Source organism: Tubulanus polymorphus, chromosome 10, assembly GCF_964204645.1.
Source record: "Tubulanus polymorphus chromosome 10, tnTubPoly1.2, whole genome shotgun sequence".
NCBI lineage: Eukaryota > Metazoa > Nemertea > Palaeonemertea > Tubulaniformes > Tubulanidae > Tubulanus > Tubulanus polymorphus.
The window spans coordinates 1,716,163-1,838,058 of record NC_134034.1 but is presented as its reverse complement, the minus strand read 5'-3'; the positions used below and the strand labels follow the sequence as shown (position 1 = coordinate 1,838,058).

Here is a 121,896-nt window from a genome sequence, read left to right as displayed (position 1 = left end):
CCGCGCTCCAGTTTTATTAAATTACGCTAAATTGTTCGGGCAATTCACTAATAAATGGCGCTGAATCTTACTAACAACAGTCTCTGTCTCTGTCTCTCTCTCGCTCACAATCTGCTGCTCCTGATGTTGTCGTTTAACCGGGACACATATCCTGTAAAAGAAAAACAATCGATATATTTACATGTATTTGACAGTTTGATTTCACAGAATGGAAAATACTTAGATTCACCGTCTCTAAAATCGACCATTTAGATCACGCGAGATTTCGATAACCTCTCGTTTTTATCCTTTGTTCTGATCTTGGTTTCCCCCAGAAAATTTAACCCTTAACTGATGGTGTTCACATCTAACCGGGGCCATCTGCCTTTGAAGTGTTACCTCCACAGTGTAAGCAGCCAGTGGGATTCGAACCCAACTTTAACTATCATCCGGAGCACATGGAACATTGCTCGGGTGAATTTCAGTTCGGTATAGTTAGTCTTGACTAGTGGTCCTAGGTGGTCAGAATGACCGATAATAGTTCGGTACTGACGCATTTTACAGTGTCGGCCATCTTGGAACTAGGTCCGAACTTCAGCGACCGCGCTCAGTTGCGTGGTTCGCTATTTTCGGAAGTCCTGACTAAAACTGATATTCGGTTTTACCATAGAGAGTAATCATCTTATCGAACCTCCGATAACCAAAGTTCGCCCTGAATCTGCCTCTTCCCCTCCCCCTGAGCGCGGTGTAATACACCGATCGTGCGTCGCCGGAAGTCAATCCTAACCGCGCGCGGATGAGTTTTTAAACCGCCGTTAGAATTCAAACTCTTAAAGTCGATTTCAGAACAGCGTGACGTGACACAACGGCAGGAAATGGGGATTGGAATTTAATGACGGGTTGATAATTAGAAAAATGCGTTTTGTGAACTTTTACTTTCTAGACTCTCTGATGCTCCACGATAGACATGAAGGCGACGCTTGCTCCCAACCCATCGTGCCCTGCCCCTTTGCGCCCCCTTGCTGAACTTATCCGCGAATTGAATAATCAATGAAAATGTGCAGTCCATGAATAGTTTATATATCTATTTTGCACCGTGGTATCAACGGATTATCAAAAAGTCTTCTTTTACTCAAGTTTTGGTTAGAGAAAGAGAGACAGCAATTTTTTAAAGAAATTAAGTTTTAAGATGTCTGTTACAGTTTGAATACGAGATTTGACTGTATTTGAGCAATGTTTCTTCTATAGACTAATTCAATTCAATTATGATTATTATTATCATTATTATCAGGAGTACTGATACGCCTGGCGATGGCTAATAGTATTTAGCCGAAACATTACTCATAAACTTTTACTTAAGAACTTAGAATCTTTGTTTGAATCCTTGTGGGATTTCTATAGTTAGGATATTTATTTACACGGACATTGTGTATCTTCTCGACTTACTGGTGCAGATCCTCTGAGTCCCCCCTCGCCCCTAGCTATATCAACCCTTTGTTTACTTAGGGTATCTTTTAAATTCGTACCCAGACATTTCATTCATTCTCTTGTTGTTTTGAAATAAATTGAAATTGAATCTGTTTAGAAGCAGCAGCAGCAGCATCAACATTAGTAGCTTCAGAATCGACCCTTGTTTCACACCACGGCGCACTGCTATATATCCTGTGTTTAGATTGATGTAGTTTTTGTGTTGTTCTGGTGTTTTGTGTGCGGAATGCCACCTCGCTGTACGTAACACACATACCATAAACACCAGAATTTCTCATCATTACATAGTCCAAATTCTCTCCCCTCCCGTCCGCAATCTTTTCAATCTCTGCCTCTGTCTCTCTCTCTCTCTCTCTCTCTCTGTATCGCTTGCATCGCTTGCAGCTAGGCTAGCTATTCGATCGACGTGATTCAGCGAAAGACTACACCGCTCACTTCGCCGTGGACAAGGAATCTACGTTACAAACGAATCTCACCATATTATTCGCTCCGTTCTGTATTTCCGCATTGTGTGGACCGTAGAAAAGGAATCTACGATCTAGAAGAGAATCGTTCCTTTCTCTTCGCTTCGGACGAAGAATCCGAGGCCCTTTTAAAACGCTTATTCTCCCCTCCGCAAGACTGAATATACTTCTCGGTAGAACATTCAGCCGTCTGCGCAGAGACGGGAGAAACAGAGGCAGAAAGTTTCCAGACGAAAGAGAAAGTGCGTGATTGGACAGACGAACTATACAACCACGTATATACCCGTTCCCTTCGCCGTGGACTGATCAAGAGGCAAAATCTGACAGGAGCACAAAGATGCTGAAGCGGCGAAACTGTTTTAAAAGCAACCTTCCACGCAGGGAAATATTGGAAATCTCAATGCGTTTTAATGCAATTTGCAGGGACACTCGAATGTGACATTGACGAGAAATCTAAAAGAAAAATCGGCCCGAAAAATATTGCTTTAAAAAGGGTCCGAGGGAATATTTCAACGAGAGCACTATATGTGCTCCTTGTACTCCCCTTAATCGGGGGCCCACGACCCGAAAAATTCCCGCTCCCTTCGCTGAATATCGACTAAATTAGGCTTTCGTTCCTCATCTTTTCGCTGCTGAATATTTCTATTGATTCTGATTTCTTCTAATTCTGATTTCTCTGAATAAATGCAACTATTAACGAGTATTAATTAACCCCCTCCTTCCTCCCAACAGCTGGGTCTAAAATCTGATTTAATCAATCGATTCGATTCGGGAAACGACAAGGAAGTTAATTTACAAGTGAAATTTCATTCTGGCGTGAAATAATTGATATTTTTCAATTAGGAACGGAACAGAACAAGAGAACAAGGGAATGAGCTTTAATCGAAAACGTTTTCAGTTGACTGACTGACTGACTGACTGACTGACTGACTGATTGACTGACTGACTGACTGACTGACTGACTGACTGACTGACTGACTGACTGACTGACTGACTGACTGACTGACTGACTGAATAATTGACTTCCGGTGCCGCCATTGCCGCGAGCTCTGAATAATCTGAATTATTGAGCTTTTCTCGATATTTCCAAAATAAGATTAGAATTACGTTAAAATAGACAATCAACAGCGTCGGGAAATATCAATAGATTTAAACAATAATAAATTCATTTCAACGAGTTTGGCCTTTTTTCCAAGTTTAAGAAGGCATGGATTTGGTTTATACTGATTTGGCGGATCCCTCGATAGAGACCCGCTAGTCCACATCTGCCTGTCCCAGTTCAAACGGTCTGTCAGATAAAATTGACTTTTGATTTGTCATTTCCAATTTAAGGATGATTTTTCCTATGTTTGATTGCTTGATTTGTCGTGTGTCGACCAGTCACACCTGCCGGGATGAATAAAACATACCTCGGTTCCACAATTCACGATTTAATTTGACTCTCTATAAATTTCAGAATTATTCCGATTCTTTAATCACGCGAAAAAGCCGACGATTTTCCATCTTATTTTCATGTGATCGATTTGGATTCTATTTATCTGTCGTGTGTCCCTTAAAAACCGAAACGGTCACGCCTGCCGGGAACGAAACGGCGCGGGTCACATTTTGGTTCGATCTATACCGAGGAAGACTCATTCCCTTTACCCCCGCCAGAAAAAAAAAATCTACCTAAAAAATCTACCCGGATCTGATTTAATGAGGTAGCGCTTTCGAAAGGTTCCGATATCACAAGAGAAAAATTAGTTAAGAAATAAATTCTCACAGTTTTCTCTTTCTATTTTTAGATTGTTCAGAAAATTTCGTCGTCGGAACTCGAGAAAATCTACATCCGAAATATACTCACTTTAGATAAAAGCGCGTTTATGAATTTATTCGCGGCCTAATCCGTATTCAAACACCTACGAATAATCCGACGCTAATCCAATTTCACTAATCCGCATCGTAATTGCGCTTAATCCGTTATCCAAATGTTCGTTAATCTGTTGATAATCCGCGAGTATTGAAAATACACGTACGAGACGCGCGCGCTTCTTACGGACTTGCTCGATGTGAGAAACGACGTTACGCCGCGCACCAGCGTTCTTACAACGTCAACGTCAACGGAGATAGCGCGTCACACGCCGCTTACGTTCGTTACGTCGGACGTTGATTGTTGTTGCCGAGATCGACAACTATATAATTCCAGATCCGACCAAACGCGTTAACGTTACGCAATGTGACGTAAGAAGACATCGTCGATCGAACTTCTTGTCTTAAAGATGGCCGCCGGGCAGTCGAATTCGATTTTGAAGACGGCCACCAGGCAGTCATATAGACTTACGTATAACCTCTATCCCGATATCAAACCCCGTTTCATTCTCGCCAGAAGTGGTTGGCAGGTTTATAAGGGACCTAACAACGTTATGGACATAGTAACAATTAATTTCAGATAAATAGAGCGATTAGGCGAAGACTTAAACATTCCGCGTTCCTCTCACATGGATTCAGGCATCACGATACCACTAGTTCTGCGAGTTGTGGACGTTGACAGTTTGAGAGGGCAATGTATTCTTTATTCATATAGAGGGGATAGCGCGTACGCAGTCCCCCACTACCAGAAATTGTACACCCGAGTCTCCCACATTTGGGGAGATCGTATGGGTCAACCAGTCTTTGTGCAATGACAGGCCTCGCCATAGAGGTACCGCCTTTCAGATCACGGTGGTTTTTTTTTTTTTTTTTTTTTTTTTTTTTTTTTTTTTTAAACGCTTTTTATCTTACTTTATTATCTAATGGAAAGCTCCATTACATCTACATCGCACCCACTGGAGTCATGTGGGGGACTGATATTGTTACATGATTGTAGCGAGAATATGCAGTTTAAAAAGAAAAAAAAAATCACCTCTAGCTCCGTGTATTAGGTGTAAGAACACCTTACGACCGAGAGGGAAAGTTCTTAAATAACTGTTATCTCTTTTCATTTTAGGTTGTTCTACTCTTTCCAAATAGGATATAAAAAATTTTCGTTCTTTTTTAACATTTTTTCCTTTTTTTCAGTATTTTTTATCTTTTTTTTATATTGCTTTTGTTTTTTTTCTTAAAATTTTGAAAAATTATATACAGTTATCGGTACAGAATCCTATTTACATACTAGACATCGTTATCAAATAGTCTATCATTCTTCAATATATACACATTTACAGAATTAACAAGTCCATATACATATATATATATATATACATACATATACACATATATACATATATAAATATATATACATATATATACATATATACATATATACATATATATATATATATATATATATATATATATATATATATACACATACACATACATATATATACATATATATACATATATATATATATCAATAATACATTATTCATGTCGGAAAATACACAAACATACTATACATAGTATTTAATAATATACGTAGTACATAGTATACAAAGCTTACAGTATATCATAAATTGTATCGAGTAGTATTTCATTTATTACCAATTCCATTTCAGTTATTTTAATTAGGGATTCATTTTGGGTCCACAAATGTATGTTCTTTTTGTGTGCAATCTCTTGTTTTAATCTATTTACAATATAATTCCTAGCATAGTTTTTTAGATCTATTTGCTGTTCCCCGTCACATGATTTACGGTGATTTTTGTACAGTGTCCATTTTAGAACTGTTATTACATAATTACATATATGTCTATTTTTTGAATTTCTAATTATCTGTCTAGGCAAGCCGAAATATATTACTCGTTTATCTAAGTTAGTTGGCTGTTCCGTTTCAGATCACGGTGGACCTCTGTGCCAGGTAAGTATGCTTACATAATGTTCGCCATTTTGATATATACGACTGACCATGTCGATATGTGACCGGTGTTCAAATTATATAAATCTACCAATAAATGAATCTAATGCACTTGTTATTCTGAAAATTACTTTTATTCGTCAAAAATGATTTTACAATAATCCTGACAAATATTCCATGAACATTTAGGGAATATTGCAGCATCTCATGATATGTTTGGCGATATTAAATTTCATCTACTGAATACCAATAACCTCCGCTACATGGCACTACTGACGAGAAGGTGACCCATGACCCTATTGACCCCTGCTTTGAAAATGGCGTGTGGAATTGAGTCTAAACGTCACTAATCTCTTAGTTGCGAAAATGGCTCATAGAATTGAGTCTAAACGTCACTACTCTCTTAAAAATGGCTCATAGAACTGAGTCTAAACGTCACTACTCTCTAAGTTGTGAAAATGGCTCATAGAATTGAGTCTAAACGTCACTACTCTCTAAGTTGTGAAAATGGCTCATAGAATTGAGTCTAAACGTCACTACTCTCTTAAAAATGGCTCATAGAACTGAGTCTAAACGTCACTACTCTCTAAGTTGTGAAAATGGCTCATAGAATTGAGTCTAAACGTCACTACTCTCTTAAAAATGGGTCATAGAAATGAGTCTAAACGTCACTACTTTCTTGGTTTTGGGAAATGGCTCAACGCAACTACTGGTTTCGTTATCTTGTCAATGATTGTGGTTTCTTTCTTCAGTTGAATTCAACAGAAAGTAACTTTACGATGAAAACCAACAGTAATATCGCAGTGAATCCAGAATACAGTGACCGCCATGCCGGACTCTACACGGTATGAAGAGAGACAGTAATTTGATAACGAGTATCGCTGGATAGCGTGGCCGGTTACCGTCCGTATTTATGGAAGGAAATAGACCCTCAGTAAAGGAAGAAAAGCTAAACTTCTTCAAGCGTGAATTATTATAGAGAGAATAGACGCATCGTACACTACACTTCACTGAACTAACGGCTTCTTCGTCCACTTGCGGCTTACATCATTTATAATCGACTGTCATTTCTACTACGACGCTCGGTCCACTCGGCTTCCTCTCCGTTCACATCCACGGAATCAAAAAAAAAAAACAAATGAAGCGACGCAAAACGAAAAGTAATCGACGATCTATGTTACATATTAACCTTTTTTATTGTGAAGTTTTTGCCTTGATTAGACTTTCGTTATTTATGTTTACGAGGATTTGATTTTTTTTAGTTATTTCCCCTCTACATTTCCGTGCTTCCAGAATTAACATTCGTGTTAACACATCAAATTCACGCCCGTTTAGTTTAGTGCAACTGCAAAATATTATTCAATGTTCTATGGTAGAATTAGTGCATTTTGCCAGTGCTTGGCGTACACGTGACATGGGTCTTGGGTCTTGTGAGAAAAGATTTGCATATTGTTAAAGTTATAATTCAAGTAATATCTAGGCCTACTAGGTGTTCAAATAATGCCAGTGAATTTGTCTCTTTATTTTGGTTAATTTTGTAAATGCGAATACTGAATTATTGGTTTATTTTCCACGTTCTCGCTGGTTTTTGGCGTAGAACTCAAATCTTGATTTGAGTTCTATGGTTTTTGGATACTTTAAGAACCATCGTCCATATCTGTGGCTATCATTGACTGCACCGCACGAATTATTACGACCATTAAGAACGAAAAGACTCGAAAATTATCATCGTGGTAGAAATCAATTACATGTACTAATGTCTATTTCAACCTGACTTGAGAGCATACAGGGTGGCCTAACTCAGTCAGTTTTGGTAGTACATGCCTGATAGAAGTCTTATTAGGGCCAGAATGCATTGGCAGTCGACCTAAATCATCATTTTTTATGCTCGTCCTTTCTGGTCCTATTAAGACCTTTATCAGGTATGTACTACCAAAAATTAGCGAGCTAGGCAACCCTGTATGCTCTCAAGTCAGGTTGAAATAGACATTAGTTCGTTTTCCAAGATACAGAAATAAACCACTTTTCTTAGAAACATCACTGTCCTCTCTCCATAAGACCTCTCCCCATACAGCGCAATAGTGAAATACAGTCAACAGATTTCAATTCCGGAATACCCGCGACCAACCAAGCTTTTAATAACGGATTAAGCGATTAACAGATAACGCGCGATAATCCGTAGTCTTCCGAACCATTTATATATAATCATTTATAAACAATGATTTAGGAGCATAACCCATTAACAGAATTAGCTTAGAAACTTAACAGAATTCGATTTAGATTACTTTAAAAGGGACTAGTCAACAAAATACATAAGGATGGATTTACCTCCAAAAGAGATTTAGATTTTTCCTTCGTTTTTTCCCCATTATGATGGGTTTGACATCCGTCTGAACGACGATCAATTAATTCTCAGTGAACAAAACGCCTAAAAATGTTGGCCTAGCCGGTTTGTTTACTATTGACTTTCGCTGTTTCATTACCGGAATTAATTCTTAAACAAACAGAAATTCAGATAGTTATAGCTAAGCAAAATGACTCACGCTACAAGCTAAAATGGCGTCGCGATATTGCTTCGTATAGCGATGCCCGGATTTTTTTTAATGTCCCGATTGCAGGGACAGTCTTCAGCGTATCAAGTTTCTTGTAATTATATTTAGTTAGTAGTAACACGTCCTGGCAGCGGTCGGTTATTTCGTTGATTTATTTTTTCGAGCACTTTTTCTAACCGCCGACAGCTCCTGGGACGGCTCCGGTTGCCTGCGGCAGCTCGACTTGCCTCCCCGCACGCAGCATCGCGCAACAATACCGATCGATAATAGTATGCGTATTTTCGCACTCACACAGACGACAATATGCAAATATATGCAAATCTAATGTCCTATAATACACAAGCAGGTTTTTATATTATCTATTCATTGTTGTGTATGGAGTCGTAGCCCGAACCGACTGTGATGTTATTTACGATTTGTGTGCAGCGCCACGGAACCGCCACCAGAGTCTGTTTAACTGCCGTTTATTTATTTATTACCCGTAGCTGTACTGGACACACCGAGTGTTTCTCTCGCTACTGTCTCTTTCACTTTTCGCGGCCATATTAATACGACACTATGGAAATGGAGAGTTCAGACAAAGGTGAAGAAGGGGAGAGGTCGAGGGAGAAGAAGTAGGGAAAGGTGGGGAGAGAAGGGATGCGGACGTTGAGCCAATTTTTGAAGGACTCGTAACTATTAAGGGGCATTTTACACTAAACATGACGCAAAACGGGGTAGATATAGGTTAAAAGGGTTCATGTTTCCCAATGCTTTTAATTCTTGGAATACTACTGTGTTTTATGTTGGGGTTGGAATTATTGTTTCATGTAAAGCGCAATGATGGAGTCTTTTTTTTAGAAAATAGCGCTATATAAAAGCATATTTTATCATTATCATTACTTTCATTCTATCCGTTTTGTTTTCGAAGAAATTCCCTGCTAAGTTAGAATGCATGTCATCATTGCGGATGAAAAAAATGTTGCACAGGACAAAATGTCACAAAGGCTGGCGGGGTACAGAGGATGGGGTACGGGGAGCAATGAAGGACTAAGTTTTAATCTAAATTGTTCCATCTATCAATAACCAAGAACGACAAATGAGCACAATTAAAAGTTAACATTGATTTACTTAAAGTACGAGCATTCGCTACTAAAGTAGCTTCATCGGGTAAATAAGTACACAACATCCAGAGAGGAGACAACGCGTGGGATATTGACAATAATCATAATCAAGATTCATGGACGTCGATGAAATGAGATAAAATGAAACAACAAAAAAAAAAACATTTGTAAAAAGCTAGAGACGGGAAATAGATATTTACATGACCAAAGCGTGTTGCAGGGATGGTAGATAAAGGTTCGGCGAGGACATACGATGAATTGGCGTGCAGCTATCCCACGATAATAAATCCCTACATTATACGCCTGCGATAAACGGCACGTATATTAGTCGTATATACGTTATATTAATACTAAAACACTTCTTTAAAAACGTCGTCAGCACAAGAAGAGACGTCGACCGCGTGAGACCGCGCGTCCGCATGAAGTATGCATGAAATGACAATTTACGAGATCGTACATAGAACACCTTAATATGCATTCCATGTATCTGTAGGGGATATTAGGGTAAGCCTTGTTCCTCGGGATGAAAGTTCCACGTATAGCCTACACACGGATTAGTATAGTACTTCATCTTGACGCTTATATCCCGGATAAAGAACAAATCTCCCCTATCAGAAGTTCTTCTTTCCGAGGTCGTCGACGCGCTTTATTGTTTTTCTAACGGTCACCTTTTTTCTGCACCGTACGCTTTTATTCGTGGCGCGCGGATTTGTTCGGAGGTATCATCGTGAATGATATAAACAGCGCGGCTTCTCCAGCTCGTCAGCGAGCGCTGCTGTTTGCTTATCGCAGAAGGGGGGGGGGGATAACGGAGAGAGAATGAATATGTCTAGCGGATTATCAACGTCTTATCCGTTCTTCAGATCGTTTCTTATATTTCCCTCGTCGTGTGTGAAAAACGTCCACTCGCTTCGTGTGTTGCACGTGACTGCGCTTAGAAATGTGTGTGGAAATCTCGATTATTCAAAGAAATCACGAGATCAGTTCCGGGTATCAACGAGGAAACTTCACGTTTCCGCAAAGGTTTTTAGAGGCGGCCATCTTGTCTAGAAGGGTTTCTAGAGGCAGCCATCTTGTCTAGAAGGGTTTCTAGAGGCGGCCAGCTTGTCTAAAAGGTTTTAAAGAGGTGGCCATTTTTTTCTGGAAGTGTCTAGAGGCATCCATCTTGTCTAGGAGGGTCTATGGAGGTGGCCATCTTTTTCTAGAAGGGTCCATGAGGTGGCTATGTCTAGAAGGGTCTATAGATGCGGCCGACTTTTCTAAAACGGTCTATAGACGCGGCCATCTTTTCTGGAGGCTTGTTTATAGAAGCAGAGATCTTTTTCAAAGAGGTCTTGATAGGCAGCCATCTGGAAGGGTCTATTCATAAGAGGCACCAATCATTTTGGGAAAAGAGTCTATATAGTGAGCTACGTTACTTGTAACGACCTACAATGCCTTTGAGCGATTCAAGGAGGAAGCAGCCATCTTTTTAGACGATTCCATTCGACTCGAAGGGGTGATGGAACACTGTAAGGTGGTGAATAAAAGTAATTGTCTATTTATTCGAGCGGCGCTGAGCAGCCTGCTGCTAATAGAGAGAAACCTGTTTCACTGAAAAGACGAATTTTGATTGTTAAATTAGAACACGATTTAAAGTGCCGAACGCGGAGCGGAACACGCGTGACGTGTAATCACGTGACGTCAATCAAACATCTATGATTGATTCGTAGCGCGCAGACGATAACATTCTATAATCTTATTTCATGAAACACATTTACCGCCTGACAATAAACAATCAATCAGTAGCAGCGCTAGACGACGAGCGACCAGACTCACGCTGCTCCGCCTTACTGCTGCTGCGCCTTACTCTCCTTTCACAGTGGCACCACGAGTTGCTCTCCTTTCACTGTGGCACCACGAGTTACTCTCCTTTCACTGTGGCACCACGAGTTACTCTCCTTTCACTGTGGCACCACGAGTTACTCTCCTTTCACTGTGGCACCACGAGTTACTCTCCTTTCAATGTGGTACCACGAGTTACTCTCCTTTCACTGTGGTACCACGTGTTACTCTCCTTTCACTGTGGTACCACGAGTTACTCTCCTTTCACTGTGGTACAACGAGTTACTCTCTTTTCACTGTGGTGCCACGAGTTACTCTCCTTTCGCTGTGGTACCACGAGTTACTTTCCTTTCAATGTGGTACAACGAGTTACTCTCCTTTCGCTGTGGCACCACGAGTTACTCTCCTTTCACTGTGGTACCACGAGTTACTCTCCTTTCGCTGTGGTACCACGTGTTACTCTCCTTTCACTGTGGTACCACGAGTTACTCTCCTTTCACTGTGGTACAACGAGTTACTCTCCTTTCACTGTGGTACCACGAGTTACTCTCCTTTCACTGTGGTACAACGAGTTACTCTCCTTTCACTGTGGTACCACGAGTTACTCTCCTTTCGCTGTGGTACCACGAGTTACTTTCCTTTCAATGTGGTACAACGAGTTACTCGCCTTTCGCTGTGGTTCCATCAGTAAATCTCCATTCCCTCGGGTACGAGTTACTTTCCTTCACAGTGGTACCACGAGTTACTCTCTCCACTTGCTGGGGTACGAGTTACTTTCCTTCACAGTGGTAGGTAATAGCTCTCTTTGAAAACGACTAGAAAAGATGGCGCCCTCCACGCGAATCCTCTTTTTTGCGTAAGGACCGCAAGAATTCAGTCGACACATCAAACACCGAAGCGCTTCATCAACCACAACACCGGAGAGGCCATTTTGAGGAAGAAATTGATTATCGGCAAAATTAAGTGTAATTCTGTGTGTTTTTGATCAATGAACGACGGAAAGCGAATTCTAGTCACATACGCTCATTCCGCAGTGGTCAATTTACCGATCGCTAACAGGGCGCTAGTCTGGGCAGACGAAACGGGCAGTCCGTTCGTCCGCGGCGTCAGGAGCGCGACGGGGGGCAAATTTTGACAGTTAGTATTCAAACGAGCAAAAATCAACGATCACACGTCGTCGCCATGGTAACGACGGTCCATTACCCGTCGATCGACGCTGCGGCCAATTTTGGTAATATTTTCGTCAGGCGGCGGCGGTGGCTGCGACGGATGTGCGGATTGCGATGATGGGTCTTTCATTTAAAAACGTCTTCGATAGACTCAGGGTAGAAAATATACGCGCGGCCGCTAATAGAAAATAAGTGATTCATGTGTACAGAGTGATAACCTCTAAACCATCGCGCGGTGCTAGCGACACTCGATAGCCTTGATCTAATGTGGAGTCTCACCCGACATCCATATATAATACTAAATCAGGTCGACTGTGTCGTCGTTCTGTCCGTGAACGCATAGTTTATATCTAACTAATAAAGATAGAGAGGGAGAGAAAGTGAAAGTATGGCGGTGTTAAAGTGTAACTGTAGCCAGTAGCTGAAAAGTTGGTTACGGTAACTGTGGTTGACAAATAACATGGTGAAAATGCAAATTCAGTTGTCACATGGCATAAACCCACAAAAGTGGTCCTGAATCTGGCGACTGGCGTTGTAAGAGATTGTTTATAGAAAAGAGATCGACTGGTCTAAGGTTAATGAGCGAAAGCCACAGATGACGATTTAACAATTTATTCTGACTGTTCGCAAGTTTTGACTAAACTGCATCATTAAAAACGAAAATAACATGACACAAAATAGCATTGAATAACATTTTTGCTCATTTACTCTGAAATTCTCCCAGTAATAGTTATTAGGTTATTAGAATGTTTATGGAATCAAAGTGAGTTTTAAATTGGTGTTTTAAGAAAGCAGACCTACAACTATATTAGGGATTTTGCAAAACGATATCCTAACAAAAAGAGTCCGTGTTCTGTCCACAAGAAGATTTCCAACGACCAGAGCTGCGCGCGGTAGGCGCGACGAAGCGCCCCCTAGCGGACGGGAAAGTTGTGAAAACTAGCTACCAATATAGAACCTGGCCTAAATGAACGACGCCTGGCGAAGAGTCTGAGACATCGGCCCATATTTGTACCGTGTCCAGAGGAATCGATGACACAGTGCTGCTGGTGATGGTCCTTCGTGTGTTCCTGTGACGTTACCGCATAAAACGCTAATAACCGATAATACGTTCATTCAACCTCGTCAACATCGGTCTCTATTTCACGCCATCCATGTATCAGCGTAAAAAATACTATGGCTTAAAACCATCTTCAGCAAATCGGTCAAACGTTATTTCATACTTTAAACGCCTTATAACGTTATCATCGGCAACGTTACGTCTATAATATGATGACGTTACCGTAAGTACGTATACGTATATATGCGTTAACGCTGTGAGCGGAGCAGCGTTGATGCCAGAAATCGACAATTACTTCAACGGCAATCAATGTCGTTTATACGACTGCGGACGGAGCTGTTTGGACGACCGCGGTATTAGGTTCAAACCGCCGTTGAGACCGACATCACCGCGCGCTAATAGTCTGAGCAAGTGCCGTTCACGTCCCATCGGGTTTCAAGCCGTTTTATGTTTCGGATACGGCGACAAATATGCGACTAATCCAGCCGATAAAACTCTGTTTAATAACCCTACAGTCAGTGAGCGGTAATCGACAGAATGTTGATCCATTCCGAACTGAAAATATTCCCCCGTGCCTCGTCAATTTTCACTGCTCCTCAATCCTCCTCTCGCAGCAGTGCGCGCGCCGCGTGATACCGTTCGTTTTGAAAAAAAGTTTCAAAAATATCGTATACAACACCACGATATAGAACACGATGTCGAGTTCGAAAAAAAAATTGAACTTCTCGAACTCTGGTGGGAATCCTCGCTTTTAGCAGATGTCCTACTGCACACAGCGACACCTGGTGGATCCTCGCTTGCCACAATAGGAATCTTCTATTGCCGCAGTAGTTGTTATCCGACTACACACTAGCGACACCTGATGGATCGTCGTCACTGTAGAGTCCTGTATTCGCTCAGTAGATGGTGTCCTAATGTACACTAGCGACACCTGGTGAATCCTCACTTGCCACAAATAGAATCTTCCATTCGCTCAAAAGTTGATGTCCTACTGCACACTAGCGACACCTGCTGGAGCCTCGCTTGTCACAAGTAGCTTGTATGAGTCATCATAGTTGCTAGACCATGACAATTAGAGCTACTTAAACTGATTATTAAAATCCAATTCAAAAGGGGCATAACGTGTATTACGTGGACCTGGGCAAAAGGAGGACAGGAAGAAAGGATGAGACGGAAGAGAGGACTGCTCCGGGTTCGTAATCTGCATCATGTTACGGCGATACACTAACGGGCGGGAAGTAGAAAGAAAGCAAACAATTAATCATAAATCCGGCGAAGACTTATGTCGAATATCATCGAGTGTTGACATTCGATTTTAGTCTATTCATCGAGCAGCAACGAGCGGCAGACGATTTTACGAACCCCATACTCGAGATCAATTTGAGAGAGAGAGAGCTGGGAGTTCCGAATGCATTCGTCTCGTCGGTCGTTTTTCGACTCTATCTACGCTACACGGTTATTAAATCGCTATCAGTCATATAGAAAGTCATCAGCCCCGCGGAGCAGACAGTTACACCTATCGCTCGCTTTAATTCACAAGGCCCTCATCACACATCGCGCGATAATAATAACTAATGCCGAGCGCCGTCTGTATTCTTCATTCATATTTAAAAATGTCATCATTTCCAGACACACTTTGTGAAATTATCCGATCACTCTTCTCTCCACCGCGATCATGTTGTGAAACACACTGTAGTTTATTTGATATAGTGAATAGATAAAATAGGGAAATTCATACGCGTCCGCGTTATACTGTTAACTGTTGGTGTAGGTCATGAATGATGCATGAACCCGATACCTATACATATTTAAACAGATGAGGGAGAGGAGGGTGTAGTAAACTTTTTTCTCTTAAGATAAACGGGTTTGTGGTTTGCGAACAATTCGACATATGCCAAAACTCTGCCTCTGCCTCTGCCTCTGCCTCTGCCTCTGCCTCTGCCTCTGCCTCTGCCTCTGCCTCTGCCTCTGCCTCTGCCTCTGCCTCTGCCTCTGCCTCTGCCTCTGCCTCTGCCTCTGCCTCTGCCTCTGCCTCTGCCTCTGCCTCTGCCTCTGCCTCTGCCTCCGTCTCCGCCTCCGCCTCCGCCTCCGCCTCTGCCTTTGTTTCTACCTCTGCCTCTGTCTCTGCCTCTGCCTCTGCATCTGCCTCTGCCTCTGCCTCTCTCAGCTAGTCTTTATCTATCTGCGTCTCTTCTCTTTCCCTCTCTTTATCCCCATCACTTGTCACCGGATCAATCAGGAGACGACAGTCAGAACTCTCCGCGTATATACAACAACACAATCAAATAAAACCCGGCTGATTGACGCCAATTTCTGACCTAATGCGTCAAAAAACGATTCACGTACAAGAACTGATGAACCATAAGTAAACTATTGGCGAATAAATGGAGACTATTATCTAATTGTATCGACCAGCACCTGTCTCGTTTGATCACGCAAATTCTCCTCGTTTCGCGCGCGCGCCGGTCAGAGATTTCTCTTTTACCGTATACTCGATACCTAGGGTATGTCTCAGAATCTCACTGTTACGGTGTGCGCTAAGGGGCCGTATTAAAACCAATTTGTTTGTTCATCGTCACGCACCTTTGGCAAATCGGACCCAGTTCTCATAAGCCAAGCTCAGGTTGACTTGCGACCTGGATCCGATCCGGTCGTAAGTTGGACCTGAGCTTAGCTATAGAGGCGATCAAGTTCATTTCAGTTTTAAAACTAAGTTTTGTAAGACCAAAATACTGACTATGGGACGTTAGAGAACTTGTCCTGAGTTAAGTTTCATAGATGAAGGGGCAAATCAATTTCTGGTAACATTTTATTTTTTTCAGTTAAAAGGGTTTAGTGACGTTTGTCGCGAAGAGTGAGCATTCGTCCCTATACGGGTAACTTAAATTGCCGGTCTATGAAACCGGCCCTGAGTGAGGATTTACCGTTAGAGATGGTTAAGTCAAGTAAATACCCTGTCCTTGAAACTAGGCTCTGTCGAGACGACGGTAATATGCCGGAAGTTTTGGATCATAGTCCGAATCCGTGAATTGATTTTACGTATACACACATAATTATGAAATACACATTATGCACAGCCGTATTTCTCGTCGACAGACGACTAACTGCGCTCGGAGACAAACGAACAGAATTTCAAACTGTGGATTTAAATTGATTTAATTAAACACTCTTTCAGTTGTCTGTTGTCGTCTGAATGCTGCAGATGACAGTGTCGACTGTTTCACTGTTTCTCATTCCTAATCAGAAACACTTTAGCTACACCCGGTGATAAATATTCGCACAATTACCATTTCCGGTTTATAAATTCACTTAAACTTTCTCTGTGTACAACACCGAGACGATGTTTAGCAACAGAACACGCGACGCTCCAACTTGTAACTGTAGGTCTAATTCAACTTGTTGTCAAATTGTTTTAATGCCGAATATATTGGCAATGTAGTCTTTATTGTGGTGAAAAATCCACATTATGAAGAACAACTAAGAGAGTGGTGACATTTGGACTCGATTCCGAGCAAAACGTCACTACTCTCTTAGTTTTTCTCGACAACGTGGTTTTTTATTTCAATTTGATTATGGACAGTCTATGGAAACCTTATATATTGAGACTGGATCTGGTGTGTGATACATTCACTCTGATTGGTCCATTGTTTACTAATTCGATCTCTGATTGGTGCTTCACGTGGCAAACATTCGCTGATTGGTGCTTTGAACGGGGAACGATCTCTGATTGGACCGATGGTATATAGCCCGGAGGCGGATCTTTAAAATTGGGGCACGCATCTGCAATTCCAATGACTGAGTTTAGAGTTAAACCTCATTCTTCTAATAATCTTGTCTACTTGTCTAATTTCATGACCATTTAGTTAAATATACATAGATCTTTTTTAAAAACATTTGATGTACGATTCATTCATGTGCGAAATAGTGAAAATTCTTACAGTTTTTTCGTGCTAATATTATCTGCTGATTTCCAGACAAAACCAATATTTCAAACATTTATCGGAAGAATTTAACATTAGCCACACGTACCTTTTGTACGACGAAGGGTATCTGATTATCGGGTGAATCTCTGTAAATATCTCTAGACGTTTCGGTAGAGCTAGGTCTTTATACGCCATGTAACCGTGTACAAACATATTTACATTAGAAAATTAACTACGCATTTATTTATTTGATCGAAAGCTCTTTGTTAGTAATAACATTGTCTGCGCGCTCCAGCCGCTGCTACGTGTTCAGTGTTTTGAGAGATTGCGTCTCCTCACTTTCTCCGGGGGTGCCTTGCTCTATCTACGTAGCAATCTGAATCTGTCCAGAGCGGCTTAGATAAATAAGTGGGGCGGGAGGGGCGGGGAGGGGGGTTAAGGATTCAGGGATTGAATCATTTATATGATACGTTAATGGACAAGCAGCGCCCAAGGTTAGAATATTCCCATTATATATATATATATATATAAGGCTATCCACTTCATATAGATTGAAGCGTGTTCAGCATTTTCATCGCTTGACCTTCGCTTACCACGTGTGCGACTGATCGAGAGGTCAAAACGACGCAGCGGTCTCTTCACCACTTCCAAATAGTTAAGGATATTCTGACGAGGCCATTTACAAGTAAGCGTACACTTAGGTCACTACCACTTTGGTCACAACCACAGCAGGGGTGCCACTACCACAGCAGGGGTGCCACTACCACAGCAGGGTAGCCACTACCACAGCAGGGGTGTCACTACCACAGCAGGGGTGCCACTACCACAGCAGGGGTGCCACTACCACAGCAGGGGTGCCACAACCACAGCAGGGGTGCCACTACCACAGCAGGGGTGCCACTACCACAGCAGGGGTGCCACTACCACAGCAGGGGTGCCACAACCACAGCAGGGGTGCCACTACCACAGCAGGGGTGCCACTACCACAGTAGTGGTGCCACTACCACAGCAGGGGTGTCACTACCACAGCAGGGGTGCCACTACCACAGCAGGGGTGGGAACCATATACCAAAAAGAAAACGGTCTAGATTTCAAGTGCACTTTCGCATTTCACCGACCATATTTTTGATGGTATATTATTTTTTTCCTCGAGGGAAATCTATAAGCTAGGCAAGATTTTATAGACTGGATATTAAAGTTAACTCCGGTTTTAGGGTATCAGCGGTGATGAAATTGAATCCATTGAGGTAGCCCGGTTCGTCACAGATGCACAGATCGTGTTCGAACCTGAAAATTGGACACTCATCCTTACAGAAATTGCACCTGTTCGGATGGATTTCTCCATAAATTTCCAAACACCGCTCGAGGCCTTCTGTGCGTCTCTGCTTCATCTGAGAAAAAGTATAAAACCTCTATAAATGCCGTGAGTCCTAGAATTTCATGATTTTCTGGAAATGATCGTCCAGACCCCCGTATTGGCTTCACGACCACGACGTGTGATGATATACACACAAAAAGTGCTAATTTCATAATCAAGTTCCCAAGGTTTTCTCGCTTGCAATATTGCCTTGGATCTCATTAACCTTGGATCGGCGTCTAGAGGGCGCCACGTATAGATTCCGAATTGCGGGGTCCTGCTGATTAGAGATCGTTAACGTCTGCTCCATGATGTGAATTGATACGGATATAAAGTATTCCAGTGTCGTCTGATTGATCCCCTGGGCAGACGAGATCAGACGAAAGGTGAACTCGTTACCAGTCGAGGTCAAACGGAATCTGATCTGATCGAGTTGGGTGAGGGGAAAGTGAGAGCCTGGTGGTATAGTAACCTGGAGGGTATTTACACCAGCAGTCGGGGTTGCATGCGGTGATGAACGACTCAGAACTAGAACAGAGCTTTGCGTCTCGCGGTCAAGCGTCCAGACGTCAGATGTATGGCCGAGTATCGATTATTTTTAGGTCTGTGACCGAAAGATACAGCTGACAATTTTCTCAGAATTTCTGTTGCAGCAGATATAGTATTAACACAGTCTGAGAAGTTACCGTGACGGACTAAGCGAACCTCGGATTTCGTGATAAGTCTCTCGACTAGTGGTCGGAACTAATCGAACGCACTATAGTTTCGTCTTACGCATTTCACAGTGTCGGCCATCTTAGAATTACAACCAACCCCCGATCATACGGCCCACATCGGTGCAAAACGATTTTGGCGGTATAGAGAGTATGGCGGTATATCGGGGTTGTTTTACTATGTATTTGTATTGAGATGTACATTGAGAAAACCTGGCGGTAGGCGGGGATGGCGGTTTATGGGAGGGCGGTATATCGGAGTTTGACCGCAGGTCCGAACTACAGCGAGCCGTGCTCAAATCCCGTGGTCCGTCGACTATTTCCGGACTTTAGTTTCGACTAACTGACATTCGGATTCACTTAGTTCGCAAATAGTCGACTATAACTCCGATAACCGAAGTTCGTCCTGAACGAGGTTATTCCACGCGCTGGATGGGTGATGCTTACTGACCAGTGAGGCCGGCGTACATTATTCCCGTCACGGACAAGTCTACGGCCATTTACACGTTCATATTCAACCTGCTATTACCATAATACACAAAACTATCTAATTGATACAAGATCCACACATAATTCACCTTCCACGGGTTATCTGCATCATTGTTACCAATAAAGCCTCAGGGGTTCAGCTGGTCCCAGGCGGGAAGAGGGAGTGCGCGCACGGTATAGTTGCCAGTGTCCGAAGGCCACCGGTCTTTGGGTCGGGTTCGATAACGCCGTGGGTGCTATTGGGTACCGGTGGCACTCACGAGATGGCGCAACATTTCACTGGGCTATTCGTACTGAAATTAAGTTAATTTTCAATGAAATTTCAATGAAAATTGAGATTTGTAGGCTTCTAAAAACGAAAATTATCCAACAAATCTATTGCATAGATATCAGATTCACTTTCTAACTCAAGCGTTTCATATAGATCTTGCTGAAAATATATACCTTAATGGAAAAAAGTTGATTCGAAAGGTAAGATTGGATAAGATTTATTTACCACACTCTAACCACACTCGTGGAAGAAGAATTCGAAGATATTTCAGCGCAGTGACACCTAGCGGATCGTAAGGGAATCTTGCCACAGAGTCGGTGCCGGAACTCCTATGTTAGAACGTGGGTGACTGACTCGTCACCACGCCGCACCACGCCGCACCACGCCGCACCACAGCCGCACCACAGCCGCACCACGCCGCACCACGCCGCACCACGCCGCACCACAGCCGCACCATAGCCGCACCATAGCCAGACGCGCGGAATTCACAACGTCAGACCTAGAAACGTAAATAATGTGAAACCGATAATTGTATCGGTTTGTCCTGAAGGTCGACGTCGTCTTATGTTTAACTAATGTAAAGCTCTAGAGATATGAGTGACAGTTCGTTTAATTATTGCCTACAATTGGTTAATTACAAACAACAGTCACGAAATCTGCATTCGTTGCACTCTTGTACACGCAGCATAGTGTCACTGTACTATCATTCATATCGGGCATGTCTGTTGTACGCCTTGATTCAACTGGGGCGCTTAATATAGCGTGTCGTTGTTGTATCGCGTGGATGTTCGTCAGTCTCTCTGTCCAATGGCGGATTTTACGGGAATAAGACCCGGTGGACCGTACCTTCAAAATTCGAATGTGACCTTCGAGAAGTCTGAAAGAAAAAAAGTCTCTGCGAAGAAAAATACAAAATTCAAATTCAAGTGCCCTAAAAATGTCTTGAAATTTTGAAATCCTTTCTGTAGCGTGACATGTTCTCAGAAGTGCCCAGGCACTAAAATGGCGTTGAAAATCAAGCATTTTATGGACGCCCTTTTTTTGCTTCGCTTGCTACGTTGCCCACATATGGTGCCGTGCAGATGATACGGTGCCTTTATGGCCAACAGGTGCCCCTTTTTTCTCCCCCAAATTTAAACCCTAGATTCGTCCCGACTCTGAATCATGACACCTTATAGGGGGCGCTAGTCTCTATATGTCCTAAGTAACCTTTCTTCGTCAGTCCGGTAGGTTTTTATTCCCAAACTTGTATTCTCCAATGGGTTTCGATTTCAGCTGAGATGATCTTGGGCAGGTTCTCTCTTGAGTAGAAAGAAACAGGAAAACAAATACAATTCAGTTAGAATTTCTTTTCCTCTTAAAGAGCCGCCGCGGAGAGTTGCGTTACAAATTGCTAACCCTTATAGACACTCGAAGTAACCACAGTTTTCGAAAACACTCCCGGTGTCTCGGCGTGTGTTGCGCCTGAGCTCGATTGAGTCTCGAAACCACCAGGAGGTATGTCAACGCACAACACACGGCGGCATCGTCTGCGCCGTGAAGTTCGGTGTAACGTCGCAAGGTGCCGCCGGCAAACCGGAAGTTATATCCGCTTGTCGATCGCACGTGGTAATGAGAAATTGCCGCGGGCCGCGCGATCCGCTCCACTCCTTAATAACCATTCACAGTCGCTCTCACCCGCCTTCCCCTTCTCTACTCAATTTAACTTCCCCGTTTTATTGAGCTATTCACCATCGGTTAAAATGGCATGCATTCGAATTTCAAATTCAACGGTTTTTTAACGGGATATAATGCACGTAATCAACGCCGCCATTTTTTTTTCATTTTTCGCCTCTAACCCAGAAGTGGTTTGTTTGCGTGCAACCAACTTTTTTTTACATTTTCCACAGCTGAAAATATCTCGCGGAAAATACTTAACATGGTTCTGCCAAAGTCAAGGTGGTCGGGTCTATAAAAGTAGGACATTTCTCAGAATAAAACAGACGTCACGCCGAAGGTCTCGGGCGGGGTTTGGAAATCTATGAGGAAATCCATCCGACAGGCGCAATTTCACAGTTGTTAGGGAAGTGAGATTTTATTTAACCATTGAAATTCTTATCAAGAACTTGAAACAAGAATTTGAAAAATTACAATTTCGAATGGAAGACCACAAATCGTCCGAGGACTATGTCTGTGGTCTCAAACTGGGTGCCGCAGATCCAGAACTTTAGAGAGACTGGCTGGAGATGAGGGTAATACCGCTAGTGATAATCTATACAGTCAGAGACCTTCCTCGGCAATGTCAGTGAGACAACTCGAGTTTAAAATCCTATTAAAATTTCCATTCCGCGCAGTCTGAATGATCGATGAAGATGAACTGCAAGTTTGACCGGAACTCTCGCAAAGTAGCGCGTGCGTGCGTGCGTGTGTGCGTTGGCGGCGAGATGATAAATGTATTATTGCGCGGTTTAAATCGATTAAGGTTCGTCTGCCGACTCCACGTGGAAACAGATTACTGCAACATTAAATTAGCCTTTTACTTCTCAACAGATCATCATCAATCACACTTTCTCTCACAGAGCAGGCGATCGCGCGCGGGGCGCCGACTCGCGGCTCATACGTTATAATCACAACGTCATGCGACCTTTTACTATATGCAGGGACGGCAGCCACAGTTTCCTCACACGGAGTCGTGTATTGTATTATAAGGTTCAGTGTGTGAAGGCGATAAAGAGGGCCATAAGGGAAGAGATTTACCCAGACCCAAACCCTAATCAGTCAGAAAGTAACCTTTCATTTCGCCGTGTTCAAAATCCCACCAGAATACAAGGATTGTTCATCTTTCGATGTTATTTATTTTTTTGACACGTCCTGGGTCTTGCAGTTCCAATTACCAAATGTCCGAGGATTTTTTCAGTCGTGGCACCAAAAGGCAAAGATTTTAACCTGGGACCTCTGGAGTATGTCATCCAGACGTTTCGGCGAAACCGAGAGTAGCGAGGGTAGTGCCAAGTACAGGAAAGTCTGGCACCTGTTCATTGCAATCTGTCCTGTCGTATGTAGGACTCACGTATGGGTCTGGGATCGCGGCCAACCACTGGGCAGTGTCAGGCAACGTCCGGTCATTCTCTGATTTATTGCAAAAATCCCACGTAATATCTGGACATCGGTCCAACTAAAATGGGATTCGAACTCGAACTTTCCAAGCTGCAGCGCATAGAAGGTGACGTGGTCGTTCGCGGGTATGAACAAGACCGAATCTACTGATGAACATACCGCTGCCCGGTTTCGTTCGGCAATTAGTACGACCCGTCAAAATGGCCGCCGATCATCACCAGGAAGTGCCGTGGTCGATTAAAAAAGATGATTACGAGTTGAAGGATGTTCTCGGTGAGTAAATTCTCAGTTCAATCGCCGCATCTGAAACCGTTAATTTCGAATTTCGAAAAAACGATCGAATTAACCGTTGACAGTCACGTGATCGCGTGTAAATGACGGTAGTTTACGAGAGAGTGGTTAGTCTGTGCGTAAAGCGTTCGAGAGTTCTGGAGTTCATTTCGACAGCTGGACCTGTTCTCGTTTTACTCCTGGTGCGATGAAAATGTGTCGCGATTTCAATTACATTTCTTAAACACTTATATTCATTTTGGAAGTTGATTTTCGAATGATAATTTTTGGATGTTGTACATTATAATCCACACACACCCACTCATCTCGGACTGCGGACAGCCAGGAGCTGGGGCGAATCTAGGCAGGGCAGATTTAGGGGTTGGTCTCAGGGTCTGGACCCCTGCCTTCCCATTGAGGTTGTCTTTTTCATCAACATGATAGAGATCGTTAAAACCTCTAAATTTGACCCCTTTGGCTTATACTGATCCTCTCGGAAATTGCAACCTTTCTGATGTAATTCTTTGACTTAAGAAATATACCTATAACCAATGGCGGAACAACGCTAAAACCCAAAAAGCGGACCCAAAAATTAACGTTGATGCTTTATCCGAGAAATGCCATTTTCTCCCAATTTTCCTATATCTGTTTCTGCTGAGGTAGCCAGTCCTATCCTGCTAGTGCTAAGATTATTAGGGTAATGGTTTACCGTTTGGTAAGGTGAAAGTGTACGGAATTAGCAAACTCCTAACTGCAGTCGCTCCCAGCATGGTGGAGTCTATTTTTTTCTGATACTCTGATAATTAAAAGCCAATCATTCAATTAACATAAAATAAATGGTTAGGCCTATAAAAATGATGGTTCATTGAGATTGCACAGTTTCACCGGTCGTATTAATGTCAATATTTGCATACTTAAAAAAAATCTAGCAAAATGAAATTAGCTAAATAAAAAAATGAGTTGTCTAGCGTCTCGCCCGACTCTACTAAATCCCTCATTTTTTTTTCTAATAGAAAAAACCACTTTATCGTCTAATTGAGCCAATTGGAAATAATTGTAGCGAGCTGTTTCATGTCAAATGTAGGGCAGTTAAGCAGTAAATTTCAGTGAACAAAAAGTTGTTCACTGTATGACAAACTGACACAAATTTATCGGTTGTGGGTTCATTATAATACCTCGGTAGCAGGGCGGAAAGTTTGTAATGCTTGGTAGCCTGCGCGGATAAAGTTATTCTGGTGGAAATGTTGCTTTATTTATTCATCATACATCATTCACAACATTTAATTAAGAGATAAAAATAAATACCTCCCACCCTACTCGATTTTTTTTTTTTTTTAGAAAAAGAATGGTAACCAACTTTAAAAAAAATTTTGCCTAATGAAAAAATGGTTACAGACAATAAAATTTAGATTGTAAACAGTACTTTCCCAATAGAGCAAACAGGATCTGGGTGAGATCTTGAACACAAGACTTGTTGGGCGTGGTCACCTAATCCGCTAGATGGCGCTAGTGTCAGTAAGGGTAATGGTTTGGTTACAGGGTTCTAAGCAGTTCAGGGATTTACAGATGTATTTTTCCCAAAATTATCAGGGAATTTTTACTCTTTTTGTTGAAAATCGGGGAACTTGAATGTTCTTCCTGGCGACCAGTGACGCAAGGATACGTTTTGATAAAAAAAAAATCGGGTTTCTGCTGTCAAAATAAAAAAGAAAATTTTTGGAATTTTTTTGCCACAAGATGGCACCAGCGAGGAGTTAGTCCCGTCGGTAGAGTTTTTGGATATCAGACAATTATTTGCGTAGCGCGAACTGAAGCTGTGAGACGCGAGGAACCTGTTGATAAACAAATTCCTGACGAGTATCTAATTATATCTGTTTACGGTTCCCTTAGTTATTACTGTAACTATGAAACCCTTGTGTTTATTATTGATATATAAATGACTGACTATTAGCGCTCGGTCGGTCGTACGCTCAATTCTCCGTTTTTCATGATAAAAGCTTTCGCGGACTATTTCCTCGGGCGTAGAAAACCCGACGAGCCGAATAACGCGCCGTGGCCGAACAATGCGGATGAATACGCTTTAGAAGATGTGTTTTGGAGTGATTTACCTCTGAGTATGTGTCATACATATGATTGTGAGGTTGACAAAATAGAAGGGAGGTCAGGAGGGTTGTTATGGGAGGTTGCGAGGTTATGAGGTTAAGGGACTGAGGAGGGCGGGATGATAGAACGGTCGAGGTTAAAAGCAGGCGACGTGAGGTTTGTAAATTCGGTCTAGTAAGTAAACGAGGGGATGACAGGTCAGAGGAGGTTGAAGATAGGGAGGCGCAGAGAGGTCTTGGGAGGTCTTATAGAGAAGTTCAGGTGAGGTGAAAGGTCAGGTGGTGATATCAGGTCTTGAGATGCAGGCGAAGATGTAAGGAGGTGAGGGAAGGGGGTTAGAAATGGAGGTTATGAGTTCAGAAACAAATAACTGGGGTTATGGGAGGTGTGGGATTAAGAGATTGTAAGGAGGTTATGGGGGTAATAATGAGGTCAGGACGTTGTAAGGAGGTTATAGTGTGGTCAGGAGGTCTTAGTAGGTTGCAATGAGGTCAGGAGAGGTTGTAATGAGGTCAGGAGAGGTTGCAATGAGGTCAGGAGAGGTTGCAATGAGGTCAGGAGAGGTTGTAATGAGGTCATAGAAGGTTGTTACGAGGTCAGGAGGTCTTAGTAGGTTGCAATGAGGTCAGGAAAGGTTGCAATGAGGTCAGGAGAGGTTGCAATGAGGTCAGGAGAGGTTGTAATGAGGTCATAGAAGGTTGCAATGAGGTCAGGAGAGGTTGTAAGGAGGTCACAGTAGGTAATGAGGTCAGGAGAGGTTGTAAGGAGGTCACAGTAGGTTGTTATGAGGTCAGGAGAGGTTGTAAGGAGGTCACAGTAGGTAATGAGGTCAGGAGAGGTTGTAAGGAGGTCATAGTAGGTCAGGAGAGGTTGTTATGAGGTCAGGAGAGGTTGTAAGGAGGTCACAGTAGGTAATGAGGTCAGGAGAGGTTGTAAGGAGGTCATAGTAGGTTGTAATGAGGTCAGGAGAGGTTGTAAGGAGGTCACAGTAGGTTGTTATGAGGTCAGGAGAAGTTGTAATGAGGATGTTTATGTTTTGTTGTATTTTAGGTGCCGGTGCTACAGCTATTGTACAGAAGGCCTACTGTATTCCTCGTCAGGAGTATTGCGCAATCAAACGAATCAATCTCGAAAAATGTAACACGACTATCGAAGAGTTAGTGGTAAGCGCCCGATAAACCCAAGTGCTAGGAACCCAATTAGGCGGTTACCGAATTAGAAATTGAGTTTAGGAAGTGTGTAGGATAAAAATTTGCTGACCAATGAATTACTGGTTTACTGAGATAAACAGTACCGATTCAGGAGGCGTCTGCTGTAATTGAGATATGAAAGTGATGCAGACGCCTCCTCAAAATTTGAAATTTTCTCCTTTAAAACTGATATTATTCAGGAATAACTGATCTGTAGGGATCCTTTTATGCTGAAATATTTCTGTGGAACCTGAGCAGAATTAAGACGCATGTCGGAATCACGTTTTAGTTGTTTTTTTTTTTTCTGGCTTACAGAAAGAGATCCAAGCGATGCACCAGTGTAAACACGAGAATGTCGTCAGTTATTTCACGTCGTTCGTTGTTAAAGATGAATTATGGCTCGTCATGCAGCTGTGCAGCGGAGGTACTGTGTCGAAATCCGTATTCCGTTCCTTCCATTCTCAGGGGGGGGGACAAACCGGGCTCGAAGTGTTCTAGACTGGTGTCAACTTAGTGAATTCTGGGGTAAACTTCAATCGAGTTTGAGTTGAAAGATTGATATGCCTGGGTAATGTAGGGTGACATCTATGTAACTCTGCCCTCATAAACCAGGGTCCGATCTAAGGAATGAAAGCCACTTGCCCGGTGGGCAAGCATATCTGAAATGTTGCTTACCCTCTCCAAAAACTACTTGCCCTATACAGGCAGTCCGATGGGTGGCACTATCGTCCGTTATATCGAGTGGGAAAAAAAGCTTTGTGACATAAAATTGCACTAGCCCGGCGGACAATGATAACCTACTTGCCCTGATGAGAATATACTTGTCCCGGGCAAGTGCTTAGATCGGACGGTTTAGAATTATTTTCATTTTCTTTTTCAGGTTCACTGTTGGATATAATCAAATATAAAATGCGCACGGAGCCGAATTGTTCTCGTACGGGCGTGCTCGACGAGACGACCATTTCTACCGTTCTGCTCGAGGTTCTCAAGGGGCTCGAATATTTTCACGCCAACGGTCAAATTCACCGCGACATCAAAGCCGGAAATATTCTCATGGGAGACGACGGAACCGTTCGAATCGCGGGTAAGAAAGAATTCCTTCTCCAAGACTCACTGGCGTCACACATTGCTATCTAGTACACTCACTCCAAGACTCGCTGGAGTCACACGGTGATATTTAGTATAATCACTCTCTCTTAAGACTCACTGGCGTCACACATTGCTATCTAGTACACTCACTCCAAGACTCGCTGGAGTCACACGGTGATATTCAGTATAATCACTCTCTATTAAGACTGACTGGAGTCATACAGTAATATCTAGTACACTCACTCCAAGACTCGCTGGAGTCATACAGTAATATCTAGTAAACTCACTCCAAGACTGACTCTACACAGATATCTTGTTGATCCACTCCAACGCTTCACTGGAGGAATCATCTGTGGGACTCCGGTGATATCTGGAATCTCAAAAATTGCTCCAACCAATAAAAAGTTGCCAAGCCGGTTACCTGATCATCCTCCAACATTTGATGGTTCCGGCTCCGATTATGATGGCATATCGAATCTTAACTCTCTGGGCTAGAGATGAAATAATTGGGGAATTGCTTTTGCGAATCAAAAATGAACCCTCTCTCATTGGAGTTAAAATGTATTTCTTGGTGTAAACTCCGACGATTTTGATTACAGATTTCGGAGTAAGCGCGTGGATCGCGACGGGTAAAGATTTATCGCGGGACACCGTGCGACACACGTTCGTTGGTACTCCGTGTTGGATGGCTCCGGAGGTTATGGAACAGGTAAAACGAAAATCGAATTCCTTACGACGCGTGATTTTATGATCTAACTCACAAAGTGGTTTTCGATCTTAAGACTAGTCTTAAAGTTGGAGGGGTTAGCTCGATGTGAAGACGTTTGAATTTCAAGAGAAGTGTCCATAAAAATATTCCATAGTCATGGCTTACTGGTAAATTTAAGTCTACCTCCATAGTTTTATAACCAATCTTACAACTTGAGACCAGTGTTAAGATTTAAGACCACTTTTGGACTTAACAATGACTATGCAACCAGGCCCAGATTGAATTTGACTGAAAGCTTAATTCATTTCCGATGTTTTCATCCGCAAGTCAAATCTGTATAAGAACTGTAGACGTGAGGTCCTGGATATTTTTGATATTTGATATGTTTTTTCCAGTTATCGACTGGTTACAAATTCAGCGCTGATATCTGGAGTCTCGGAATCACGGCGATCGAACTGGCAACCGGTGCTGCCCCCTACCATAAATACCCTCCAATGAAGGTGAGTAATAACGGGCCTCGCCACCAGGTGGTGTGCGTGACGAACAATCTGATATAACAAGTCAACAATTTAGTCAATGATTTGCAGTGAATTCCCTCCTTGCCTGCCCCAGTTACATTCAGATACTACTAGCACACCTGGTGGATCCTCAACTGCCACAGTAACATTTCAGATACAACTAGCGCACCTGGTGGATCCTCAATTGCCACAGTAACATTTCAGATACAACTGGCACACCTTGTGGATCCTCAACTGCCACAGTAACATTTCAGATACAACTAGCGCACCTGGTGGATCCTCAATTGCCACAGTAACATTTCAGATACAACTGGCACACCTTGTGGATCCTCAATTGCCAGAAAAGGAATCCTCAACAGTTACAGTAATATTCGAATACAACTAGCGCACCTGGTGGATCCTCATTTGCCACAGTAACATTTCAGATACAACTAGCGCATCTGGTGGATCCTCAATCAGGAAGTTTGATTCAATATGTATTTTCACTGTAGGTGTTGATGTTAACTCTACAGAACGAGCCTCCGACCCTAGACTCCGGAGCTGAAGATAAAGACTGTTTCAAACAGTACAGCAAATTGTTTAGAAAAATGATCTCGGAATGTCTGAAAAGAGATCCCGATAAACGGTAAGAGGAGTAGGGAGCTTACAGCAATTGTTGGTTAGCCCTTAAACAATGCGTCCCTGTTCCAAAAGACGTTAACTGGGCAAATAACATGTTTGCATGAATGACATGTTGATTTGTCCATACCTTATCGTTATGGATTGATGTATCATGATAGTATTTTGAATTATTTTACGGGGGTCTATGCACGTACCTGATCGAGTGGTTATGAATATTATTTTTTTTTTTTGCTAAGACCGACGGCCAATTTTTTGCGGAAGAAACATGAGTTTTTCCAGAAGAAACCGAAAGATAAAGCTTACCTTCGTAAAGTGTTGATCGAGGACCTCGCGCCTGTCGTCAAACCGCAGAAGGTACTGTTACTTACACCATCCATCACAAGGGGGCAGCACACTAGTGGGTATAACATAGCACTGACAGTAAACCACATAGGGGGCAGTACATGGCAGTTCACTTGGTTATTGTATTATAATACCACAATTGGGCAATGCTCATAGTAGTCCAATAGAGGGCAGCACTTTTATTAGGGAGCAGCACTTGTGGTGTAATGTAGGGACTTTGATATCGGCTCACAAGGGGGCAGCACTTGTGGTGTAATCTAGGAACTTTGATATCGGCTCACAAGGGGGCAGCACTTGTGGTGTAATCTAGGAACTTTGATATCGGCTCACAAGGGGGCAGCACTTGTGGTGTAATCTAGGAACTTTGATATCGGCTCACAAGGGGGAAGCACTTGTGGTGTAATCTAGGGACTTTGATATCGGCCCACAAGGGGGCAGCACTTGTGGTGTAATCTAGGAACTTTGATATCGGCTCACAAGGGGGAAGCACTTGTGGCGTAATCTAGGGACTTTAATATGGGCCCACAAGGGGGCAGCACTTGTGGTGTAATCTAGAGCTTTGATATCAGCCCACAAGGGGGCAGCATTTGTATGTACACAAGTGTGTGACAGTTACAGTGACCCTCAAGAGAACGGCACTCATATTAGTCCACTAGAGGGCAGCACTGATTGTAAACGTATTTCAGGTGAAACGCGTTCCTGGTTCGAGTGGACGTTTACACAAAACAGTCGACGGAGAGTGGGAGTGGTCGGATGATGAGTTGGATGAGAACTCCGAGGAGGGAAAAGCTGCTGTATCTGGAGAACGGGTATGTTATGATATACATCGCTCCAACGCTGAAAACGCCAGAGAAAAAAACTTTTTCACTCGAAAGTTTGTTTTTTTGTATTTCCAGTCGCCGAGGGTGAAAGAACCTGCGGAGAATGTTGCTCAAAAAGTACGTCTGACCTCCCAATTTGTGATTTCACACAACGTAAAAGTGGAGGGTTAAAAAACGGTAACCGTTTTCTCTCTATTTATTGTAGAAAACTGAAACTAACGCCGAACCCGCTCCTGCTTCTCCTCAATCAACTAATAAGGTATTTATTGTTCTAACCTGCTACCAGATGGCGACGCTGAAATATCCCGCCTTGCCACCAGATGGCAACAAGCCTAGTGCTACATACTGGCACTAGGTGGCGACACTATGTGGTCCACTCTGCGGCTTTGTAACAACTTTGTAGTGATCTATACAGCCAGCAGATGGTGACACTGTAGTGTTCTATACAGCCACCGGATGGTGACACTGTAGTGTTCTACACTGCCAGCAGATGGTGACACTGTAGTGTTCTATACTGCCAGCAGATGGTGACACTGTAGTGTTCTATACTGCCACCAGATGGTGACTCTGTAGTGTTCTATACTGCCACCAGATGGTGACACTGTAGTGTTCTACACTGCCACCAGATGGTGACACTGTAGTGTTCTATACTACCACCAGATGGTGACACTGTAGTGTTCTATACTGCCACCAGATGGTGACACTGTAGTGTTCTATACTGCCACCAGATGGTGACACCGATGTAATTGTTTTTGCAGGAACCGGAAACTCTTCACTTCGTGCTCAGATTACGTAACGAAAAACGAGAATTAAACGATATCAAATTTGATTTTACTCCCGGAGTCGGTAAGCTTGTCGTATCTTATCGTATCTTATCGCGCCCGAGGTGAACGACCGCGTCAAATTCATCGTATCAATTCAATAAAAATACGATTTCGATCTCATTTCTAGATACGCCGGAGAGTATATCATTAGAATTAGTCGATGCGGGTTTAGTGAACGGCACCGATATGGTTGTCGGTAAGTATCACTAGGGGGCACTGTGTGGGCGATATTTTTACAATAATATACGATCCTCGGGCAGGGAGGGGGTACCGCGATCGGATCTGCCTCTAATTTCGTCGATATTTCTTTTTTTCAAAGTCGGAGCGAATCTACGGAAAGTGATCGAGAACCCGTCGTTGCGAAATATGAAATTTGCGTTGGTAAATATCACCCATTCTATTTCATGTGTCCTAACAGGGTCCCCTACAAACCCTCGATTCCTTAACCCTTTCAGTGCGTCTACACCGCAGTGCGGTGTATAAATCAGTGATAGATTTTGCTAGTACACCGCACTGTGGTGTATTGATGTAATTAGTAATTATCCCTCTTGAAAAATGGCAGCATGTGTCATAGTAAAATATTAGTAACTAACGATACACTGCGCCGCGGTGTAGACGCACTATAGTGGTATTCCCGTTATTCAACACACTAGGGTGGAATTTTTTAGAATTTTCAAATTATCTCCAGCACTATAGGGTATTAATTAGTCAGCACTGAAAGGGTTAAAAACTTCTAAACAGAAAATGTTTTCAAATGTGCTTGAAACTCCTTTGATTTATGCTTAATGCCTGAAACTTCTTTAAAAAACTCCTTCAATATTGAGGAATAGTGAATAAGATATTTTTATTAAGTTTGTTAGTTGTACAATAGACTACACCTAAATCGGTACAGTTGGAACTGGGATTTGCGTTTACCCAATTAGTTGGTTACTGTATTAGAAACGAAGTTTAGGTAGTCGTAGGGGTGATAATTTACTCACGAAACCGCCGAGATGAAATCCACTATTGGTTTACTGAGATAAACAGTACCGATTTAGGAGTCTACTGTAATTGGGATATGAAAGTGATGCAGACGCTTCCTCAAAATTTCAAAATTTTCTTTAAAAACATGCGAAACCTCCTTATGTCCAGGAATGACTGATCTTTAGGAACCGTCTTTTGGCTGTTTTAATTTAGTTCTACTCTGCGTTTTCAGCGTTCAGGCTTCGGGCCGAACGAACCCTCCGACGAAAATCTACTCATCGGTTTCGCGCAGTTGTCGTAGCCACGGTTACGCAACGACGAAGTCCAACAATGAAAAACTGTACGAATCAACTTCTGCGCGCTTGTAACGCATTCACGCGCCGAATGAACAGTTGTTTCGCGTGTCTAACTGTTCTCTGCTAAAACACGGATTCCGGACTAGATTACGGATTCTTACGACAAAAGAAATTTTTCGAAAAATTTTCTCATACGTCGAAAAACGCGGATCTGAAATGAAAGATTTCGATGTTTCGTTACTTTTCTCTGCTAAAACGCGCATTCTGGACTGGACTACGGATTCTTATGATGGCGAAACTTCTTTGAAAACTTCCGCTTGTGGCAAGAAAAACTTGGATTCATAACGAACTATACTGTTCTCCACTAAAACACGGTCTGGACTGAATTATGAATTGTTAAGGCGGTAGAACCTTTTTGAAAAACTTCCGCTTGCGACACTTGAACATGGATAATCAAATCTCTTCTTGTCTCCGTGTTCTGAAATTTTCATGCTACGGGACCATTCATTTATTACGTATGCTCGTTGGGGGAGGGGGTCATGTCTGATGCGTATAAGTCTACAATCGGAGAGGGGGTCAAATGATATGTTTATTTTATGAGGAATTTCTGAAACTGTAAACTACAGATACAGTGATGGGACGAAAGGCTCAAACTCGCTGAAAACTAATTGATAAAATACATAATAAATAAATGGTCCCTATTAGGAACTGTTTTCATTTTTGAGTGAATTGAAAATAATTTCAACTGGAGTTATTAGCAAATTGTTATTTTAATTTATGTGAAAAAAGGTATATGATTGGTTAGTAAACGACAGTTGATTGAATTCATCGACCAATGAGATTTAGAACGAACTACTATGGGTTGAAGGTAGTTTAATTTGTGTTAATTTATGTCTTTCTCTACACTATAACGCCTGAGCTGCTATAAATTATACGGATAAATCTTATTCTATTTAAATGAATAAATCAATAAACAGAATAGCATAATTCCCGACACGGTGTCGTAGAGCGAGGACATGTTGGAATCTGTCAGCTTTTAGGCTTGTTGTTACTGTGGTATTTATCGCCTAGTTGGACGATAGGCTGTAAGGCGCGGTTGGACAATCATGGCTCGATATGTTAGATTGGAAATGGAACCAAAATTGTGCTTGAACTGATCTTAAATTGTTAGATCGTTTATAGAACCAAATCATCTTAGACTGGTCTTAAGTTGTTAGATTGGCTATAAGACCAAATCATCTTAGACTGGTCTTAAGTTGTTAGGTTGGTTATAGAACCCAAATGAGCTTAGACTGGTCTTAAGTTGTTAGATTGGTTATAGAACCAAAATGAGCTTAGGCTGGTCTTAAGTTGTTAGATTAGCTATAGAACCAAAATGAGTTTAGACTGGTCTTAAGTTGTTAGATTGGTTATAGAACCAAAATGAGCTTAGACTGGTTTTAAGTTGTTAGATTGGTTATAGAACCAAAATGAGCTTAGGCTGGTCTTAAGTTGTTAGATTAGCTATAGAACCAAAATGAGTTTAGACTGGTCTTAAGTTGTTAGATTGGTTATAGAACCAAAATGAGCTTAGACTGGTTGCAAGTTGATAGATTGGTTATTGCTAAAACAAGTTTAGATTGGTCCTAAGTTTTTAGATCGGTTGTAGAACCAAAATGAGCTTAGACTGATCTTAAGTCTTCGAATTGACTATTTCGATTTCCATTCCTAAGTTTGTTTAAAATCTTAGCCTCGACTGTGCACCTTGTCCTAGTTTCCCCAACCAGATGAGATTGAGGACCACTGGCACTGTGACATGTTCAAATGGGCTCTACTGGCTGGCTAATTCGTGGATTTAGTACTTAATATCTTCTTGAATAAGTTGATCTGGAAAATCTAAAAATATATTTATCGTCTTTTGGAAACGATTTTTCAACCGCAGTTATTGACTGACTAACCTTCGGTCGGGTGCTTCAATATTATATCATACACATTATAAAGTGCTACGTAATTATAGACAAATACATTATCGATTATTTAAAGTTTTTATTGATTAATTCATTAACGCTAATAAGAAAAATTAGTACGTTTGTGATGTGAAATGTGAAAAAAATAAATGATGAGTTGATTGAAATACTTGAGTTAAGAGTTCTTTGACCCTGTTTTTGTGGCTTGATATGGACCTGGATCTGAAGGCCACTGGTGGACGTAGAATTTGGGACATTAGAACCTATGGTGTGGAAAACCCTACCCCTAAACCTAGTTAACTACTTTAACTTTTCCTATTGGGGACACCTGATCGTCTAACCGTCAGGTGCTGCCGCTAATCTCATCGTTAGCGGATATTTCGTGAACTAAAATCAACCACCTCTGGCAATCTACACTGTAAACGTGACAGAGTCGATTCGTGTTAGTTCACGAAAAATCCGCTAACGACGAGCATAGCGGCAGCACCTGACGGTCGAAATGCGTCAACAAGGATAACAAAGATGGCGGCCGCTTCAGTTCCCGACGAAGACGTCGACAATACTGACGAGAAAATCAAAGAAGTCAGAAGCAAATCGGCGTATTTAGAACAAATACTGGACAACATCTCGAAACAGAGCAGTTACCAGAAAAAATACTTTACATTGAGGCGAAAATGTGAACAAACTCAGCAGGTACAGGGGCCACATTTCGATTTTCATTATTTTTGGCCTCCTTTTTCGTCCGCAAAAATCTTCCTCATCCACTCGATCCTCCAGTAATATAATCCAATCCATCATCGAGACTCCAGTAATCAAGTTTTCCAGTCACGAGCTCATCCCATTTGTTTGTTAAACCAGTCCTGGCAATGGTTGTCACCATCTGGAATAGACAGCTCACTTGTGTCAATGACTGGATTCATATCATCCATCCACACTCACATTGATCAAGATGGTTCCACTCACTGTATCAATTGTAACTCACACGGTCCCTGCACTTTCACTCCTCCACCCTCTCATTGGCGTTGGAACTGTAGTGACTGCAGCGGCGAAAACCATGGCAATAATTTACTGAATGACGTCTTTCATCTTTCTATACTATATTTTTGATGAAATTGAAGTAAATATTAGAACCTATGGAAAAATCTGACAATTGGCCGCGGCAATCAAAAATTGCTTCCAACGCGCCTGCCTCTAATATATGCTGCTATGTTTACAGTCTTCAGCGATTGTCAGTTGATTGCGTTGTTTTTCAGGCAAATGAAAAACTAATCAACCGTCTGTATTACTCTAAAGTATTATGTAAACTCTACAAGAAAGAAAGAAGGTAAATAAACCGATTCGGCCCGACACAACCCTCTCTCCAAATCTCGACTGTCATTGTCAGCCCATCATAACCTGAGTTGCACCTCTTGAAAACTGTATTTTATTTGCTAATCTGTTCAGACGTAATTTTCTGGTCTCTCAATATTTTATCATAGGTTGTTAATGAATTGTTTAGATGATTACGGAGATGATTTCAGAGACGCACAAGTTCCGGTTATGTGGGAGGTACGTTGAACGGTCATCTATTTAACCATCCTCGCTTGCCAGGGTTTAATGCCTCCCGCAAGAAGCTCACAAACCCTGACCGCAGACCTTTCAGTGGTCTATTACACCGCGTATGATTTCATGAGCGGATAGGTTCCCGCTCAGCGGCCACCAGTCTATGTAATTAAGCCTATCGGATGTTTTTTTCACCGCCAGATTCGTTCTGACAATAACGCATTCGATTGGCTAGATATTATAGACTGGTCGCCACTGAGTGGGAACCAGTCCACCCAAGAAGTCTTGGGCCGTGTTTGAGTTGGCATGAGGCAATCAAACCCTGGCAAGTGAGGATCGATATGAAAGCTCAAAAGAAATTGTAATTCATTTACGAAAGAAGCGCCATCTTTCACTAGACAGTGACACTAATCATTTTGATATTCATTTTTCAGGAAGTGTCGCCCCCGGTGGTGTTACCGAGACCCGACCCGTCGGTCGTCGCGACGACGTCTATCGGCAACAATACGTCGTCTCCCCCGGCGACGACGTCTACGGCGGCCAGTCTCGTGAAGCGGATCAAAATCGAGAAGTGCGAACGTGACGCTCCGAAGAAACCGGTTCATCCGTTCGTGCTGTTCTCTGAGCACAACACGAAGGCATTGAAGGAAGCGTATTTCAAGGTCAGTGGAGCCCAGCACCACCTAGTTTCTATTGAAAAAATGAAATGTATAAATTTTGCGATCTGGGCAAATCTGAAATTCCAGATTCATTTTACCCGTTGGGAAAATCAGGGAACTCCGACTCTTCTTGAAAGTTAGGGAATTTAAATTGTTGGAGTCTTGTTGTTCTTGCTGGCGACAAGTGACACAAGGAGCCTCTTGATAAGAAACAGCCCTCATTGAAGATATATTATAATTTAATCAGTGAATGCTTGGTCACTGGTCAGGTAAATAACTTGATAATGCAAAATCTATGTATTTTCTTTTTTTGTTGCTGTCCATTGTGTGTCGTTTTGAAAAGGGGTTATGACGAAAAAATGGTTACCTCATTTTGTAAACCGCAATAAAATTCATAAGCAGTTTATTTCTACAACTGCCGGTTCTGTTATGATAAGCTTGATCATGATTGTACAGGGTACATAGGCGGGCGGTCGGGTCAACTTTTAAGCTCAGTAGAGGGAGAAACAACATATCAATCGCTTAACCCTTTCGGTGCGTCTACACCGCAGTGCGGTGTACGAATCAGTGATGGATTTTGCTAGTACACCGCACTGCCGTGTATTGATGTAATTAGTAATTACTAATTATCTCTCTTGAAAGATGGCAGCACCTGTCGAACATAGTGAAATATTAGTAACTAACGATACACCGCACCGCGGTGTAGACGCACTAGTGGTATTCCCGTTATTCAACACAGTAGGGTGGAATTTTTCAAAATTTTCGAATTATCTCCAGCACTATAGGGTATTAATTAGCCAGCACTGAAAGGGTTAAACCTATTCTCGATTTTATTTGTTCGTTTCAGGAGCATAAAACGGAGTCGACTGCTCACGATTTGAGTCGAGTTCTCGCCGAAAAATGGCAACACCTTCCGCCGCAGGATCGTAAGATCTATCAAGATTTGTACGACTCGGAGAAAAAACGCTACGACGTCGAAATGAAAGATTATTTACAATGGATGCGTTCGCCGGCGTCTTCTTCCATATACTCTACATCGGCTATACCGGACAGTCACTAGGGGGCAGCACCTACCAGTTTTACACCTATCAGAGTCCCTACAACTCGATTTCTTAACAGAAACTCTGTTAATTTGAGCAAAATGCCTGAATTTCCTTCAAATTTGAGAAATAGGTAATTTGATAAATTTTTGTCTATGGGGTCATTAATTTATTACGTACGCGTCAGTGCAATTGCGTACTGTTATGCTTAATGTACATGAAAAATGGCCGATTTTGCGTACAGAGGGGGGAGGGGGGGTTGATAACGTCTAATTTTATGCGTACGTAATAAATGAATGATCGCTAGTTTAGTTTGATGTAGTACGGTAAACTACACCTAAATCGATACATTCAGGACCTGCGTTTATTCTCTACCCAGCGAGAAATCAAGTTTTGCGTAAACGATAAGAATTTCGCCTACAAAACCATTCAATTTATGTTTTACCGAGATAAACGACTTCCTCGGAATAAGATATAATTTCCTTTATTGAAATTTTTTATCCAGAATTAACTGATGTGTAGAGACCGCGTCAATACCAGGGAGTCACTAGGGGGCACCAGCCACTAGACAGTGTCTGGTTTCCCCAGCGGGGCCCCGTGGACTTTGACTAACCCCCCCCTGACTGAGTCTGTTGACACGTTTATATGAGGTGCTATTTTTAAACGGCATTTATTTCATTTCTAGTTAATAATTTCTCTCTCGTTCCGTTTCAACGTTGTCTCATCAAACATCGCGTCTGCTGCTTCTTCATTCATTATCGATGGAAAGTTCGTGTGTGTTGTTTTGTTTTTTTTTGTAAATAAAAAATAAATATTCGAATCTGTTTCAGTTTCTATCAATGGTTTTACTGAAATGGAATAAAAACGCTGACCGACTTTTATAAATTTGCAGCCAGGACACTTTACGCCGTCTGCTTTTCACCAATGTCTTCACTCTCCTGGGTTACATAGCCTCCTACTGAACACCAGAGGCCTTGGCTACAGACCCTTCAGTCTATTGGTCTATTCCCTGGCTGCCCAAGAAATCTTGAAGGGGATCATTCATTTATTACATACCCATTAGGGGAGGGAGAGGTAAATGCCTACAGTAATGCTTAATGGGGGGGGGGGGGGAGGGGGGAAACAAACTTGATGCATACGCAATAAATGAATGATCCCTAGACCATTGAAGGGTCTGTGGCCAGGGTTTAACAGGAGGCAATCAAACCCTTTGCTTAAGTACATGTTCTCGAAGAAGAGGTGGATTTCCAGGGCGCAGAGATCGTAGTCTATGAGAGGGATTGAGTGGTTCCAGGTTGTGGGGAATGTGGTTCCAGTCAGCAGATTGATGAGGAGTCCACACGCTTGCACAAATCAAGGTCCTGCCACTGAAACCACGAATGAAAACATTTCTTCTAAAATAAATGCAAATCTTTATTCATTCACAAAAAATCGCATCGCGTTATAAAAATACAAATTTGACCAGCAGTGGCATACGACACGTCTACCCGACCATGGTTTAAAAATAACCCCCCTCCCTGGATAAAACCCTTTCAGGATCGTTCATAAAGTGCGTACGTACTAAAGCCGTAGGTACGCGTGACCTCTATGTGAAAGGAGCACCTATTTAAAGCATAAAGAATCGAATGTACTTTTATGAACCGTCCATTTTCGATTGTCCCTTTCCAGAAGAATGATCTATTTCTTGATCACCGCATTCGGAAGTTAAGACAAGAAATGTCAACCTCCCGGAGGAGCGCGATCGAAAATGGCTGAACATTCTCGGGTCAGTTGGTCGAACGTTGGTTAAGTTAATCGGCGGATAAATTCCCTAGCAACAATGAACTTTAAATCGTCGCTATAGGAACTATCCGCTGACTAACACTTACCGACTTTCGAGCAACCGGACTCTTGTCGGATAACTGACCGAGAACTGGCCTGGGTTAAAACTTCCGTACGTTAGTGGTAACGGAAAAGAAGGCGGAGTCTCCTGCGAATGATTGACAGGCGGAGACGGCAACCATTCTTCCCGTTCCTCGTGTTTTCAACCAATTAGTGACGATCGCTTCGTTTTAAAATCGAGACCGACGACGAAGATCTCCGCGGTCCCCGAGTTTAGTTTTTTTCTTTTCCTCGGTTTTTCAATTTTCACGCGCGTAACTTTTCAGACAGAGCCGTCGCGTTCAATACTAGAGAGAATTTTCTCTTTTCTTTCTTCCGAGGCTTCAATATTCAAAATTCATATAAAAAAAAAAACGTTTAAAATATTTCACAGAGAAAAACAGACGTAGCCGGCGCCAGATTCGGACCCAGACCGGCGCAAGTCGGATCTTTGTTCGACGAAATATGTCTCAACTTCTAATCGTATTAAACTGATACGGACCCAGTTACGCTACAGTTACTCATAGTATTCGTTCGAAAGATTTATTCAATTATTCCAATTTCCGTAGAAAGGGTCCCTGAAGATTGGCCGAGTTTTGAAGGAGAAAGTTTCCTATTTTGAGGAAGCGTCTGCATCACTTTCATATCCCAATTATTGTAAACTCCTCCTAAATCCGTACTGTTTATCTCGGTTAACCGGTAAACTGCCTAATTGGCAAAAATAATCAATTTAGGAGTAGTCTACTAAATTTCTAATTGCGTATTTCTCAAAATTCAGTTTTAAAGGAGTTCCAGGCATTTTGGTCAAATTGAAGGATTTTCTAGGAATTTTCAAGGAATCCAGGAGTCGTAGGGACCTTGATTAGATGTGTTTGACGCGATATTTGTAACGCAACTGTCTAATTGGACCCTGATTTCTTCAGATATTTTTCATCATAGCCGCCAAAGACAAATTTCATCCTTACAGATCTGACTTGAGCAGACGTGAATCCGTTAAAGTCCCCCAGCCAATCGGAACAGTCGCGACGGTTAAAATTCATTTTATTGCAATCGTTGTTCTTTAAAGCAGGTTGGTAACACAAGCATGCTGGACTGGACTGGACAGCGGTCAGTCTCGACTTGACCGACGACAGGTGGAAGAGTTCAATTACAGTCAAACCGATAGGGGTAGTAGGATGGTGATTTAATACTATACCCTGAACATTCTTCAGTCCACGGCCGAGCGCGGGAATCCCCGTTTACTGGGGAAACCCCTACCCGCCACAATCTTCACCTTTCCGGAATTATTTTTGTCAAATTTTCGTTTCTCTTTTTGTTTGTTTCGTTTCAATCTTCCGCAATTTCTTCGGCGATTTTTTCCGAAAATTTTTTTTTCCGAAAAATTTTTTTTCATTTTTTCATCCGGAGGTTTTCATTTTTGGTTTTTCAACAACCGAATTTTCGCTTTTTCTCTTCCGGGTTTTTTCATGGGTTTTCAAGAGTATTTTCGAATTTTTCATTTTTCATTTTTCAGTGCACACAATTTTCTTTCTTCTAGCCTTTGCAATACAAGATAAAATCATTGCGTTAATTTTTTTTCAGTCAAGTCTGGAAAAAAGACACTATAAAAAAAAAATGACGAAGAAAAAGAAAATATTTCAGATTTTTTTTTTTTAATCAGCAAACATCACAAGTATTCTTTATTTCGATACAACTCATTCGATTTACTTTACGATTTACAAGAATTGTTAAAATATCGCCGACAAGTTTCGCTACGTGAAAAAATCATATTTCGATGAACAGAACTAAAAAAGATTTCGTTCTTTCAGATTTTATCAAAAAATGTTTAATAATCCCAGCAAAAATAAGTGGCCGGTTTGACCAGGGGACCTCCACGCCCACTTCCATGACCAGGCCCAGGTTTTATTTTGCTTGGCAGGTTCACACATCAATTGGCGGACAATTTTTAGAATGAGGCTTTCTGAGAAGCATTCTGCGAGGGCTATAATTAGGAGTTGTTAGGCTTATATAACCATAAATTTATTACCCCCTGATAGATCCCAATTTTTTCTGGAGGCTTTGGCGGGGCTTCAACGGCAACTAGTGGACCCTCTGGATCGGCACCCGCAACCCAGTTTTTTTGGGTTATTTTGAGATAAGTCCAAAAGTGGTCTTAAATCTGCTAAGACTGGCTACAGTGTCAAAGCCATGACTGAAGAACATAAAAGGCAGGCTGCCTTGTGGCCATATTGAATGAATTTAGGCAAAAAGTGAAGTCAACAGCCCGGGTCGAACTTGTCACATAGGAAGCAAACCGCAAAAAAAAAACTCAAATTTTTTTTAACTACAAAAATCGATTAAAATTGGAATAGTAAATGTATACATATTATTTACAGTGATAACCGGTATCATTTTAACCAGGTCTAATGTAGAAAAGAACGACCATCCTCCCCCGGCAGGGATTCGAACCCGATAGCATCGAGACTCGCCACGGTACGAAACCCTGCCGCACTAGACCGAGCGCGCAGCTACACGCGCAGCTTAGATGATGTCATTATTAGCCAATCAGATCTGTTTTATTTTAGCACGGGTTTTCCCATTTATAGTTCTTCCGTGAAATTTACCTCAGCGATTAAAACAAGAGGCAAGTTTTCGAGCGCAAACCAGCCCCACGCATCCGGTCTAGTGCGACAGGGTTTTGTGCCGTGGCCGAGCCTCAACACGACACCATCAGGTTCGAATCCCTGCCGCGGGAGGACGAGAAACGACGGGGTCCGAGGGGGGGGGACACAGATACACTGCGCACAGGGCTTACATAAAATAAACACATCCCCTCACTGGCTCGTACTGACCCGTACTCGTACACGGCCCCCCTGACCTCCTGTGAAGCGGATCCCCGTCGTCCCTCTTCACAACGGAACCACGCGCACGTCTACAGTCATCAGAGTCAACGCTCTACAGGCATAACAAATGAAATGATGCAATTAGTTAACCCGGCTAAGTCGCTGCGAGGGCGAGCGTGATCATTCAATCAATCAATCAATCAATCAATCAATCAATCAATCAATCAATCACATAAACATTTATATAGCGTGATCATTAACCTTGTTGACTTTTTGAAAAGATTACTAGTACCAGGAACAGATCCTGGGGTCAATTTTTGAACGACTTGCCATATAACAAAAGGGCCGAAATAGGCGTACTCCCGTCCGGCACTTACTGGGCCTCACCAATTAGGTGACCATTTTTAAGCAATACAAAGTGTAATCCTGCACTGAAATGCATCAATTTTTGTTAATTGACAAAATGAGAGGGCTTTAGATGTCACCATTCCCCCCCGATCTGCCCCTCTCCCCGAGTACGTCACTGAACAGGCAACCTCCAACGCCTACTGCGGCAATCGAGGTCAAATTCCGCTTATGGCAAGCGAGGATCCACCGAATGCCTTTAAAGACGACGAATTAAGCAAAGTTTGACGGTAAACTGCGATGACTGCAGAGAACGACGAGGTTCACAACAATGATTTAAACACCGAATTACAATATGATGATTCTATGTACACGAGTTTTAGGATACATCTGAACTAATTTTAGCGATATAAACGTTCGCGTTTTAACTCTGTATCATCAACTAAATCCACTACTGCCCCCCCTTTCTCAGACCTGACTACCTCACACCGGTATTTCCATTTCGGAACTAGAAACCTTTCTGATTTTGAGAGTATTTTGATATAGGATCAGCGATTGAGGCTAGTAAAACCGACTGAGCGAGGCCGCCTGGTGTCCTCTCAAGCCAAGTTGAAATTATTAAGGATACCTCAAACAGACCCAGCCATCGTAATCAGGTCCGCGTTCCCTTCAGCCCAACCCTCTCCGCGACCCACGTGATGGTGACAAACAGCACGGAACACAAAACTAAATTTCAGGCGAAACGTGAATTCATTTTTTACATATACAAAATAATTAGGTCGAGACGACCTCGTTTTTTTTAAAGAATAAGATACGACGGTTTTTAAAACTACGATTCCTCTGACTGGAAACCGAAACGGAGTTTGCGGCGTTTATATTTTACACGTTTTTGTTTAATAACCTAGAAAAGAAATATAAAGAAGGCTCGCGTCAGAATACGAGGCGTCTTTCCATCCGAGGAAAATTATCGATTTGTTCTTCTTCGGTAGTGACACCGCCGCACCCGGCTGCACAGTTCATACAGGATGCCAGCCAATACATCGCACCGCGGTGTATGGATATAACTATTTGATTTATTGATTTGATCTATTGATTTAACTATTAATCAGATATTATCTCCATTGAAAGATGGCGGCATCTGTCAAACACAGGGGTCATTCATTTAATACGTACGCATTAGAGGGAGGGGGAGGGGGTCGGTGCAATTGCGTACTGTAATGCTTAATGTATATGAAAAAATGGCCGATTTTGCGCACAGAGGGGGATTGAAAATTTCAAATCTTATGCGTACGTAATTAATGAATGATCCCACAGCTTAATATTAGTGACTAACGATACACCGCACCATGGTGAGATGTCCATGATACACCGCACTGTGGTGGAATTGTTGGAAATCATATGTCTAAAATTATCTCCAGCTCATTAGAGCAACTGTGGAACCAAGCGCTAACAGCAGGCCCAGTGTCATGATAAAAGCAAAACTTAAATCTTAGGTTTAATTCCTAAAATTTAGGAATCAATTAAGTGTGAAGTGACCTTTCAAAATGGTCACTTCACACTTTCCTCAACGAGGAAAAACAAATTTGAGCTAGAACTTTTTGTCATGAAACTGGGTCCAGAGTTTTCTGTACCAAAAATTAAAAAAACATCAATTTCATAGTTTCTTTTTCTCAAGTCGATTAAAAAAAAAAAACACAAAGGAACTAACTACACTGAAACTCGCGCTAAAGTCGTCAATATTTGTGACGATCATTAACTGCCGACTTATCAACGACTTACGCTTAGTTTATCAAATCTTTTACAAAAATAGAGACGACAATGCCGACTTCAGATTGCCAAACCCGCAAAAGTCGTCGGAGCTGTGACCATCATTGCTTTTGACGACTTATCCAAAATGATGACTTAAGACTTGGCAGATAAAATCAGAAATACCAATAGAGATGACATAACTAACCACGACTAAACCGGGTTTTAACTATACTTATTCAGTGTTCTCCACATGAGATTTTAGAGGGGCAGCCACCCCCTTTCATTTTTACATCCGACCCTGTGAAAATCTGCTGCACCCCTTATAAAATATCTGCTACCCCTCTACCTGAGCGGGTGTCAATATCTTCCTAATGCTTATGAAATATTGATATATTGAGCTACAGTGAAAAATAGAAGATTACTCCGAAATTAAGTTGAATTAAATTGTCCGTATTTTCAGAGGCATCGAAAGCCCCCCCCGTGTTATAATGCGGCCCCTTTTAAAATTCCAACACAGCCTATATGGAGAACACTGCCTACGAACTACAAACAAAACCACGACAACAACTCTGCTTCAGTTCGGGACAAAAACCTCCCTTCCCGGTCGGAGGGAGGTCGGAGAGAGGAAGAGAGGCGACACGACGACACGACGGCTACTTACGAGGCGAATACGACCTTGACCTTGATCGCGAGCGGCGACTGTAGTGACGGCTGCTGCGGCTGTAACGCGGCGACGGCGAACGCCGATATCCACGCCCCCTATAATCACAAACAGAAACGACCGATCGTGAGACGTCGTCACGTAATAATACAACCAACGGTGAACCTAAAATTAGGGTTATACAACGCAGATCCGCGGGACTTTCAGATTTATCCATGCGATTACACAAAATTCCCCAAGTGAATCAGAGAAATTTCTGGGTTTAAAATATCCTTCCCTATTCATTCCCGAAGTTGTCGGACAATGTCCCCAAATTTGTTCTAGATTTCTGTTTCCCTGAGTTTTCCATGTATTTCCTCTGTTGCGTAGTTAGATGATGTAGGGTTAATAATAGACTTACGTCGATTTGCCGAGGTATATTCCGGGAGTCGGGGTGTGAGCTCGTTCTGTAATTGAGAAATCAACTCGAATACGTCTGCCATCGATCTCGATACCATTACACCTCTCTTTAGCCTACAATACGATACAATACGACCAATACAATCATCTCAATACACCTGAATTTATATGTATGAATCAATTTGATGATGTCATAGGGGGATTTATGAAGGCCGACATCTTCTGGAAGTGTTTATAAATCATATGAATAGTTCTGTTTGAATGATGTCATAGGGGGATTTATTTTTATGGAGCCAGTCATCTATTCTAGAAGTGTATATTAATAACAGATCAAATTGCCAAATAACGAACAATTTGATGATGTCATAGGGGGATTTATGGAGCCAGTCATCTATGCTAGAAGTGTCTATCAATAACAGATCAAGTTGCTAACTAATGAACAATTTGATGATGTCATAGGAGGATTTACGAAGTGGCCATGTTTCATATAACGGTCTAAATAAATCAAATCGAATTGATGTCATAGGGGGATTTGCGGAGGCAGCCATTCAATAACGAAGGGTATATTAAACAGGCTATTTAGGGAAGATGATGATGTCATAGGGGGATTTATGGAGGCAGCCATCAAATACAAACGAAGAGTGAACTTACGACTTTAGCGTCCTCGGAGTTTCTGTAGTAGAGGAATGCGAACCCTCGCGACCGACCGGTGCGGTGGTCGTATACGACCTGCACCTCATCCACCGAGCCGTAACGCTGAAATACCTCCTTCAAATCACGTTCCTGCGTGTATAAACTCAATCCGAATATCCCTAAACACCGGTTCGGATCGGGATCATCCTACAAATAGATAAAATAAACATTGACGACTGCCTTGCAGCCATATTTAATAAATTTCATTTTGTCTATTATGACAGCATTTATTCGGATCTAGATCATGCTCTACAAATCAGATCGGGATCATCCTACAAATCAGACGCGCATGAAATAAACATTAACGACTGCCTCGCAGCCATATTTAACAAGTTCACTTTAACAAATAGATGCATTTATTCGTATCTGGATCATCGTAAAAATCAGACAGAGACTTATACAGTCACTAGATAAACACTGCCACCTAGCAGCCATATTAAATTGGTGATATTTTTCAAAACAAAATTTCTTAGGCACATTCATTATAAGGCCTAGATCACCTAGAAATCTTGAACAGCACTCTTGTCATCGGGAGTGCATTAGACTTAGTACTAGTGCTATCAGATATTGCGGTGAATTGAGCGCCAGATAATGCCCTTTCAATGAAGACTTTTGGATATCCTTCAATACAGTTTGAACTGGATTAAAAATCATCGTTTTAGGTCAAATGCCAGCGCTTACTGGTCCTAATAAGACTTTTATCAGGTATGTACTACCAAAACTGACTGAGCTAGGCCACGTGATCTCCGAAGTCAAGTTGAAATAGACATTAGTACCGCCTAAGCGATGATCGTCCGAATTTTTAGCCGCCATTTTTGAATTAGTCGAACTTACTCTGTTGGCCATGTGACGTCGCCTGCCGGACATCGGAGATCTACTGTGACTGCGTCCGCTGCGGTAGTAACGTCCGCTGTCTCTGCGGCTGCCACGGCGACGCGACGACGACGGGCTGTACGATCTACTGCGACTACGCGAACTACAAATCAATATCAGTTACCATAGTTACGTAATAGAGCGTTATCAACCGGAGCAGGTGCGAACGAGAGATCGTTGGGAACATATTAGCGATTGAAGCGCCTTCTTTTGAAATTTGTGAACAGGGTGGCACTTTCCAGCCGTTTATAAATCCCCTGAAATTTACCCGAATTTTCCATGTTGTTTCGCAAAATTACCCGAGTGATTGAATCAGAGAAATTTCTAGGATTAAAATGTTTCAACTCATTCATTTTTCATCGAATCAAGTTTAGATAAAGAAACACGAGGTCAATATCCGAAATCCCTCGAACCAGTCGCAAAGTCGTGACTTACGTCAAAAAGTGGTCTTAAATCTTAAGACTGGTCTTAAGTTGTTAGATTGGCTATAGAACTTAGTTCGTCTTAGACTGGTCTTAAGTCTAAGCCATGACTTAAGTCAAAAAGTGGTCTTAAATCTTAAGACTTGTCTTAAGTTGTTAGATTGGCTATAGAACTTAGTTCGTCTTAGACTGGTCTTAAGTCTAAGCCATGACTTAAGTCAAAAAGTGGTCTTAAATCTTAAGACTGGTCTTAAGTTGTTAGATTGGCTATAGAACTTAGTTGGTCTCAGACTGGTCTTAAGTCTAAGCCATGACTATGCAACCGGCCTAGAGTTCTCTAGATCTTTGGTAAAATCGATCGCATTTTCCTGGGCCCAGTTTCACAAAAGGGATTAAGGCCTAAATCGATTTAAGATAAACTGAATTAATGAAGAAATTAAATCGATTTAAGAGTTAAACCTTTTTGTGGAACTGGGCCCCCGAGTCTTTCCTGATTTTTTTTCCAGATTTTTCTGATTCTAAACAGTTTCTCAGTTTTTCTAAGATCAGTGGCGCCACCCCGAGTTGGTAGGGCCTGTATAAGGTTTACTTACTGTTTATTTCGATATGACTTGCGTCTGGAATACGGACTGTGAGATCGGCTGCGACTCCTACGATGGCTTCTGCTCCGCGATCGCGAATACGAACGACCTCGCGACCTCGAATGCGACCTCGATTTCGACTTGGATCGACTGGCCGATCGCGACCTCGACCGCGATTTTGATTTCGAGTCATCTTTGCCGTTTTCGTCATCTTTGTGATTCTCCTTTTTAATAAGGAAAAAAAAATTAGACATTTTTGTAACGTTATATGATTTTGAAAGTGAAACCACGATGAAGATTCAGTCACAAGGTGGCGCTGCCAGTATATGTCATGAGGCTACTATCATAATACCAAAAAAAAGTTTTTGGGCAACTTAAATAGCCTTCATTTAATCATTCATTTTCGTAGCTACTGGCATGTTCTACTGCGGCAAGTGAGGCTTTACACAATCAATGAATAAATATTCAACTTGAATTTGAAATGATTTTCTATCAATTTGAATAGTTCAGTTTTTCTTATTTCGACGGGCCTCATCCCTGCATGATCTTAAATTGCGACCCTGTAACCCAAGCCAACCATCCAAAACTGTTAACAGAGTTCGACAAAAGAAGAGATTTGTGCCGTTGTTGGTCAAGTTGTGGCGCGTTGGACTCAGTTGGAGTGAATGAAGAGTAAGTTGTTTTCTTGAAAATAAACAACGGAGATAAAATGCACTTTTCGCGTGAAATAAAGCGATGAATCGAGTATGTTCTATTTACCTGTTTAACGGGAGAATGTTTCGGGGATCTGTTATCTTCCGAGTCGCTCATTTTAATCCGAATTTAGTTCTGAAAATCGCCGAAAAAGCTACGATTTTTACGCGGCGGCGGCAGCGTGCATAAACAAAATGGCGACGATTAACATGGACAGCGGACACCGACCCGGACTATTTAATAATTGGTGTCCGTGCCGTTGTCCATTTAAGCTAACCTAGATTACTTTTTTTTATAAGATAAAACTCGTCCTTGTTTGTAAGGATTGACATTGAACAAGCTGGAAAGCAGTTGGATTTTGGGCGTGAGGTTCGTTTTGAGTCTATTTTTGATGCGCAACTTGGATTGTCTTTTTGCGGGCCCTGTTATTGGCCTGCCATGCCAGGGTCTGCATCTCAATAATTGATTAATCAATATTTTAGGGCAAAATGCAAAACATTTTTAACTATACTTCAAAATCAAAGCCGTCTTTTGTCTATGTTCTTAAATTCCGAGAATCTAATTCGTTTTTACACTTTTTTTCCACAGCTAGGCTTTACAACAATCGAGATTTACCAAAGAACCTGATTTAAATACGCAGTTTTAAGAAAATGGGTGCAATCGATTCCGATATTTTACTGAAGTTGAAGAATAATTTTCTTCCGTTGGGGGGCGTCGTTTTAATGGTCATAATTTTGGCCAAGCGTCGTCGGATCCTTCACGTCTGTCGCCGAGCGACCGGTCCGCTCGTCCTCGTTTTCTTCCAGTCGTTTATCTTCCCGAAAAAGACCGTGCACGCGTTGAAGAGGGCGCTGTTCGACACGATGCGAATGCAGACGGAGCGTTTGGGTCGACCGCTCGAGATTGTCGAAATCGGCGCGGGAACCGGTGAAAATTTCTTGTTCTTCCCGGAGAATTCGCAGGTGACGATTGTCGAGCCGATGGAAGGCTGTCAGAAATATATCCAGAAAAACATGCAGACGTTCGGAAAACATGTGACCTTGAAAGCGATAAAGGTCGGATTCGGCGAAAAGATGGACGAGATTCTGGACGAGGGCACGTTTGACGCGGCCGTACTTTGCGAGGTCCTCTGCGAAACACGAGACACGAAGAAATTCCTCGAACAGACCTACAGAATTCTGAAACCGGTAAATATTCATTTATCAGCAACTATAGCGACATCTGGTGGTGGATCCTCACTTGCTGCAGTAGTTGATGTCCTACTGCACTCTAGTGACACCTAGTGCACACTAGTGGATCTGTTACTTGCTGCAGTAGTTGATGTCCTAGTGCACACTAGCGACACATGGTGGATCCTCACTTACCACACGTGGAATCCTTTATTGCCGCAGTAGTTGATGTCCTACTGCACACTGGCGACACCTGGTGGATCCTCACTTACCACACGTGGAATCCTTTATTGCCGCAGTAGTTGATGTCCTACTGCACACTAGCGACATCTGGTGGATCCTCACTTGCCACAAGTGGAATCCTCGATAGCCGCAGTAATTGATGTCCTACTGTACACTAGCGACACCTAGTGCACATTAGTGGATCTGTCACTTGCTGCAGTAGTTGATTATCTACATGTCCTACTGTACACTAGTGTCACCTGGTGGATCCTCACTTGCCACTAGTAGAATCCACTATAGCTGCTGTTGCTGCAGTAATTGATGTCCTACTGCACACTAGCGACACCTGGTGGATCCTCACTTACCACAGCAGTATAACTCGATGTTTTATATTTGTAGGGTGGTAAATTGTACGTAATGCAGCACGCTCCCGGTAAGAAACACGGAATGGAATATCGTCTGATGTCGCTGATAAACCCCGTCTGGAAGGCTGCGACCACGTGTAACATGCTCGGAGATTATCTACCGATCATAAAAGCGGTCGGATTCACCGACATCGACATGGAACATCTCGAGAAACCGCTGTTCTCTAATTACTGGCCGATTATACGAACGCGTTTAATCGGACGAGCCACAAAATAGAGCACGAAATCCTCACCCGCCGCAGGAAGCTCTCTATCTACGTAGACTGAAAACTGTTTTAAATGATTGGTTTTAATTAATGCAATATCAGTATTAAGAATATGTCTCCATCCTAACTTTCCAGAAAAGATGGCTTCTTCCATCAAATTGCCTATTCAGCGATTTGATCAGTAGGCACTTCTAGAAGAAAAGATGACTACCTCCATCCCCCTATGACATCATCAAACTCAACCAGTCATGTTATCTGTAGACACTTCTAGATGTCTTCCTTCATAAATCCCCTTATGACGTCATCAAATTGTCCCCCTATGACATCATCTATGTTCAGTGATTTGACCTGGACCCTGCTTAAAAAAAAGATGTCCGCCTCCAAAATATCTGTTTTGACCTCGGCAAGTTACCTGCTAGTGATTCCATACTAAGATATGTAGACCTTCCTAGAAAAGAGCTCTTTTCTAAAATGATTGCAATGATGTCGTAGGGGTATCTCGAGAAGCGGCCATGTTTTCTGTAAGTGTGGATATATTAAGCGATATAATTTGATATAATCACTTTAGCTTGTATTTTAAGATAATTCAACTATTGAATTGTAATGTTTATGTTTCTGCTGGAAATAAAACAAATTTATATTCGAGATAAGTTCAGTGTTCTTGTTCTTCGATCGTAAACGGGTGTAACCGGACATTGGTGGTAAATTGCCTGGATACGGTAACCAGGCTACGACAAACATCTGGATGGAAAGGGCATTAAATCTTACTGTGGTTTACTGGACTGGTTAATTGCCTAATTGGACTGTGGTGAATTTTCTGATGTAATCAGACTGGTGAATGATGTAAGCAAACTGGTGAGTGATGTAATCAGACTGGTGAATGATGTAATCAAACTGGTGAATGATGTAATCAAACTGGTGAATGATGTAATCAGACTGGTGAATGATGTAATCAGACTGGTGAATGATGTAATCAAACTGGTGAATGATGTAATCAGACTGGTGAATGATGTAATCAGACTGGTGAATGATGTAATCAAACTGGTGAATGATGTAATCAGACTGGTGAATGATGTAATCAGACTGGTGAATGATGTATCAAACTGGTGAATGATGTAATCAGACTGGTGAATGATGTAATCAAACTGGTGAATGATGTAATCAGACTGGTGAATGATGTAATCAGACTGGTGAATGATGTAATCAAACTGGTGAATGATGTAATCAGACTGGTGAATGATGTAATCAGACTGGTGAATGATGTATCAAACTGGTGAATGATGTAATCAGACTGGTGAATGATGTAATCAAACTGGTGAATGATGTAATCAGACTGGTGAATGATGTAATCAAACTGGTGATTGATGTAATCAGACTGGTAAATGATGTAATCAGACTGGTAAATGATGTAATCAGACTGGTGAATGATGTAATCAAACTGGTGAATGATGTAATCAGACTGGTTCATTTTCAACCAACGAATGAATTAAAATGAACTAATGTCTATTTATTAATGGATGAGACCTGTTTTTCTTGGATATTTTGCTTACTTTTTGGGGTACATACCTCATTTATGTCTTAACAGAATGCCAAAAATCGCGGACAACAACTGAATATCCGATATATTTCCAGTTCTTTATCAATTAGATGGATTGGCAAAAAGACTCCTTAAGTCCAATTGAATGAGAGAGAAAATCCTCCATTTTGTGAAATTTCTTGAATTTTTACATTGTCACCATGCCTACGAAATGTAGTTATTTTTCTTGTGGGGTCTCAACAACTAAATCAGGGTGGCGTAGGCATGGTAACAATGTTCAAATCCAAGAAATTTGACAAAATGGAGGATTTTCTCTCTCATTCAACTGGACTTAAGGAGTCTTTTTGCCAATCCATCTAATTGGTACAGAACTGGAAATATATCGGATATTCAGTTGTTGTCCGCGATTTTTGGCATTCTGTTAAGACATAAATGAGGTATGTACCCCAAAAAGTAAGCAAAATACCCCAGAAAAACAGGTCTCATCAATTAATAAATAGACATTAGGATAAAATGGTCACAAATGAGATACGAAGATCACAGATTTTATTCCGTCAAAAATAAAATTATTCCCTCGAAAAAGAAAAAACAAACAAATTCCTCACACAGACGCACGCGTCATAAATAATAATACATAGTTCATCCACTAGGTTGCGCACTAGTCTACGTAGATCAACTATTGTCGAGTTTATTTTTCATCATGTTGTTGAAAAAATTCTGGTAAACTTTTTTCTGCGCTCCGGATGCGGGAACGAAGTGTCCTCCGGGATGGGTCAACGTCTGCGGCTTGACGAAATATCGTAGAAAATCTTCGCTCATTTCTATAATTAAATCATAATTCGAAAATTATAATTTAGCTGAATCGTTGAAGTCATTGAGAATGAGAAGGTCATTGTTAGTAACTAATTATAATTTTACTGAATTGTTGAGCTCATTTAGAATGAGAAGGTTGTCATAAGAAACTAATCAGGAGGTCGTCATTAGTAACTAATAATAATTTAACCGAATTGTTGAAGTCATTGAGAATGAGAAGGTAGTCGTTAGTAACTAATTATAATTTTACTGAATTGTTGACCTTATTTAGAATGAGAAGGTCGTCATTAGTAACTAATCATAATTTTACTGAATCTTTGAAGTCATTGAGATTGAGAAGGTCATTGTTAGTAACTAATTATAATTTTACTGAATTGTTGAGCTCATTTAGAATGAGAAGGTCATAAGAAACTAATCATAATTTTACTGAATCTTTGAAGTCATTGAGAATGAGAAGGTCATTATTAGTAACTAATTATAATTTTACTGAATTGTTGAGCTCATTTAGAATGAGAAGGTCATTAGTAACTAATCATAATTTCACTGAATCTTTGAAGTCATTGAGAATGAGAAGGTAGTCGTTAGTAACTAATCATAATTTTACTGAATAGTTCAGGTCATAGAGAATGAAGCGGTAACTAAAAGTTGAATACCTTTAGGAATGACGGTGTCACCGTCCCCGTACACGTGTAGAGTAGGTATTGATACGGGTTTTGAGTAGAGTTGATCGTGAGGTTTCGAATGGCTTTTAAATCCCGATATGAAAACAGCGAAATTAAACTTGAAAACCGACTCTGAAAAACAAAAACAAATACATATTCAAAATAGACCCCAGTACAAAAGTATAAAGCAATTTTTTTGGATTCAATTCTATTTTCTACAGATCAGTTATTCCTGGACATAAAGTGTTTTCAATGAGTTTAAAAGGAGCAAATTTCGAGGAAGCGTCTGCATCACTTTTTTTAAATCCTAATTACTTAAAGACTCCTCCTTAATAAGTATTGTTTATCTCGGTAAACCAGTGGTTTTTAAGCAAATTGTTCCGTTACGCTACCTAAGCTTTGTTTAATTCCGAGACCGCCTAACAAAAAATTCTGGTCCCAACTGAACTTATTCAGGTGCAGGCCTAGTTAACAGTATGACAACAAAAATTTCTAATTGTCTATTTCTCAAAATTGAAGGAGTTTCAGGCATTTTGTTTAAATCAAAGGAGTTTCAAACACCTTCGAAAATATTTTCTGTTTAAAAGGAACTTATAAAGAATCAAGTAGTCGTAGGGACTCCGCATGAAGCGAATATTGTGGATTCATTTCCGTTTTCTAAATACGACGTACCTGGATTTTGTTCGTGTAAACCGCAAACTAACGACGCCATCGTCGCGCCCTGACTGAACCCGAGAACGCCGTCGAACGGACCGTGTTCGACGATCGTCTGCTCAATCAGCTTCAACGAGTCGTCGAATCCCTTGCAGCAGTCGGTGTCGTCCTGCGGCCGGTAATAATCGTCGGGCGTCGAGAACCACCAACCCCTCTGATCGTTCACGGTCGCCGAATCTAACGAGATAAACGAAATAAAGAGTTTAAAAATCCGGGTCTAGGATGATTGGAAGGCCGCGAAGAAGTGACTACGACATGTTTTGGATAAAGCATGGCGTATCACAGGGTCCGATCTAAGGAATAAAGCCACTTGTCCGAGGGGTAAGCATATCTGAAATTTTGCTCGCTCCTCCAAAAGCTACTTGCCCTACACCACAGGTATTCCAATTTGTGGCACAATTCACCGTTGTATCGAGTGGGAAAAAAAGCTTTGTGTCATAAAATTGCACTAGCCCGGGGGACAAGTGATAATGATATCCTACTTGCCCAGATGAGAATATACTTGTCCCGGGCAATCGGGCTAGTGCTTAGATCGCACCCTGGTATTTAGGATATCAGTGGAGTTCCAACTGCGGTTGTTAGATGTTTTTGAGGAAATGTAATTTCCGAGGAGTGTCGAATTAGAGGGTTTGCGACGGCCAAAAAAGCTAAGGGATATTTGAGGGTTTCTGCTGATTATCCAAAAATTCTCTGATCTGAAATTCTGATTTCGCCACAAAAATGTATTGTTTGAGCATCTGGAAGGATTCTGAAGTTTTTCATTTTTCAATGAATACCGCTATGTTTAGAAATGATATTGTTAACGTTGAATATTTCTTACCCTCATGATTCTGCTCGTTTGAAGTGACAGAAGGAACGACATTTGGAGCCGTGATATAAACTGTATTCGTAAAAAAAAAAGAATTAAAAAATTAGTTTTATGATGAACTTGAATTAGTTTTAAGATGAAATTGAATTAGTTTTTTTTTTCTTTACAAAAATTAAGAATATAGGTCGGATTACCTGCATACCTAATTCCGCGTGACTTTTAATTATTTTGCGGAAAGCTCCGGTCTTCTCACGGAACGTTTGTTCATTTTGTCTGAAAGCGGAATAAGAATAATGACAGCAGAGATGGTGGTAGGGAGGATTGGAAGGTGGTAGGGAGGATTGGAAGGTGGTATGGAGGATTGGTAGGAAATAGGGAGGATTGGAAGGTGATAGGGAGGATTGGAAGGTGATAGGGAGGATTGGAAGGGGGTAGGGAGGATTGGAAGGTGGTATGGAGGATTGGTAGGAAATAGGGAGGATTGGAAGGTGATAGGGAGGATTGGAAGGCGATAGGGAGGATTGGAAGGGGGTAGGGAGGATTGGAAGGTGGTAGGGAGGATTGGTAGGAAGTAGGGAGGATTGGAAGGTGGTAGGGAGGATGGGAAAGTGGTAGGGAGGATGGGAAGGATATTGAAGGATATCCAAAAAGTCTTTATTGAAAGGGGTTTATGAGAGAAAAGAGACTCCATGATTTGAAAGTTTAACAATATGTCTCCATGCCTACCAACTGAAGTTTGGTACGTAGGCATGGAAACATATTGTTAAACTTTCAAATCATGGAGTCTCATTTCTCTTCATTTAACCCCTTTCAGTGAAGTCTTTATGGATATCCTTCTATACAGTTTAAAGTGGATTAAAAAATGATGATTTAGGTCGACTGCCAGTCCTTTCTGGTCCTACTAAGACCTTTATCAGGTATGTACTACCAAAAATGAGAGAGCTAGGCCACCCGGAATGCTCTCAAGTCAGGTTGAAATAGACATTAGACTAGCCTATAAGACTATATATGGGGGGCGTTTATTTTATGACACGTCAAGAACAAACATTAAAAACAGTGAAAAAATGCTCTAACATACCTGTATCCGTGCAGACATAAAATCTGTAGAAAAAAAACCAAAAATGATTTGTACAAGAAGGTTATAACTGACGACATCGAAGCTAGCTGGGGCTTTTATGCCAACAATTACAAAATACACAAGGCCCTGACAAAAAAGATTTTTGACCCCAGTACCCTAGGTACTATATATATCATATAGTGCCAGTGGGTCAAAAACATTTTGTGCCAGGCCCGCTTTATGACTGTGTCTGTGGTGACTTTTTGTTGAGTGCACAAAATTTTTGACCCCAGTATCCCAAGGTACTTAATATAAAAAATATTTTTTCTTATATTTAGTACCTAGGATACTGGGGTCAAAATTTTTATTGGCAGGTCCCTGGTCTGGTGGTGGTGGTGGTGCTGTGTGTGGTGGTGGTGTGAGGAGAGGAGTAGCCTAACGAACGTTAGACCGAAATGAAATTCAATTTCACGCGATTTTTTACTATAAATTAACCACATTGAGATATATTCTTTTCGATTTGTTAATTTCGAAGCGATTTTTACCCGATTGACGATGGAATAAAATGATTTAGCGTTAAAAATACCTTTAACTTCTCGCTGCTAGACATCCCGGGTTTCCTACAATGACGTCACTGCCAGGTGCGCGTAATCCCCGAAATGAAAGCTCGGAGTCTCCCTTTGGCTGTTCCCCGAACTGGTTAGACTGGTCGCCTGTCCAATTCTGCGCCACCTGCATTTGCAGTCTAGCTGAAGGTAGAGACCGGCAACCAGTCTACGAACTGGTGGAAGCGAGTTCGGGGATAGACTGGTTGCCTGTCCCATTCAATATGGAAGATTGAGACCGGTAGCGGGGAGCGATATTGGACCACTGGCAAGCGAGGACTAGCGGGCTTAATTTGATACGCCGTGTATCGGTCATATTCTTTTCTTCTATCGTTGAGTGTGATCTTATCGGTGTTGTCTTCTTCGATATATTATCCTAGTCATCAGAGTGACAATGAGTACAAATGTGGATGGCCTCAGTACAACTTTCCTTCTCAATTCTCGTTCAAGTTCTCAGTCTTCATAACCTCCTCTCTAGCTCAACTCCTAGCTCAACTCCTAGCTCGAACTCTCTTATGTTCTCCCCTCACCTCCCATACTCTTTAAACTTTGACGTATGCATGACCCTTATTTAATTACTTCTACGTAGACCGGTGTCGTCGTGCCTGTGACGTAGGTAGCTCGTCATATCATTCCACCGGCCCATGTAAAACGTTTTTACGTCTCAAGAGTGCTAAAATTAACGCTTAAACTCGCCTGAGTTCAAGGCTGCGCTATGTCAAGGGTCCCTACACTTCACCGCTTTGATCGCCTATATTCTATTCAACCCCTTCGTCGGACCTACGCGTTCACGAAGCTAGGTTCGTACGGCCATGAACTCAGGCGTCACGTTGCAGAAAGTCAAACATGTGCGACTCATTGCGGCTGGCAGTCGCAACCCATCGCTGGCAGTCGCACGATAGCGTATGTCGATGGGTCGTAGCGATGCGATTGTCGCTGGCGCTCGCAGTGAGTCGCAAGCTGTCGCAAGGCCGACCTACGCCCGCATTTTTAAGCACGACTTCGTGTGACAACCCTGGTGCCACGGAGGGTGCTGATCAGGGTTAGCTTTCGACCCAACAACGTGAGCTGTCGATATCGATTTAGTATCTGCAAACAAGACAGTGTTCTTTAGACCGTGTTTTACGACGCATACGAAACTAAGAGAAACAAGAACACACGTGTTTGCTCTAATATTACTGATCAACTGATTTTATTCTTACTAACTCAACATTACACACGCGTTGTCAATGAACCACAGGTAGTACCGCGTCAGTAAAATTAATTGAGATCACATTTAACTTCTGTGATTACTGGTGATGTGACTGGTTACGTTGAAAAGCATTCCTCGGATAAAGTAACGTCATCAATCGCTATGTCGGAACAATAACCGCTTCCTCGGGTAGCGACGAACTCGATCTGAAAATACAGACGAAATACATTTCTCAGATTGTTGGTAAAAATATAGATAAGATAAGCTGTGTACTGAGTACGTACTGCGGCGTCTCCTTGACCGATTGTAACTGATCCGAGTTTCCATTGATTTCCCTGATTACTGGATCGATCAAACACAACGTTTCCGTTGAGTTTAACTTCTAATTTTCCCATTGTATATCCATACATGTGATAATAAAAGTTCATGACGCAGGAATCAGACGCTGAATGGATGTTCGCTTTAAGAATGCCTTGATCGCCTTCTCTTGCCGGGCTAGAAGATTCGATGTACAAATAAATTCCTGAAATTAAGAATGAATATTGAACAATGCTGGTCGCGATACCGCCATAATTGTATGACCACCTATTTTTCACTTAACGCTCTCTACTTCAGGACATTTCCTGGCTAGAGACTGCTCGTACCATATCCAGACGTATGATCTCCACTTGGACCGGTGCATGAAGATGGTGTAAAGCCTGAATATCTTCTCCATTGTAATTTTCCCTGCGAGTTCCATATTCCGTTATCCATCTCAAAATCATGCAAAAAGTTATGCAGTGGACCTAATATATAGGAGAGAATCATTCCGATTACGAAGTATAAACAAAATTGTCTCCTAACTCTTTGATAATTTGGGACACGTCGATAAGTGAGCAGAGCTCTTGTGTCAAGTCATTTTATTGTGTAATTTGTGTTTTGCTATTTACATTTAACATTTGCGTCCAACCTCTAGCTAACTTACCGTGTGTGGAATTGCAATCTGAAGAAAAAGTGACGTCATCAATCGCTATATCGGAACAATAACTGCTTCCTCGGGTAGCGACAAACTCGATCTGAAAATTCATGAAAAATACATTTCTCAGATTGTTGGTTAAAGTATAGATAAGATAAGCTGTGTACCGAGTACGTACTGCGGCGTCTCCTTGACCGATTGTAACTGATCCCAGGTTCCATTGATTTCCCTGATCCCCAGATCGCTCAAACACAACGTGTCCGTTGAGTTTTACTTCTAATCGTCCCATGCTTGAACCCGACATGTGATAATAGAAGTTCATGGCACAGCCATCAAACGCTGAATGGAAAATTGCGTCAAGAGCCATTTGGTCACCTTCTTTTACCGGGGCAGACGATTCCATATACACATACATTCCTGCAATAAGCAAAGTGACTCTTCAAGGTAGGGAAATGAAGCTGTTGGGAAATAGGCATGAAAGAACATTTAATATGGAAGGAAACACTATTTCAATATTGTATGACAAGTGGGGATGTATCATTTAAGTTAACGATGTTGTAGAATTCATTTTCTCACAGATTGAGGAAAGTAAGGCGTGTATGGAGGAGCCACAAACTATTCGTACCATTTCCAGACGTATGGTCTCCACTTGGACCGGTGCACCCACTTGGTGTACGGCCTGATCGTCTCATCCATTCAAAATCTCCCTGCTTAATACTCCATATTCCGTTATCCGCCTCAAAATCAGTATTCAATGAACCTAGAAGAATATTTGATAGCATTTTGTTTAAAGATGATTTGCGGGATATCATTTTATCATTCACTACGATGTTTTGCGATGTTCTTTTTGTCAGTTGATGCCGTCGGAACTTGCTCGCGTGTACCAAAGCAGATAACTCAAAATGAGTACCGATCATATCGATGGGATACACACTCGTTCAAGACACAAGACCGCCTACCGTATACACAAACAGGGTTTACACATCGTTTAGTTTCAATTGATGCTCCTCGGCACGGGCTTCCGCCATTTTGTGGTGCTGGGTTGTCACATGTTCGATTTCTTTGATTAATCCCATAACCACACGATGCGCTACATGGTCCATATGACGACCACGCACTCCAATGTCCATCGCGTCTCGCTGAAAATAGAATAACCCAGAATGGAATCTGATCACGTACGGACCGTACTTAGGGGTGTTCGGGGGTTGCGTTTATTGACGTAGTTAAGCCCAGATACCCGGCCTCATGAAAATTTGAGCATCGATTTCAAAAGATTCACTGGTAAATCTTTTTCATTTGTTTTCGTTCAAAATATGAAGCTTAGTTGATTTAAGGCAAAACTGTTGGAAAAAGGAGCAGAAATGGATGATATATCTGACTGTGCAAAAATCACTTCAAGCTGCTGATTATCGTTAAAAAGTTGCAGAACGTACGAAGACATCCCGACGGGTCGCAGGCTGTAGTTTCGGTATCCAGTCCGTTGTCGTCGATATTCGGGCAATCGGTCGTCGATTTACAAAATCTTTCCCTCGTTTTTTGACACGCACCGGTAGTATCGCTGCAATAACTCCACACGGTCCACTGGGTGATGGATGGACCCGGTTCTACAAGTAGATCCATCGATACGTGAAAACCACGATAAAAAGCAAACAGGAGCGGATACAGGGCAGACTAGGCTATGAGAAGGGCACCAAGATACGAAAAGCGCATAGGCACCTATGAAAAGGGCAAGTTTTCACAAATAGCGAGTCGTACCAAGCTAAAACAGGGGTGTGAAAAATCTTGATGGGTCATTGCATTTTCACACCTATTTCTAGGCACTTGCCTTAATAAATTGTCATTGTATTTTCAATAGGGACACAAGGTGCTGCTTGTTGCTCATGTCTATATCCATCCCCGAAGTACGTAGGATAATCGCAAATATGAAAACGTAGTTCACAGAAATAGTAAATTTCCTTTTTTTACCTGATCTACATCCGTAAAGAATATTTATCCCCAAAATATCAAGTTCACTCGGTCCGTTTCGTTGTCCGAACGTTTGGGCTGGGTTAGCGATAGCTTCGATGGTTGGTCGACCGTTCATGGTGAACGCAGTCTTTCCGTAATGCATAACACTGCCGAAATCGTAATTCAAACCTTGTCTATCGCTGTTGGTGTCACGATTGAAATTATGCTCTTTGCCTGCCGGTTAAATGAGAAACAAGTTCGATCATTAGTAAATTGTAAATGACTATCGTAGGGATTAATCAATCTACATGAGTGGAGTTATATTTTAGAGGCCCGTACCGGGGCTGGTGTATGGACAAAATGCTCGCGGAAATATAACTTATTTCATAACGTTGCAGTCTCTCAAAATAATGGTTATGTTAGTATTAACATGATTGATTAACGACGAATAATAATCTGAACAAGCTCGCTCTAGATCGACCTCATGTCTATGTTTCTCTCGGCCCCCCGGATATTTTAGGTAAATAGTAACCTACAATCGTGTATTTTTTTGCGTTTTTACTATAATAGCTGTACAGACCAGATCTAATGTTTTCGTAGTAGATCTTCACGTGTTCATCCCGATCCGGTCTCGATTGTTCGTGCTTGAATCCTGCGGAATAAGATACATCAGACACGCGTTTAGTCGAAGAAAATATTATCAGATATAACCAGTATGAAAGAGGAAACAATCAAAAATTACATTATAGTTTCTACAAAAAGATAGAATATATTCTATATCCTCTAATAGTTTCTACATCCCCACTAAAAAGGTATATTTGATAATGCTATAGATCCCAGTTGTAGTTTCTACATCCCCACTTAAAGTTATATTTGATAATGCTATATATCCTCTAATAGTTTCTACATCCCCACTTAAAGTTATATTTGATAATGCTATAGATCCCAGTTGTAGTTTCTACATCCCCACTTAAAGTTATATTTGATAATGCTATAGATCCCAGTTGTAGTTTCTACATCCCCACTTAAAGTTATATTTGATAATGCTATAGATCCCAGTTGTAGTTTCTACATCCCCACTTAAAGTTATAATTGATAATGCTATAGATCCCAGTAGTTTCTAAATTCCCACTTAAAGTTATATTTGATCATGCTATAGATCCCAATAGTTTCTACATCCCCACTTAAAGTTATATTTGATAATGCTATAGATCCCAGTAGTTTCTACATCCTCACTAAAAAGTTATATTTGATAATGCTATAGATCCCAGTAGTTTCTACATCCCCACTTAAAGTTATATTTGATAATGCTATAGATCCCAGTAGTTTCTACATCCTCACTAAAAAGTTAAGTTATATTTGATAATGCTATAGATCCCAATAGTTTCTCCATCTCCACTTAAAAGTTAAGTAATTTTTGATGATGCCATAAGTTATTGATTATATATTTTGATAATGCTATGTAAGTTATATACGATAACGTTATTCATGTCTTACCTAAAGCGTGCATGATTTCGTGTATGATAATTCCGGATGTTTCGCATCCATTTCCGATTGTAATTGCCTGACCACCTTGCGATGAAGTCCGCCCAACCGCAGACGAACATCTTTTAAGAAACGATAAAACGAGTTGTTCGATAAGTGAAAAAAAACTATGACAGTAGATCGTCCAAGCGGCGGATCCAGACGCGGGCTCAAGGAATGAACCCCCTAGAATTTTCAAAGTGACCTTCAAAAAGTCAGCGCCAACAATTTTGGGCCAAGATTTTTCGAAATTTAGATACAATTTCCATGTCTTTTAATGGAAATCCATTGCCAAATTCATTTACTCAGGTCCCGGTAAACGGACACTTCGTATCTAAGATCTAGCCTTTTTCGACAGGAGAGTGCCTTTTCATGGTAAAAAGCGCCCCTTTTCTTGAAACAGAACTGCCCATAAGAAAGCTCGGCTCGAGTGCCTTAAAATTGTATGCATATGTAGACGCTTGTGGATACTTAACATAACAATTTTCAGAACCCTTATCATTTCTTTGCGCTCCTGTCTAAGGTAATCTGAATCCCTGGACGGATCCACCACTGAACGTTCATTTATCGATTTATAAATTTCTACTGAAATTCCTAGTGTTGCGGTGACACATTAGGTCAATCATTGATTGTGCATTATATATCCACTTCGACAGTTTATATATTAGAGTCTGTTAAACTTGATCCAAGTAGTTACGTAGAGCTTTTGCTTTAATGAAATTCAATTTCGCAATTCTGTCGAATGAAGACGATATTTCGGTAAGTGGCCCAGGCGATATTTTAAACATACCCGGATCCTCCAACGAATCGCATCCATTTGCTGTCTCCGCTTTGTTTCGGTCGGAATTGCAAACACGTTTTATCCTCGAGTTCAGCGATCGCTACCGGGACCATAGACTTTCCACCTTGAAATAACAATTCGTTGGTTTTGTCAAGTCCCAAAAGGCACTTGATGCCCGAAAAGTTGTACCCGCACCGAGGGGCCAAGTTTGAAGGACTTATCGAGCTCCAAACATGACACTTTGATGTCCAAAAAGGCAATATTAAGCGCACTTTCGCGCGGAAATGCACCGATTATCTTTGTTGACAAAATGAAAAAAAGCCACTCAGAAAAGTCATTACTTACTCTCTGAAAGGGAGCTGTCTATCTCGTACGGAATCGCACTCGCTTGCCACAGATTAACATTAGCCACTGATCTTTTGTTTTCTCCATTTTCTTGTTCTTCATCAGAAACGACGATATCACCCTCCAACAACGACAAACCTGTGTTTCATTTGAAGAATATATTGATAGACGTATTTTCGAATTTTGCCACTATTAACATAGGACGCCTGGGGTCAGTTGCTCAAAGTTTGGATAAAGATAAATGGCGGATAAATACCATAAAGTGACAATGAAGTTTTAATTGTTAATATGTCAACTATCTACAGATTAACACTAACCAACTTATGACCAACTGACCCCTGGACCCAGTTTCACAAAAAGGTTTAACTCTTAAATCGATTTAATGTCTTCATTAATTCACTTTATTTTAAATTGATTTAGGCTTTAATCCTTTTTGTGAAACCGGACTCTGGTTGATAGACTGGGGTTAATCCCATAGGATAAATCCTCAAACCCTGGGCCCGGTTTTACAGACAGGTTCAACGCGGGGGTTTATACTCAGTTCATTTTGAAATCAGTTAGCCCCGGGTTTAAGTTGATACCAGTCTGCAAAACGGGCCCAATAGTTTATTTCATTTTCTCTCCATCAAAACTACTGAACAATTATTACCGTTATCATTTTCCTCCTTAAAGCAAATTTTAACAACTTGAATCGTTGATAGTTCATTATTCGCATTCAATTTCAGATTCTCGATTTGAAATAATTTGGTCCAGGGAGCGGATATTTACCGTCATTGATTCTATTGATGGCATCGTCTGCGTTTTCATCTTCGTTTACGTCGATTGCGTCTCTTTTCACTAATCGCTCATTGACCTTCATGATCCGGTCCAAAACGTTCATGTCATCGCCGCCTTCCGCGTCTATAGAAATCAGGAAATCAGGAAATCAATTCTACGCGTATAAATCGATGATTTTGAGACGGGAATCTCATCGTTTAAGCTTTTACGACCTTACCTCGAGAAATGACGGATCCAGAAGCGCCGCTCACGACAAACAAGATTGCCAACGCGCAAAACACTTTCGTATTCAACATTATTGATGATGTTCAAATCAAAACTAGAAAATATATCGTAGTCGATGTTTGAAGACGACAATATGGTCAACCCGATCAGATCGGTATTGAACGCAGCAACTTACCTCTTTGATGTTCAAACACCTTGAAACACTTTGTCTCAACCAAGTGACAAACTGCAAAGTGTTACTGATACGGCGATATTATATAGATTGTAACTTACCTCGTGTGGTTCCAGCTCGTTAAACAAGGCTTAATTAATATTTACAAACGATGATGAGGTTTTGATCTGATCGCGGAGTCCAGCTGCAGCTTCACTTCTAAAATCAGCGTGATTCCCGTAATTAAAGTTTGTTCAGTTTGTTCACGATTTTCCACTTATGAATCTGATCAGATATTGTCGAATGGTCAAAATATTTCTCAGGTTCAAATGACCATTTTCTCGATCTAGTCGCCGAGTCCAGCTGCATTTAAACCTCCAAGAATAGCGTGATTCCCGTAATTAAAGTTTGTTCAGTTTGTTCACGATTTTCCACTTATAAAACTGATGAGATATTGTCGAAAGGTCAAAATATTTCGCAGGTTCAAATGACCTTTGTCTCGATCTAGTTGCCGAGTCCAGCTGCATTTAAACTTCCAAAAACAGCATGATTCCCGTAATTAAAGTTTGTTCAGTTTGTTCGCGATTTCCACTAATGAATCTGATGAGATATTGTCGAAAGGTCAAAACATTTCTCAGGTTTTATTGATGAATACTGAACTTTTTTCGCTTATTTCAAAAGTAATGTTACAGTAAACATTGCGTAAGTCGGATACTCGCTCATATCGGATGCGGAATATTGATCGTACCGATTTTTCCTTCCCTTTTTCAAAGAAATCATTTATATTTCGAAGACGAATTTGTGCAAGTCGTAAACTCACCTACATCGTGGATCCCTAAATCAGTTCAAATCACTCACACCGAAAGTCGGAGGGCATACCCCATTGCATTTTGATTTCTTTCCGTTTTCGACCCCTGTTCCTGCAGGCTTGACATCGACGATTCGTGTCAACAGTCGTTATTTCAGTTGCGGTTAGTGTTTTAGATAAAAATAAATACGTATTTCAATCTTTTCAAATCAATTCTTGTATAAAAGTTGTACATTTTCTTTTTTCACTGAAATTAATTATCAAGTCGTTGTTTTCCGAAGAAAAAACGACTGATTCAAAGTCGGAAATTTTCGGAGGATTTTTTTCGGGTCAAAAATATTACGCAAAGTTTACTGTCATTCAACAGTAGGTAAACCCAGCATTCGGTAACATTTGGAGTGTTCATCTATAACTTCTGAGTGAAGTCATGTGCAGTTGGGTCAGTTGGTACAGGAGTAGGGCTGGGGTCCAAGAGGTCCCCAGTTCGAAACCACATCTGGTGTTGGCTGTCGAACTAAGAAATCGTTGGGTTTGACAAGTGAAATTCGCTGATTTCAGTTTTATTCCGAGGATGTTCTCTTCGGTTTGATCGTCAACTGCGATCGTATTCATGGCCCAGTTCCACAGTAGTGAGTTACAGTTAACTCTGAGATAAAAATCAGTTCATTTTCAATGAGTTAACTCAGAGTTGAATATCATCTCAGAACTGTGGAACTGGATCCCGAGTTTAAACGAAATGTCCCATTGTAATTCATTTTCGACAACGATCGCAGATTTTGTTTTGGTTATGATTCGATTCTTCTGCTTGAAGGGTTCAGCAGAAAATCTAAACGAGACCGATCGGTGTTTGTTAGACTAAAGTCCTTTTTAGACGCGTCGAATAGCGTTTCAAATAGCGTCATTGAACAACCGAACAGGAACTTGAATCAAAATGATTGCGATCAGACGACTCCTTTCCCCATAGTAGCAGTTCTGTTGTATTGGTATCTAACTTTCCTGCGCATGCGCATGTATAGTATAGCATATTTATTTTTCATAATCCATACATACATTGTAATGTAGAGAGAATCCCACAATGATCAGAAAAAGTCCGAAAATGTAACTTTGAGATAGTAGTTTATTCAACGTTTCGACTATATCCTAATAGACATATTCAGGAATGCTGTATTCCTTGAGCCAGTGTAGTTTATTCAACGTTTCGACTATATCCTAATAGTCATCTTCAGGAATACTGTATTCCTTGAGCTAGTGTAGTTTATTTAACGTTTCGACTATATCCTACTAGTCATCTTCAGGAATACTGTATTCCTCGAGCTAGTGTAGTTTTATTCGACGTTTCGACGATATCCTAATAGTCATCTTCGGGAATACTGTATTCCTCGAGCTAGTGTAGTTTATTCGACGTTTCGACTATATCCTAATAGTCATCTTCAGGAATACTGTATTCCTTGAGCTAGTGTAGTTTATTTAACGTTTCAACTATATCCTGATAGACATCATCAGGAATACTGTATTCCTTGAGCTAGTGTAGTTTATTCAAAGTTTCGACTATATCCTAATAGTCATCTTCAGGAATACTGTATTCCTTGAGCTAGTGTAGTTTATTCGACGTTTCGACGATATCCTAATAGTCATCTTCGGGAATACTGTATTCCTTGAGCTAGTGTAGTTTATTCAAAGTTTCGACTATATCCTAATAGTCATCTTCAGGAATACTGTATCCACTGAGCTAGTGTAGTTTATTCAAAGTTTCGACTATATCCTAATAGTCATCTTCAGGAATACTGTATTCCTTGAGCTAGTGTAGTTTATTTAACGTTTCGATTATATCCTGATAGTCATCTTCAGGAATACAGTATTCCTTGAACTAGTGTAGTTTATTCGACGTTTCGACTATATCATAATAGTCATCTTCGGGAATACTGTATTCCTTGAGCTAGTGTAGTTTATTCGACGTTTCGACTATATCCTAATAGTCATCTTCAGGAATACTGTATTCCTTGAGCTAGTGTAGTTTATCCAACGTTTCGACTATATCATAATAGTCATCTTCGGGAATACTGTATTCCTTGAGCTAGTGTAGTTTATTCGACGTTTCGACTATATCCTAATAGTCATCCTCGGGAATACTGTATTCCTTGAGCTAGTGTAGTTTATTCTAATATTAAACTATTATATATTAAATATTATTATTATTATATATTAAATTATTCGACTATATATGTAGTTTATTCTATATCCTAATAGTCCAAGGACTTACGTGCACGTGGACGATTCATAGCAGCTTTATTAACAGCCCTTGGAGAAATCAGACTCCAGTCTGATTACTCCAAGTAAGACTACATCTTAAACAATGAGTGATAACTTCTCCCAGCTGAAATAGAATTTCTGAACAATAAGCGAAATTATATATTTTATAAATGCAAGCAATATTATGTCTAGACATTCGATCGAATAATAAAATAATTCATGCTTCATATTTTACCACCTGCTGCAATTACGACTCGAGTTACTGAAATTTGCGCCCGCTGAACGATCATCGTGAATAGAAAAGCAAATTCCGCAAACTGCGTATTAACTTTCCGTGCTTCTATAAATATTCAAACGTATTGCTCATAACTAACAGCAACTGCTAGGTAGACGTCATCGTTTAGACAAAGTAAGTACATCTGTAATAGAACGTTTGCTGAGCGACTGAGCTATAATACGGGTTTATATACTGTTGTTTATACTATATGAGTCTTTGAAATGACACGTTATTATCAGTTTTATTTTCTCATGCAGTATGATAATTTCATACTGAAGAATTGTCTGATTACAGAGGAATATATTCTATGAGATCCTCGTGATGATAATTGAATTTGATCATATTTAGGATCGATTTCTCCCAAAGAAATCTTGATATGTATGCCAAACTTCTCAGATTCATGTTCTGAAAGTGGATTGTAGTTATAATACAATGCAATGCAATGCAATGCAATACTAATTTAATTAACCTCTAAAGTTTTATGATAAAAAAAACTTTCGAGCAAATGTCAATAAGGCACAAACGGAGAGGGGAGAATCAGTTATATGAGAGATAAAGAATGCTTCAAATACTTCTTTGGAATTGAAATTGTAGGTGACAAAAATGTTGGCTAGTTTGATATATCGTGCGTGTGCCGCTCTGATGATTATGGTCAGTGCCGCGTCAGTTGTAAATGGTGAGTAACGACTATGGTTATGGTATACTAATACATTTCATCGATTTTTTTCACAGAAAATGATAGGTTAAGGTTTTAAACATGAAGTAGTAAGCAATCAATCGAAAAAATGCATTTCAGGCAACAGTACACACATAAAAACACTAGCTATCTGCTGTCTACAACTTTTCGATGACTTTCCATTTTGTTCTCCTGTAATTTCTCTAAATTCAATTGGCGCAATAAGAAATAGATTAATGTAGAAAGCAAGAATCCCCTAGCCTATTGATTGAAGCACATAACATGTCTGGAACCTGTTTCATTGAAGAATTAGAAAGAAGGAATAACAGAAATCGACGTGCATCGTTTCTCTAACATTCCCGTTCACGTTTATTTTACAGGTTGCTCATCATACCTAGGCGGTTACTGTCTTCACAACGGTTATTGTTGCAACAAAGCAAGATGTGACCAAGAACAGCGTATTTGTGTCCCGTCGTAAGGAATATCCGATTATGAAATTGAACCGCATTCAGATTACCGACAGTCTGACTGGTTCGTGTGTACGTTTAGAAAAAGCACGAATTGAATTCATATCTGTAACTCACATCTCTTCTTATATAATGCGATTCAACAAAACTTCGAGTGAATAAAGCAATGATTGGGTTGTTAAATGCTTGTTATCGTCGTGGTATCGGTCAATTTTTGCACTTAGTTGCGGTTTGTCCCATCAGATCGTATGGAACGCCATCCCAGAAAAAACTCCATATTCTATTTTATCTCACGTATCCAAAATCTTACAAGATTCTGTAACCAAGAAATGTGTTGCACTAGATTGGTTGCCGGTCTTTATCGTCAATTAGAGACTGGTTTTGCCCATCCACCTTTTTATCTTTCAAACGCATATCTACACTTAAACACCTTTATCCACCCGAAATAAATAAGAGTATCCACCCTAAGAACCAGTCCCCCTAATCAAAACCAGAAAAAACGACCGAGGACTGATAACATACAGAAAATTTATCATTATCATCACCTTACCCCTCAATCTTTGGAACTATCTGCCATGAAATGTTTAGAATTAATGAAGGTGTCATAACAATGAAAAGGGGATGATTGACTGGATTCTCGTGTTGAATTATTTGTGTTAATCAAAACCAAAATGATCTTAGGTAGAGAGTTTAGATAGTTCAAGATCCATAGAAGCAACAACAGTACAAATCTCATTTTCTAATGAGTAATATATATCTATTAAGCGAACGTTTTCGGGAGTTACATCATCCCCTCTTCAGGCATAGCGCAAGTGATTAAATTTACATATCATACTGGAATTTATATAGAATAAGACGAAGCTAATTACAAACGATTTCACATCACCGAATTACAAGATAATTACAATACAAAGATAATTAATTACACACAATCTCAATTACTGAGTGAAGATATTTGACTAGTAGTTAATTATCTAAAAACATTGAGGATGAATCCTGACCCGTGTTCGAATAGTAATTGATTAAGGGAGGGCTGTTGAGTTTCACAATACATACATAGATACATACATAAACTAACATTCACGGTTTGAGACCCAACACAAGAAGAAATTAATTTCTATCTAAAGCTTAAAAACAAAAAGTTAGACATCGGTTACGAATTAATTGATGTGGACAACCGACATTGCAGCTGGCCATGAATTACGGGTGAGAGTTAAAATCTAAAGTCATTATTAGTTTATTCTCGATGGGTAACTGACGAGCGAAATCTGAATTCTAGAACTGTGGAAGTGGGTGCAAAAAATTTATGAGTTAAATTCGGAGTCTTTTTCAATTTTAGTTCGACCGCGGACGCCTCCGACTTCACGAGGAGTCGACCTCGTCCAATCGGCAATATTGAAATCGGAGTCATTTTATATCTAGACTCTTGTGAGAAACATTGATTGTTAGAATAATTGTAAATAAGTAAATCGTCCATGAAAAAAATGCCAGGTTTGTAATTATTTCTGCAATAAATATATGACATTCAATGATTTGGTTGTTTTTAATGAGGTTCTGTAGAATTTCTGTAGAAATACCCTGTCCTAATCCTACTGTCCCCGTTTCGACTATATCCTAGTAGTCATCTTCAGGATTATTCTCTGAAGATGACTACTAGAATATGGTCGAAACGTTGAATAAACTACACTAGCTCAAGGAATACAGTATTCCTGAAGATGACTATTAGGATATAGTCGAAACGTTGAATAAACTACACTAGCTTAAGGAATACAGCATTCCTGAAGATGACTACTAGGATATAGTCGAAACGTCGAATAAACTACACTAGCTCAAGGAATACAGTATTCCTGAAAATGACTATTAGGATATAGTCGAAACGTTGAATAAACTACACTAGCTCAAGGAATACAGTATTCCTGAATATGTCTATTAGGATATAGTCGAAACGTTGAATAAACTAGTTATCTCAAAGTACATTTTTCCTTATCATTGTGGTATTCTATCTATATCGCGTCAAAATCCTGATGCTGCCAGGTTTCCCAGGAGTCAAGTCACTGCGTGTGATCTAAAGTCCTGTGAAAGAACTTATTGTATTCTACTGGTGCAATGGCGTCGTTGTCATTTTGTGCACTAACGTGCACGTGGACGATTCATAGCAGCTTTATTAACAGCCCTTGGAGAAATCAGACTCCAGTCTGATTACTCCAAGTAAGACTACATCTTAAACAAAGAGTGATTACTTCTCCCAGCTGAAATAGAATTTCTGAACAATAAGCGAAATTATTTATTTTATAAATGGAAGCAATATTATGACTAGACAATCGATCGAATAATAAAATAATTCATGCTTCATATTTTACCACCTGCTGCAATTACGACTCGAGTTACTGAAATTTGCGCCCGCTGAACGATCATCGTGAATAGAAAAGCAAATTCCGCAAACTGCGTATTAACTTTCTGTGCTTCTATAAATATTCAAACGTATTGCTCATAACTAACAGAAACTGCGGTGGACGTCATCGTTTAGACAAAGTAAGTACATCTGTAATAGAACGTTTGCTGAGCGACTGAGCTATAATACGGGTTTATATACTGTTGTTTATATACTATATGAGTCTTTGAAATGACGCGTTATTATCAGTTTTATTTTCTCATGCAGTATGCTAATTTCATACTGAAGAATTGTCTGATTACAAAGGAATATAATCTATGAGATCCTCGTGATGATAATTGAATTTGATCATATTTAGGATAGATTTCTCCCAAAGAAATCTTGATATGTATGCCAAACTTCTCAGATTCATGTTCTGAAAGTGGATTGTAGTTATAATACAATGCAATGCAATGCAATGCAATACTAATTTAATTAACCTCTAAAGTTTTATGATAAAAAAACTTTCGAGCAAATGTCAATAAGGCACACACGGAGAGAATCAGTTATATGAGAGATAAAGAATGCTTCAAATACTTCTTTGCAATTGAAATTGTAGGTGACAAAAATGTTGGCTGGTTTGAAATATCATGTGTGTGCCGCTCTGATGATTATGGTCAGTGCCGCGTCAGTTGTAAATGGTGAGTAACGACTATGGTTATGGTATACTAATACATTTCATCGATTTTTTTCACAGAAAATGATAGGTTAAGGTTTTAAACATGAAGTAGTAAGTAATCAATCGAAAAAAATGCATTTCAGGCAACAATACACACATAAAAACACTAGCTATCTGCTGTCTACAATTTTTCGATGACTTTCCATTTTGTTCTCCCGTAATTTCTCTAAATTCAATTGGCGCAATAAGAAATAGATTAATGTAGAAATCAAGAATCCCCTAGCCTATTGATTGAAGCACATAACATATCTGGAACCTGTTTCATTGAAGAATTAGAAAAAAGGAATAACAGAAATCGACGTACATCGTTTCTGTAAGATTCCCGTTCACGTCGGCGAATTATTCAACTCAATTAGGCGCCGAGTGAAACACACCACGCTAGCTGTCCTCATTACGTTAAATATTTATGTAGGTGCATTCACGGAAAACTTCAATGAAATAACGATGGCAACAAATGGTTCAGTAGGTTGACAGGAGTGCAAATAACTGTAAATAGAAATTGAAAATAGGTTTGTTTGTGAGCTTTAACACGTTGAGACAAGACAAATAAATACTCGCTCAGAATGGGGAGGATTAAATGGGGATTTGTGCGGGTGCTTTCTCGCCTCTCAATGTTCGGGCTCACGGCATATTCACGGTCACCAATTGCAGTGGTCTACCGGTCGAGGTTCAACTATTCGACTATTTGGAGCAACTATTCGAGTACGCCTGATGATGGCTAACAGTTGTTAGCTGAAACGCCGCTCCTCAAATGTAAAAAGCGCGTTACTTCAACATTCCATTTCTAATATTCTACGCTTGTTTATTTAATAGGTTGCACATCATACCTAGGCGGTTACTGTCTTCACAACGGTTATTGTTGCAACAAATCAAGATGTGACCAAGAACAGCGTGTTTGTGTCCCGTGGTAAGGAATATACGATTATGAAATTGAACCGCATTCAGGTTACCGACAGTCTGACTGGTTCGTGTGTACGTTTAGAAAAAGCACGAAGTGAATTCATATCTGTAACTCACATCTCTTCTTATATAATGCGATTCAACAAAACTTCGAGTGAATAAAGCAATGATCGGGTTGTTAACTGCTTGTTATCGTCGTGGTATCGGTCAATTTTTGCACTTAGTTGCGGTTTGTCCCATCAGATCGTATGGAACGCCATCCCAGAAAAAACTCCATATTCTATTTTATCTCACGTATCCGAAATCTTACAAGATTCTGTAGCCAAGAAATGTGTTGCACTAGACTGGTTGCCGGTCTTTATCGTCAATTAGAGACTGGTTTTGCCCATCCACCTTTTTATCTTTCATACGCATATCTACACTTAAACACCTTTATCCACCCGAAATAAATAAGAGTATCCACCCTAAGAACCGGTCCCCCTAATCAAAACCAGAAAAAACGACCGAGGACTGATAACATACAGAAAATTTATCATTATCATCACCTTACCCCTCAATTTTTGGAACTATCTGCCATGAAATGTTTAGAATTAATGAAGGTGTCATAACAATGAAAAGGGGATGATTGACTGGGTTCTCGTGTTGAATTATTTGTGTTAATCAAAACCAAAATGATCTTAGGTAGAGAGTCTAGATAGTTCAAGATCCATAGAAGCAACAACAGTACAAATCTCATTTTCTAATGAGTAATATATATTTATTAAGCGAACGTTATCGGGAGTTACATTTTCCTATCTTCAGGCATAGCGCAAGTGATTAAATTTACATATCATACTGGAATTTATATAGAATAAGACGAAGCTAATTACAAACGATTTCACATCACCGAATTACAAGATAATTACAATACAAAGATGATTAATTACACACAATCTCAATTACTGAGTGAAGATATTTGACTAGTAGTTAGTTATCTAATAACATTGAGGATGAATCCTGACCCGTGTTCGAATAGTAATTGATTAAGGGAGGGCTGTTGAGTTTCACAATACATACATAGATACATACATAAACTAACATTCACGGTTTGAGACCCAACACAAGAAGAAATGAATTTCTATCTAAAGCTTATAAACAAAAAGTTAGACATCGGTTACGAATTAATTGATGTGGACAACCGACATTGCAGCTGGCCATGAATTACGGGTGAGAGTTAAAATCTTAAGTCATTATTAGTTTATTCTCGATGGGTAACTGACGAGCGAAATCTAAATTCTAGAACTGTGGAAGTGGGTGCAAATAATTTATGAGTTAAATTCGGAGTCTTTTTCAAATTTTAGTACGACCGCGGACGCCTCCGACTTCACGAGGAGTCCACCTCGTTCAATCGGCAATACCCTGTCCTAATCCTACTGTCCCCGTTTCGACTGTATCCTAGTAGTCATCTTCAGGATTATTCTCTGAAGATGACTACTAGAATATGGTCGAAACGTTGAATAAACTACACTAGCTCAAGGAATACAGTATTCCTGAAGATGACTATTAGGATATAGTCGAAACGTTGAATAAACTACACTAGCTTAAGGAATACAGTATTCCTGAAGTTGACTATTAGGATATAATCGAAACGTTGAATAAACTACACTAGCTCAAGGAATACAGTATTCCTGAATATGTCTATTAGGATATAGTCGAAACGTTGAATAAACTATAATAGCTCAAGGAATACAGTATTCCTGAAGATGACTACTAGGATATTGTCGAAACGTTGAATAAACTAGTTATCTCGAAGTACATTTTTCCTTATCATTGTGGTATTCTATCTATATCGCGTCAAAATCCTGATGCTGCCAGGTTTCCCTGGAGTCAAGTCACTGCGTGTGATCTAAAGTCCTGTGAAAGAACTTATTGTATTCTACTGGTGCAAGTGCGTCGTTGTCATTTTGTGCACTTACGAGCACGTGGACGATACATAGCAGCTTTATCAACCCTTGAAGAAATCAGACTTCAGTCTGATTACTCCAAGTAAGACTACATCTTAAACAATGAGTGATAACTTCTCCCAGCTGAAATAGGATTTCTGAACAATAAGCGAAATTATATATTTTATAAATGGAAGCAATATTGTGTCTAGACATTCGATCGAATAATAAAATAATTCATGCTTCATATTTTACCACCTGCTGCAATTACGACTCGAGTTACTGAAATTTACATCCGATGAACCAACATCGTGAATAGAAAAGCAAATTCTGCAAACTGCGTATTAACTTTCTGTGCTTTTATAAATATTCAAACGTATTGCTCATAACTAACAGCAACTGCTAGGTAGACGTCATCGTTTAGACAAAGTAAGTACATCTGTAATAGAACGATTGCTGAGCGACTGAGCTATAATACGGGTTTATATACTGTTGTTTATATACTATATGAGTCTTTGAAATGACACGTTATTATCAGTTTTATTTTCTCATGCAGTATGATAATTTCATACTGAAGAATTGTCTGATTACAAAGGAATATATTCTATGAGATCCTCGTGATGATAATTGAATTTGATCATATTTAGGATCGATTTCTCCCAAAGAAATCTTAATATATATGCCAAACTTCTCGGATTCATGTTCTGAAAGTGGATTGTAGTTATAATACAATGCAATGCAATGCAATGCAATACTAATTTAATTAACCTCTAAAGTTTTATGATAAAAAAACTTTCGAGCAAATGTCAATAAGGCACACACGGAGAGAATCAGTTATATGAGAGATAAAGAATGCTTCAAATACTTCTTTGGAATTGAAATTGTAGGTGACAAAAATGTTGGCTAGTTTGAAATATCGTGTGTGTGCCGCTCTGATGATTATGGTCAGTGCCGCGTCAGTTGTAAATGGTGAGTAACGACTATGGTTATGGTATACTAATACATTTCATCGATTTTTTTCACAGAAAATGATAGGTTAAGGTTTTAAACATGAAGTAGTAAGTAATCAATCGAAAAAATGCATTTCAGGCAACAATACACACATAAAAACAATAGCTATCTGCTGTCTACAATTTTTCGAGAACTTTCCATTTTGTTCTCCTGTAATTTCACTAAATTCAATTGGCGCAATTAGAAATAGATTAATGTAGAAATCAAGAATCCCCTAGCCTATTGATTGAAGCACTTAGCATGTCCTGAACCTGTTTCATTGAAGAATTAGAAAGAAGGAATAACAGAAATCGACGTGCATCGCTTCTGTAAGATTCCCGTTCACGTCGGCGAATTATTCAACTCAATTAGACGCCGAGTGAAACACAACACGCTAGCTGTCCTCATTACGTTAAATCTTTATTTAGGTGCATTCACGAAAAACTTCAATAAAATAACGATGGCAACAAATAGTTCAGTAGGTTGACAGGATCAGGAGTGCATAAAGCTGTAAATCGAAATTGAAAAAAGGTTTGTCAGTGAGCTCTAACACGTTGAGACAAGACAAATAAATACTCGCTCAGAATGGGGAGGATTAAATTGGGATTTGTGCGGGTGCTTTCTCACCTCTCAATGTTCGGGCTCATGGCATATTCACGGTCACTAGTTGCAGTGGTCTACCGGTCGAGGTTCAACTATTCGTTTCCATTTTAAGTAAAAAGCGCGTTACTTCAACATTCCATTTCTAATATTCTACGCTTGTTTATTTTATAGGTTGCACACCCAAAGGCAGTCCCTGCGTTCCCGGCGACGGCAATTGTTGCAACAATGGAGCATGTAACATTCATATGCTTAAATGTATCTCGTCGTAAGGAATATACGATTATGAAATTGAACCGCATTCAGATTACCGACAGTCTGACTGGTTCGTGTGTACGTTTGGAAAAAGCACGAATTGAATTCATATCTGTAACTCACATCTTTTCTTATATAATGCGACTCAATAAAACTACGAGTGAATAAAGCAATGATCGGATTGTTAACTGCTTGTAATCGTCGCGGTATCGTCAATTTTTGCATTTAATTGCGATTTTGTCCCATCAGATCGTATGGAACGCCATCCCAGAAAAAACTCCATATTCTATTTTATCTCACGTATCCAAAATCTTACAAGATTCTGTAACCAAGATATGTGTTGCAATAGACTGGTTGCCGGTCTTTATCTTCAAATATAGACTGGTTTTGCCCATCCACCATTTTACATTTCATATGCATAACTACACTTATCCACCTTGATCCACCCGAAATAAATAAGAGTATCCACCCTAAGAACCGGTCCCCCTAATCAATACCAGAAAAAACGACCAAGGACTCATACAGACAGAAAATTTATCATTATCACCACTTTCTCCTCAATTTTAGGAGCTATCTGCCATGAAATGTTTAGAAGGTGTCATAACAATGAAAAGGGGATGATTGACTAGATTCTCGTGTTGAATAATTTGTGTTAATCAAAACCAAAATGATCTTAGGTAGAGAGTTTAGATAGTTCAAGATCCATAGAAGCAACAACAGTACAAATCTCATTTTCTTATGAATATATATTTATTAAGCAAACATTAAACGAAAGTTTTCGGGAGTTACATCATCCCATCTTCAGGCATAGCGCAAGTGATTAAATTTACATATCATACTGGAATTTATATAGAATAAGACGAAGCTAATTACAAACAATTTCAAATTACCGAATTACAAGATAATTACAATACAAAGATAATTAATTACACACAATCTCAATTACTGAGTGAAGATATTTGACTAGTAGTTAGTTATCTAAAAACATTGAGGATGAATCCTGACCCGTGTTCGAATAGTCATTGATTAAGGGAGGGCTGTTGAGTTTCATAATACATACATAAACTAACATTCACGGTTTGAGACCCAACACAAGAAGAAATTAATTTCTATCTAAAGCTTATAAACAAAAAGTTAGATATCGGTTACGAATTAATTGATGTGGACAACCGACATTGCAGCTGGCCATGAATTACGGGTGAGAGTTAAAATCTAAAGTCATTATTAGTTTTTTCTCGATGAGTTACTGACGAGCGAAATCTGAATTCTAGAACTGTGGAAGTGGGTGCAAAAAATTTATGAGTTAAATTCGGAGTCTTTTTCAATTTTAGTTCGACCGCGGACGCCTCCGACTTCACGAGGAGTCCACCTCGTTCAATCGGAAATACCCTGTCCTAATCCTACTGTCCCCGTTTCGACTGTATCCTAGTAGTCATCTTCAGGATTATTCTCTGAAGATGACTACTAGAATATGGTCGAAACGTTGAATAAACTACACTAGCTCAAGGAATACAGTATTCCTGAAGATGACTACTAGGATATAGTCGAAACGTTGAATAAACTACACTAGCTCAAGGAATACAGTATTCCTGAAGATGACTATTAGGATATAGTCGAAACATTGAATTAACTACACTAGCTCAAGGAATACAGTATTCCTGAAGATAACTATTACGTAGGATATAGTCGAAACGTTGAATAAACTACACTAGCTCAAGGAATACAGTATTCCTGAAGATGACTCCTAGGATATAGTCGAGACGTTGAATAAACTATACTAGCTCAAGGAAAACAGTATTCCTGAAGATGACTCCTAGGATATAGTCGAGACGTTGAATAAACTACACTAGCTCAAGGAATACAGTATTCCTGAAGATGACTATTAGGATATAGTCGAAACATTGAATTAACTACACTAGCTCAAGGAATACAGTATTCCTGAAGATAACTATTACGTAGGATATAGTCGAAACTTTGAATAAACTACACTAGCTCAAGGAATACAGTATTCCTGAAGATGACTCCTAGGATATAGTCGAGACGTTGAATAAACTATACTAGCTCAAGGAAAACAGTATTCCTGAAGATGACTACTAGGATATAGTCGAAACGTTGAATAAACTACACTAGCTCAACGAATACAGAATTCCTGAAAATGACTATCAGGACATCGTCGAAACGTTGAATAAACTACACTAGCTCAATGAATACAGTATTCCTGAAGATGACTACTAGGATATAGTCGAGACGTTGAATAAACTATACTAGCTCAAGGAATACAGCATTCCTGAAGATGACTATTAGGATATAGTCTAAACGTTGAATAAACTACACTAGCTTAAGGAATACAGCATTCCTGAAGATGACTATAAGGATATAGTCGAAACGTTGAAAAAACTACACTAGCTCAATGAATACAGTATTCCTGAAGATGACTACTAGGATATAGTCGAAACGTTGAATAAACTACACTAGCTCAAGGAATACAGTATTCCTGAAGATGACTCCTAGGATATAGTCGAGACGTTGAATAAACTATACTAGCTCAAGGAAAACAGTATTCCTGAAGATGACTACTAGGATATAGTCGAAACGTTGAATAAACTACACTAGCTCAACGAATACAGAATTCCTGAAAATGACTACTAGGATATAGTCGAGACGTTGAATAAACTATACTAGCTCAAGGAATACAGTATTCCTGAAGATGACTACTAGGATATAGTCGAAACGTTGAATAAACTATACTAGCTCAAGGAATACAGTATTCCTGAAGATGACTACTAGGATATAGTCGAAACGTTGAATAAACTACACTAGCTCAACGAATACAGAATTCCTGAAAGTGACTACTAGGACATAGTCGTAACGTTGAATAAACTACACTAGCTCAAGGAATACAGTATTCCTGAAGATGACTATTAGGCTAAAGTCGAAACGTTGAATAAACTACACTAACTCAAGGAATACAGTATTTAAGCGAAACTATATATTTTATTAATGCAAGCAATATTATGACTAGACATTCGATCGAAAAATAAAATAATTCATGCTTCATATTTTACCACCTGCTGCAATTACGACTCGAGTTACTGAAATTTGCGTCCGATGAACCAACATCGTGAATAGAAAAGCAAATTCTGCAAACTGCGTATTAACTTTCTGTGCTTCTATAAATATTCAAACGTATTGGTCATAACTAACAGCAACTGCGGTAGATGTCATCGTTTAGACAAAGTAAGTACATCTGTAATAGAACGATTGCTGAGCGACTGAGCTATAATACGGGTTTATATACTGTTGTTTATATACTATATGAGTCTTCGAAATGACACGTTATTATCAGTTTTATTTTCTCATGCAGTATGCTAATTTCATACTGAAGAATTGTCTGATTACAAAGGAATATATTCTATGAGATCCTCGTGATGATAATTGAATTTGATCATATTTAGGATCGATTTCTCCCAATGAAATCTTGATATGTATGCCAAACTTCTCGGATTCATGTTCTGAAAGTGGATTGTAGTTATAATACAATGCAAGGCAAAGCAATATTAATTAACTAACTTAATTAACCTCTAAAATTTTATAATAAAAATCCTTTCGAGCAAAAGTCAATAAAGCACAAACGGAGAGGGGAGAATCAGTTATATGAGAGATAAAGAATGCTTCAAATACTTCTTTAGAATTGAAATTGTAGGTGACAAAAAATGTTGGCTAGTTTGATATATCGTGCGTGTGCCGCTCTGATGATTATGGTCAGTGCCGCGTCAGTTGTAAATGGTGAGTAACGACTATGGGATACTAATACATTTCATCGATTTTTTTCACAGAAATTGATAGGTTAAGGTTTTAAACATGAAGTAATTAGTAACCAATCGAAAAAAAAATGCATTTCAGGCAACAGTACACACATAAAAACACTAGCTATCTGCTGTCTACAATTTTTCGATGACTTTCCATTTTGTTCTCCTGTAATTTCTCTAAATTCAATTGGCGCAATAAGAAATAGATTAATGTAGAAATCAAGAATCCCCTAGCCTATTGATTGAAGCACATAACATGTCTTGAACCTGTTTCATTGAAGAATTAGAACGAATGAATAACAGAAATCGACGTGCATCGTTTCTGTAAGTTCACGTCGGCGAATTATTCAACTCAATTAGACGCCGAGTGAAACACAACACGCTAGCTCTCCTCATTACGTTAAATCTTTATTTAGGTGCATTCACGAAAAACTTCAATAAAATAACGATGTCAACAAATAGTTCAGTAGGTTGACAGGAGTGCATATAACTGTAAATAGAAATGGAAAATGGGTTTGTCAGTGAGCTTTAACACGCTGAGACAAGACAAATAAATACTCGCTCAGAATGGGGAGGATTAAATTGGGATTTGTGCGGGTGCTTTCTCACCTCTCAATGTTCGGGCTCACGGCATATTCACGGTCACTAGTTGCAGTGGTCTACCGGTCGAGGTTCAACTATTCGACTATTTGGAGCAACTATATGAGTACGCCTGATGACAGTGTTAACAGTTGTTAGCCGAAACGCCGCTCCTCAAATACAATCGTTCCGATATATAATTTTTCAATTTTGGCTTTGTTATTGTGGGATTTCTCTCGTCAACTTTTCGTTTCCATTTAAAGTAAAAAGCGCGTTACTTCAACATTCAATTTCTAATTGTACGCCTGTTTATCTTATAGGTTGCGGACACTTCACCAATAGATGTTATCAAACCAGTGATTGTTGCGGCAAATTTATATGTGACCAAAAAGCTCTTGTATGTGCATCGTAAGGAATATCCGATTATGAAACTGAACCGCATTCAGATTACCGACAGTCTGACTGGTTCGTGTGTACGTTTAGAAAAAGCACGAATTGAATTCATATCTGTAACTCACATCTCTTCTTATATAATGCGATTCAACAAAACTTCGAGTGAATAAAGCAATGATTGGGTTGTTAACTGCTTGTTATCGTCGTGGTATCGGTCAATTTTTGCACTTAGTTGCGGTTTGTCCGATCAGATCGTATGGAACGCCATCCCAGAAAAAACTCCATATTCTATTTTATCTCACGTATCCAAAATCTTACAAGATTCTGTAACTAAGATATGTGTTGCACTAGACTGATTGCCGGTCTTTATCGTCAATTAGAGACTGGTTTTGCCCATCCACCTTTTTACATTTCATATGCATAACTACACTTATCCACCTTGATCCACCCGAAATAAATGAGTATCCACCCTAAGAACCGGTCCCCCTAATCAATACCAGAAAAAACGACCAAGGACTGATTACATACAGAAAATTTACCATTATCACCACTTTCTCCTCAATTTTAGGAGCTATCTGCCATGAAATGTTTAGAAGGTGTCATAACAATGAAAAGGGGATGATTGACTGGATTCTCGTGTCGAATAATTTGTGTTAATCAAAACCAAAATGATCTTAGGTAGAGAGTCTAGATAGTTCAAGATCCATAGAAGCAACAACAGTACAAATCTTAATTTCTAATGAGTTATATATATATCTATTAAGCGAACGTTTTCGGGAGTTACATCATCCCCTCTTCAGGCATAGCGCAAGTGATTAAATTTACATATCATACTGGTATTTATATAGAATAAGACGAAGCTAATTACAAACGATTTCAAATTACCGAATTACAAGATAATTACAATACAAAGATAATTAATTACACACAATCTCAATTACCGAGTGAAGATATTTGACTAGTAGTTAGTTATCTAAAAACATTGAGGATGAATCCTGACCCGTGTTCGAATAGTAATTGATTAAGGGAGGGCTGTTGAGTTTCACAATACATACATAGATACATACATAAACTAACATTCACGGTTTGAGACCCAACAAGAAATTAATTTCTATCTAAAGCTTAAAAACAAAAAGTTAGACATCGGTTACGAATTAATTGATGTGGACAACCGACATTGCAGCTGGCCATGAATTACGGGTGAGAGTTAAAATCTTAAGTCATTATTAGTTTATTCTCGATGGGTAACTGACGAGCGAAATCTGAATTCTAGAACTGCGGAAGTGGGTCTAAATAATTTATGAATTAAATTCGGAGTCTTTTTCAAATTTTAGTACGACCGCTGACGCCTCCGACTTCACGAGGAGTCCTCCTCATCCAATCGGCATTCCCCTGGCATGTGAGGGAGGAAGTGTCTTAGTCCAAACCGATATAAAGTCTGTGTCCGGGGATTAGGATTACCGGAGAAGTGTGGGGGCGCTTGATTTGAATTGACAGTCCACTTTGACAGTTCGCCGTCCCAGGTAATTAATTAATTTTGTGGTTAATTAATGAAATGACATTCTAATTAGTTGTTTTTTTTGTGGAATAATTTGATTCTGGCAGGCTAATTGAGCCCTCGCGTGCCAGTGAATGTGCCGTTGAATGCCATCCCGACTCATCAGATTGGTCCTGGACTCTCCTCCCTCCCTCCGCTCCGTCTCTCTCCGACGGGGTCCGAGGAGTCAGAGTAGGCCTACATACAACTTTTAGTTTTAGTTTTAGTAGGCCGAGGAGCCTTAGGTAGCCTATTTTATTATCTGGTTCCTGGTCCGCTGGATTCCGGCCTTCGACACAGTAACCCCAGCGCCGCATTGATTTTTATTGATCCAAAGTTTTTGGTAAGAAATTGATGTGATTTTATTCGTATTTTCTCGTCACAGGTTTTCTTCGTATCGGCCCAAAAACAAAATGCAGCGTCACAGAAGAAGCCGTTCTTCAATGAGAGTGAACGATGTTGCCGGGGGTGAGTTATAATAATGCGTGAAAAATTCAAGAAAATTGTCCGTCAAAATACGATGATCCCTTTTTAAACCAAATACCAATGGTGGATTGGAGACTCAAATGGGCCGCGAAAAGGGCAATAAAAGCCCCTAATTTTGTCTTACCTTTTCTGTGGGAGGCCGGCTACCAGAACCCCCTTCTAATGTTTTACACTTGCAGCCCTCGCATTGCAGAATCTGCCTCCAAATTAAGCGCCCATTCCAATTTTTTTAGGTCCATCCCCCTTCAAAGGATTGTAGACCTACCCGATTGTGGAGCTCAGAACTCATCCATAATCTACGTGAGATTTTTAAGTTTTATTGATTTAGTTTAATAGGCCTGACTGTTAATGTTATCGTTCCTTGCTGTGAAATTTGGCAAATTTAAAGATACTCTCGAATCGGAATGATTTCCAATTTATTTTTTCGATTCTACTGATCAGGGGCCCTACGACTCATTGATCTGAAGCTGCCCTATTTTTTATGTCAATTTTGTGACTTACTACAATTTATTGAACGGGCTACGGTGTTCTCGCTGAGGGGTTTTAGCACGACGGCCCGCCATGCTACGGCACTTTACTGCCACGCAAATAAAAGATACAACATGCTTAAAAAAATGATCGCGAGTTTATTTACTTATCTAGCCCGGCTATCTGTTTAGTGTCTGGTCTGCGTGTATCTGAGCCGTTCCCTTAGATAGATTCACAGATTCACACAGATTGATGTATCAGCTATTTTATAGTTAACTCTGTCCAGATGGTATCTGTTATTGGTAAAATGTAATCATCAAATTCCTTCCTCTCTGTTCTCTCTACTCTCTCTCTTTCTCTTCACACCTGTGAATATTTACCCTGCACGCTCCCGTACCGGTAGGTGTTTCATACTAACTAATTATTTGTGTAAACATTTATAAAACCTGTAGTTAGCCGGCTAATAATGAATGAAGGCAAGGGAGAGATGGGTTTAGAGGTGGTTGACTTTTAAATCGGTTTATTCGGGCAGTCGGACCAAGTTTTGCCAATAGATTTCAATCATTGCAATGGAATCTTTGCATCAATCAAACCGGTGAATGTGCAACTAAACTTGTGGCCTACTATTAAGTGTCTGTAAGAACTATCCAAGCAATGAAGTTATAGGGCTGGGTGGCTCAAAAGTCGCTTCAACTTAGGCTTTACTATCAGGGAAAAATTGTTCAAAAGTTGATTAAACAAGTTCGCAGGTCCTGTTCAAGCCTCTTTTTCTAAGCTGTTGTAAAGATCGATTTTAATAACTTCTCAAGGAAAGTTTGGCCTTTTTGGGTTTCTATCTTAATTGAAATCCGTAAAGTTTTGTGGTATTTTAGGCTAGAATAAAGGGATGCTTTGTTTCTCCTAACTGCAATAGAATTTGTAATCAGTTCGTTACATCATAACTCGGCAGGTCTGTTAATGTTAGCTTGATTGTGATTTAAAAAAAGTAATGTACATGTGCAGGGTAGATAGGTCGCCGGTTGGGTCAACTTTTAATCTCCACAGAAATGAGAAACAAGGTATAAACTTTTGGGAATTTCTACTTTTGATAGTAATAGTAATAATTAAAGTAATTTAAATAATTTAGTTATTTTATTCTATTAATCCAAAAATGAATTTGAAAAATTGTCTCTATTGGTTTGCAGCGTATGAAGTGAGGAGACCTCTACAGCAGCAGCAGCAGCAACAGATACAAACAGGTCTACGCAGCAGCGGTATCTGCTCATCAGGTGCGACATCAGGAGTATGGATTGAACCTCCTCCCGTTCAGAGATATTTACAAACACCATCGTTACATCAGCAGCAGCAGCAGCAGCATCCACCGGCAGTAGATCCGCGAGATGAATGGTACAGACGACCCGATGCGCACCAGCCTGCCGCTGCAGGAGCTGCCGGTAAAAACCTGCGCGGAATTCTCGCCGAATTGGATCAGGTGCAACAATCGGTCGTAACCGCGCCGACGACGACCAATTTCTCGGATTATTTCAAAATCGTCGGTTACCGCGACGACAACGAGAATTACGAGAATTACGCGCCGGGCGATTATTACCGAAGTCGAGGTCGCGCGGAGTACGAAGACAACTGCGTCGCGAGGCGTCGAAGTTTCGGAGGAGGCGGTAAAACCCGCGTCGCGACCGGGCGATACCACGCGCGGAAATTCTCGCTGCCGTCAGCAACGCCCGTAGCAACGACCGCACTTGACGACGATTGTTTCTACGGGGCGGATTGCCATGGCGATGATCTGTTGTCGGTCGGAGGTTCGTTGAAAACGTTCCAGGAATATCTCGTCGGTGTCGAAGACGAATCGATTATAGATCCTCCGTGTATCGATACGCCAAAGATTGATGCCGGTAAAAAGTCCGGCGAGGCGATTTACGTCAATTGGTGTGCGCCGAGCGTTACGCCCGAAAATAACCCCGACTTCAATCGCGAAGGGTTTCGAATAGCGCCACCTGGTGTCGGATTACGTGTTACTTCCGAGGATGATCGTAAATACGCCATATCCGCGGAGAATTCTAGCCAATCACGCACGTCGTTTACCGGCCAATCGGGATTGAGAGTTTCGACGGAGCAGGATTTAAAGTTCGGGCGTTCGTTCGGACTGACGTTGTCGGGAGCAACGGATAACCGGAAAATGAGGAAGCACGTCGTTAATTATCGTCGGTATCATACGCTAGGGGGAGCCACCCCCGGCGAGCGGGTTTCCCCGGGAGGTCGAGCGCGTACTCTGTCGACCGGTGCTACGAGTGGGTCGGCTACTCTACCAACCCGTAGGAGACAGCCCGATGCGAAACTCATGCAGCAGCAGCAGCAGCAGCAGCAGCAGTGGAGCTACCATTCGTCTATGGATCAACTACCGATTGCGGCCACCAGGGGGCACTACAACGCCGGCGCTCGGAATTCCAGAACTGTCGGATTTTCGCAAAATTCATCGGCGTCGTCCTCTTCAGATAAAGAGAATTACGAACCACGCAAACAAAACGTGAGTTGAACTCCTTTGATTTGAACCAAATGCCCCAAAAAATTTTGAGAAGAAATTTAATTTCAATTTATCCAAAAAAAAGAAAAATATATTTTTTGCTTATTTCGGTCTTAATTTTCCAAAAAGTTAGTTAATTTCATTTCTCCCACTTTCGATCGAGTCTTTGTGCTAGAAATACTCAAATAATATAAAGAAAATTGTTATTTTGAAATTTTCATTTTTCCTCTTTCGACCTCCAATTTTTCTCTCGCAAAAGGCTAATAAACTAGTTGAGTGCTTCAGGCAAAGTGGCGTACGAAATTCAAAATCTTTAGAGGCACCAAAAATGTTTAACTATTTTTCCTGATATTTCGTTCAGTTGACGGTGAAATCTACGGATACGTTCAGCAGTAGATCCGGAGCGGTTGTCGGAGTCGGTTCATCATCCAGAACTGGAGCGTCGCAAACTCTGCCCAAATACAACAACAACAACAACAACAACAACAAAACAGTAAGAATTCCTCACTCTTTCTGATTTAAAAAAAATATTCCGACAAGAAAGAAAAGAAGACAATTTTTCGTGCCAGAATTTTAGCATCTTTTTCGAGATTTGAAAATTGTGTTTTTGTTGAATTTCGTAACTTTTATTTTCGATGCCGTTTGTTCGCGAAAGTTTTGTATTTTTTATACGGTCGTCACAATCTATGCCTGGTATGTGCTGCCCCCAGTGGCGGATTTAAGAACCGATAGCTGCTGCTGTCGCTACCGGTTCAGGTGGTTAGAGGGAAAGTTGATATCGGGGTGGTGCACTTAACTCTCTCCCTGGTAGACATACTCCCAATTCTGACCTCCCTGCTTGCCTACCTCTCTCCCCTTAGCCTCTTTAACCTCCAAACAAAACCTCCTGGCACAGATCTGACCTCTACAGTAAACCGTGTACGGTATGGTGAGCACAGACTGGACACCTCCTTTGGCCCCTCTTAGACTTCAATCTACCTCTTTTGACCTCCCTAAAATTCACTAAAACTCTTAGACTTTTTTCCTCTAAACCTCTTTTTCTCCTTCTGCCACCTCTTTCCCTTTACCTCGCTCTCTTCGAGCAACCTCTCATAATCTAACCTCTGAAAACCTACTCATATCCCCTAACCTCCCTGACTTAACCTCTACACCCCTAACCTCTTAAAACCTCATATACCTCTAATCCCTTATACCTCACCTCTTATACCTCATAATCCCCAACCTCCCTGGCTTTACCTCTTAACCCTTTGACCTCCCTCCTCTATTCTACCTCCCTGTCACCTCCCTTTCCACACCTCTGTATATCTCCCCAATAATCTAGATCATTTTAGACGTGATCTCCGTAAACCAGTCGGCCGTGTACGCGTGGAGACACAATGAATCAGCGGTTACCGTGGCAACAGAATTAATGTCATGAATGAACTGTGACTACCTCGTGTACTCACTCGCCGCAGCTGGTGTTACATCGCATAACAATCCGTAAATTCCATCACAGCCTGTGAAATTATGCGTGGTGTTATAGCCCGGTTTAAACCCTGACTCTCGGTCCTTGTATCTCGGTCCTGGTCTCAGTAAATGAGTTAAACTTGGAGCCGGACTGGTCTGGATCCTGTGTTCGGCTCTCAGAGGGTCAAGTCCAGTGTCTGGGGACAGGTCTGGGTTCTGTGAATAACCTGTGCCCTGGTGTGCTCAGGGTGTCCAACATCATCTGTGCCGGCTCCGTGGCCCCAGTTTCACAGTTCTGGACCCAGTTCCACAGTTCAGTACTCAGATCCACATTTATGGACTCAGTTCCACAGTTCTTGAACCAGTTCCACAGTTCAGTACTCAGATCCACATTTATGGACTCAGTTCCACAGTTCTTGAACCAGTTCGACAGTTCAGTACTCAGATCCACATTTATGGACTCAGTTCCACAGTTCTTGAACCAGTTCCACAGTTCAGTACTCAGATCCACATTTATGGACTCAGTTCCACAGTTCTTGAACCAGTTCCACAGTTCAGTACTCAGATCCACAGTTATGGACTCAGTTCGACAGTTCTTGAACCAGTTCCACAGTTTGGACTCAGTTCCACAGTTATGGATACAATTCCGCAGTTCTACTGCCGCCGGTCTTTACTGACTGGTATTACCTTTAACCCGGGGGCTAACTCAATTGAAAATGAATTGAGTTAGCCTCCGGGTTAAAGGTAATACCAGTCCGTAAAACCGCGCCCAGGATCCAGTTCCACAGTTGCTGGGCCCGGTTTTATAGACTGGTATTACCTTTAACTCGGTGGCTAACTCAATTAATAATGAATTCAGTTAGCCTATGGGTTAAAGGTAATACCAGTCCCTAAAACCGGGCTTGCAATTAAGACGCCGGAGTCAAAACATCGAAAATGAACTGGTTTGTGTAGAGTGTCAGCAGTGTCCAGTAGTGGTTTGAGATGTTACTCATCATGCTGTATAGTGTACTGTACTGGTGACACTGTCGTCTGCTGCTGCTGCTGCTGTGTGTAATGTAGCATTCTATTGATTTATTCGATGTTGCAGTGAACACGTTGTTACTACTGCTGCTGCTGCCTGGACTGCTCCTCATCGGTTCCTCCTTCTATAGTCTCCTACTCGATAAACGCATCGGTTTTCACGCTGGATTTTAACGCCGCGACCGATCATGGAATTAGAATAAACAGAATGTCGAGTTCAGTATCGACGACGCCGACGCTGTTTGTTATGTGAGTATCTGTCATCAGTGTTACATGATACAGTAGCATCCACACCAGATTCCACAGTTGTGTGGATTTGTCTGTGAACCCAGTTCCCAGTTGTGTGGGTTTAATTTTTCTCTGAACCCAGTTCCACAGTTGTGTGGGTTTAATTTGACTCTAGATCCAGTTCGGCAGTTGTGTGGATTTAATTTGACTGTGGACCCAGTTCCACAGTTCTGTGGGTTTAATTTGACTCTAGACCCAGTTCCACAGTTCTGTGGATTTAATTTGACTGTAAACCCAGTTCCACAGTTGTGTGAATTTAATTTGTCTCCGAACCCAGTTCCACAGTTGTGTGTGTGGGGCGGGGTTTATGACTGAATCCAGTTCCACAGTTATGTGCATTTAATTTGACTGTGGACCCAGTTCCACAGTTGTGTGGGTTTAATTTGACTCTGAATCCAGTTCCACAGTTGTGTGGGTTTAATTTGACTCTGAATCCAGTTCCACAGTTGTGTGGGTTTCATTTGACTCTGAACCCAGTTCCACAGTTGTGTGGGTTTTAGTTGACTCTAAACCACCAATAATTCATTGTATAGGCCTATATCCGATGATTATAGTTAGTATGGGTTGAATGTGAAATGTTATTGCTATATTACACTATCGTATATTCATATCATGAAAGGTTTTATTACGGTTGGAATTATTCTCGTGTTGATCGTAAATTCACCCAGTTTCCAATAAACCGCTGCTCGCGATTATAGTTTGTCCAGTGCAAAGATACTTAAACTACCGTTTAAACATCAGATTCTACTATACCGTGACAGTACTGAGGTCCTAGTGCTGAGGTTCTAGTAATGAGGTCCCAGTTATGAGGTCCCAGTAATGAGGTCCCAGTTATGAGGTCCCAGTACTGAGGTCCTAGTATACCGGGTTCCCAGTGGTTAGTTTCTTTGTAAAATGCAACTTTAACAGTCAAAATAGTTCATTTCTGGTAAATTCCAGGCTTAGGTTATAGGTATGAGATTTACCCTTTAGGTAACTATTAAGCCTTAACTTTGATACCCAGTCTATAAAACCTTGCCTAGGTTGAAGATCTATCTAGGGATAACATTGATACTCTGTCTTTAAAACCAGGCCCAGGTAATGCATTTATCCCTAGGGATGGCTTTGATACCCGGTCTATAAAACCAGGTCCAGGTTAAGGATTTACCCCTAGGGATAACTTTGATACCCAGTCTATAAAACCAGGCCCGGGTAATGCATTTATCCCTAGGGATAACTTTGATACCCGGTCCATAAAACCAGGCCCAGGTTAAGGATTTGTCCCTTGGGATAACTTTGATATCAAGTTTATAAACCCAGGCTCAGGCTAAGGATTTATTCCTAGGGATGGCTTTGATACCCGGTCTATAAAACCAGGCCCGGGTTAAGGATTTGTCCCTTGGGATAACTTTGATATCAAGTTTATAAACCCAGGCTCAGGCTAAGGATTTATCCCTAGGGATGGCTTTGATACCCGGTCTATAAAACCAGGCCCAGGTAATGCATTTATCCCTAGGGATAACTTTGATATCAAGTTTATAAACCCAGGCTCAGGCTAAGGATTTATCCCTAGGGATGGCTTTGATACCCAGTCTATAAAACCAGGCCCAGGTAATGCATTTATCCCTAGGGATAACTTTGATATCAAGTTTATAAACCCAGGCTCAGGCTAAGGATTTATCCCTAGGGATGGCTTTGATACCCAGTCTATAAAACCAGGCCCGGGTAATGCATTTATCCCTTGGCATAACTTTGAACACGGTCTATTAAACCCCGCCCAGGTTGAAGATCTATCCCTAGGGATAACGTTGATACTCTGTGTTTAAAACCAGACCCCGGGGATAACTTTGATAAGTTAACAATAATATGGATATTCTCAGTGTATGAATGAACTGTGTGTTCTGCAGTTTCTTTTTTTGTATTCCGAATGTTGTTCGTTTAGATTTGATCGTCGTAAAATCCCCGAATTTCCCGTGTAATCTCGGTCTATTCTTATCACCATGGTTACGCACGCTAATGGCGGGAACTAATGGCCTCGTTGTTGCGGTCGTGAAGACATTTATCAGATTAGACGGCAACCAGAATCGCGGATCAGTCCGTCTGAATCCGATCAGTCCGTCTGAATTTGAGCCTCGTCTGCCCGAAATCTGAGACCCGTCTGCCCGAATGTGAGATCTGTCTGCCGAAATCTGAGACCCGTCTGCCCGAATCTGAGACCAGTCTGCCCAAATCTGAGATCTGTCTGCCTGAACTTGCGATCCGTCTGTGCCTCCCACCTACCTTCCCCCCTTGACATTGTCTAGGAACTGCTCCTAGCCCCCTCACCCCTAGAGGCCGACTAGCATAGCTCTAATAATGCCGATCTAATTCTAACAACTTAAGACTACTTTTAGACTTGAGTCTTGACTACTGGGGTCGGTTTCATAGTCATGGCTTAGACTTAAGACTAGTCTGAGACCAACTTATCTAACAACCTAAGATGAGTCTTAAGATCAAAGACCACTTTTGGTCTTAAGTCTCGACTATGGAACCGGCCCGTGGTTTAAACTGGACACTGTCTAGATGCCTGACCCCTCTCAGCCCCATTGCCCTGTGCTCAACTCCGTTCTCGTCGATCGTCGCCGTTATTTTTCTGTTGTGATTTTACTGTAATCAAGCATCGGTACTTGTAGGTCAAAACGTAGAGCGAAAATTTACGATAATTTACTGGGGTGTAATTATAGAAACCGACGAACGCACGTGAGAGGCACACGCGCCGTACGAGGCACACGTCGCTGAAAACCGGGCCTGATCAATTATTTTGTATATATATAAATGTTGATGATAATTGCTGAAATTATTTTCGATTGCCCGGTTAATTATTTGTATACAGTCAATTATTTACTGAATTATTTTGTGCAGTACCGACTACTATGTTTAAGGTCGCCTGTAAGTTTTAGTCATTTATCAGTTTTAGTCCTTGTGTCAGTTTTAGTCCATGTGTCAGTTTTAGTCCATGTGTCAGTTTTAGTCCATGTGTCAGTTTTAGTCCATGTGTCAGTTTTAGTCATTGTGTCAGTTTTAGTCCATGTATCAGTTTTAGTCCATGTGTCAGTTTTAGTCCATGTGTCAGTTTTAGTCCTTGTGTCAGTTTTAGTCCATGTGTCAGTTTTAGTCATTGTGTCAGTTTTAGTCCATGTGTCAGTTTTAGTCCATGTGTCAGTTTTAGTCCATGTGTCAGTTTTAGTCCATGTGTCAGTTTTAGTCCATGTGTCAGTTTTAGTCCATGTGTCAGTTTTAGTCCATGTGTCAGTTTTAGTCCATGTGTCAGTTTTAGTCATTGTGTCAGTTTTAGTCCATGTATCAGTTTTAGTCCATGTGTCAGTTTTAGTCCATGTGTCAGTTTTAGTCCATGTGTCAGTTTTAGTCCATGTGTCAGTTTTAGTCCATGTGTCAGTTTTAGTCCATGTGTCAGTTTTAGTCCATGTGTCAGTTTTAGTCCATGTGTCAGTTTTAGTCCATGTGTCAGTTTTAGTCATTGTGTCAGTTTTAGTCCATGTATCAGTTTTAGTCCATGTGTCAGTTTTAGTCCATGTGTCAGTTTTAGTCCATGTGTCAGTTTTAGTCCATGTGTCAGTTTTAGTCCATGTGTCAGTTTTAGTCCATGTGTCAGTTTTAGTCTTGTTTTCAGTTTTAGTCCATGTTTTCAGTTTTAGTCCATGTTTTCAGTTTTAGTCCATGTGTCAGTTTTAGTCCATGTGTCAGTTTTAGTCCATGTGTCAGTTTTAGTCCATGTGTCAGTTTTAGTCTTGTTTTCAGTTTTAGTCCATGTTTTCAGTTTTAGTCCTGTTATCAGTTTTAGTCCTGTTATCAGTTTTAGTCCATGTGTCAGTTTTAGTCCTGTTATCAGTTTTAGTCCATGTGTCAGTCAGTGGTCAGTCCGTCTGTTCGATGTTATAAACAGTAGTGTTATTATTCTATGAAGGCGTCTGTGGCAGGTGACTAACACGCGCTGAGCCGTTCTCAAGGTTATCGCCGATCAATAACGCCGTAGTCGTCGGTGTCTTCACGCGGCGGCACGCCAGTCCGTTTAACGATTAACTACTAAACCGGACTTATTTATGGATCAGTTCACACTAAACGATGGACTAATGGCTTTGCGGCGTTGACGTCATTTATCGCGTTAAATGTTCCGATAATGAGGCTGACTTTTTCCTCCGCAATCGATAAGACTTTAGTCTCGATCAAACTTTATTTATTTCAGACTTAAGACGTAATTTTACTGAATTTTTGAAGTCATCGCGAATTAAAAGGTTGTTGAGATTGAGTAACCTCTTGAGTCCATGGTGAAACTAATCATAATTTTAATTAATCCTTGAAGTCATCGAGAATGAGAAGGTCATCATTAGTAACAAATCATAATTTTACTGAATCGTTGAAGTCATCGAGAATGAGAAGGTCGTCATTAGTAACAAATCATAATTTTACTGAATCGTTGAAGTCATCGAGAATGAGAAGGTCGTCATTAGTAACTAATCATAATTTTACTGAATCGTTGAAGTCATCGAGAATGAGAAGGTCGTCATTTGTAACTAATCATAATTTTACTGAATCGTTGAAGTCATCGAGAATGGGGTCGTCATTAGTTACTAATCATAATTTTACTGAATCCTTGAAGTCATCGAGAATGAGAAGGTCGTCATTAGTAACTAATCATAATTTTACTGAATCTTTAAATTCATCGAGAATGAGAAGGTCGTCATTAGTAACTAATCATAATTTTACTGAATCTTTAAATTCATCGAGAATGAGAAGGTTGTCATCAGTAACTAATCATAATTTTAATGAATCCTTGAAGTCATCGAGAATGAGAAGGTCGTCATTAGTAACTAATCATAATTTTACTGAATCGTTGAAATCATCAAGAATGAGAAGGTTGTCATCAGTAACTAATCATAATTTTAATGAATCCTTGAAGTCATCGAGAATGAGAAGGTCGTCATTAGTAACTAATCATAATTTTACTGAATCGTTGAAATCATCAAGAATGAGAAGGTTGTCATCAGTAACTAATCATAATTTTAATGAATCCTTGAAGTCATCGAGAATGAGAAGGTCGTCATTAGTAACTAATCATAATTTTACTGAATCTTTGAAGACATTGAGAATGAGATCAGTATAAATGATTTTACCGAATCTCAAGGAGTCATTGACAAAGAGAGAAGGTTTTCACATTCACAGATGTTTATCCCCCACTATTGTAGATTAACCTGTCTATCGTCTATTTTTAGATCGGTCTTGGGACACAATTAGCTATTTAGCCACACTCGTGCTCGGTACTCGCGGTGCTGGACGCTGAAGGGTTAACGTTATTATGTCATGTGACGTTTGAATAATGAGAACTAATATAATTATAGGTTCTTGTTGTTACATAGTTTGAGAGAGTGAGAGTGAGAGAGAGGAGAGAACAGTGAGAGAGAGGAGAGAACAGTGAGAGAGTGTACGTACATCTTCATTCATGGATCTAGTGACACTATATTGGATTCTACTGTTCAATTGAGTGCTTAATTCTGGATCCAGTTCCACAATGGTCACTGGACTCACAGTTGGGTGGTACGAATTCGACTCTGGATCCATTTCCACAGTTGTGTGGATTTAATGTGAACCCAGTCCCAGTCGTATGGGTTTAATTTTGCTCTGAATCCAGTTCCACAGTTGTGTGGGTTTAATTTGACTCTGAACCCAGTTCCAAAGTTGTGTGGGTTTAATTTGATGCTGAATCCAGTTCCGCAGTTGTGTGGGTTTAATTGGACTCTGGATCCAGTTCTACAGTTGTGAGGGTTTAATTTGACTGTGAATCCAGTTCAACAGTGGTCACTGGACTCCGTCCCAAAGTTGGGTGGGACGAATTTGACTCAGACTCCAGTTCCACAGTTGTGTGGGTTTAATTTGACTCTGAACCCAGTGCCACAGTTGTGTGGGTTTAATTTGGCTGTGGATCCAGTTCCACATTTTAGTTCCCTCTGTGTTATTAGGAGATATTCGCATGTGAATTTTTAACCGTTTAAAAGATTCTTGTTTTTGGAATAATTCAGTGAAGCTCATTGCCAGGACAGTATACAGGGAATACCGGCTCGACGCCGCATGATGGAATCAGCAGGAATGTACCCAACGGTGTCAAACGTGAGGGGATAATTGATCGGTGGATTGTTTCCGGCCATCAAGGGATTTTTAATTCCGCGTCTAGACGTGCGACGCGGTTTAACCGATGATTATGACGTATATCGAATTCTCGCGACCGTTCGAGTGCGAAAACTCATCAGCGACATCGAGACTTTCAGAACTTCCGAATCTCTTAGGATTATTAGAAAAATGATTAGTTTTTTCTTCGGAATGGATTATAATGATGGGTACACGCGGGTCGCGTTTGCGGCAAAATAGAATTATGATTACTTAATTCTTATTCCCTGATTCAATCATCTTAATTAGTTTCGCGAAACATGGCCCGAGGGTTCGGTTAATTGATATCTATCTATAAAACCCAGCCCCGGGGCCACTGAATGAATGTATCAAAGATGTTAGGATCGAAGGGCCCCTTTTTACTCTAAGCCGGTTTTAACTTTACCGAGCTGGGCACGCCGCCTGGTGTTTTAGTACCGGCGAAACAAAGCTACCTAAATGGGGCAGACGGAGTCTATCTACCATCAGGTAAATGTTGTTAGTAGATATGAAAGGGTTAATCGGGTTTGTAGCTCGTGAGTTCTTCTTTTAACTGTCCTGGAATGGTTAAGTGATGACTTAGATTTGATACCAGTCTAAACTTATTTTAGTTCTATAGCCAATCTAACAACTTAAGACCAGTCTAAGCTCATTTTGGTTCTATAGCCAATCTAACAACTTAAGACCAGTCTAAGCTCTTTTTAGTTTTATAGCCAATCTAACAACTTAAGACCAGTCTAAGCTCATTTAAGTTCTATAACTGATCTAACAGCCAAAGACCAGTCTAAGCTCATTTAGGTTCTATAATCAATCTACCAACTTAAGTCTAGTCTAAGCTCCTTCTAGTTTCATAGCCTATCTAACAACTTAAGACCAGTCTAAGCTCATTTTGGTTTTATAGGCAATCTAACAACTTAAGACCAGTCTAACAACTTAAGACCAGTTTAAGCTCTTTTTAGTTTTATAGCCAATCTAACAACTTAAGACTGGTCTCAAGATTGAGGACGAACTGTTGTCTGAAGTCACGACTATGAACCGGGCCGCCGTAGAGATTTAATAATCGATGAAACGTTTGTTTTTTTTTTTTAGGTGAAACCTGCTACAGCGAGTTCACGCGTTGATGGTACGGGAACTACCGGAGCAGCTGGAGAGTGCATGCAGTACGACCGGTATGAAGACGATATGGACGACGCCGCCAGGGAAGCCGGATTCATTCGCGGCGGTAAAGAACGCTCGACTTTACCGGTAGTTCGAACGACGTCGAGAACCAACGAGAAACCGCTCGGTAAGTAACGCCAGCTATCCCACCAGATGGCGCGACAATCGCGACGAGTCAAAATTAGGTCATTGTTTGAACTGAATTTTTAGGCTCCGGAATCCACACATTATTATAGGACCCGTCACCAAACGCTCATCAAATTCATTATTTTTGCTCAGTGATTGGTGGAGTTTTCAAAAAATTATTCTATTTCTAACAAATGTAGAAGAAATTGAGCGTAACTTGAACACTACTAGCGACACCTGGTGGATCCTCACTTGCCACAAGATATGGAATCCTCTATTGCCACGGTAGTTGATGTCCTACTGCTCATTAATGACACCTGGGGGATCCATTTCGGCAGTATTTGATGTCCTTCTGCACACTAGCGACACCTGGTTGATCCTCACTTGCCACAAGTGGAATCCTCTATTGTCGCAGTAGTTGATATCCTACTGCTCACTAGTGACACCTGGTGGATCCTTACTTGCCACAAGTGGAATCCTCTATTGTCGCAGTAGTTGATATCCTACTGCTCACTAGTGACACCTGGTGGATCCTTACTTGCCACAAGTGGAATCCTCTATTGTCGCAGTAGTTGATATCCTACTGCTCACTAGTGACACCTGGTGGATCCTCACTTGCCACAAGTGGAATCCTCTATTGCTGCAGTATTTGATGTCCTACTGCTCATTAGCGACACCTGGCGGATCCTCACCTGCCACATATTGAATACTCTATTACCGCAGCAGTGACAGAGGTTCCCCGTGAGACTGAGCTCATGTCAGTCCTATTATTGAATTAAGTCTAACGGTTCAACTCCGGTGCGAGATAGATGGTGAAATAGTCTGGGTTAGAATAGATGTGCGTTATAACTACCGGCATATTCCATTTCATTCGTCGTTATTGAACTATCAGAGAAATGATATTGATATATCAATATAAGATATCGATACTTGATGTATCAATTACACGATATTGATATCTGATATATCGATATAAAATGATAAGTTTGGCAAGGTTACGATTGCGTCCAGTGGGTTGTTGCTAAAGCATGTTACAGCCTGATAGTAGGCACATTATGATGTAGTATACCACTCTATAGTACCAATACTATCATACATGGTATGATGATTGTACCATTCCACCAGACGCGGTGCACCCTGTGAAGTTGTGGTATAGTGTGCCACTGTATTGTGGTATTGCTACCGGATGAGAGCCTCAGACACACTGTTGTATGTGCTGTGTCATTGCACTGTTTTAAGAGTCTAGTATGTATCAGTATCAGTATCAGATGTATCACTATCCAGTATCAGATATATCAGTATGCTATATATCAGTATCCAGTATGAGTATCAGATATATCAGTATGCGATGTATCAGTATCCAGTATGAGTATCAGATATATCAGTATGCGATGTATCAGTATGCGATGTATCAGTATGCGATGTATCAGTATGCGATGTATCAGTATGCGATGTATCAGTATGCGATGTATCAGTATCCAGTATGAGTATCAGATATATCAGTATGCGATGTATCAGTATGCGATGTATCAGTATGCGATGTATCAGTATGCGATGTATCAGTATGCGATGTATCAGTATCCAGTATGAGTATCAGAGATATCAGTATGCGATATATCAGTATGCGATGTATCAGTATGCGATGTATCAGTATGCGATGTATCAGTATGCGATGTATCAGTATCCAGTATGAGTATCTGTGGATGTTTGATAATTTGCATGGATCGATGTCTGATATGAGAGAGTGAGTGTGAGACTGTGTTTAAACTCATCAATCACTGTATGAACGATTTCTCTCTCAAGTCAATCGTGTTAGACACTGTGAGTGTCTGCTGAGAGAGAGAGTGTGAGAGAGAGAGAGTGAGAGAGAGAGAGGGCTTGCTCTCACTCTCTCTCTCACTCTCTCACTCGGTCGTTGATATTGTCGTCGTTGTCGTGTAGAGCAGAGTATCACTAGTCTGAGTTCTGTCTGTCTGTCTGTCTGTCTGTCTGTCCGCGTAATACGTTCGTACCTGCAATTTAACGTGTACGCTGTCTCAGCCATCGCATCTGTCTGTCTACATGACAGCTACGGCATTTTGTCTGCTGGATTTAAGCTAGTGCACCTGTCTATACGCAGCTACTGGATTTCAGCCTGTTTGTGACTGCACATGCAGCTAGCGGATAATAGCCTGCTAGTGACTGCACCTGTCTCTATGCAGCTACCGGATGATAGCCTGCTTGTACATGTACACTGAAACTACACCTGTCTAGATCTACGCAGCTACTGGACTAAAGCCTGTTTAATTCAGCTACTGCACCTGTGTGTGTGTGTCTACTGCCTACATGCGCTCGTATACGGAGACTGCACCTGTTCATTCAGCTACTGAATTTTAACCTAGGAGAATGCAGCTGTCTAGACTCAGCTACCGGATTTAAACCACATGTGCTCGTATACGGAAACTGCATCTGTTCAGTCAGCTACCGGAATTCTATTTAGAGAGCGCTGCGGTCCGAATCCGGCTACCGAAATCAAGCTGAATCAGAAGGTGTGGATCCCGAGTCAGGGGCAATGATACCCGGCTTCATAACGTGACTGGTCCACGCTGATAACAATCTCAGTATTTGGAGTTAACAAACAGTTAACCGGCAGTTGACGCTTTCGCGAAATTTCGGCTAAACTTCATCGGAGAAACCGAAATAACGTTTGCGATAATTGTTTCGTTTATTTTCTCTAAAGGGGTCGTGTTTCTGATATTTCGAGATGAAACGAAACGCGCGATACTGCCGAACGAGATCACGCACATCGACACGGTGAAGGCGTTGTTCGTGCGTTCGTTCTCGAGGAAACTGACGTTGCAGTATTTCGATTCTCCGCGCGTTAAGATCTACGTTCTGGACGAACGACGCAACGTTTACTACGAACTGGAACACGTCAGGTACGTAGAGAACGCTGCTCGGTATTCTGAGCGTCACAATTCGTGTTTAATTTTAGATGTGATACTTAACCCTTTCAGTGCGTCTACACCGCAGTGCGGTGTATAAATCGGTGAAGGATTTTGCTAGTCCACCGCACTGCGGTGTATTGATTTAATTAGTAATTACTTATTATCGTGAAATGTTTAATTTAGACGCCTTGAAATATAATTATTATTGACAATAAATGATATATAGATTAATTATATATAATTATTAAGCATCAATCAATGTAACTTAACCCTTTCAGTGCATCTACACCGCAGTGCGGTGCATTAATCAGTGACGGATTTTTGCTAGTACACCGCACTGCAGTGTATTGATGTAATTAGTTATCTCTCTTGAAAAATGGCAGCATCTGTCAAACATAGTGAAATACTAGTAACTAACGATACACCGCACTGCGGTGTAGACGCACTATAGTGGTATTCCCGTTATTCAACACACTAGGTTGGAATTTCTTAAAATTTTCAAATTATCTCCAGCGCTATAGGGTATTAATTAGTCAGCTCTGAAAGGGTTAAATGTGATAGAATCATGTTTTACAGGGTCCCTACGATTCCTTGATTCCTTAAAAACTTCTTTCAAAGGTGTTTGAAATTACTTTAATTTTAGCCAAATGCCCAAAACATGTATAGAAACATTTATTATTATTCCTATACATGTTTCTGTCACATGTACATGTTCATTTACATGTTTCTATCATATCTACATGTTTCTACTATCGCATTGAGATATTGAATTGGGAGCATTTAAATTTGTGGAAAACATTTACAACTTTACAAGAAACGTGTGCGCAACTTCATGTGATTGAAACATGAAGGCAATGTGTACATTTTCGTATAAATGTGTTAGAAACATGTACATGTTATGGTTAACATGTACATGTTATGGATAACATGTACATGTGACGGAGAGTGATATCGATGGTTTATTACAGAGATATACAAGACCGTTCAGTATTAAAGATACAAGAATTGGATCAATTCGGCAATCCGTTAACGAACAGCTGTCAGAGTTTAAATCAACCACCATCCAAGTCGTCGAGCTATACCTCCAGTCTAGCTAGTCCACAGCAGGTTTATATGCATGAGGTTAGTTAGAAACTTCACCAATAGGGGGAAGAGCTATCAGCGATGGCAGACCGGAGGGGAAGTGCAGGGTGTGCATCCCTGAAGAGTCAAGTTGCCCTGAAATTCTGAGGGAAAATGAAAATTATCAACCGATGCATACAAAGTTTCAATTCATATAAACACGTTCTCTTTAATTTCATAAAATAAGGTAATATGTTTTCCGATGATCAGGTGCGCTTTCAATGAGGGATATGCCCTATTTCGGGAATGCACCCCTCCCTGAATCAGATACTCGATCTGCTCCTGAATTATATTGCGAAATACGTTTATACCTAGGTATTTAAGGTACAGGTTTAAACACCGTTTAGAATGTCTCAACGGTTGGACTCTTTGATCTATAAGGTTGCTAAATCATTCATATTGGTCTCAAAATGTTTGCTTCCTCTATTCCTCCGGTCTATACCATCTTTGGAGATCTTCAGGAGGCAGCTTAAACATTTCCTCTTTAATGAGGCTTTTATGTTAAGCGCTCTGAGCGGGTTTTCATGAGCTGGATTAGCGCTATTTAAGACATTTATTATTATTATCATTATTATTATTATTATTATTATTATTATTATTATTATTATTATTATAATTATTATTATTTTATTATTATTATTATTATTATTATTATTATTATTATTCAACATCTATTTCTAGAAATATGATTAAGGTTTTTCATGAGCTAAATTAGCGCTATTTAAGACTTATTATTATTATTATTATCATTATTATTTTATTATTATTATTATTATTAACATTATTATTGTTATTCTGTATTCCGCCATTCATTGCTACGTATTCTGTTAAAATTCCGTTGTTTATTTTCAGCCTCGAAGTCCACATTCACCTCAGCACTACCCTCCACACTATCAGAATGGACATTCTCCGCTACCGCAACATCGACCGAGTCCTTGCGGCTCCCCCTATAGACAACAACCGTCATCATTACCGCAGTCACCTCAACGATCCGGTTCCCGGTCTTCCTCGAGAGGTACGTAATTCATCAGTGTCTCCCCCTATACTGACTTATATCATCGTACAAGTCCAGTGGGTCCTTAAACGGGAGTTAAGTCTTGTAACATAGTCCCTACGACTCTTTGATTCCTAAAAAACTTCTAAATGGAAAATGCTTTGAAAGGTGTTCGAGTGTTTGCCCGAAAATCCTTTAAATTTGAAATAAAACTCTTAAAAGGGAATTAAAAGTATTTGTCTAGTTTTTAGTTGTACAGTAAACTTTGCCTAAATGGATACAGTTGGGATTTTTTAGGGAGGGTGCTAAATTAGGAATAGGAATTAAGTTTAGGTAATGTAAAGGATAAGAATTTGTTCACGAAACCACCGAATTAATGATTTTACCGAGATAAACTGTACCGATTGATGGAGAAGTCTCCAGTAATTGGGATATGAAAGTGGTCCGGAAGCTTCCTCAAAATTTGAAGGGGATGTAACTCCCCCTAGTGGTCATTAAAATTAATTGAATTGTATGCTCCCACGTACGAAGTTCATGCCTCATGTTTGTGGAACCCTTAAACATTTCTATCGGCCCTAGTGTTCCCCTTGTAGTTATTGGTGGTGCCCCTAGATTTTCTTTGCCCTTAGACTATCTCTGCCCCTGGTGGCCCTTACTGGTACTATTATGCATGAATATTTTTGTTTATTTTATCTAGAACGTGTAAACAGCGGCGGGGTTCTGATGAACCATCGTCACTCGGTGCCATGCGTTCCTAATACGGCAGGGGGCAGCACCGGTTCGTTACACGAACACCTAATACCGCACAGTAACAGTTATCACTCGCAGATAATAGCAGACAATCAACAGAACAGCGGCGCAAACTCAGGCAGCTCAACTCCGCGAAACGGACAGTCTACGTGAGTATTCATCCTTCAATCCGCTGAGCTCCATCAATCAGGGCAGGCTACCTTCAATCCGCTGAGCTCCATCAATCAGGCAGGCTACCTTCAATCCGCTGAGCTCCATCAATCAGGGCTGGCTGAGTGCCACTCAGGGCAGGCTACCTTCAAACCGCTGAGTGCCACTCAGGGCAGGCTAGCTTCAATCCGCTGAGCTCCATCAATCAGGGCGGCCTACCTTCAATCCACTGAGTGCCACTCAGGGCAGGCTACCTTCAATCCGCTGAGCTCCATCAATCAGGGCAGGCTACCTTCAAACCGCTGAGTGCCACTCAGGGCAGGCTACCTTCAAACCGCTGAGTGCCACTCAGGGCAGGCTACCTTCAATCCGCTGAGCTCCATCAATCAGGGCAGGTTACCTTCAATCCACTGAGCTCCATCAATCAGGGCAGGCTACCTTCAATCCGCTGAGTGCCACTCAGGGCAGGCTACCTTTAATTCCGCTGAGTGCCACTCAGGGCAGGCTACCTTTAATTCCGCTGAGTGCCACTCAGGGCAGGCTACCTTCAAACCGCTGAGTGCCACTCAGGGTATTATTAGCAGTTTACCATCAACCCAATCAGCTTCAATTGGTGTATCATGAACTGTGCATTGATGAGAGACTGGTGAAAGACTGATAGCTTTAAACCATCTGTCGGGATCTTAGGCTTTGATAAGCACTTGTGCGTGCTACTACTAGGGATAAAGTCTAATAGGTTTGATAAACGGTAGCGCCGTTAAGATGATATGTTCAATCGTATGTTTCAGGGATAGAATGGCTAAAATGGAAGCACAATTAGCGTCGCTGACCGCGTGGGTTCAACAATCAGTGGTGATACAGGATTCGGACAGAGCTAGTACCGTTAGTCGTAATAGTATTATATCCGACTCATCGTCGATACAAACAACCGGCAGTAAGTACCTCTCCCAACCTCTCCCAACCTCTCTCTCTCTCTATCTATACCTCTCTCTCTGTCTTACATTGAGAGGTGATTATTTGATATATTTGTTGTGTTTACAGTTGACCGTAAGGAGAGACAATGTCTTCCTCCCGCCTCGTTAAAACCAGGTATTATCATCTAACAACATGTACATGTCTAAAACATCTACATGTTACAGGCACATGTACATGTTTTACTGAAACATTTACATGTTTTCCCAGCGAAACTTCTTACGAAAAGAGTCACACGAACGTGTGTAAAGCTTCACACAGTACATGTTACGTTACTAAGCTACATGTGTATGCACATGTTACATGTCATGTGCCTCATGTGACATGCACATGTTAAAGTTTCTAAGCTTCATGTCACCTGTAATGGTACATGTACATGTTAGATATACATGCACATGTCGATATATTTACATGTTACAGGCTGTTATTATTATTTACGTACAGTTCGGCTTCAGGAGCTCGGTTCCACGGTTGTGGATGAATAATTCCGCAGCTGTGGAAACTGGGTTCATTTTGGCAGTGTTTTAGACATGTGTGTGATTGTCTGTATTGGGCATAATTTACCGCGAGGTGATAGAAATAACTCACTCACTCTCTCTGTCTCTCTCTCTAACCCCCTACCTGCATCAGTATCATAGCGTAGGGGATCTCAGCATGTTAGCCGGCTAAACTTTGAAATTCTGTAAACAAAGGGGAACTGGCAATCAATGATTCCACTTATGGCAAGTGAGGATCCCATAAGGATCCAATTCAAATCGAATGAAATTTTCTCTTAAATGAATCAATTATGGCCCTGTGATAATGTATGGATTCTGCAGCCTAGGAATTCAGTTCAAAGGTTTTTCATCAATTATGACTGAGTGCTTACGACGCCATCTGGTGGGATAGCTGGTGTGCGGTTCCCTATTTGTAAATTTTGTTCTTGTATTTCGGTAGTTCAGATCGGACTCCGCTGCTGCGGGGGTATAAGATATCGAGCTTGGGTATTGAACCTCTTCAGTTGAGTAGCTGCTAGGCTTGGCCCTGATCCCCTTTCTGTTCAGGCCCCGCCTGGCCCCCTTTCTCTAACTAAAGGTGTTGGGATCGGTTTTAGAGGACTAATGTTTAAACATTGTTTGTGACTGTATGCAATGTGTGGTGAGTGGATTTTGCTTTGAATGTTTTCGAGTGACTGCTTCTCGATATAGTCTGCTATTGCATATCGGTTAGAACGCCATCTATCGGAGAAAAACTGTAATAATAACCGTCTGCTGATGAACACCACCTAGCGGTTAGATTTGTAACTAAAGATCCGTAGTATTCCACTGAGTGAAACTGTAATTTGACTAGTTACATTTCTCTCATCGTTGAATTCACATTGTTAATGGGGTCAGGTTTAGGGGTGATGGTTATTAGCCTAAGTTACAGTCAATTCTATCCCACTGATTCAGCGCCCAGCTTTGAGATGAATCCAAAGGCATTCTGGCAGTGCCCCCTTTAGACACTTCGTCCAGAATTTCGTATTTTTGCCCATTTCAACAAAATTGGGCACTTGTTTTACAGAAACGTTGTAAGACCCCACGATCCGCCCCTAGCTTCACTATTGTCTAAGGTTGATTTTGGGGGGTCCTGTTCCACAATGACCCAGTTATCGGTACACACTACATCTACTGTCGTGGATATCAAGACTGACTCACTGTGGAACTGGGTCAACAATTTCCACCCTCGTCTGCGGAACTGATCCACAGTTCCATTCCACAATCCTGACGGAGCGTGTTGTCGATTATTGTAGGTTTATCCGACGTGTCGTCGTCGACTCCGACTCAAACTCCGACTCCGACGATATTGAACTCCGACGCGCAGAAGTCGTTGCAGTCGTTGCGTTCGAAAGCTCGCGAGCTGAGCTCCGAGGTGAAACAGCTTCGACGAGAGCAGCTGGCAGCTTCGGAAACTATGAGAGACATGATTTACGAGACCGGCAAAGAGTTACAGGTAATCAATAACCTCCCTCGCTATAACCTCCTTTTAAACTCTACCTCCCTCATTAACCTCCTAATTCTGCCCCAAAGCTTTTACTACCTCTAATCTTATCCCTGCTCAAACCTCTCTAAATTCTTTCTTGCTCCTCGGTTCACACTCCTCCCTCCCTCCCTCCTTCACAACTTGTCCCTCCTCTCCTCTCACCTCCTCCTCTCCCCAAACTCTTCTTTGCGCCTCCCTCTTCTCTCCTCTCCCCAAACTCTCTCTGCCTTCACTGCTCCGGCCTCAAATATCACTTACCTCCTTACCTAACCTCCTTGCCTCCCTCCTAAACTCATTTGCCTCCCAAATCATCCCTCAAACCTCTTACTGCTTCTCTTAACCTAATCACTGCTCAAACCTCACTCAATTCCCGGTGAATTCTCTGTCCACACTCCTCCCCAAACCTCTCCTTCTTCACAACCTTTCATCTCGCTCCAGTCTCAAATAGTATTTGTTTTTGTTTGTTTGTAGAGAATTATAGGAGCCGTTCCCGGTGCTAATGATCAACCAGTGCGAGCTCAGAGACAAACACTGAATACTAGTATAACACTGTATCAGTCAGATTCACAGCGCGTCAGTCATCAACTCAGGTAAATATCACTCCCCTCATCCCCTCCCCCAACACTCCCCCTCCCCGTCCGGGCTCACAGTGCGAGCTCAGAGACAAACACTGAATACTAGTATAACACTGTATCAGTCAGATTCACAGCGCGTCAGTCATCAACTCAGGTAAATATCACTCCCCTCATCCCCTCCCCCAACACTCCCCCTCCCCCATCCGGGCTCACAGTGCGAGCTCAGAGACAAACACTGAATACTAGTATAACACTGTATCAGTCAGATTCACAGCGCGTCAGTCATCAACTCAGGTAAATATCACTCCCCCTCACCCCTTCCCCAACTCCCTACAAACCCCCCAGGACTTTATTTTTATAGTTTTAATGAATGAATTGTTTTATTTTTAGTGATTTAGAGTCGGCTGTCGAAGATTTAAGGAATGGCGTCGTCAGTAAGAGATGTCGCGTGATTCCAAATGATATCGAAGCTTTAGCTTTATCTCTCAGTCAAGTCAGTCGATCATTAGCTGAATTAAAAGGTGGGTAAAGGTATACAATGGTAAACGAGAAGCATGGCAGAGTCTAACGATGTCATCAGGTTCAAATCCCTGCTGAGGGAGGATGTGTCTACTAGGACAGGGGTTTGTACTGTGACAGTCTCACGATGTCATCAGGTTCAAATCTCTGCTGAGGGAGGATGTGACTACTAGGACAGGGGTTTGTACTGTGACAGAGTCTCATGATGATGTCATCAGGTTCAAATCCCTGCTGATGGAGGATGTGACTACTAGGACAGGGGTTTGTACTGTGACAGAGTCTCATGATGCTATCAGTTTCAAATCCCTGCTAAGGAACACAGTAATCCATTAACTGTCCAGTCAAATTTAAATCCAGATATTTTCAAGATATTCTATGTGTGTATTTTGACAGGAACTTTCCCTAAACTGATGGATGAGATGAAATCGGTGATGGCCGGAGAGATGGAAATAGTAGTCAGGGAGGAAACGTAAGTTCTTATCGCTATTTTCCGTACTGGTTGTCGTAGCGATATGTATCTATCTATAATCATTGTTGGTTTTGTTGCAGGTTTCTGCGCGAAGAACCGGAACATATTGATAACTGTTTGCGTCGATGTAAGAAACTCACAGGAACGCTTTATACTCTAAAAAGGTAACAAAAGTTTGTGCTTTCAAATCCGTATAGATTACTGGGGGTCGAATTGACGACGTCTGCTTAAGAAGTTGTGAAAAATAATGAAAATCTGTGAAAAATCATGAAATTGTGTGAAAATTATGAGAAAAAAGTGTCAGTCATTAGTTTGTAATCTATGACCAGTCGGCTGAGGAACTGGGTCCAGATCATCGCGCATTGCTGCTGCTTTCGTCATTCGATACTCACTCACCAGGGCTGGTTAACGTCTGTCGTTCGTTTTCAGATTGTCGACCGTGCAAGAAAATCAGGTTCCGAATCCTCCGAATTTTCACACGAACGCATCGCCGAAACAGGAGGATAAAAACGCGATATTAGCGAATATACAAGCGATGGTTCCCGACCACGACGCTCGGATGCAGAGTGTCGAGGTGAGCCACCATTTAATCGGAGCCCTCCTTTTTACTGTCACTTTCTAAATAGGACTGAATTTTACGATGAATTTGTTTTAATGGATTAGTCAGTAGATTGAAAGCAATTGAAAAGATTGGGATTGTAAGTTGAAAAATCTAGGGATGATTTTATTGAACATGAAACATTGAGCTAAAAATTCGATGCAAGTTATTCGAAGGTGCCAGGTAAAGCTGTTCTATAAAAACCAGTCCCTGCAAGGTTCAAGTTAAAACTGGTCTATAAAACCAGCCCCTGCAGGGTTCAAGTTAATACTGGTCTATAAAACCAGCCCCTGCAGGGTTCAAGTTAAAGCTGTTCTATAAAAACCAGTCCCTGCAAGGTTCAAGTTAAAACTGGTCTATAAAACCAGTCCCTGCAAGGTTCAAGTTGAAACTGGTCTATAAAACCAGCCCCTGCAGGGTTCACATTAGAACTGGTCTACAAAACAAGCCCCTGCAGGGTTCACATTAGAACTGGTCTATAAAACCAGTCCCTGCAGGGTTCAAGTTAAAACTGGTCTATAAAACCAGTCCCTGCAGGGTTCACATTAGAACTGGTCTATAAAACCAGCCCCTGCAGGCTTCAAGTTAAAACTGGTCTATAAAACCAGCCCCTGCAGGGTTCACATTAGAACTGGTCTATAAAACCAGCCCCTGCAGGGTTCATATTAGAACTGGTCTATAAAACCAGTCCCTGCAGGCTTCAAGTTAAAACTGGTCTATAAAACCAGCCCCTGCAGGGTTCATATTAGAACTGGTCTATAAATCTATCCCATACACTTTCAAGTTAAAAGTGACCTTTGAAACCAGCCCATACAGGTTAAAGTTAATTAAACTGCTCTACTTGTAGAATATTGTTCTTCCGAATATTATCTTTCAATTCTCTCTCCGCAGGCGGCTGAATCGTCTCGTGAACGCATGAAAAAAATCCAGTGTTCTCAAGAAGCGTTAAAATTCGAGAAATCGCTTGAGATCGCCAGCAAAAACCTGCGCGAAACGAAACCCGGCGAAAAATTATCGACGACGACAACGCCACCTAGCGGGCAGAGTCCGACGACGAACGGCGGTGGCGGGCGCACGCCGACTTCGAGTAACGGTACGGCGTCGCGTAGTCCCGGCGGTGCTAGTAGCAGCGGTAGTAGTTCGGCGCGAACGCCGACCGGATCGTCGGGAAAAAAGTCGGACGGCTCGTCGTCGACGGACGGTAAATCCGGCGCGAAGGAAAAAGCGGCGAAAGAAAAAGGCGCGAAATTGAAAGAAAAAGAACTGGAGAAAATGCGTCAGCAAAAAGAGAAAGAACGAATTCTACGGGAGCGCGAGAAAATGAAAGAGAGAGAGAAAGAACGCGCGAGACAAGAGAAAGAAAAAGAGAAACGGGAGAAAGAGAAGAACAAAGAGCGCACGACGTCGCGGTTCGGATTTTTGGCCGGGAAGTCGAAGAAGTCGGATAAGACATCTGCAGCGGCGGCGGCGGAATCATCGAAAACGGCAGACGTTCAGCAGCAGCAGCAGACGGAGAAAAAAGGACAGAAAACGCCCCCTAGGAAGGACAGTAAAGACGTCAAAGCAGACGTGAAATTCATCGTCGAGAATAATTCGAATTCGTCTGCGATGATCGTTAAAAAAGCGTCTGCTCATTCCGTCGCCGCGACGACCGCGCAGCTGCAGCAGACGCCGATCGGTATAAACGAAATACCGGTACGCGATTCCGATTTCCCTCAACGCGAATCGATGACGACCTTGACGATTCAACCGGCGCCCGTCGAATACATCACCGTTCCGTCGTCGACGTCGCCGTTACGCAATCCGCCGGCGGTCGTCATGTCGTCGTTCTCGCCGCCGCCCGCGTCCTCCGGTTTCGACGGTTATTACGGTCGGTCGATATCGTCGCCGGCAGGTGGCGCCACCGATCCGTTATACGCTCAAACGAATCTGTATCCGACACGAGCGGAATCGATTTACGCGAACGTTCAACGCTCGTTGGTTAAAACGACGGGTGGCTCCGAGTCGTTGTACGCGTCTCCGCTGCTGCTTAAATCGCAGATTCTCCTCGAACGTTCCAAGTCGGAGCCAGCCTCGCCGTACACGCTCAGACAGCGCCCTCTATCGATGGCCGAAACGACGAATAATTCGATTCCACGCAACGCGGTCCTCGCGTCGGCTTCGTTCCACGACGATCTACGCAAAGAGGCGGAGCCGTCCGTGAACGTGGCAACGGCGCCGTCTAGCGGGTTATCGGCGCACTACGCGATGCCCGGTTTGATGTCGAATTCGTACCACGGCGGGCAGACGATCGCGCCGACGACAACCGGCGGCGCCACCATGTCGCAATCGTTCCACGAGGAAAACCCGGCGGCGAAGGTCATTACGGTCGCCGCGGGCGTGCAACAATCGGGCGGAAAGAGCGTTAGTTTCGATCCGTGGGTTCATATGACCGAACTACCGCACCCGCATCCGAAATTACGCAGCTTCCCGCCGGTACCGGCCGAGACTATACCCGGTTATAACAAACCGCTGCCTCAACTGCCACCTGGTGTCGATATGAGTAAACACGGCGAGCAGACGCCACCTCAGAAGAAGACGCCGCCTCCACCCCCGCCACGGCGCAGTAGCAGGTGTTTTTCGGTGATTCCCGGGCAGGGTTTCGCTGTCACGTCTGACGGCGATTACGAGAACATCGAAAATATTCGCTGCTCGCAATCGGAGAATTTACAATCGCATTCACCGACCTCCCAGCAACCTCCCAGAGGTCGCGGTGGTATGTCTGAGGCCCTTCCGCCTTTACCGACCTCGCAACAGCCTCCGAGAGGTCGCGGAGGTATGTCTGAGGCCCTACCACCTCCGCCTACCTCTCAGCAACCACCCAGAGGTCGTGGAGGTATGTCTGAGGCATTGCCGCCTCCACCAACCTCTCAGCAACCTCCCAGAGGTCGTGGAGGCTTGACAGAAGCGTTGCCATCTCCACCGACCTCGCAACAGCCTCCCAGAGGTCAGGGAGGTATGTCTGAGGTATTGCCGCCGCCTCCAGCGTCGCAGCAACCTCCTCGAGGTCGAGGAGGTATATCAGAAGCGTTGCCGGTGCCGCCCGGTCAGCAGAGGTCGCCGCGAGGCGGAGGGATGTCGCGGTTCGAGAAAGATCTAATGGCCGGCGTTTACTCGAACTTGAACCGACCGGATTTACAAGAGCAGAACATCAACTTACGTCAGGTCGTGCGTAGCCCGGAGATCAGAGCACGCGCCGCGTCAACGATCATCACCACGGATACGAAAGAGAAAACATCGTCGAGCGACAGTGAAAGTACGGGTAGTTTAGAGTCGGGTAAATCTCGCTCGTACGGGACGCCTGCGAACCCGGCGTCGACCGGGCCAGCAACCGGGCCGAACGGCAAAAATATCGTTACTCATTCGAAGGTGGTGATTAATCAGAGAGGACGCAGGGAGGAACAGACGGATATTTATTAGAAGAGGAGGGAGGGGGGAGGGGCAATAAGGGGAGGGGTGCCGAGGGGTCGGAGAGGGTTGCTGGATTTGAGTCATTCTAATGAGTTGGATGAGGAGAGGGTTTGCTTGAGATGTAGGGGAGAGTTTTTAGGAGGGCTGTCCTTTGAGTCTGTGCAGGGGAGGGTTCGGGGAGTCTAGGAGAGGAGGGGAGTGTGTGGGGGAGGGTTTGTGTGTAGTACCATTGGGAGGGGGTTGATATTTATATAAACATATGTATATATATATATATATATATATATATACTATTATATTTAATGGATAAATATTATAACTGGTTGAGTGAAGGGAAGAGAGGGGAGAGGAGAGAGGGGAGAGGAGAGGGGGAGGAGAGAGGGTTGTGTGTAAAAGCTGCTGGTTGCAGTAAGAACTGTAAGTGAGAGTAAGCGCAACAGAAATGTTGGTTAGTAGTAGTCAGATGCCGATGCATTTGAATTCTAGTATATGCGCAGGTGCAGTATACAGATGCTGGTTCAGTAGAACTGTCAGTGTAATCGGATGCTGGTGCTGTGAAACTGAGCGTAATCAGATGCTGATGCCGTCTGTGCTGGTGCATAAGTTTGATTGAAGCTGTATATACTAATTGTATGAATGAATGGAGTTTAGTTACGGGGGAGGGATGGTTAATTCTGTCACTGATAGGGGGGCGTCAGTCAATGTCTGATCGCTTGGGGGCGTTAGTGTTGTAGATGTGGGCCTAGTCGGTGTTAAGGGACGCTGTGGTCAGTGGTTTGTGCTTTGCATGCTTTCTGATCTAACATTTTGTGTAACTTAAGGCAGCAATATATAATATAATATAATATATATACTAATATATATTATACTCAGGTGTTGCTATTGTAACAGTTGCACATGAATATGACACTATAATGTACGTTTAAAGACTATGGATGCATTTTGCCTTTAGTAAGAATTTATTTATTGAGAAAACTCGTAGATTTACATTATTTATGTTATTGATTAAATTATTTATACACACACATATATACATATAATTGTGCGCACACGTTCTGAAAATAGGTTGTAATTTGTTTGAATATTTTTTTTGTTACGTTTGAAATTAAACCGCCGGTCTGAAATTATGTTTATTTATTTAAGAATTGCCGGTCCTGCTATAGATAGATAATCAGTTTTCTGAGCTAATCGAATAAACAGTTAATTATCGTTAATTAGTTAAAAACCAATTATTGCATTTATTTAATAGAATATAATTACTTGTACCGTGCTTACTACCTTTACGCCATCTATAGCTTTTTCCATGTACTAGTCATAAAGGCGTATCGATTCAACGAAAAATACGCGCCGGGTTTATAGCTACCGATGCGCCATCTATCGCAATGTCAACGAACTGTACAACGAAAACTGTTGATAAATAACTGAAAACTCTGTGTGTAATTAAATTGTTCGTGTCTCGTTCGATTTGTAGTAATTCTAAGCATAAAATAGGACGTTTAGAGGGTGAAATATCGGGCAGGATTTGTATCGTCTTTACCAGGTAGAGACCCTTAACACGATAAACAGAACAAACACCCTTTAGATCCGTATAAGCCGCGATCAATGCGAGCACTTGATGACCCGGCCGAATTTGTTCCGTACCAGGTTTAGGCTTGTTCTGGCTAATCGTTCACGCTGGTGTCAAATAAGGATGTAATAAAATGATACCAGATTCTCCTAAGGCCATTCAAAACCAAGTATTTTAGTATCGAGTGGGTGATTTACGTGTGAACGCGCCCTCTAATTAAGCACGGGTCAAATATTGCTTGGGCCGAATCGTCTCCGTATGATCACGGCTGGACTAGGTGTCAAAGACAATGTTAGCAGCAACACATTCGAATCCGCTTGCCTCGCGATCTCAAGGGACCAATGAATTGTTAGTGTTCTAAGCGAATTCTGGGCCAGTCGGAGCAGGGATGGGTCCCGTATCAAGCTGTGGACTGCAGTCAGGAGATTAAAATCTTATGTCGCGTGTGGCAGCACTCGAGGGCTCCCGTGACAAGCGCAGTCTAGACTAGTCTTAGATTCATTAAAGTAGGCCCGATATATTTGTGATCAAAACCTATTTCTACCACTATGGGGTACCTACATTTTTTTTACAATTACCAGATTTTGCTCTCCGAATCGTGGTTCTTGAATTATACAGCGTGTCCCAGCGAACCCGAAACGTTAACAATCGATTTATTTTTCTTTATTTAACTTCGCGAAAATAACCGTAATATAAAAGTGGATAGTAAGGGCGCGTAGAATGAGCTATAAAGAGAGCGAGAATCGTAGGTCGTAAATCGTACGTGGTAGATTGTAAATTGTAGTCGAAAGAACCCGAAATGCGAATAAATAAAAATGTTCTGGTATTTTCAGTTACCAGGGTTATACAGGAAAAGTTGACTTCGGTTTTGTTTTCTTCGTACTATATGTAAAAGATGTTTTTGACGTGTGGAAAAACTTATGATTTTGCTCGGTGCCGTAATTGCGTATGTTGTCGACAGAAGGTGGTTTATTTGTGCAGCTTGGATCCTTACTAATTCGCTGTTGTGAAAAGCGTGAAGTCTTTGTTAAAAAAATACTCCCCGGCCGGGAATCGAACCCGGGTCTCGCACGTGACAGGCGCGGATACTCACCACTATACTACCGAGGACAGTTGAGACAACTTCGACGGAAATTTCAATACAATGACTAACAGGCGACACAACGAGTAATCGATCATGTCATCGGTTAATCGTAGCATTATTCAAGATGGCCGTTTTCCACGAGATTGTGTTTAAACTCTCCTGCCCGATCTTCCACGCGGTTTACTGCGCTGGAGAATTAATTCTGTTCACAAATATATTTACGAAGAAGAAAAACGAAGACGGTCAAACACACGTAACGAGGTTATCTAGTTCGCTAAACATTTTGGCTTATCGGTTATTTAAAAAAAACTTAAAAGAGGGATTGTGTCCCTGTTATTTATTTGATCGGTAGATTTCGTTTGATTGTTTTCATTGGTGTCCCTTAAAAACCCGTACCACACTACCTGCCGGGAACGAGTTTTAATATCATTGGTTCTAACGACGACGGATTTCCCGATTTCATTTTCAATGAATTCTGCACCCAGAAAGTTTTTTTTTCGATAAAGTCATCAAATGTGTACTAGACATATAGCCTAGGATTCAAAATGGATTGAAAATTTGATGTCGAAACACAATTTCTGATTCTCAGCTGTACAGAAAAAAACAAACAAACATGTTCATGGTTTTTTAAGTGTCTGGAAATAAGTAAGAACCGGTATCTTTCCTGGAAAAGACTGTCTATCCAGACGTTATCAAACACGATTTTTACAACATCGCCGCGTGTGTATATTTTCCGTGTCTGTGACAGACTTCCATTCCAGCATATCTGGATATTTTCCCAGGCCTATGGACAGACAAGGTGTTGATATGATAAGATAAAAACCCTCTATTTACAAATTAAAAGAATTCTAAAATCGAGAATTTATTTTTTTGATACAATTTATAAAATATAAGACGTTTCGATCTCAACCTAGAGATCATCGTTATCACACCTGACGATGATCTCTAGGGTGAAATCGAAACGCCGTGTACTTATATTTTAGATTGTTTCAATAAATTAATTCTCGGATTTTAGAATTCTTTTAATTTGTAAATAGTTGGTTTTTATCTCATAATCTGTTCACCCGACGTTTGAGTGTGGTTATCGTACCGAGGTGTTGATATTTTATCGGGAATGTTTTTCTGTTTCTCTGAAATACATACGTGTATCGAATCTTCTAATTCATTTTCATTACTTTGTACTTAAAATCGAATAAAAAGTGATTAATTCGCGACGGATTTTGTGTGGGAAAGAATCGATATTATACCTAAGGCCAAAAAAATTGATACCTTGTTTCTCCGCTCTGCTGAGCTTAAATGTTGACCCGGCCGGCCGCCTATCTACCCTATACATTACTTTTTTAAAAATCGTGAGCAATTTCACCATAACAGACCCGGCCGCTATAGAAATGAACTGTTTATAAATTTTATCATATTTTACAAAAATCACCCGGCCGCTGCGGAGAAACAAGGTATCGTTTTTGTTTAGCCTAAGCCTCGCCTTTTACACTATCAATCCGCTCGGGATTCGAAGTAGGGATTAAAAAACTTCATCAACGTTCGTCTTGCACCGATTCTAGGGTTGAAAGCAAGTAAGTTTATTGAACTCTGTATTTTCGGTACGGATTTTGTTTCTCAACCAAAAAAAAAAGAAAATTCCTAGGACGAAATGGAAGAAAATTTGAATGAAAAAAATTTGAAAACGGATTACGATCAAAGGCGTTTTAAAATGCGAAAGGAACGGGGGAAAATACTTTTTCTCGTTCGTTCGAGTATTTTCCGCATGAAATCTCGGAAGGACAAATAATAAAACGAGGAGTGAAAGAAGTGTCGAATTGAATTGACGGGAAAAAAACCGAACTCGTTTTGCGAATCTTTAGATCGAAAATCAAGCCGGGAAAAATCGAGAAAACGCGATTTCGTTGCAGAAACTTTGATGGCGGATGATATTGAAATGTGTACATTATGTACGAGATTTTATCCTCGATAGCGATCGACGACGGATCCGCACTAGAAGACAGTAGTTCTGAAAAAAAGGCTCGATTGTCTGAACCCGGCTTTTATCACATTTTACTCTGTTTTTTTTTTTAGAGTTTTAGCGATCGTAGTTCTAGAGAAAGGCGACGAACGAATGCCCATTACGGAGCGCCCCGTTTTTTGTTTGCTTGCTTGTTCAAAAAGGAGGAGCGACTCCGGTGTCCGTACATAAATCGAATTATATGTTATTGCCATTTGCGCGCCGTTCCCAGGAGAGCGAGCTGATAAAACAACCGTACCTAGAAAAAAAAGACGCTTTCATTTGTGTTAGTTCATATATAATGCATGAACGTCCTCGATGCTAATACTATCATTGACTTGTCGAGTATGTTAGATAGATTAGGACTTGGATTTGTCTGGGGAATGGGTGTGGAGCGTGAGGTGTAAGAGGGAATGGAGAGACTCGTCGGAGAATGGATGAAAGAACGATCGGATAGAGACGGTGACAGCCTAGAGGTAGATGAAAGGCTGGTAGAGGAGAGAGATAGGGAGAGAAGGGAGTAAGGTGGGATTGGAGGGGTGTGGACGGATTGCGGAAGAGAGAAATGATGTGCAACGCGATGCGAAAGTCCACCAGCACTTGGATGGAGAGTGGAGGGAGAGATGTGAGAGTATATGAGGCAGAGATGGAATCAGAGAGAGGGCTGAACAGGGACAGCCAGGGCGAGGACATAAATGGGAGAAGGAGAGTCCGGAGGGAGAGGGGTGGAGAAGAGAGGGAGAGACTATAGTGTGTTAAGAATGAGGATATATGGGGGAGACGGAAGGAGAGAGAAACTGTTATAAACGGTTGTTAAGTATATGAATTCACTGACAGCGAACACGTGATAATTGTATATAATCATACCTGACGTTTCTACATTATCGTCTGCTCGCAGTTTGTGTGTGATTATATCGTCTGTTACTGGAACTACTGACAGCGCGCAGTCAGACGACCGCACCACCGCCGCCACGCATCTCGCATCAGGAGACCATCTAGAAAAAAAAACCCACTTTTCCCCGCGTTAACTGTTTTTAAGCGGTGCTTGAGATAGAGTGGTCAGCTTCTAGGGAATCATCTGACGACATTTCAACGAACTTGCTTCTAGGTAAAACATATAACTCAGGAGCAGATCCAATTCTCACAACGTGGCATAAGAAAGTTACACGTACAGTGGCCATCTATTGCCAGCCATTTTGTTCTAGAATCACTTTAGATGCTTGCTTTTTTCATAATACCTTTCCCTCTACGGCGCGCGCGCATTTATACAACTAGGCCTCGGATTCTTTGACCCCCTCCCTGGTAATTATGAGGCCAGAGGAAAATCCTGCCACTATCACTAGGATTCGAACCCACGAACCACGCTGGGTACAGGTGATCGAATGAACAGGCAGTTCTGTTCATATGTAACCATATATCTGTTATGTATATCAAAATAAGGGATTTACCTCGTCGGAAAATCTTGAACTGTTCGAAAATATGAATTGGTCCCTTGACGATATGGATATACCTAGCTTACATGATTCCGCCATTACTTGAATATCAGGGGAGAGAGGAGTGCGGCAGGGATGAGATCTGTATCCATCAAAGCGAGGAGTGCGGCAGGGATGGGATCTGTATCCGTCAAATAACTCTAAATAAGGTTTTATAATAACTGAGACTGAGTATTATTGGGGATGTGTTCTCTTCTCTGGCCTTCGTGTCTCTCGAGTCGGTGTCAGTGGATGACGAAAAAAGATCCAAACAATCAGGAACAATTGACGATGAAATAATGAGAAAACTTCAGGAACGGATGGAATCAAAGATAAATTCTCTTATAGGATTTAGAGAGCAGAGAGAGAGAGTGAGAGAACCACCGCCGCCGCCGCGTGACGACTCGTCTGCAACAGATCTGAGATCGAGCGCGTCGCCGCCGCCGCATCGAACGCAGTGCACTTTATTCTGAAAAATACAAGAAATACAAGGGTTCAAGAAACGATATTTAAATGTATTTTTGTAACGATGAAGACGACGCTTGGATACAAGAAATACCAACAATATGAATATAAGTATAAAAGGAATACAAGGTTATAAAGAATAAAGAAAAGATATTTGAATGTATTTACCAAGAGATTTACAGCGATATGAAAGTAAGAAAATACAGAATACTGAAATTTGAGTAAGTCGGCTACAAGAAGTATGGAAATCTGGAAGAAACACCGTTTATTGAAACCAATAGACGCGGAGCCGACCAACAATACAAATAAGTATATGCGACAGAAAGAGTGAAGGAATCAATTAGCTTATGCTGATATAAATACAAAGGTAGCTTATCGCGAATTCACGTCGTGGCGATGATAGCGGGGGTTAGGGGGTTAACAATGATTAATCAATTGCGTAGAGTTCACTAGAGTGTCAGTTTGTTTGTTCGTGATTGAATAATCAATTTACAAAAAGCTGCCCGTTTCTTTTTATCCACTCAAAATCTTACTCTCCGCGTGTAAATTCGTATAAACGGATTTTCCTTTTCTGAGAACTGGAGTTTGATAACCGGACGATAATGGTGGTTGGATGATGGCGGCGGTGGTGGAGGATCTATTCATTCAGCAACCACACGTGTAAGGAGATTTTAACCCGTACCGCTAAGAGCTATATCCAATATCCAGTATATCCAATCTACGCTCGGCTTTACTCAGGTTACAGTCTTTTTATACGACGAAATGCTTAGATTTATTTCATATAAATCCATGAACGGAATATTTATTAATCAATCTCAACTCGATCGTCTCTTTCCGAGTCTCTCAAGTCGATGACGGCGCTTTTTTTAATTATGATTAGATTTTTAAGCCATCCGATATTTTGAAAGTATCATCCCGACTTATGATTCAGAAGCTTCCGATATTGCCGAGATGATAACGTATTCGCCTTTTCAATTCTGATAGTAGCAGACTCCACCCTTTATTAGAAGGAGGAAATGTTAAAACACTGAGTTGAGGACACTTGGCATCTTCTTATGAAAAATGAAAATAAAGGAAAGAAAAGATGAGGTTCCGAGGGCATAACAAAAATTGCCTCCCCGGCCGGGAATCGAACCCGGGTCTCGCACGTGACAGGCGCGGATACTCACCACTATACTACCGAGGACTGATGACCAATAGGTTGGAATTCTTTACAAAATGACCATTGCTCAACGTCACAAAGACAACACAATGACCTAAGCTCGAATTGAATTGACTTCGCATTCATACATATTAAATCGAATTGCCTTCATAACAACCTGTGACATGACGGACAAAAGCAATTCAGACGATCTATAGATCCGAACATGATAATGACGTCATAAGGGGATTCCACATCTTTTCTACCATCATCTATCGACGTCGTTAATTAAAGATCTGGTATAATTCATTTTCTTTTCGGAATGAGATGGAGGTAGAAAAAAATTCGCGTTGCGGTGAACACCGAGGCGATGGTTTGACATATTACCCCTTGTTAAATGTAACCGACTGGCCACCGCGGCGCTGTATCCGTCAGAGAAGCTGGATTATGTCCCCAGATGCGGCATGTCAGTTTCCCTTAATTTTCCGATCATTTCACGGTCGAAGCAAATAACATCATTAGACGCGGCGCGCGATCGCTCGGTTCTCTGCTGACCGATGTCCAGCTGCAGCATGCTAGTAAATATCGCCACGACAGCGCGGTAGAATTTATCGGTCAAAACTTGACAAATGACCACGTCAAACCACGGCCAAACCGCAGAAAACATCACCGTCACTTTCTTACCGCGCTAGAGTATTGTTCACGGTGTAATGGCCGGCGGCGGCTTTCTTTTTTATGAGAAAGCACAAGGTATTTGATTAAGCCCGATCGCTCGTTCGTTCGCTGGCAGATAAACTATTACTGACCCACGCCGCGCGCCGCTAGCCGACTGTATTCATCGACGTGTGAAGGGTTAATTTATCTTATTTCCGCCGTTAGTTTTTCGTAATGTCGGTGTAAATCGACGATCGGAAAAAGTTGCGGTCGCGAATCGCGCATAAAAATCCTATCATAACCGGAAAAATATTGATTAATTGTCTGATTGTATATTACTGATATAAACGATGTACATATAATCACACGTTCACCGCTGGACACAGTCGGGAAATTGAGGAATGGGGAAATTGAAAACTACCGACCCAGTTTACACAGCGAGTTCTCGGTGGAACTTTTACTTAAATTAGTTCGTTTTCCAAAATTTTCGAGCATAATTTAGGAATTTAGAAACTGTAAAAACTCATACGCGTTTAGAGGGGCACCTTGCGCTGTCATCCGGGTAGTTCAGGGCACCTTGCACTGTCATCCGGGTAGTTCAGGGCACCTCGCGCTGTCATCCGGGTAGTTCAGGGCACCTTGCGCTGTCATCCGGGTAGGTCGGAGCACCTTGCGCTGTCATCCGGGTAGTTCGGGGTACCTTGCACTGTCATGCGCGTTTTGAGGGGCATCTTGCACTGTCATCCGGGTAGTTCAGGGCACCTTGCGCTGTCATCCGGGTAGTTCGGGGCACCTTGCACTGTCATCCGGGTAGTTCGGGGTACCTTGCACTGTCATCCGGGTAGTTCGGGGTACCTTGCACTGTCAAGAGCACTTTCTAGGGGGAGTAAGTTCGTGTCGAAATCGACTGGGTGTAGATCAAACTGCGCATTGATATTGAAAGCGACATTATGAAGTGTTTGACGAAGAGTCAGATTTGATATTTACGATCTCCGTTATAATGATAACCGTTCAGTAGTTCTAGTCGTGTGTGTCGCGCACACCTGAGACTCGTTCCACCAGGAGTGAGAAGGGACAGATGAGATTTCGATTGAAACAAGAGAAACCGTCCATTTCTGACCATTAAGTGAAATTGATTGAACACTATACATCATGCGTTCAGTGTAACATAATGTCATATAATATATGTATATCAATGAACTGAAGTAACCGCCTCTGTCTGTATTTGGCAACATAGAGTATATATCAGGTCATGACCTTGCAATCGCCCACTCCTCTT

At 41.3% G+C, this 121,896-nt stretch overlaps 7 protein-coding genes, 2 non-coding genes and 1 pseudogene across 12 annotated transcripts; 4 read left to right on the top strand and 6 right to left on the bottom strand.

Moving 5' to 3' along the window:
- Positions 1-4,493: 4,493 nt before the first annotated feature.
- On the bottom strand, positions 4,494-4,649 carry LOC141912379 (U1 spliceosomal RNA; annotated as a pseudogene).
- An 18,851-nt stretch (positions 4,650-23,500) lies between these two features.
- On the top strand, positions 23,501-35,148 carry LOC141912326 (serine/threonine-protein kinase OSR1-like). The gene is made up of 15 exons (XM_074803576.1): positions 23,501-23,575; positions 26,726-26,838; positions 27,181-27,289; positions 27,746-27,949; positions 28,554-28,663; positions 29,059-29,163; positions 29,673-29,806; positions 30,039-30,156; positions 30,831-30,953; positions 31,041-31,082; positions 31,171-31,224; positions 31,724-31,811; positions 31,917-31,985; positions 32,109-32,170; positions 32,985-35,148. Exons 1-15 carry the CDS (start codon positions 23,503-23,505, stop codon positions 33,051-33,053), a joined length of 1,473 nt encoding a protein of 490 aa, XP_074659677.1. The 5' UTR covers positions 23,501-23,502; the 3' UTR covers positions 33,054-35,148.
- A 327-nt stretch (positions 35,149-35,475) lies between these two features.
- On the top strand, positions 35,476-39,028 carry LOC141912336 (uncharacterized). The gene is made up of 5 exons (XM_074803587.1): positions 35,476-35,687; positions 36,248-36,318; positions 36,473-36,542; positions 36,971-37,198; positions 38,043-39,028. Exons 1-5 carry the CDS (start codon positions 35,517-35,519, stop codon positions 38,253-38,255), a joined length of 753 nt encoding a protein of 250 aa, XP_074659688.1. The 5' UTR covers positions 35,476-35,516; the 3' UTR covers positions 38,256-39,028.
- Positions 39,029-39,640: 612 nt separating this feature from the next.
- On the bottom strand, positions 39,641-49,538 carry LOC141912334 (transformer-2 protein homolog beta-like). 3 transcript variants are annotated; one of them, XR_012620144.1, is made up of 8 exons: positions 49,400-49,538; positions 48,653-48,864; positions 47,599-47,740; positions 46,723-46,911; positions 46,073-46,185; positions 45,673-45,770; positions 41,291-41,633; positions 39,641-40,437 (listed from the first exon to the last, which is right to left on the bottom strand). XR_012620144.1 is itself a non-coding variant. In XM_074803585.1 (7 exons), exons 1-7 carry the CDS (start codon positions 49,448-49,450, stop codon positions 41,629-41,631), a joined length of 810 nt encoding a protein of 269 aa, XP_074659686.1. In that variant the 5' UTR covers positions 49,451-49,538; the 3' UTR covers positions 39,641-41,628. The 3 variants fall into 3 exon arrangements, 2 of the variants coding, with proteins under 2 accessions (XP_074659686.1, XP_074659685.1); XM_074803585.1 differs by having other exon boundaries at positions 39,641-41,633; XM_074803584.1 differs by lacking the exons at positions 39,641-40,437; positions 41,291-41,633 and having other exon boundaries at positions 45,665-45,770.
- A 61-nt stretch (positions 49,539-49,599) lies between these two features.
- On the top strand, positions 49,600-51,998 carry LOC141912335 (thiol S-methyltransferase TMT1A-like). The gene is made up of 3 exons (XM_074803586.1): positions 49,600-49,702; positions 49,922-50,520; positions 51,124-51,998. The coding sequence occupies exons 2-3, from the start codon at positions 49,984-49,986 to the stop codon at positions 51,364-51,366; spliced, it is 780 nt and encodes a 259-aa protein (XP_074659687.1). The 5' UTR covers positions 49,600-49,702; positions 49,922-49,983; the 3' UTR covers positions 51,367-51,998.
- Positions 51,999-53,403: 1,405 nt separating this feature from the next.
- Positions 53,404-57,570, bottom strand: LOC141912338 (esterase OVCA2-like). Of its 2 annotated transcripts, XM_074803592.1 has the most exons (7): positions 57,533-57,570; positions 56,968-56,990; positions 56,092-56,162; positions 55,902-55,961; positions 55,040-55,258; positions 54,359-54,499; positions 53,404-53,713 (listed from the first exon to the last, which is right to left on the bottom strand). In XM_074803592.1, the coding sequence occupies exons 1-7, from the start codon at positions 57,554-57,556 to the stop codon at positions 53,565-53,567; spliced, it is 687 nt and encodes a 228-aa protein (XP_074659693.1). In that variant the 5' UTR covers positions 57,557-57,570; the 3' UTR covers positions 53,404-53,564. The 2 variants fall into 2 exon arrangements, with proteins under 2 accessions (XP_074659693.1, XP_074659692.1); XM_074803591.1 differs by lacking the exon at positions 57,533-57,570 and having other exon boundaries at positions 56,968-57,059.
- A 1,242-nt stretch (positions 57,571-58,812) lies between these two features.
- LOC141912333 (MAM and LDL-receptor class A domain-containing protein 1-like) lies at positions 58,813-60,717 on the bottom strand. Its single transcript, XM_074803583.1, has 7 exons — positions 60,658-60,717; positions 60,324-60,458; positions 59,877-60,115; positions 59,708-59,798; positions 59,388-59,528; positions 59,028-59,266; positions 58,813-58,949 (listed from the first exon to the last, which is right to left on the bottom strand). The coding sequence occupies exons 2-7, from the start codon at positions 60,388-60,390 to the stop codon at positions 58,860-58,862; spliced, it is 867 nt and encodes a 288-aa protein (XP_074659684.1). The 5' UTR covers positions 60,391-60,458; positions 60,658-60,717; the 3' UTR covers positions 58,813-58,859.
- A 27,160-nt stretch (positions 60,718-87,877) lies between these two features.
- LOC141912207 (uncharacterized) lies at positions 87,878-112,247 on the top strand. Its single transcript, XM_074803426.1, has 15 exons — positions 87,878-87,986; positions 97,517-97,712; positions 100,431-100,629; positions 101,607-101,760; positions 102,613-102,775; positions 103,452-103,653; positions 104,443-104,588; positions 104,696-104,743; positions 106,398-106,597; positions 107,099-107,217; positions 107,593-107,723; positions 108,115-108,190; positions 108,271-108,354; positions 108,620-108,764; positions 109,680-112,247. The coding sequence occupies exons 2-15, from the start codon at positions 97,583-97,585 to the stop codon at positions 112,245-112,247; spliced, it is 4,365 nt and encodes a 1,454-aa protein (XP_074659527.1). The 5' UTR covers positions 87,878-87,986; positions 97,517-97,582.
- Positions 112,248-114,843: 2,596 nt separating this feature from the next.
- Positions 114,844-114,915, bottom strand: Trnad-guc (transfer RNA aspartic acid (anticodon GUC)). The gene has a single exon. It is a non-coding gene; the product is annotated as a tRNA-Asp (tRNA).
- Positions 114,916-119,936: 5,021 nt separating this feature from the next.
- On the bottom strand, positions 119,937-120,008 carry Trnad-guc (transfer RNA aspartic acid (anticodon GUC)). The gene has a single exon. It is a non-coding gene; the product is annotated as a tRNA-Asp (tRNA).
- Between the last annotated feature and the right edge of the window lie 1,888 nt (positions 120,009-121,896).

What these genes read in the sequence shown, in the direction of transcription:
- LOC141912334 (XM_074803584.1), bottom strand. Translation starts at nt 49,450, where the DNA reads ATGAGCGACTCGGAAGATAACAGATCCCCGAAACATTCTCCCGTTAAA. An exon ending in AACATTCTCCCGTTAAACAG is followed by an intron (nt 48,865 to 49,399) that starts GTAAATAGAACA and finishes CTTATTAAAAAG; the next exon opens with GAGAATCACAAAGATGACGA. An exon ending in ACTCCGAGGACGCTAAAGTC is followed by an intron (nt 46,186 to 46,722) that starts GTAAGTTCACTC and finishes ATCGTATTGTAG; the next exon opens with GCTAAAGAGAGGTGTAATGG.
- LOC141912338 (XM_074803591.1), bottom strand. Translation starts at nt 57,044, where the DNA reads ATGTCGTCAGTTATAACCTTCTTGTACAAATCATTTTTGGTTTTTTTT. An exon ending in TTATGTCTGCACGGATACAG is followed by an intron (nt 56,163 to 56,967) that starts GTATGTTAGAGC and finishes TTCCGCTTTCAG; the next exon opens with ACAAAATGAACAAACGTTCC. An exon ending in TTTACACGAACAAAATCCAG is followed by an intron (nt 54,500 to 55,039) that starts GTACGTCGTATT and finishes TTTGTTTTTCAG; the next exon opens with AGTCGGTTTTCAAGTTTAAT.
- LOC141912335 (XM_074803586.1), top strand. Translation starts at nt 49,984, where the DNA reads ATGGGTGCAATCGATTCCGATATTTTACTGAAGTTGAAGAATAATTTT. An exon ending in CCTACAGAATTCTGAAACCG is followed by an intron (nt 50,521 to 51,123) that starts GTAAATATTCAT and finishes TTATATTTGTAG; the next exon opens with GGTGGTAAATTGTACGTAAT.
- LOC141912336 (XM_074803587.1), top strand. Translation starts at nt 35,517, where the DNA reads ATGGCGGCCGCTTCAGTTCCCGACGAAGACGTCGACAATACTGACGAG. An exon ending in AATGTGAACAAACTCAGCAG is followed by an intron (nt 35,688 to 36,247) that starts GTACAGGGGCCA and finishes GTTGTTTTTCAG; the next exon opens with GCAAATGAAAAACTAATCAA. An exon ending in CTCTACAAGAAAGAAAGAAG is followed by an intron (nt 36,319 to 36,472) that starts GTAAATAAACCG and finishes ATTTTATCATAG; the next exon opens with GTTGTTAATGAATTGTTTAG.
- LOC141912207 (XM_074803426.1), top strand. Translation starts at nt 97,583, where the DNA reads ATGCAGTACGACCGGTATGAAGACGATATGGACGACGCCGCCAGGGAA. An exon ending in CCGCGAAACGGACAGTCTAC is followed by an intron (nt 103,654 to 104,442) that starts GTGAGTATTCAT and finishes CGTATGTTTCAG; the next exon opens with GGATAGAATGGCTAAAATGG. An exon ending in ACGCTTTATACTCTAAAAAG is followed by an intron (nt 108,355 to 108,619) that starts GTAACAAAAGTT and finishes GTTCGTTTTCAG; the next exon opens with ATTGTCGACCGTGCAAGAAA.
- LOC141912333 (XM_074803583.1), bottom strand. Translation starts at nt 60,390, where the DNA reads ATGAGACGATCAGGCCGTACACCAAGTGGGTGCACCGGTCCAAGTGGA. An exon ending in TCGGTCAAGGAGACGCCGCA is followed by an intron (nt 59,799 to 59,876) that starts GTACGTACTCGG and finishes ATGAATTTTCAG; the next exon opens with ATCGAGTTTGTCGCTACCCG. An exon ending in AGATTGCAATTCCACACACG is followed by an intron (nt 59,529 to 59,707) that starts GTAAGTTAGCTA and finishes CCTATATATTAG; the next exon opens with GTCCACTGCATAACTTTTTG.
- LOC141912326 (XM_074803576.1), top strand. Translation starts at nt 23,503, where the DNA reads ATGGCCGCCGATCATCACCAGGAAGTGCCGTGGTCGATTAAAAAAGAT. An exon ending in CTCCGGAGGTTATGGAACAG is followed by an intron (nt 28,664 to 29,058) that starts GTAAAACGAAAA and finishes TGTTTTTTCCAG; the next exon opens with TTATCGACTGGTTACAAATT. An exon ending in CGGCACCGATATGGTTGTCG is followed by an intron (nt 31,986 to 32,108) that starts GTAAGTATCACT and finishes TTTTTTTCAAAG; the next exon opens with TCGGAGCGAATCTACGGAAA.